Source organism: Anolis sagrei, chromosome 4 (assembly GCF_037176765.1).
Source record: "Anolis sagrei isolate rAnoSag1 chromosome 4, rAnoSag1.mat, whole genome shotgun sequence".
NCBI classification, from domain to species: Eukaryota; Metazoa; Chordata; class Lepidosauria; order Squamata; family Dactyloidae; genus Anolis; species Anolis sagrei.
In genome coordinates, this window is record NC_090024.1 from 21,952,990 (window position 1) to 22,097,168 (window position 144,179).

Consider the following 144,179-nt stretch of genomic DNA (forward strand, 5'->3'; position numbering starts at 1 on the left):
ACCATCAACTTCTCTGGATTGGCGACATTATCCAAATGCCCTATCACCATCTCCCAAAACAGTCACTCTACTCTCAAGTCAAAAACAGAAAACAGAATGTCGGTGAACAGCAAAAGGTATTTAAAGATGAGCTTAAAGCTAACCTTAAAAACTGGTATAGACACAGAGAACTGGGAAGCCTTGGCCCTTGAGCGCCTTAACTGGAGGTCAGCTGTTACCAATAGTGCTGTGGAATTCAAAGAGATGTGAATGGGGGGTGAAAGGGAGAAACGTTTCAAGAGGGGGGCCAACCCTGGCCAGGACTGCCTTCTGATGTGGAAGAACATGCGGATCAAGAATAGGTCTCTATAGTCACCCACAGACCCACCACCAAGACCCTCCACTTGAAAGGCAATCATATTCGGTCATGAGTGATAGCCTGTGATGTTGAATACAGCAGGGAGAAAAGAAGCCACAGTGTGAAACCTGTTTAGTTCACTTCAGGCAACACTCTCTGTGTTTTGTAATGCAATCTGTTGCGATCACAACATTCTTAATGTTTGCATTCCTTTTTGTCTGGTTTATAAACATCTGAACACATAGGAAATATGTATATCAGAGATTGCTTTTTTAAAAACCCATCACCTCTAGCAACATCCACCTATCCCACACAGATTTGTGTAGCATATACCAGGTTGCAATATGTAATTCTTGCCATTCTCACCTCGTTTGGCCTCTCAACAAGCAAGTGAAGCAGATTTGACAGACAGCTCAAGCAAATCTTATGCAGGCACATGTATATGTTTAATGTATGTAAATATCCAATGTGTAGCCCAGGATATTTAAGTATATTCTTCATGCATACGTTGGCTATTTGTAGCATTAACACTGAAATCAGATGCCCCTTTAATCCAGTAATCAATGGCATGCTTATGCTATATACGTATGAGTGGCATAGCATGGTAACTTCAACTAAATGTGAATGGATGCACGTGATATTCCATATTAGTTTTACCTGAGTGCCTGCCTTATTTGCTTTGCCAGAGCAATAATGTATCATGAGTATGTCTCTAAAAGTCAGTGTGGTTGCAATAAGATTTGGAAAATCCAAATTGTATTTAACCAAGCCATTAACACGAAATACATCTACACTATAGAATTAATGCAGCTTGACAGTCACTTGAACTGCCATGGCTCAATTCTATGGAATCCTGGGAGTTGTATTTATTTATTTCTTTCTTTCTTATTTACTTTATTTATATACCGCTTTTCTCAGCCCTCAGGCGACTCAAAACGGTGAACAACATCCTTACAAAACATCACGAGACAAGTATAGGGCAATTAAAAACAATTGTAACATAAATAATTAAACATCCGTATAACAATCATTAGCGCCTCAACAGTAAAATCAGTCTCATCATCCATTATTCCATATTCCTATGTTCAATTACACTGTTTAATCAAATGCTTGTTCAAACAGCCAGGTCTTCACTTTCCTCTGAAACGCCAGCAGGGAGGGGGCCAATCTGATATCTGCAGGCAGGGCGTTCCACAGCCGAGGGGCCACCACTGAGAAGGCCCTGTCTCTCATCCCCGCCAAGCGCGCCTGTGATGCAGGTGGGACAGAGAGCAGGGCCTCCCCAGATGATCTTAGTGTCCTAGCCAGTTCATAGGAGGAGATGCGTTCAGAGAGGTCAGTAGAGCCAGAACCGTTTAGTTGTAGTTTTACAACATCTTTGCCAAAGAGCGCCGGTGCCTCATGCAAACTGCAACTCCTAGGATTCCATAGAATTGAGCCATGGTACTTCAAGTGGTTGTCAGACTTCAATAATTTGACAGTGTAGATACATCCATTGGGCTCTGGTGAAGGGAAAGTAAGGTGACTAGTCTGGTTGAGATCCAAGGGGACTTTCCTGGCACATTCTCTGAGACAACCAGTAGCCATTTAGGCTGAGGTTCGAGCTGTGTCTGGGAATTGTTTGGCAGCCTTGTGTTACACAGCCAAATTGTTGCATAAGAAGATATCGGATACTCCTTATGCAACATCTGATAACACCGCAAACAAATTCCTTCCAAAATATTTTAAAATACACACAGCAGGGAAGTGTCTCCCAAAACAGTACAAAGAGGGTTAGTCCTGCCACATAGACACAGAATATTGAACATGACCCTGAGAAATGGAGATTCTCTAAGGCCTTGATGTGGGGTTCTCAATGGCTTTACACTGCCCATGAGGAATTACCACCGTGCTTTCCATATTACATTTGTGATTGTCAGAATCAGTGCATTTCCTGATCTCTCTCTCTCTCTTTCTATGAATGACAAGGATTTTTTTTCTCCTTTTCACACCTGCCTTCTCTCAGCTTGTTATCACTCATGGTACTCACGTTTGCACCTATCACATTGCTTTATGGAAATACATGTGTGGATATAAGTAAGTGAAATATTGGTCCCAAGGATATAAGAGGCCCGCACACTCGTCCTCACCAACCGTGCTTGTGACAGAGGTGGAAGCAAGAGAAGGTCCTCCCCTGTAAATCTTAAAGCTCACACAGGTTCATAGGGGAAGATGCAATTGTAAAGATAGGCAGGGCCCATGTTGTGTACTCTGAATTGTTTAGGACTTTGTAGGTGATAACCTGCACCTTGAATTGTGACCGGATACTTATTGGCAGCATATAAATGTTCTGTGTGTTTCTTTATAAAATCTTTCTGCACAATTGTAGTAGTAGTAGTAGTAGTAGTATTTATTATTATTATTATTATTATTATTATTATTATTATTATTATTTTATCCCCCTTTTTCTCTCCACAGAATAGACGCAAGATTTGGGAGTTTTGTTTGAGATAATACATTTTCCACACAAAATCCCCAAATGTGAAAAATCATTCAAAGATGTAGAAAAACTCTTACAGTCTCAGCCAGGAAGACAAGAACTTTTCAAGTTCTTCATTCCAGCCTGTGAGAGCAAAGCAAGCAAGAATTTGCATCCCAAATACTGAGTTGTGTAAGATAAAGCTTTTCTGTTGCATACATAGTGCACCTCTGAAATCCTGCCTGGAAGGCTGCCAAGCATCCCTGGCCCCTCGCCATAGCCACCCTCCTGTGACTCAACTGATGGTTGAAACCCATCATTTGCCAATTGCTGCCTTACATTAATGTGGCTTGAACTGTACAGCAGTCGTACGGTACCCCCTGAATCCAAAAGGTTCAATTAGCAGGCAAGTTTACTTCAAGCTGGTATTTGAGAGGGCCCATCTTATGTCACATCCCACAATCAGAATGTATGCTTTGGAGCCACATCTATAATTTGGTTTTTTGGCATGGCTTCCTCCAGTTCACTTTCGGGGACCAGGGAGGAGTTTTCGTTACTAAACTTTGATCATCAGCTATGCAGTGTCCAGTTTTTTCCAAAACACTCCTTGGCCAACAGCCAAAAACCAGAAAACAAGTTTTCTAGTTAGCTCATAATCCTTAAAGAAGGAGATCAACAGCTGAATCCTGCTGAACTCATTGGGATTTATTTCCAAATAAAAACATATGCAGGGCTAGGCTGTAAACTACAGGACAAAAGAGAAAATCCAGCTCATTCACTCCTGGTTTTGGGCTTATTAGCACACATGGCAAAGGCTGTTTGAAAACAGCAAAATCACGCAGGCCTGTAAACAAACTCACCATGTCAGGGAGCAAGGAGAAGAGCTCAGTTTTTCCAATGAAACCACTAAGGAGCTTTTATTACATGGCATTTTCCATATCTGGTCTCAGATCTCAAAGCACTCTGACAAAGTAGAGCAGCTTGATCACCTCACAAAGCCAGGCAAAAAGAAATTAAGGATTGGAGGCTAAAGTTGTGTTTTTCCAGTGAACTGGGAAAAAAAGAATTACATCATGTTTATGCATATGTGTAATGGATAATAACTCTTCTCTTCCATAGCAGAATCCTGCAAATAACTGATTCTACGCAGCATTAAGAAATAGAGTAGAAGCTATACTCTGTACCAATAGCAACCCCACTCAATCATTACTTACAGCAATCTGGATTGGGTTTTTTTTTTTTTGTCAAAATAGGATGTATATGAAAGGTCATTGATGCCATGATTTCAGTTTAAAACATCCATATTCACAACAATAGTTGACCATAGAATCATACTGGAAAACCTAGAGATCCCTAGAAAGGTGTTTTCTTTAGAAATCTCTAAATACTCCAGCATAAGTAAGATCTAGATGACAAATTAATCCAAAACAAAACAAGTAAGCAGCTTTTCCAGACTCTGGGTGCTGTTTGGTACTAGTTCTTCCCCTATTGAACTCTATGGCTTCATACTGATGTGGTATTAGGAGTTCTGCGATAGTGATTAGAATGTGGAAGGGTGAGTGTTTTGTATTGTCATTCTACATATATAATGTGATTGGGAATGGCATTTAATTTTGTTGTATGATGTAAAATAACGGAGCTGGGGGTGAGCTCTGGTGTGGGCTGGTCCATGAGGTCACGAAGAGTTGGAAGTGACTGAATGAATTAACGACAACAACAATTCCATTTCCAGGAAGGTGAAATAGTAAGTTGACCCCTAGGCTTGTGCAGTCCAGCTAAACTGGGATCCATTTTGGTGTTCCTGATTTCGGTGGCGATCCTGATCTGTTTTTCAGAAGCCTCTCGAATTTGGGAGAAGTTTTCAATCCGGGAAGCCAAAAAAGTCATTTTCTATCCAGCCCATTATGGGAGGTGACTTCTCAGATTCTCCTTCCCATCATTTTAGGCATTGTTTGTCCTTATATCCTTCATTAAGACCTGGATTAAAAGTATCAGAGTTAAGATACCACTCTTTTGCAATCCTTTCCTTTCTGTCTGTAGAGTAGATTGGATTTATGGCTTCATTAAAACTGTTTCTACTCTAGAGGAGATTGGTGTGCGGGATGCTCTCTCCCTGCAGCATGCAACTTTCCAATGCATTTTAAGGAGGTTTTTCCACTTTCCAGGGAAGAAAGAGCGACCGAGCTGGAATTATCCTACCCTGGGCTTCCTTTAAAAAGCCCTCTCTTTTCTCTTGATTTGCAGGCCCTGGAGTAATGCCCCTCCCCCCAATGCTTTTCCTTCTAGCAGCTGAAGGCAGCCAGTTTTTGACAGCCACTGTTCTGTTGCAGCCACAAAAACATGGTTGAGCCCTCTCCATTATGCCTATCCAGACAAGCCGAACCAGCTGGATTACCCGAAGGGAACCCGGTCAAATTAAATCTGTGCACAAATCTATTGACCCACCCCCTCTAGTGTTGCAGTTCACAATGTCCCCTCAAAACAGTATATTTTGAAAGCAGTATATATGAAAAGAATCTAGGGGTCTTAGCAGAGCACAAGCTAAATATGAGTAAGGTATTGTGAGTAATTCAATTCTAGGCCACATCAACAGGAGCATGCATAGTGCTCAGATCAAAGGAAGCAGTAATGTTTTCTTGGAACATATTCAGTCAATATCACAACAGATATTGAATAGCTGAATGTGTTCTAAGAATGGTAACCAAGATGATCAAAGGTCTGGTAATCATCACACAACTAGAAATACCCTAGTTATGTATTCCTGTGTGGTGGAAGGGTGACGTGGCTTACCCTTGTGAACTCTTTCAGCTCTAAGATTCTAAGAGTGCATGATTCTATTTATTTTATTTTATTTCCCTGAAGCTATTGCAAACATTGCAACAAGTGGATGGGAAATCTAATATAAAGGTGAGAACTATTTGGGAATTTGCTGATATATCCAGAAGTTTAGACTGGCATTTAGTATGCTAAATATCACTCAGGGTGTTCCAAATCAGGGAGCATCTGTCCAAGGCCAACTAGAAATAGAGTGGAATAATACTGGCTCCAGAACACTGCAGCCAACCTCTTGCTATCTAATCTTTCCCCACTCTCTCCGGCTAATCCATATTATATCCCTTGATTCAGAAGGCAGGGGGAAGTCATAACTACCAGTCAAAACATTATCCTTTATCTCCAATGATAATACCAGTTCTTTTGTTCCGTGTGTCACCTATCTATTATTCCTCCCATGCCCAACCCAGACTTGCCTGCCTCACCCAGCAGTTTGCTATCATAACTGTAGACTTGAGCAAACACTATACCTCATTTTGACACAAATCCCAGGTTTTGGACAGTGTGTACAAGTTTCCTGAAGGAGATAGTGCCCTTCCTGACCGCAGGACAGTAACTAGGGGATCTGGCAAACAAAACAGCCAGCTTGAGCTTTTGCATGGAGAACCATGACAAATCAAACCAAAACAAAAACAAAACTGTAGCAAAGTCACAAACTCCAAGGTTGCTTTTTATCTAGCCTAATATATACAGCCTTGTGGGGGGACATTGCGAACTGTTCTTACATCAACAATTATCTTCTTTTCATGATGGAAAAGGCCTGGGGCCCGTTTGGGGGATGGGGGGATGAAAGAGTTAGAGAACAAAGGATTATTCACATGACTGACTTTTTGCAGAGAAGGTTGATGTCTCGAGATGGTGTGACTGTGTCCTCCCTGAAATGTATTCAGCTTTTAGTTGAGTAGCACTATCAGACTCTGCTCTCCAGCAGACCCAGCCCGAGGCAGCTGCTTCATAGTGGGATCAAACTTGTTGAGACTGTCAGATAATACCTTCATAGCTGGACAGTTGCTGCTAGTTGATAAAACAAATGCTTGTTTAGATGGACTATTAGTCCTTCAAATCCCCTGGGAAGACAGGCGGTCCAGGAAGCCTAAATTCAGTGTTCTGGGAGAAGCAAAGACCACCAGCACTGAAATGATGATTCTGTGCCATCACCTTTGCTGTTTTGGCCACATTGTCCAAATGTCCATTCACCTTCTCTCAAAGCAGTTACTTTATTCTCAACTCAAGAATGGAAAATGGAATGTCAGTGGACAGCAAAAAAATGAACAATGAGCTTAAAACTAACCTTGAAAATGTGGTCTAAACACAGAGAACTGGGAAGCCCTAGCCCTCGAGTGTTGTGACTGGAGGCCAGCTGTTACCAACAGTGCTGTGGTTTTTGAAGAGACAGGAATAGAGGATGAACAGGAGAAACATGGCAAGAGAAAGGCTCATCAAGCAAACTCTAGTCAGAACCATCTTCCATCTGGAAATCTATGTCCTCAATGTGAAAGACCGAGTGGATCCAGGATAGGTCTTCATTGTTATTTACAAGTCAATGACCAAGACTCTACCTCTAAAAGACAATCATATTTGGCCATGAGTGATCACCTATGATAATGATGATGAATCTGACCCATTATAAGGTAGTTTTGTGGCCCCATATTTTGTGGGCTGGAGGTAGATGTTTAAGTACATCATGACCTGCTTATCCATGCATTTGATGTCCACAATTTACTTACCAACATCCCAAAAAGTACCTCTTAGTTCTGGGTCTCTCTAGGTTGCTCACAAAGAAGGTGCAGGTTGGCAGTTTGGGAGTCATCCTGGACTCATCGCTGAGCCTGGAACCCCAGGTCTCGGCAGTGGCCAGGGGAGCTTTTGCACAATTAAAATTTGTGCGGCAGCTGCACCCATAATCTTGGGAGGTCTGACTTGGCCACAGTGGTCCATGCTCTGATTACATCCCAAATACATTACTGCAATGCACTCTACATGGAGTTGCACTCTACATGGAGTTAGTCTAATGAATGGCAGCCAGGTTGCTCACAGCAGCGGGGTACAGGGAGCTTACTACCACCACCTCCACTGGTTGCCTATTTGTTTCCGAGCACAATTCAAAGTGCTGGCTTTAGCCTATAAAGCCCTAAACGGTTCCGTCCCAGTTTACCTGTCCGAACATATCTCCTTCTATGAACCATCAAGGACCTCAAGATCATCCGGAGAGGCCCTGCTCTCAGTCCCATCTCTGTCACAGACACAACTGGTGGGGATGAGTGACAGGGCCTTCCCTGTGGTTACTTCTCGGCTGTGCAACTCCCTCCCATATGAAATTGACCCCCTCTCTCCTGACCTTTCGTATGGAACTTAAAACTTGGCTCTGGGATCAAGCATTTGGACAATAGATGGTTCAACTGGAGAAGAGAATGTTTTAGTGACTGCAATGAATTGTGTCTGGACTTGGATTTTGAATTGACGAACCGTTTTTAAATTGAATGTTATAATTGTTTTTACTGTGATAACGATAACTGTTATTTTTAATGGATTCTGTAGCAGCAAATGGCTGCCTGTTGTGAGCCATCCTGAGTCCCTCTTTGGAGGTGAGAAGGATGGGATATAAATGCTTTAAATAAATAAATTTATAGTCTTCCTGCCTGGGTATAGTCTAAATATAGGTTAGCTATTATCCACAGTATTCTGCTTTCCAGCTATTGTAAATGTTCAGAATTCATTGTATGCAGCTGAGTCTATGCATTTTTCTGATGGACAGAAAGAACAATGAACTAAGTTTAAAAGGTAATAATAACATAGGTAATAACAGCATTTCCCTTTACCATCAGTCACATTCAGTTGTGACTCTAACCTACAAACGTAACATTACGGTAATTTTGATCAAACAATGCAGAGTCCCTGAGCATGGACAGAGAGACAGGCACTTCTAGGGGACTGACATTCAATAGCCTTCCTCTCCTTGTTCCGGTCCTTGCTAATTAGTCATTCCTGGGTATTCTAGGCACTCTAGTTGTGGAGACCTATTTCCAACAGTCTTTCACACAACACAGTTATAGCATTGTGATGATGCTACTTTTAATGCCATGGCTGAAAACTATGGAATCCTGCTGTTTATTGCTGAACTTGTCGATATTCTCTACCAATCATCAATGATTCGTTGATTAAACGATGATTGATAACTCTTCTTGAATGTCTTTCTGTATCTGTAACTCTTCAGCAGAGATTTCAACATGCCTGCCTCTTAAATTGCAAATCCCACAATTCCATAGAATGGCAGTTAAGAGGAATCATATTATTATAATTGTGCTGAGTTAAATGTCTTCTGGATTATCCAGTGGATGGAAGGATGAAGTTGTTCAATTTTCTATTGCTGTGAACCAAGGATTCTCTAGCCTGCTGTGGACTGAATGATATTAGGGTTTCACTGGGTCTCCATGGAAAATAATGGCAAGATGGAAAATTTTCTTTTAGTACTTTTGCCACTCCATTCCTTTCCCATGATAGAAACATCCATAGTCAGTTCTGTAGATGCAAGTTGAAAGCAGATAGTCAATTTTAAATCTATGTTTTGAAATAATGCACCATTTTAATAATTCTCTGGGGTTACAACTTTGGAGTCAGAGGTACTGTGCTCTACATCAGGAGTATCGCTATGGGATTTGTTGATTGGCTGTTTCAAAGATAAAAATGAGAAGTTGTTACAGATACAGAAAGACATTCAAGAAGAATTATCAATCTTTGTTTAATCAACCAATCATTAATGACTGATAGAGAATAATGACAAGTTCTACAATTAAGACAGGCCCCCTGGTGGCACAGTGGGTTAAACTGCTGAGCCGCTGAACTTGCTGACTGAAAGATTGGCGGTTCAAATCTGGGGAGCAGGGTGAGCTCCCGCAGTTAGCCCCAGCTTCTGCCAACCTAGTAGTTCGAAAACACACAAATGTGAGTAAATCAATAGGTCTACTTTTGCAGGAAGGTAACGGCGCTCCATGCAGTCATGCTGGCCACATGATCTTGGAGATGTCTATGGACAATGGTGGCTCTTTGGCTTAGAAATGGAGATGACCACCACCACCCAGAGCTGGACACAACTAGACTTAAAATCAGGGGAAACCGTTCCAGTTAAGTCATCATATGATACCAGGAAACAGGTCAGTAAAAATTGAATTGCAGTCAGCCCTCCATATCTACAGTTTCGGCATCCATGGATTCCATATTCCTCCAAAAGAAATATTTCACAAAGCAAACCTTAATTCTGCTTTTATGTATAAGGGACACCACTTTACTATGTCACTGTATATCATATGACTTCAGTATTCATGGATTTTGGTATCCACAACAAGCTCTAGTGAATACTAAGGGCCCACTGTAAAAAAGGGGAGGGAGGAGGAAAGAAAATGAAGGAACAGAAAACAAACAGAAAGATGAAATAACTCTTGTACACAGGAGACAGAAACCGTGTGGTCTGAGCTTGAGACTATAAGTCTGGAGAACAGGGTTCTAATTCCTATTCAGCCATGGAAACCCACTGGATAACCTTGTGCAAGTCACACTCTCTCAGCCTCAACCAAAGGTAAGCCCCCTCTGAACAAATGTCACCAAGGAAAATGCATGATAGGTTCGCCTTATGATTGCCATAAATAGGAAACAACTTCAAGATACACAATCAGCACCACCCAGGGTAGCTGAATTTCAGTGGCAGTATAACAGAGTTCTGGGAAAAATTCAAATAGCATTTCAATATATAAAATGTATGTGTGCTTAGAAGCAGAAAAACCTATGCAAAAGGAGATCATCAAAAACTACAATTTTTTCTGCACCAAACAAGGCAAGAGGCAAGAGTAGACATGAATTTCATGCCATGCAATTAAGCCAGTAACTTTTCAGTAAAACAAAACAAAACCAAATCTAAAGAGTACTTTGCGTTTCAATTCTAAGAGCCATGAAAGTCATAAAAAGATTCATATTTTGCCTCCGGGTGCAACAAGAAATGGGAATTGATAGAAGCTTTGGGACTCTGGGCCTCTAATTAGAGATCAAACAGTATTGGATTGGGAATCAGAGAGATGGCAAGCCTTGTGGGAGACTGGGATCTTACTCTGGAAAGGGTAGGTGGCACCAGTTGCTGTTTTGATGGAGGCGAGAATGCAAGCTCTAGAAAAGAAATCTGCTAATTGTTTCAGATGACGTGGAATATTTCCGTTTAAGTGCAGACAAAAGTCTGGGGATCCTAAACATAGCAGGGACAGGTATTCAGAAGGGGAAAATTCCCTGAAGGGAACAAAGAAACCCCACATAGGAGGTGGGGAAATCTATCTAATTTGTGTTCTCCCAAAGCTTTCTTTCTTCAAAATAGGATGATTTCAGCAGCTGAAATAGGAAGGTCCAGCATGTGTATGAGCCAAATGTGGCATAGCTACAATACAACACCCATATCATCCAGGCTGGGTTACTGCAATGCACTCTACTTAGGGCTGCCTTTGAAGACGGCCTGGAAACTGCAGCTGGTACAAAGGTCAGCAGACAGATTGCTAACTGGAGCTAATTATAGGGAGCGGACAACACCCCTATTAAAACAGCTCCGTTGGTTGCCGATATGTTTCTGGTCCAAATTTAAAGTGAAGGTCATCACCTATAAAGCCCTAAACGGTTCGGGCCCTGCCTATCTTCGTGACTGTGCAAGTGTTAAGATCTACCGGGGAGGTCCTCCTTGTGGTTCCGCCACCATCACAAGCAAAGTTGGTGGGACGAGGAAGGGGGCCTTCTTGGTGGTGGCCCCCTGGCTTTGGAACACCCTCCCTAGAGATATTAGGCAGGCCCCTACACTGTCCTTTTTCCAGAAGGAATTAAAGACTTGGATGTTTGGACAAGCCTTTGAGAATGTCTAACCCCAATGGTCTGCAATGAATGACAGAGCCCTGCACTTTTGTCTCATACCCTAGTTCATGAACTACAACTTGCACTATCCTATCCTCTTCATGGTTACAGCTGCCCATGTTTTACAACTGTTCTCACCATAGGTTATTGGGTACTGTTTTTAGTTTAAATCATTGATTTATGTGCTAGTGGTTATTATCTTTTATTGTATTGTGTGTTTATTTTATGTGTTGTTCCAAGCACATTGTGCTGTATGTAAGCCACCCCGAGTCCCTTCAGGGCGATGGAGGCAGGGTACAAAAATAAAATTATTATTATCTTTGGGAGATATATTTCAAGATCCCATGTAATAAGCATCCCCACATCTAAATGAAAATGCCAGCTAAGGATTCAGATATCAGGATAATGTGTTCTGGAATGAGGAAATGTTGTAATAAAGTCAGAAAATAAACAATTCTTTTGAAAGTATGTTACTGGCCAGAACAAGTTCAGAAAAAGATACAAGTGGAAGCAGACTCCTACTCACAGGGATTCTCACAAGGCAACACATGTGTCCGAGTGATTAACTTTTAAGAGTATGGCTTTGAACCTCTGTGCATTTAAATATGTTTATATATCTAGGGCAGATAGAAGACATTTCTTAATAGGAATACACCATGACAACGGAGAAAGCGAGGGACGAATGGAACTATGGTGAGTTAGATGTTGGATTCTTGAGTTCAGTTGAAAACAGTCTCTGATGAAATAGTTCAAAATACCAGTCACTGAACACTTTGAACCTGGTTAGGAAAAGCTCTCAACAGTGGCATCACATGGGACCAAGTTCTGGAAAATCAGCCCTTCTTGCCACCCCATGGATCTCAGCTGGAAGTCTACTGCCTTCTTTTTGCTAAAACAGACCCAACACGACTCAGATGTCATTCAAGTGGGAGGAAAGGGTTTGGAAAAATAAAACAAAGTGGACTTTGACAAATTGGAATAATTAGATAGTAAAAGTGTTAAAAGTGGAAATAACAAATTGTAAATTGAACAATATAGACAAAATAGAAAATTTTATAATAATTAAGAATATGTGGGATCCAGCTAGGAATTATTTACAGAATGTATTAAGAGGTGGAGAGGAAAAATTGAGATTAAGACTGATATTTCAAATACAATTTCTGTAGTTTATTGTATGTCCAGGGGGATAGGTGAGAGTGGGGTAAAATATCTTTAAAATATTTTTTTTTAAAAAAGAGAATGTGACTTGTGTAAGGTCACCCAGTCAGTTTCCGAATAACCAAGAAGTGTAATCTCAAACTATTTAGGGAATGAGAAATGGAGGAGAAGAGCTAGCAGCAGCTAAGCAGCAATAACAGTTAATCAGAAACAACATATAAATAGTATAAGCCAGAACTCCTGCAATCATAGAAGCTTTAATATGCTGCTAAGTGCGTTTAATGCTCTTATATAAGCACGTGATAGCAAAACATAATGAAACAGAGCCAATCCCCCAACCAATAAGAACTGAAATTAATTATATAGAGTAAAATTATAGTAATCAATGTGCTTAAAAGGGAATCTGAAGACAGAACAGGAAAGAGTGAAAAATGGCATTCCTGTACATTATCTTCATGTACCTACATGTAAATTGTAGCTGCTCCCTCAACTAGCATATATCTGTAGTAGTAAGTAATATGGTTACAAACGAAAACATGAGAACAAATTAAGATAATATTTGATCAAACAATGTATGTAAAGGTAAAGGTTTTCCACTGACATTAAGTCTAGTCATGTCCGATTCTGGGGGTCGGTGCTCATCTCCATTTCTAAGCTGAAGAGCCAGTGTTGTCCGTAGACACCTCCAAGGTCACACCCCCAAGGTCATGACTGCATGGAGTGCTGTTACCTTCCTGCCGGAGCGGTACCTATTGATCTACCCACATTCGCATGTTTTTGAAGCTGGGGCTAACAGTGGGAGCTCACACCGCTCCCTGGATTCGAACCTGCGACCTTTCAGCTAGCAAGTTCAGCAGCTCAGTGGTTTAACTCACTGTGCCACCAATGTTGTGTCATTTAAAAAAGATCCTCAACCTAGAAAGTTTAATACTATCCAGAATATGTACACGTATATGGGAAAATATGGCATTTGAAGAGTCTAACTTCCAGGTAATCATGCACAGGATGTCCCGAGTGAGGCTGGACATGTTGGTTCAGGAGTGAATTGTGCTTAGTTCAGTGTTTCTGGTTTCCTAGTAAGCATGCTTTGGATTACAGCCTTAAGCCGTACCTGGTAGTAAATACCATTGAACAGAGTGGAACCGTTTTCTAAGTAATATAGGCAGAAAGCAACACTTCTAATCACATCAGGGTGCCTCGATGCATACTTTTTTGTTCTTTACTTGGAAGTCTTGCTGTCACTCAGTCTTAGCTCTTTTTCAGTCTGAGCTCTTGATAAATTCGAGGAATTTCTTGGGTTTTTTTTCTTAAAAAAAGGTGATTAGAGCAATTCTTCCAAAGGTCACAAAAAACTGGTGGAATCCAACCAGCCTCTTGATAGGAAAGCCTCCCTTGAAGATGCTTGTTGTGGATGTTGTGGGGAAACTAATTAAGCTTGCATACCAAGTAGATGCCTTTAAAAACAGGTCTTGGGCGGGAGAAGGGATGGCATTTGTAGCGGTGTCATTTGAGGGAAAGGTTCTCTTGTGACGTGCGGCTAGGGAAGACGAAGAGGAATACAAGCATCCATCCTGGAAAGAGCTCCTTTGTTTGAAAGGCATCTGCCAATTGAACCATTGTCTTCCAAGGACAGCTGGCACCCTGACTTCATCTGGATTGGACTGCTCTCAAAAGGCAACAATACAGCAGACCAGTGACACAAGTCACAGGAGGACAGGGCTATAGCATCTCACCCAGCTTGCAAGGACTGGGTAGAAAAGGTTTTTGCAAAACCAGTGATAAACGGGCTGGAGTTTCCATCAACTCATGGATAAGAAAATGAAACTGGTAAGAGATGTATTTCTTTATTTGATGAGAGAATGAATTAGAAAATGTATCCTCTTTTCTTTTATTATGCTCTTTAAAATTGTATATTCAGCCATGGAAAAATAAATTGTTTAGTATTACTTCGAGACAACTAGCTTGGGAATAGGTCTGCCTGGGGTTTGCTTTCCTCCAAAAACATAGCTGAAAGCTTATTTTGGATGTTATGTACAGAAATGGTTTAAGGTAAAGGTTTTCTCCTGACATTATATCCACTCATGTCCAACTCTGGGGGTTGGTGCTCATCTCCATTTCTAAGCCAAAGAGCCGGCGTTGTTTGTAGATACCTCCAAGGTCATATGGCCGGCATGACTGCATGGAGTGCCATTACCTTCCTGCGAGAGCGGTACCTATTGATCTACTCACATTTGCATGTTTTTGAACTACTAGATTGGCAGAAGCGGGGCTACCAGCAGGAGCTCATGCCACTCCCCGGATTCGAACCTGCGACCTTTCAGTCAGCAAGTTCAGCAGCTCAGCGCTTTAACCCATTGCGCCACTGGGGCCCTCTGCAGAAATGGTTTAGAGATTTGATTTTTTTAATGTCAGGAGCAACTTGAGAAAATGCAAGTCACTTCTGATATGAGAGAATTGATAATCTGTAAGGACATTTCCAGGGGACGCCCGGATGTTTTAGCATCCTGTGGGAGGTTTTTCTCATGTCCCTACACGAGAAGCTGGAGCTGACAGACAGGAGCTCACCTCACTCCCTGGATTTCAACCACTGACCTTTTGGTCAGCAGTTCTGCCGGCACAAGGGTTTAACCCATTGCACGACCTGGGACATTTGATGTTAAGGTGCAAGGCAATCCATAGATATAATAGATTACTGTAAATTGGATCTTTAGTACTCTGAGAATGTCAGGCAATTTCATTTGGATGTAATGGAAGCAGAGTAATAAAACTGTCTGGCATTCCAATGGAGTGCTATTGCAAAGACAATCCAAACTATGCTTGCAAGGAGTAAGTCTCCGCTCCATGAAATCTGTTGGGCTCCAGAGTGACAACTCCTTTTTGAAAAACAAACTGCTGTAAAAAAATACCTTGATATTCTCTTGTTCATGCTTCCGTAATGTTACAGAGAAATTCCTTCTGAGTTTATTATGACTTTTGGTTTGTGGTGAAGCCGTTGGCCTTGCACAACTTTTTTGGGAAAAGTCCCACCGAGATCAAAAGAATTCCTCTGGAGTCAGTTGTTTAGGACACTTGGCCTATATTTGCTGAGCCAGTGATCCCTGGTAGCTAAGCTTATTTTCAGACAGAAACACTGGGATTTCCTTTTCAGTGTCCTAATACCTTCAAACAGCAGCTAATCTTCTTTTTTCCACTACTTATACATGGGAAGTGTTGATTAGAGCAGTATTAGGATAAGGCATCTTGCACTTCAGATTATGGGCTCAATCCAGTGCTAGTCCCAATCAGAATAAGACTTTTAGAAGTCATTGTTAATTGCAATATAATGTAAGTCCCATTGATTTCAATGGATTTACTCTCCTTGATGCTAGCATAGCTTTTAGTCCCATGGGGCATCATAATGAGAATCTGTAAAGCTGGTAATTTGGTAGTAGTAATTTCTTCTGCAAACAAAAACAATAAAGTTAAAACTTGTGTGCCAACTGTGACCACACTTTGTGAAGTCTGATTTGGCCAGGGTTGTGCATGCCTTGGTTACATCCAGTTTGAACTACTGCAATGCGCTCTACATGGGGCTGCCCTTGAAGATGGCCCGGAAATTCCAGCTAGTACAATGGGCGGCAGCCAGGCTCCTAACAGGAGCTAACTATAGGGAGCGTACAACACTCATACTGAAACAGCTCCACTGGCTGCCGATAAGTTGCCGAGCCAAATTCAAGGTGCAGGTGATGACCTATAAAGCCCTAAATGGTTTGGGCCCTGCCTATTTCCACAATTGCATCTCCCTCTATGAATCGGTGTGGACACTAAGATCCACCGGAAAGGCCCTCCTCTTGTTCCCACCATCATGTCATGCGCGGTTGGTGGGGATGAGGGAGAGGGCCTTCTTGGTGGTGGCCCCCTGCCTCTGGAATGTCCTCCCCAAGGAGATAAAGCTGGCCCCATTCCTCACCTCCTTCTGTAAGAACTTGAAGACTTGGTGGTTTCATCAGGCCTTCGATAATGACTAGTCTCAAGTCTCAAGCCCTTGGTCCAACAGTTAGGACTTGGCCTTGTACCCCATCCATTCCCCAGTTCCCTGTCATCTGAGGGCACCTTTTCTTCCAGCCCAGACCCCCCTTTTCTTTATTATATTTTTATTATGTAGACATCAAAAAGAAAAAAAGCACACTTTATATATACATAGAAAGCGAGAAAGCATTGAATTTCCAGTAAAGTAGGAAGAAAGAATAAAAGAATAAAAGAGTAAATCTTTTAAAACACACACACACACCTTAATTTATATCCATTGACTTCCACCCTGTGCTTTCGCTTATATTCTTTGTAAAATTATTTACGTTTATGCCAATGACCTTTTTTATAGTCCTTTAATTGACCCTGGAATTGAGTGGCACCGGTCCCCTAGGAGGGCCATTGCTGAGACGAGCCTTCTACTGCAGCATTCAGCCAGCCCCATTTTTCCCTTTTCCTTGCACTAGCCTTGGCCCAGCCTGTTCCAAATAGTCCAGGCCCTTATTGAAATCTTTGCCCCTGGCGTCTTACCTTGCAAGAAGAAGAGAGCGAAATTGGTTTAAACTAATTTTAATGTATATGTTGTATTAACAGTTTATGCATATGTTTTTTTTTATATTGTATATTTTTGTATTATTTTGCATATGTGGAAACCGCTCTGAATCCCCTAGGGGAGATAGGGTGATATATAAATAAAGTTTTATTATTATATTATTATCAAGTTTTTCCCTCTGTATTTGTTCCTGTTAGAGAGGAAAGTCATCAACAAACATTTCTCTTAATGTCCTTTCAAAAGTTATTGTACAGATAGATGTCTATAGAAATGATGATGACTAAAGAGGGCTTGCTTGTTTAATGCTGTCTATAGATAACAAGCTTTAATTATTTGATATCTCCCCAGGAATTTATTGATGATACATTTCAAAAGCTATTTGAGTACGTACTATGTCTACTTAAAGAGGGGTGGAATCTATCCCTTCCCATGATGCTCAGCAGAAGCAAACCGCTGTATCTTCTGTTAGTTTGCCTGTTCTTCCCCATTCATCATTTTGACCATAATGATCATATTCTGATATTGCTTGGCCAAAGGTGTCCAGGTTTTCATCTGTGCAATGATGGAAGACATGTTGTTGTTAAACCTCAGTTTCCATCATGCTTCACTATTGGTCATACAAGTGAGGTCTGCCAGGAACTGCAGTTCACTACCTACAAGATTTCCCACTCATGTTTCTGTTCAAGGAACGTATGATGGAAAAAGTAAAATCATAAAAAAATGTGATTGTAAGGCTAGAACTGTTTTCAACATCTTGAAAGCCAGTGGGTAGAGGAACCAGATGACCATTCTGGATAACACTCAAAATCTCCATAGCTATTCTCCATAAGTGCCCATGGACTTCTTTGTATTGTCATGTTCCTAGCATTGTACCACTCCATCTTGAATAGGGATAGCTATTGGCCCCCTGGTTGTGCAGCAGGTAAAACGCTGAACTTGCTGACCAAAAGGTTGACAGTTTGAATCCAGGGAGCAGGGTGAGCTTCCGCTGTTAGGCCCAGCTTTTGCCAACCTAGCAGTTCAAAAACATGCAAATGTAAATAGATTAATAGATACCGCTCCAGCAGAAAGGTAACAGTGCTCCATGCAGTCATGCTGGCTGCATGACCTTGGAGGTGTCTACAGGCAATGCTGGCTCCTCAGCTTAGAAACGGAGATGAGCATCACCCCCCAGAGAAAGACAGGACAAGACATAAGGTCAGGGAAACCTTTATCTTTATATGGCCTGCAGAAGAAACAGAGAATCTACGAAGTGATGCTGAAGAAGCAATGGCAAAGTAAATGACAGTGGACTAAAGAAAGCTAACATTCTGAAAAAAATATCAAAGTACCATGTGTACATCCACTTAGTTAGTGTCCATAATTTTGCCAGATTTCATAAATCCGTCCCTGTTACTAGATGGCACCTCACTGGAAAGCAACACTCCCATAGTTTCCATGTTCTCCAATATTGCCCAGTTCCAGAAACTCCAAATTACTGCTCATTATGAGGTTGGCTTATTATGTTAGCCTAGTCTTAAAGAATGGTTTCTTCGTTATTCCTGTGGAGCTCTTGCTCTTCCCCTGAAAGAAGCTGTACTGCATTTCGGTGAAATGCCATGATTCATCCTTGGGGAAACTCAGAGTTCCCTTCTAAAGTGGATCATGTTTCACAATAAGCACAAAGCTAATCCACTGGGGTAATTTTAAAAATTCCTTTGTAAACCAGTTGTGGGTTTAAGTGCTGGCTCTTTTCAAGGGATGGGTTTTTTTGGGAGTATTTATTCAGCATTTGTGCTTTCTGCGGCAACCAGATGATAAGTGTTATTGAAAATTAAGGGCAGGTGTACTAACTCTCTCTTTCTACTCAGAAATGAAAATAGGCAGAGGAGCACTTTGCCACCAAATAGCAATTGCAATGAAAGAAATTCAGATGAAATCATTTTGGGCATGTTGCATTCTTGTTTGGATTCAATTCAACATATTCTAGATTAGTATATGAGGAATCGTCATGTTTTAGCACAAGCTCACAGTCCAACAAAAGTGACAGTTGGTATATCAGAGAGCCTGGACCTTGTGTTTGTTTGAAACATGGATGTGGTTCGTGCAGTTGTTATGGGATTGCAATTTCTAGCATTCCTTACAATGACTGTCCTGGCTTGAGATGCTGAAAGCCACACACACAAAAAGACATTCCATCAAAACATTCCATCAAAACATGTTTTACGATAAGAGCTGTTCAGCAGTGGAATCCAGTGTCTTCAAAGGCACTGGATTCTTCATCTTTGGAGGCCATTAAATAGAGATTGGAGGCCTATCTCTCAGGAGGAGTTATGTATCCAGGATACCTGCAAAAGTGGTAAAACTGCAAATATCCTAACACTACTTTTTGGATACCACTTTCCCACCAACAGCACTGCCCCTTCACTCCTCTTTCCCCCAGAAAGCCTCAGGATGGATCTACGCTGCTCTATATTCCAGGATCTGATCCCAGATTATCTTCTTATCCCAGATTATCTGGCAGTGTAGATTTGTATAATCCAGTTCAAATCAGATAATCTGGGATCAGATCCTGGGATTTAGAGCAACGTAGATCCAGCCTCAGCCAGATTTTAAATCTCTTTCCTGATGAACCACTTCCTCAACTCTCCTTCTGCTGCCAGATTTGAAATTCCTTTCTCACTGAAAGGAAAAGTGGTAGGAAGGAAGGTGGTCAATGGAGAGAGGAGCGGATGCTGCTGGCAGGATGTGGAAGAAAAGGAGTGATGTGGACAGATGGATCATTGGAAATGTGGTTTCAATTGAGGGTAAGTCTTTGTGATGGAAAGATGGTAAACAGAGTAAGAGGTTGGTGTTGTTGGCAGGATGTGGAAGAACCAGCAGAAGGAGAGAGGTGAGGAGGTCTAGCTAGTAGAGCACCAGCTACAAACCACCGACTCATCACACTATTAGAGCCTAACAGTAGGCAAAGAGTATGCATTCCCTCTGAAATCCTGTGACTGCCTCCTGCAAAATTCTGGACCTTGTAGTTTAGGGAAGGAGCCTTTAAAATGCTCAGCCAGGGTGGGCCTGGCTGAGCACAGAATTTTGCCAAACGCAGCTACAGGATTTCAGATTGGATGAATACTCTTTGCCTACTCTTTCAGTTTTAGTCAAATCCATAAAGGAGAAAGCCATAAACATGGTGGTTGACTTTGGGCTCTTCCACACAATGATATAACCCAGAATATTAAAGCAGATAATCCACAATATCTGCTTTGAACTGGATTATCCAAGCCCACACTTCCATATAATCCAGGTCAATGTGGATGCTTTTTACAGCTGTGTGGAAGAGGCCTTTGTTTTCTTATATAAAATTCAGTATCAATAGTAGTGAAAGGTTAGTGCAGCCCAATGACTCCCATTGTGGGAGTCACTGGCAAATGTGTGATGACTTGCTACACATGTTGTGTTGCAACCTATTTGAACCCTCTTATCTGATCAGAATCATAGAAGAAAATACTGACTTGGCATATAGCTGACTGGTGAAGAACAAGGTATGCAGTTTAAGAAAATGCAATCCAAACTATTATGTAAGCAAGTGTTGGAAATTACCTTATATGAGACCTAACTATAGGTCTATCCAATCTAGAGTTATAAAGACCAGCAGACAGATTTTTTACTTTTCTCTTAGAAGAACTACAGGGTGTTTGTACTTGGAATGTCCTATACTGGAGACACAAAACATTTTATGCTCCGATTTTCATTGATTCGCAGATATTCTTCTGGATTATCTTGGTGTGGTCAGGCATCCCAGGATTTTTACTGAAATGTATCTAAAAATGTTCAAGAAGTCCAGTTTTTAGTAGATCCTGAAGGCTATCAGATTGGTAGAGTTCATGGAGACTTACACTTGTTTTAAATATGCCAGCAACTGTAGCACAAAACAGAACAGTTTCTTGCAACAACAAATTACACAATGTCAGAATTGACTGGGACATAAAAAACAAAGATAAGGAGAGAATCTGAAGGTCAGGTCACAAGAACAACTGAAAAGCTTTAAAAAAATATCAAGTGACTTTTCAATGACCTGAAGGGGAAGCTGATTTTCAAATAAGGGCTGATCCAGAAACAAAGCAGAATGCAGGTTGAGTATCCCTTATCCAAAAACCTTAGGACCAAGAAAGTTGCATATATTTCAGATTTCTTTCTTTCTTTTTTGAATTTTGAAATGCTTGTATATACAGAATGCAGTATCTTGGAGATGGGACTCAAGTCTAAACATGAAAGTCATGTATGTTTTCTATCCACATAGCTTGAAGATAATTTTATACACAGTATTTTAAGTACAGTACAATCTCTCGTATCCAACCTTCACTCATCCAACATTCTGGATTATCCAACGCAGCCTGCCTCCTGCCTAGATCCACAGCTGTTTCAATGCATTACTAGATCTTCTCACGGTCCAAGGCACTCTCAGAACTTTCCTCCAACACCACAGTTCAAAGGCATCTATCTTCCTTCGCTCAGCCTTCCCTATCATCCAGCTCTCACATCCTTAGGTGACTATGGGGAATACCATTGCTTTAACTACGCGGATCTTCATTGTCAGTGTGATGTCTCTACTCTTCACTATTTTATCGAGATTGGTCATTGCTCTCCTCCCAAGAAGATTTCCTGGCTGCAGTCTGCATCTGCAGTAATCTTTGCGCCTAGAAATACAAAGTCTATAATTGTCTCAACGTTTTCTCCCTCTATTTCCGTTATCAATTATTCTTGTTGCCATAATCTTGGGTTTTTTTGTTTAGCTGCGACCCAGCTTTTGCACTTTCTTCTTTCACCTTGATTAGAAGGCTCCTCAGCTCCTCCTCACTTTTGGCCATCGAAGTGGTATCATCTGCATATCTGAGGTTGTTAATGTTTCTTCCAGCAATTTTTACCCCAGCCTTGCATTCATCAAGCCCCGCACATCGCATGATGTGTTCTGCATACAAGTTGAATAGGTTGGGTGAAAGTATACAACCCTGCTGTATGCCTTTCCCAATCTTGAACTAGTCTTTTGTTCTGTGGTCAGTTCTGACTGTTGCTACTTGGTCCTTATACAGATTCCTCAGGAGAGAGACAAGGTGATTTGATATTCCCATACCACCAAGAACTTGCCACAATTTATTATGATCCACACAGTCAAAGGCTTTAGAGTAGTCAATAAAACAGAAATAGATGTTTTTCTGAAATTCCCTGCCTTTCTCCATTATCCAGCAGATACTGGCAATTTGGTCTCTTGTTCCTCTGCCTTTTCTAAACTCAGCTTGTACATCTGGGAACTCTTGCTCCATGTATTGCTGGAGTCTTCCTCGCAGGAAGACTGGCATGAGAAATAAGGGCCACTGTATGAAAGTTTGAGCAGTCTTTAGCATTTCCCTTTTTTGGTATGGGGATAAGTTGATTTTTTCCAGTCTAATGGCCATTTTTGTGTTTTCCATATTTGCTGGCATATGGCATGCAGCACCTTGACAACATCATATTTCAAGATTTTAAACAGTTCAGCTGAGATCCCGTCTCCTGCTGCCTAGTTCTTAGCAATGCTTCTTAAGGACATTCAACCTCATTCAACAGGATGTGGAGTGCATAAATAGGAGTCTAGTTTCTAGATCCAGGGAAGTCATGCTACCCCTCTATTCTGCCTTGGTCAGACCACACTTGGAATACTTTGTCCAAATCTGGGCACCACAACTGAAGGGCTGACAAGCTGGAATGTGTCCAGAGGAGGGTGACTAAAATGATCAAGGGTCTAGAGAACAAGACCTTTTGAGGAGCAACTTAAAGAGCTGGGCATGTTTAGCCTAAAGAAGAGAAAGCCTAGAGAAGACATGATGGCCATGTATAAATATGTGAGGGAAAGTCATAGGGAGGAGGAAGCATGCTTGTTTTCTGCTGCCCTGGAGACTAGGATGCAGAGCAATGTCTTCAAACTATAGGAAAGGAGATTCCACCTGAACATGAGGAAGAACTTCCTGACTGTGAGAGCTGTTCAGCAGTGGAACTCTCTGCCCAGAGAGTGGTGGAGGCTCCTTCTTTGGAGGCTTTTAAACAGAGGCTGGATGACCATCTGTCAGAGGTGCTTTGAATGCGATATCTTGGCAGGGGTTGGACTGGGTGGCCCACAAGGTCTCTTCCAACTAGGATTCTATAACCTGTATTACCGAATCTATTCTCAATAATCAAGGTAAGACCTTAAACAGCCCCCCCCCCCCTTTGGAATGCCTTTCCTAGGGAGATTAGACAGGCCCTCACACTGTCCTCCTTCTGGAAGGAATTGAAGACATTGATGTTTTGACAAGTCTTTGAGAATGTCTAGTTCCAGTGGTCTGCAATTAATGGCACAGCACAGCACTTTTGCCCCATGCCCTAGTTCATTAGCTAAAATTTGCACTATCCTATTCCCTGCTCCTGTTTGCAATTGGCTATGTTTTACAACAGTTCTCATCCTAGGTTACTGGCACTGTTTTGAGCCTAAACTTTGTTTTATATGTTATTGGCTTTATCTTGCATTGTATTGTATGATTATTATGCATTGTTTTAGGCACATTGTACCATATGTAAGCCACCCCGAGTTCCTTCAAGGAGATTGGGGGGGGGGGGTGTACAAAAATAAAGTTGTTGTTGTTGTTGTTGTTGTAACTTTATAGGAGCAAACTAATTATCTATACTTCTGACCTAATTCTTCATTTTATAAAATAATCAAAACCCACACATTCTGATCTCTACAGCTCCAAATTATACTCATGAAATGCAGGTGGGTTGCCTTGTTTTTTAAGCCAACTGCACAGCTGTGTATGAGCTCATTGGCTCATTCAGTCCTGAAAGGTGAAAAGGGCTAGCAATTAACTGGATGACATCACAAGTGTGTGCACAGATATACCCACAAGCATGCAGGGGGAGAGGAGTTGAGCACTGCTTAATCTGCTTCACTGTTGTGTCATAACCAGATACACAAACTTGAGTAATATAGATCTAAAACTTGTGGATATAGTTCTAAAATGGGGCATCTGACTCACAGCTATCCTACAATAACCTCTACATAGCTATCCAATCTGCCTGAATTCATAGAATCATAGAATCAAAGAGTTGGAAGAGACCTCATGGGCCATCCAGTCCAACCCCCTGCCAAGAAGCAGGAATATTGCATTCAGATCACCCCTGACAGATGGCCATCCAGCCTCTGTTTAGAAGCTTCCAAAGAAGGAGCCTCCACCACGCTCCGGGGCAGAGAGTTCCACTGCTGAACGGCTCTCACAGTCAGGAAGTTCTTCCTCGTGTTCAGATGGAATCTCCTCTATTGTAGTTTGAAGCCATTGTTCCGCGTCCTAGTCTCCAAGGAAGCAAAAAACAAGCTTGCTCCCTCCTCCCTGTGGCTTCCTCTCACATATTTATACATGGCTATCATATCTCCTCTCAGCCTTCTCTTCTTCAGGCTAAACATGCCCAGCTCCTTAAGTCGCTCCTCATAGGGCTTGTTCTCCAGACCCTTGATCATTTTAGTTGCCTCCTCTGGACACATTCCAGCTTGTCAATATCTCTCTTGAATTGGTGCCCAGAATTGGACACAATATTCCAGGTGTGGTCTCAGAATTGGAGCCCCACATCTGAGTGACACAAAGCGAAGCCTGCCTTCTGTGAATCCTGATGTTGACTACAGAGTACAACACACTATAGTACGTGTACAATTCCTATTTTAAATTTTCTAGAAACAATTCAAATTGCTTGCTTAGGAGATGATTGCATGAGGGCTGAGGTCCACATTTACAACTTAATATCTCAATCCCATTTCAAACCCATTTTGAAATCATTGCCTGGCTGCTAGAGAGGGAAGAGGGAAAATAGCAAGACTTTAGTTCATTGTAGAGAGCAGCTGCAAATCCATGTGACCAGCTGCTTATTGAATTGTGTTACCGAGAGGGAGTGATGTCAGCTCGGTTTTTGGCCATTCTGCGTGCTCCAGCCCAACTCTCCTAATACGATGCTGCTAATACAATGAAGGAGTTCTGTTACAACCTACGTCCTGATTAGCTTCTTTTCTGCCATGTCTGCCTGTTATTAATTCTCCCTGGGAGTGCCAGTAGGAGGATCCAATTATCTGGACCCTTCTGTAGCATTGCTTTGTCATTGCATGGTGCTATTCCGACCATGCATTGTACAGGCTTCATTGCTGTACATTCTTTTCTAGGAGATGTCCTCTTGTTTAGAGCTAACACTTTTTCCAGTGTTTAAAAACATGTCTCACTCTTTCCCTTCCTCTGAAATTCAGAAGAAGGCAGCCTTCTTGCAAATTTTTGGTAGAAACGAAGTGCCATATACAGACTCTTCTATCACCAGAATTGACCAAGATTATAGCTTATCAATTTAATATCGTCATATTAAATACCTAAATATTTATCTTCCTTTTCCCTTTCTCAGAAACTTTCATCCATGTCCCTTTCCTTGGCTCTTCTTTTTTGTCTTTTTGACATCTTTTTCAGTTGACACACCACCTTAAATAATGGTCGTGGGAACCTACAGTGGATGAGCAGGAATGAGGGATGCATATTTTCTGGCCTTCTTCTTGTCCTAGGACCTCTTCACACTACCCCTCCCCCACTTTGTTCCATTTTGCCAGCAATTGCCCGCAGAATGGCAGACACCTGGGACACCTTGTGGTGCCCCACACACCCTTCCTCCTTCCCCCATCACTTGTGCAGAATGGGACAGATGGGGAAAAGGACAGATGGAGAAAATGTAACTACCCAAAACTTGCCTTACCAAGCGTTGTTGGTGAGGAAGCATTTCGCAGCGCTTCCTCACCACTTTGGGGATTAATGGGGAAGGGCCAAGCCAGTGTCGTCTGATGGCACTCGACAGGCCCGGAGAGGTGAAAGGGGCCAAAAGCCCCAAGTGCTACAGGTCACCACTGTCAAATTTTCTACTTTTCTATAGAGTTATTAGAGTACTTGGACTAGATCACCATTAGCCGTACTAAATACATGAATTGTGTTAAATTGCTGTTCCAGAGCCCATCTACATTATTGTAGTTTGATGAGGCACCATCACCCTTTGGCAAAGAAGGCTAAAACTTCAGCTGTCATTATTCCATAGCATTGAGCCAGGACAGTCAAAGTGGTGTCAACATGCATTAATTCTGCTGTGTAAATGAATTCCCCAGATGTGGGCTTGTGACTTGTCTGAGCAGTGACTGAAACACTCTACTTCAATATGGTTGATGAGAGGAACAGGTCTCCACAGGCACTAAATGTTTTCCTGAGAAAAACTGAACTAAAACCTCATGTGCTTTTGTTGTTAATTTGTAAAATTGTGCAATAGAGACATACTACAAATCTATAATGTAAACCATCTCCATATGAGTACCTAAAATTTGGCTGTTCTTGCATTCTGTGCACATAATCTTTTGGGCTTCCCTTTAAGTTTACATTCTACAACCCCGACTATGCTGGAAATTCAGAAATGGTGCATAGACTTATTCTACTTTTAGTTATATCTGGGGTTGTTAAAAAGCAATATGTTATCTTCACTGACTACACCCATATGTTGATTGGCCTTGCATGTCGTAGTTTTCATCTGTCTATGCAAAAATTGAGAGTGTGCAAGCGCATGGTTTGTGCCATATTTATTGTTTTTGGTTAGAGTTGAATAAATAGTCTCCCTAGACAGCCATCTCTTTAAAGGTGGCTGGAAGCGTCTCTCTTTAATTTGTCAGATTTGCCACACTTCAGGTTGCTTCTGTGGGTTTATATCTGTTTTGTGATCCCTGTAAAGGTTAAAAAATGTAAATGCAAGAGGACACAGGAGGGGGAACATAGTCATACATTTTGAACCTCAGAATTTCATGAGATGCTGCCATGGGCATGAAAATAGAATCACAGTGACACAATTATGTAGTGTGAATTGTGTAATCCATCAGTTCGATATACTAAGTTAGCATAATGGTCTGAATGAATAGGCTGCTCATAGTGGGCTTCTGTCTTCTCCTGTTAGAATATGACACCAAGGCCCCATCTAAACTGCCATATAATGAAGTTTGAAACTGCAGTATATGGTCAGTGTAAACTCATATAATGCAGTTCAACTGCACTGAACTATATTATGAGTATACATTGATCATATAAAACAGTTTCAATGGTGATGTAGGTGAGGCCACAGAACTCAAAAGGAAAAGGCTTAGATCGGTTACTTACAAAGCCTGGATGAGCAGAAAGGTCCTTGTCTGCAGCTGACAAGAGCGGGACTTGGAAAAGTTGCTTTTTTGGGACCAAAACTGCAAGACTTACCAGCTAACATGACCCCATCCAACTATGGCTGATAGGAATTGAATTCCTTAAAACCAGCATTAACACTTCATTAAAACTTCATTTAAACTTATTTAAAATTTAGTCTATTGTATCTGAAAATATTTGAAATGTTTTACAATTCTTTTGAAGTTTCTTCCAGGGTCTTCAGAAACTAATGCATGAGCTCTGCAGGCCTCCTTTATGTAACAATTAACGAAAATCCAGAGATCCTAGATTTCAGCTTTCTTGCTTTTTCTGCTTGGTTTCTTATTGCGGCAAAAACTGGGTCAAAATTATAGATTTCGTTCCTTCATTATGTGAGGTTCGTAGTGGTTGTGGCATTCTTTGGAAATGGAATCCCTCCTAGTGTTCCACTGGTAAGTGTATCCTCTGAAGTCAGCATGTGTAACCTTTCATCACACGTTGCAGAATTACAGGGGAAATGGGAGTTTTATGTCCACAATTATGCAACAACAGCAGTGGGGCTGTGAGGGGAATCCACGGTCAGCAAGTTCAGCTAGAAAAAACAGGTTGGGCTGATATCCAGAAATGTTACAGCAAGTGGGCCCCAAGAGTACACTGTGCATGTCTCTCAGGACTCAAGTCAATGTGAAACAGCAAACATCTGAATTTGAGCCTGGTCCAATTGCTTTGTTTCTTCAAATCATGGAGAGGCCTTTATTTATTTATTTATTTATTTATTTATTTATTTATTATTTGCATTTGTTTACCGCCACTCTCAGCCCGGAGGCGACTCGTGGCGGTGTACAGAACATAGAACATAAAGACAACAGTTACAGCAATCCGGAGCATAACACACATCTTACTAACACACAATTAATTAAACTAAAAATCCGCTTCGTCTAGTTTGGGTCGTAATCCATCTCATCATCATAGTCCATTCATACCAAAACACAGCACTTAATTAAAGGCCTTTTCGAAGAGCCAGGTTTTCAGGCCCTTACGGAAGGCCATGAGGGAGGGCGCCTGTCTAACTTCAGCAGGGAGGGAGTTCCACAGCCGGGGGGCCACCACCGAGAAGGCCCGTTCTCTAGTCCCCGCCAAGCGTGCCTGTGAGGCAGGCGGGACCGAGAGAAGGGCCTCCCCGGATGATCTCAAGGTCCTCGTGGGCTCGTAGGCCGAGATGCGGTACTCAAGGTATTTTGGGCCGGAACCGTTTAGGGCTTTGTAGGTTAGCACCAGCACCTTGAATTGGGCCCGGTAGCTGATCGGCAGCCAGTGGAGCTGGGACAGCAAGGGCGTTGTGCGCTCCCTGCGTCCCGCTCCGGTTAACAACATGGCTGCCGCGCGCTGGACTAGCTGGAGCTTCCGGGCCGTCTTCAAGGGCAGCCCCACGTAGAGAGCGTTGCAGTAGTCGAGGCGGGATGTGACCAAAGCGTGTACCACCGTGGCCAAGTCAGGCTTCCCAAGATACGGGCGCAGCTGGCGCACGAGCCGAAGCTGTGCAAATGCTCCCCTGGTCACCGCTGAAACCTGGGGATCCAGGCTCAGCGATGAGTCCAGGGTCACACCCAAGCTGCGAACCTGCGCCTTCAAGGGGAGTGCGACCCCGTCCAGCACAGGCTGTAACCCTATACCCTGCTCGGCCTTGCGACTGACCAGGAGTACCTCTGTCTTGTCTGGATTTAATTTCAGTTTGTTCGCCCTCATCCAGACCGTCACAGCGGCCAGGCACCGGTTCAGGACTTCGACAGCCTCCTTAGTAGCAGGTGGGAAGGAGTGACAGAGTTTAGGGCAGGCATTGGGAAACTGTTGGACCCAAGACCATGTAAAGCAACACAAGCACACAGACCCTTTAACACGTTGGCTCCATACCCTCCAGCACTTTGCAAATATAAACTGGCACACATGTAACCATTCCAAGTGATATCAGAGTGCAGGCAAGATGGCAAAAGTAATTAATGAGGAAGAGCAGGCAAGTTATGAGAGGCTGCCATAGTTTGCTTTTGCCTTAGCCTATTGGGAAAGGCACAACTTTCCCCTCTTTATGTAGACTTTTGTGCATACATGCATTTTTCTAGTAAGGTTGGCTTGGCTTCAATAGGGCATTTCATAATTTAGTCTGATGTAATACTGTTTTAATAGCCTGTTGCCTTCTAATTATTTCCAGGTTTCTTGGGGAGGAAGCTAAAATAACAAAACTACTCCCCTCCCCAAATTATGTATGGGGTATAGTTGTGGTAGTGAAAGTGCATCCCATACAGTCCCTGGACCTCATATTTACATCCTCTGAAGCCCTTTGCAAGTACCCCAACTGCCCTTTTTGGCATTATTTTTTGGCAAGCTATGACAAGAAACCACACAGAAAGTTCTTCCACCTCTCAATACCTTTGCTTTTGTTTGGGTTTGTCTCAAACAAGAGAAAGGAATTGGGAAAACCACCTCTGAATATTTCTTGTCAAAGAAAATCCTATGAAATTCATGAGGTCACTAGTCGACAGGCGGTTTGAAGGAAATATTCCTTTTCAAGATAAAGTAAGGTAAAATACTATAATCTTGTTTTGAGTCTAAAAAACTGACCTATGTCAGATTTTTAAAAACACTCTACTTGAGCCTAATGGGGCAAAAAAAAAAGAAAAAAAAAGATAGCTTTAGTTTTCTCTGTTTCATATAATAGTTTGATCTAACCGAATAAACATTGCATTTGAAACATCAATAACACTGATGTTTTGAACAAATATTTCTGCAGGACAGCTGGCTATCTTGCAGTGATTTTTGCCAGGGAAGTAGAACAGGGTTCCATCTGAAAGTGTCACCTAGTGGCCAATCCAATGATTTGTGTTTTGAGTTGATGTTGGTAGACATCAAAGTTTCTTGTTCAGTGCACAGAAGCATTGGACTTGAGAGAGTTCCCAAACTCCATTTCTTCGAGTGTTTTGGAGGTCAACCCCGAGAAAGGTCATCCACCTTGGCTGAGAATCAGGGATTCTGTGAATTGAAGTCCAAAACATCTCGAGATCAGAATTTGGGAGACACCTGTTGTAGCCCCGCTGCCTGATCAGTGCAGGAAATGTAGAGCTGTAATACCATGGTGTGTCCTTGAAGACCATTCCTGCCCCATGAAAGCAATACTCACCCCTCAGTCATTGCTCCTATTTCATTTTTGTTTTGTTTTTAATTTTTTAAAATAATTTTATTATGTAAAGGAGATTTACAGAATGTAAAAGAAATGAAAGGAAATACATCAAATACACATTGTTCTGCCCCTGCATTAGCTATTTATTTGGAAGGTGTCTGTGGTGCAGGGAACAGATAAGATGCTACACATTTGAAGTAAAAACAATAATTTATTAAATAACAGATCTCAAATTACCTCTCCTCTTGAGGAGAGGTAATTTGAGATCTGTTATTTAATAAATTATTGTTTTTACTTCAATAATTTATGAGAGGAGTTAAAGTCCTTGAAGCATAACTTCAGTTCTGACTGGATATTACTTTAGTAACATTTCAACGGGTCTCAGTCTGTTATATCTTTGACGTGGTTTTGCTTTGTGTTTTTACTTTTATATAGCTTTGATGTAACTTGTATGGCTTAGACATGATGTTGTATGGCTTTGACGTGATTAGATGTAACTTGTATAGCTTCAGTGTGACGACGTATAGCTTTGACATGACGTTCTATTTTTTGGATCTTCCTACTTTCCTTACTCTTTTCTTTCCAATTACCACATTGGCTGACTCCTCAAAGAACTAGGAGGGTCTTGGCTAAGTCTCCACCCCTGAGAGGAGTCTTAAAGGGACAGGGTGAGGGAGGTTTCAAAGACAAGGAGGGAGAGGTTATCTAGACTAAGCCCAATAACCATACATAAAATACGAATCCCCTCTACCTAAATAGGGTCTTAACAGGATTAAACAGTGAGAAATCTTGCGGAGGCATGACACACATAATACAAATACACCTGTCTACCACACTCACCCCCTCCCCCACATGTGAACCACCACCCATGGCTTCTGACACCACTCAGTGTGAAACTAATATCCCATTAAAATCTACCCTTATCTTTATATTAATAACCCCCCTTGCTGCTATTTTAAACTTTACCTTTGTCTTCCTTTGTAAATATTCAAATGCAAGCCTCTATTTTCTAAAAAAAAGTCTTCATTATTTCCTCCTGTAATGCAATTGGACAGCATGGCCATTTGGATATACATCTAATAATTTTTCTCTCCAATCTTTTATAAATAGCTTTTTTCCCCCCTTCCATGATTTTTCTATTATTAATCTTGCAGTTACAAAACTGTATTGACAAATCTCTATATCTTCTTTACTGATTTTTTTTTTTGCCAAATAAACTTAAGTGTCATATTTCTGGGTTTTTCTTAACCTTTTTAGTAATTATTTTGTTTCTTTCCTTGATTGCCTTACCTTTTCTCAAAATGTTTTTACCAGCCCGCAAGTCCACCAAGTGTGGAAGAAGGTCCTTTATGTATTTTGCATATCCAGCATCCCCCAGATGGGATTTTTCAATTTTGTTTATCACATTGGGAGTTATACAGCTTTTATAGAACATTTTATACATGTGTTCTTGGCATTCATCATTGCTCCCATTTCCAAATGGTCTTACTATCAAGACATTTCGGCTAAATGCTCAACTTTCCTGTTCCTCAACCCCCTTCAATCTTTTCTCCTCTCCTGGGTAAAATAGAAGTCACCTTTGCTTTCTTAGGGGTTATTGTGTTTCTGAGACTTTCCTTTGCAGGGACTGCAACTATGTCAGATCTGAGGATCAGTTTCTGCCTGTGGGATATATCAGAAGGCCACACAGGTTTCAAAAAATATCAATAAAACCAAACTGGATTGTCCAGAAGCCCATTTCTGGTTGTTTTAAAAATAAGGCTTATAATGTGAACCCTGCAACCTATTGGCTGAAATGCGAATCTTTCCATGGCTTCCATAAGAGATGTTATATTTTGGGCAGAAAATGGGCAGTCTAGGGGAGAGTAGAAACAGTAAGGTTGACAAAAGCAGCTTGGAGGCTACATGGAGCCCAAGGCAAAACTTTGCCCAGTCCTAGAGCTAAGTGAAAAATAGTGTCTTTGAGGTGAGACATTAAAAAATAGTGTGCTTGTGTGAGTCAGATGTACATTTTGAAAAGTGGCCATTCAGTGACACAAGAACTGCTGCTTTAAAGATAATGGGCTCATTTCTCCATTATGCAATATGGCAGCAAACGAGAACAAAACAGAATGGATTTTTGGATTTGAATGAATGCTTTTTGGGGTGAAATCTGTTTTCCTTTTCCCAGCAAAGGACTGCTTCATTAGGAACAGTTCTCTGCAGTAAAATTCTGCTTACATAAGGATTAGCACTCGCTGGACTCATATTTAATGAATTCCTTCTGTATTGCTGCAGCGTCTTTTGCCAGATATTCCTTGGGGAATACCAAAGTACAAATAATGCTATTCAGCATCTTTAAGGAGGGCAGTTCTATTCAATGCATGCCTCCTCCCATGGACTCTCAAGGGGGCACAAGGACTATAGCCTGCTTCGTTTTGGGAAGAAATACCTCTGCTTTGAATATGGTCTTGATTTGGGACTGCACATCCCAGCACCCCTCAATTCAAAAGGCTGGTGGATTCTGGGAGGTGGACTGCAGCTTCTTAGGAGGGTTGCTGAATTTCTGGAAAGCTTAGGCTTGCTATGAAAAGACTTGATTTCAATAGTGTAACTGTTTTTAATATATTACGGGTGCTTAATTTTATAAAAATACAATGAACATGTCATACCACACACAGGCTTTAGTCAATTTCATTAATAATGTCAATACTAATTTCATCCAATCACATACTGTAACATAAAAATATCAGGGCCAGTTGTGAGGAAATTACACATCCGAGAATTTTGAATTTAGATCACCAAATTCCTATAAAACTAGAATACATTTTGAAAAAGGTTTCCATGACCTTCAGTTTTGTAGTCATGAGTTCATAATTGCTTTTAATTCTTGATTTTGAGGACAAAATATTAAGGAAGTGATCAGACACAAATGCAGTACTTAGTGTACCATTAATTTGAAGTGGCAGAAAGTGGCAGTTTAAACAAGACATAGATAAACTGGAAACAGATTTGGAAGAGGACAGGAGAGGATAGAAAAATAGAATTGAAGGAGCTGAAAAGATAATTTAATCCAGCTGCCTGACAATGCAGGAAACCATAGCTAAATCATCACCAATAAATGTCTATCTTATATCTGCCTTAAAAAAAAAAACCTCAGGAAAAAAGGACATTTGAGAAGGCAGAGTATTCTGTTAAACTACTCTAACCATGAGTAAGTTCTTCCTAATAGAAAGGATATTGTATTGTCGAAGGCTTTCATGTCTGGAATCACTCAGTTCTTGTGGGTTTTTTCGGGCTATAGGGCCATGTTCTAGAGGCATTTCTCCTGACGTTTCGCCTGCATCTATGGCAAGCATCCTCAGAGATGAGGTCTGCTGGAACTGGGGAAAAGGGGTTTATATTTCTGTGGAATGACCAGGGTGAGACAAAGGGCTTTTGTAAGTTGGGCTAGGTGTGGATCTTTCAACTGACCACCTTGATTAGCATACAATGGGCTGACTGTGCCTGGAGCAAACTCTTCTTGAAAGGTCATTAGCTGTCCCTGCCTGTTTTTCTCCCTGCTGTTTTTGCTGTTGCAATTTTAGAATTTTTTAATACTGGTAGCCAGATTTTGTTCATTTTCATGGTTTCTTCCTTTCTATTGAAATTGTCCACATGTTTGTGGATTTCAGTGGCTTCTCTGTGTAGTCTGACATGGTGGTTGTGAGAGTGGTCCAGCATTTTGTGTTCTCAAATAAAATGCTGTGTCCAGGTTGGTTCATCAGGTGCTCTGCTATGGCTGATTTCTATGGTTGAAGTAGTCTGCAGTGCCTTTCATGTTCCTGGATTCTTGTTTGGGCGCTGCGTTTGGTGGTCCCTATGTAGACTTGTCCACAGCTGCATGGTATACGGTAGACTCCTGCAGAGGTGAGAGGATCCCTCTTGTCTACATAGGGACCACCAAACGCAGGCAGGGACATCTAATCACCTTTCAAGAAGAGTTTGCTCCAGGTACAATCAGCCCATTGTATGCTAATCAAGGTGGTCAGTGGAAAGATTCACACCTAGCTCAACTTACAAAAGCCCTTTGTCTCACCCTGGTCATTCCACAGATATATAAACCCCCTTTTCCCCAGTTCCAGCAGACCTCATCTCTGAGGATGCTTGCCATAGATGCAAGCGAAACGTCAGGTGAAATGCCTCTAGAACATGGCCATATAGCCCGAAAAAAACCCACAAAAACTGAGAAAGGATATTAAAAATAAGTTTAATGAGAAAAATAAGAAAGAACTAGGTAGAATTTGACATGTGGGGCTTGATAAATCCAAGGCTGGAGTTAAAATTGCTGGAAGAAAATCTAATAACATTAGATATGCAGATGATACCCCCTTGATGGCTGAAAGCGAGGAGGAGCCAAGTAGCCAAATAACCAAGGTGAAAGGAGAAAATGCAAAAGCTGGGTTACAGTTAAATTTCAAAAAAACCAAGATTATGTCAACCAGACTGATTGATAACTGGTAAATAGAGGAAGAAAACGTAGAGGCAGTGACAGACTTTGTGTTTCTAGGCACGAAGAAAACCAGAGTTTGGGAAACATTTCCAGATCTCAGTCATCAAACATGGATTTGGAGAGGGATGCTTTTTCAAGTGATGATACCCCAAAGCTTTCAAGCTTTTAGTGTCATCAGTAGCAACTTGAATCCAGATCAGAGGATGTTATCAATGTGCAATTCCTTTAAATCTGGTGTTGCTATAAGATGTTTCTGCCAGTGCTCTAGCTGCTGTGTTTTGCACTACTTGACGTTTCTGAGCAATCTTCAAGGAAAGCACATTGCAGTAGTCTAATTGGGAGGCTACCATTATATGAACTACTGCAGCCAGGTTAAAGATGTAGAATATTGGACCTTTTCCTGTGTAGACAAGGGATACTTTTAGAGTACTTTCCAAGGGATACTTTTCATACCTCATCATATCCCTTGGATACTCTGAAAGCTTTGTAAGTAATGTTTAAAAATACTTCAGTCCAAGGACAAGGCAGCACTATGCTATGGGGTGTTGATTTGCAGAACTCTTTTAGGCTGCAAAATTAGGAAGAATATAAAAAGATGTTTTGATAGAAAGTTTTGCACCCTTGTGTATGTGCCAGCGAGTCGTCTGTCAATTTATGACAACACCATTGATTTCATAGGGCTTTTCTTAGGCACTGAATACTCAGAAGTGGTTTTACTATTTCTTTCCTATATTTGGTATTCATTGGAGGTCTCTCATCCAAGTACTAACCAGGGGGGACCCTCTTTAGCTTTGAAGGTCAAGTAGGGTTTGGTGATTACCCTTTTATATCTTTTTTAAATACTGAGAATGTTTTTAGAGATAAAATGCCAGTCAAAAGACATTAGCCATTTATTCTTTACTTCAACTTGAACAGATTGATATTTTTCTGCATGCAAAAAGATATGGATGGTGGTGAAAGGAACAATGGGAAAAGAGTTTACAACTCACAAATGAAGCCATTTAATAATAATAATAATAATAATAATAATAATAATAATAATTTTATTTTTGTATCCTGCCTCCATCTCCCTGAAGGGACTCGGGGCGGCTGACATGGGACCAAGCCCAAAAAACACAGTTAAAATACAACATGCTAAAATACACAGGGTAAAGGTAAAAGTAGTCCCCTGACATTAAGTCCAGTCATGTCTGACTCTGGGGTGTGGTGCTCATCTCCATTTCTAAGCCGAAGAGCCAGCATTGTCCATAGACACCTCCAAGGTCATGTGGTCGGCATTACTGCATGGAGCGCCGTTACCTTCCCGCTGGAGCGGTACCTATTGATCTACTCACATTTGCGTGTTTTCGAACTGCTAGGTTGGCAGAAGCTAGGGCTGACAGCGGAAGCTCACGCCGCTCCCTGGAATTGAACCTGCGACTTTTTGATCAACAAGCTCAGCAGCTCAGTGCTTTAACCCACTGCGCCACAACAGTATAAAACATAATAAAAAACCAACAACATTATAATCATATATAAGAACAAGTATCAAAATCAACAACAGTAAACAATAAAATGAATTTCTCTCATGGGCGAGTGAACTGGTGCAAAAACAATTTAGAGGATAGAGCTAGTGAATAAAGGGCATGGGCCATATGGCAGCAGTAAGATAGAGAACAATGTAAGGTAGATCATTATAGGTTTAGGTACAAGCAATAGTAAAATGCGAAGATGAGATTTTGGATCCTAGCTGGGGCCAGCTTCATCTCCCTGGGGAGGGAGTTCCAGAGCTGGGGGGGGGGGGGGGGCATGACTGAGAAGGCTCTTTCTCTCATCCCCACAAGCTGTGCCTGTGACGGAGGTGGAAGTGAGAGAAGACCCTCCCCAGATAAGCTTAGAGATTGTGTGGGTTCGAAGGGGAAGATGTGGTCCCAAAGATAGGCAGGTCCCAAACCATTTAGGGCTTTATAGGTGATAACCTGCACCTTGAATAGGGACCAGGAACTTATCGGCAGCCAGTGGAGCTGTTTGAACAGGGGTATTTGGACAGCATTATATATTTTATGGATGAGTTAGAGCAGTTACATGATAAAGTTTTCCAGAAATCCAGAATCCTCTAAAATCCCAAAATAAGTGGCTACTTTAGTAACCTTTTTGCTTTCTACTGGTTTAATGTACACAAACTTTGTTCCATGCACATAATGATTGCAAATATTGTATGAAATTACCTTCAGGCTGTGTGTTGAAAATGTATGTGAACCACAAATGAATTTTGTGTTTAGACTTGGGTCTCATCACCAATATATCAAATTATGTATGTATGTGCAAATACAGGAATTCCAAAATCTCTCTCCCCCCCCCCCCCCAAAAAAAACCCCCAACATGAAGTCCAAAACACTTCTGGTCCCAAGCATTTTGGATAACGGTTACTCAACTTTTATCTGCAGGCTGGTCTTGTTGACTTCTGAAAAGCAGATGGCCAGCTGCTTAGCAAAAACAAAATAAAACAGAGGGGTGAGGAGCAGAGAATTTGAGAAAAGCAGGTGTTTAATGCTAGGAGATGAAGGCTGCAGATGTTGAATAACTTAAATGTGGCATTTTTTTATGTAAGAGAGAAGGGGAAAGAAAAGGGCATCAGGGTTTCCCTATTTGCCTTCTAGGCTTCTCAGAATGCCTGCAGCTTTTTAAAGACTACAGCTGTCAGAATCCCCAGCCAGTATGGCCTAAAAGGAGCTTTCCCAGGGTTAAATACATATTAAATGTGCAAAATTGGGGAAAGGACCTCAGCAACACAGATAATTTTTCTATGGGAAGGCATGCTTTCTAATAACAAACAATGAACTGGTTTATCAAAAGGCTCTTAACCATGATAATGGAACAAGTCTCCATGTTCAGGAACATTGTGTATTCTAGAATCATTTCTGGTCCCAAGCTTTTCAGATAACCGACACTCAACCTTATTCCACTGACAGAAGGCTATTGCTTCAGGCATGTAGCCGGGGGGGGGGGGGGGGCTTGGGAAGCTTCAGCCCCCCCCCCCCCCGAAATTCTCATGGTGGTCTGAGAAAAGGCCTTACTGGTACATTATGTAAACTGTTATGTTTATTCATATCATGATCTCATCACCATGCTCAATATATCCCATATGCATGGGGTATTGGGGTAACGATACCAAAAGGTTTGCTAGAGTAGACCCTCTTTCACTCAGACTCAGCCCCCCCGAACCAAACTCAGCCCCCCCCCCAAACAAAATCCTGGCTATGGGCCTGTATTGCTTGGATGCTCTGTTGTGGAAGGATAGAAATTCAGTGACAGAATGTATGAGACATATATGCAGAAGGCCCCATACCAGATCCTTGGCATCTGTAGATGAGACTGATAGAGATACCAGTCCTGAAACCCCGAGTCCACTGAGCTGGATGGCGAGCTCATACAAGACCATTCATAGGATCATCCTCATCAACAACTGGTTTTTTTTTAACTTTTCCTGTGTCAACAACAATCTCAAGTGAAGGAAAAATATTCATAGTGAGTGCAACCTTGTATGAAGCAAATCATGGTCCTCCTTGTCAAAGTTGACATGATTTTCTATGCCTGAGGCCCTCAAGGTAATTGCATCTCCTCTATCCCATCTATAAAACGGTCTGGATATCTTAAATGTTTTATAGACACCAACTGATTGTAACCTTTTAGATTGTATTTCTAAGCATAATCTTCAGTCTTATCCCTGGATCTGTTGAGACATTTGCACTGGCCTGGCCCAGGAAGTATCAAGAAACACCACGTCTTTTTCCTGAAACAAGCCCTTTGTTTAACAGGAGAGCTCCAATAAACAGGCCATTTGAAAGTAAACAGCATTTTCTGCCAGGGTGCAGCTTTGAGTCAGTGTGCCAAACAGAATTAATTTCTCTCATTTTGGTTGTGTTCACATTAGGAGAGTTTGGAGAATAGCTTAAAGCTGGTATACCCAACCTCAGGTTTCTTTGTTGCTACAAATCCCTCCTAAGGCATGAAGGAAAATTCCTTTTCTCTCTCTCTCTGTCCTCCACCTTTACTTCTATAAGGTAGGGCTGTTGTGACAGAAAGACTCAGGAAAACCACTCTCTGTATGTAAAATGTCCCCAAAATGGAAGCAGATAGACCTAATCAAGGTGAAAGAAGAAAGTGCAAAAGCTGGGCTGCAGCTAAACATCAAAAAAACCAAGATTATGGCAACAAGAATGATTGACAGTTCTTGGTGGGATGGGCATCCCAAGCCACCTTGTCTCTCTCCTGAGGAATCTGTACAAGGACCAAGTAGCAACAGTCAGAACTGACCACGGAACAACAGACTGGTTCAAGATTGGGAAAGGCGTACGGCAAGGCTGCATACTCTCACCCAACCTTTTAAACTTGTATGTGATGTGCGAGGCTTGATGAATGCAAAGCTGGGGTAAAAATTGCTGGAAGAAACATTAACAACCTCAGATATGCAGATGACACCACTCTGATGGCCAAAAGCGAGGAGGAGCTGAGGAGCCTTCTAATCAAGGTGAAAGAGGAAAGCGCAAAAGCTGGGTTGCAGCTAAACATAAAAAAAACCAAGATTATGGCAACAAGAATGATTGACAACTGGGAAATAGAGGGAGAAAACGTGGAGACCGTGACAGACTTTGTATTTCTAGGTGCAAAGATTACTGCAGATGCAGACTGTGGCCAGGAAATCAGAAGACGCTTACTTCTTGGGAGGAGAGCAATGTCCAGTCTCGATAAAATAATAAAGAGTAGAGACATCATACTGGCAACAAAGATCCGCCTAGTCAAAGCCATGGTATTCCCTGTAGTAACCTACGGATGTGAGAGCTGGACCTTAGGGAAGGCTGAGCGAAGGAAGATTGATGCTTTTGAGCTGTGGTGTTGGAGGAAAGTTCTGAGAGTGCCTTGGACTGCGAGAAGATCCAACCAGTCCATCCTCCAGGAAATAAAGCTCGGCTGCTCATTGGAGGGAAGGATACTAGAGACAAAGTTGAAGTACTTTGGCCACATCATGAGGAGACAGCAAAGCTTAGAGAAGACAATTATGTTGGGGAAAGTGGAAAGTAAAAGGAAGAGGGGCCGACCAAGGGCAAGATGGATGGATGACATCCTTGAAGTGACTGGACTGACCTTGAAGGAGCTGGGGGTGGTGACGGCTGACAGGGAGCTCTGGCGTGGGCTGGTCCATGAGGTCACGAAGAGTCAGAGACAACTGAACGAATGAACAACAACAACAGACCTATCTAAAGCCAGCCCCAGTATTATAGAGACTGAGATGATCAAATTCAAGGAGTAGGTGTTTGAGAGACCATTGAATGGCAGCATGAATTGTAAATTGGTTTAGCTTCAATGCCATTGTGGCATCTTGGAAGGTCTACATCTGGTAAAGGTGTGATGGTCAACATGAAGCTCAGGGGCTCATCAGCTCTGCTACTAAAACCAAAAATTAAGTAAAAGTCCCAGGCTGTTGACATGTACGTTGACCCTTGTCAATCAATTTTCAAAAAATATTTTTGATCCTGGAGAGTGGACAAGGAGCTCCCAAACATAGTGGAAATAGCCTTAACACATTTGGGACATACTTTTTTGGTGTTTGGAGGAACACAAAAATATCTCCGGGGGAGGTACATGTGGCCCATTGATTGTACTTTGCCCACCAAAGCACTATACTACTGGTGTAGATACTGAAATGTTTGAGTTATTACTGATGCATTCCCTTCTTCCTAATTTCCAACATTTTGGAATTATTTGGAATCAACCACAAAGATATCAACACATGGTGCATCAAATGAGTGTTTTTTGCAGGGGAGGGGCTATATGTTTTTTATGTTTTTGAAGAAATTGAAGAACTGTAAAACTTAAATGAGCTCAAATGTATACTTGGCTTCTACTTGGCTTGCTTCATGCTTTTCTGTCCTGTAGTAAATGTAAACACATGACACCCATAGTAAGAAAGCAGTACAAAGGCTTGCCTGTGGTGTGTTAAAGCAATTTGGGCCTTGCTGGTTGCTACAATTCTGCAAACCCTTAACAAGCTGTGTTTGAAGCCATACAGTCCAATGTCAGCAAATATGACTTGCATTTGGAATAAACTGGGCATCTCTTTGTAGACTGCAACATGTAATTTCAATGAGAAACCTCAGCTTCTGCTGAATTGTAATTGCTTTGCCACGTAAACCGCAGAGGAAAGACACAGCTGCACAGTGAGGAGCATGTGTGCAAGATAGAGATCAGCTGGTGAAATATATAAATATATACATATGACTGTTAAACAAAAGCAATTTTCATTAATGCTGTTTGGAAGAACTTGGTGCATGATGGTTGATGCTGGTGTAAAAAAAATTACATATTGGTTGTAGTCAGTTCTGTTGATGATTTGCATTCAAGTTGAGTTTAGGATGGCCAAGATGCTATCTATAGCTCAATGGTGGGGACCCTCCTTCAGTTCTTGACCCAAATTCAGTTTCAGAAATCTTTGGAGTCTCACATTCCAGTGGTGACAGGACAAAACAAAACTTGGTATTTTTCGCCCTATATTGAAAGTTCTGGGGGTTGAATATAATGAAGTCAATACAAAACAGTTTAATTCAATAATTTAAATAAACTAAATGCTGCTCTTGCTGCTGCTGTTGTGTGCTTTCTGCTCAGTTCCAACTTATGGTGATCCTATGGTGAGCCTATCACATGATTTTCTTACTAGATTTGTTCAGAGAGGTATTGCATTTGCTTTCAGTCTGAGGCTGAGAGTGTGTAGTTTGGATAAAGTCATTCAGTGGATTTCCATGGCTGGGAAGATGTCCAAACCATGGTCCCCTGAGTCCATCCAATGATCAAATCACTTGGCTGGAAAATGCAGCTGGATCCGGCCCATTGGTGGCAATGGGGAGGTCTTTCTTGGCTCTCCTTCCAATCATTGTTAGGGCTGGTTGTTGTAGGTTTTTTCGGCTATATGACCATTGTTGGAGCTATCGGATTCAAGGCTCTCAGAGCCACCCAAATATTTTTAAAGAACAGGACACCAAGAGTAAAGAGATGCTCTTTCTTTCTCCCAAATCCCCAAACACACATGCGCACACCCCACCCACCCATCACACACTTTCCCAACTCCCAGTCCCACTAAATCAGTGGTTCTAAACCTGTGTGGGCTGTGGGCCACGAGAATGAAAATCTGGTCTGCGAACCTCCTTCCTCTTTATTTTATTTTATTTCTGCTCCTTTCTGCAGAGCTGACCAGCCCCACCCCTTTTGGTACTAATGTTGGAGAGTGGTCCCTGGTCAAGTGGTCCCTGGTCAAAGTTGTCCCTAGTCAAGTGGGCCCTGGTCAAAAAAAGGTTGGGAACTACTGTACTAAGTAAAACAAATCAAGAAATGAAGCACCTCTCTAGGACGCAACTGAGAGCAATGGAGGCGCTCACCCCATTAAAAAGACATAGCTTGTGTAAGACGCGTCACACCATTCTTCTATTCTGATTGGCCCAACAGGCTGGGCTCACAGGGAAAACTCTTAGGGCACGATGTGATGCTGAATAGGAGAGAAGGAGCTGTAACTAGCTGCTACGTGGCCTGTTTTGGCTGAAAAAATCATGATGCCCTGAAAAGAAATGAATTCCCTAAGACCAACAAGACACACAGGTCCACTATTACCAAAGTAGAACAATATCAAGCATATATTTCACAGCTTGTACAAGATACAATAAGCAAAAAACTACAATAAACATAAGTATGGGGTGTTCACAGCACTGATTTTAGTCTTTTGAAGAAGAAATGCTATCAATTATGAAGATCTTCTGTTTTCTTATAGAGATATTCTGCAGGATACAACCAATAATGAGACATAGGTTCCTTGCATTACAGTTATGGACAGCCAAACAAGCTGGATTGGCCAAAGGAAAGTGACCAAACCGAATCCATGCACAAGCCTATAAATCACCATGTTGCTCTCAAATGAAACCTCTTAAACATAATGCACAAATGAGAACCCAAGGCTTTTGTGAACTGCTAAATGAAATCATGTTTTAAGGCTTTGTACAGTTTTTATATATTTTTTTATATCATATGCTATTGTTTTTAGCAGAATTTCTTGATTGTTTTTACTTGTTATAATTGTTGAGGCATCGAATTGTTGCCAATTTGTAAACTGCTCCAAGTTGCCTCTGGGCTGAGAGGGGTGGTATATAATATGGTAAATAAATAAAATAATAATAATAAATAAACCAGTCTTGAAACTATAAAAGACTTGTGGGGGGGGGGCATTTCCACAATTGGTGTGTCCTTGCTGAGAAGATCCTCACACAGTGTATTAACTTTATTGGTGGGACAAAGAAGAAAATTCCTTGGCAGATCTCATTATTCAGACTGGCACATACACGGAAAAATAATAGTTTGCCTTCAAAGTCTTTCCTCCCAGTAAACAAGCCTTAGGAGGTGAAAGTTGTTATTTCAGAATGAGGAGAAATGAACTGAACAAAAACCAAAAGAGTAAGATAGCAGAGCAAGGAGGGTGGCTATCTGGAGAACATAAGAAGGTTCCTCAGCCATGATTTAATTTAATCCTGCATTGTGGAAAGAGTTTAAAATGACCTCCAAGGACTCTATGACTCAGTCATGTATGACATAGGCTATCAGACAAGAGCAGCTGTTTAAGGAAACTCTGCAGTGCCATCTTGATTCCTGGACCTACTTCAGTTTTGTTATCAATGCCCTCTTTGATTTCAGAGGTCCAGATCTGCTGCTGACATGTGGAGCAGATAGTCCTGGAGCCTATTGCCTGAGCAACAGAAGTGATAATTTTGAATCAATCTAAAAAAGTTAACTTTAGAAAAAAGGAAAAGAAGTTTGGCAACCGCTACTCTGTCCCTTTAAATGTGGTTGTTGGTAAACAGTCCAGTGAAAGCTGTTTTCATTAGATGGGGGTGTGTTGCTGAAGTTGTTGCTTGGTAAATAATTTGCTTGAGCAAAGGACATTTAGCTGGCTGTTTGAATCAGAACTCTATCATACTATGATAATCTACTTTGGTAAATAGGACTACTTATCAAAGACACTAATAATGATTGATTGATGACTGATTTTTACAAAGAAGGTTATTACTTTGCTCTCAGCTATGACAATTTTCCTAAATCCATTGGCCATCCTGGTAAGGAATAATGGGAAAACATCTGGAAGTGCAATATAATGAGGAAGTCTGAATTGACCCCTTTTAAAAAATTCATAATTGCCTGTGGCGTAGCAAATTTGATCCATGTTTTGTAGTCATGCAAGATCAGTGCCAAATACTATATTAGTGAGAACTGGTTCATTGTGTTATAAATTAGGAGTTTGCCTCCAGAGTCTCCAAATACTGCATCTCTGAAGGGATAGATGCTATAGACAAAATACACATTGGATATGAATGCTGAAGGCAAATGATAGATCTGGGTAGATCCAGAAGTAAGTCGTACTTATAGTAGACCCAATGAAATGCAATGAGCCTTTGGTATCCACTGGGTTTTGATTCCAGGACCAGCTGTGGATATCAAAATCTGTGGGTGATCAAGTCCCATAACATATAATGGCACAATAAAGTGGTGCCCCTTATATAACATGGCAAAAATCAAGGTTTTCTTTTGGGATTTTTTTTTAAATGGGAAGTATTTTCAAACCATGGCTAGCTGAGCTTGTGGGTTCAGAATCCAAGGATACAGAGGGCCAACTGCAAATCAAGTTTGATTCAGTAATTTCTTCTAAACTAACTTAAGACACTGCATGCAGGATTGACCCTACAGATAATTTTGATTTGCAGTTCCCAGAATTTTTCAACACTGGCTGGAAGAGATGAGAGTTGCAATCAAGCAAGATTGTGACAACTATACTTTTGCCTTGCCTTACTTTCATATGTGAGGCACAGTGAATGCATTTCCCATTACTCAGTAGGGAGTGAATGCTTATTTCCTATGCAATGTGCAGGTGTTTGGCTCTATATCTGGACTACAGAAAGAGTCAAAGAGATAAAACTTCCTATTGCCAGCTAGCATCCTGGGCTGGACTGGGTTTCCTGCATTTACTTTTGTGAAGGAAAGAAAAGGTGTAGATACTATATACATGCTGCATGTTAGAGGTAACACCACACATTGGCTTTTCATGTCCTTCAGCTACAATGCTCACCAATGTTTCCTCTACATCCTGGAAAGAAGTGACAAGTGGAGTGCCGCACGGTTCTGTCCTGGGCCCGGTTCTGATCCTTATTAATGACATAGATGAAAGGTTAGAAGGCATGATCATCAAGTTTGCAGACAACACCAAATTGGGAGGGATAGCTAATACTTCAGAAGACAGTAGCAGAATTCAAAATGATCCCAACAGATTAGAAAGGTGGGCCAAAACTAACAAAATGAAGTTCAACAGTGACAAATGTAAGATACTCCATTTAGGCAGAAAAAATGAAATGCAAAGATACAGAATGGGGGACCACTGGCTCAACAATAGTACGTGTGAAAAAGATCTTAGAGTCCTCGTGGACAACATGTTAAACAATGTCATGTGGTGGCAAAAAAGCCAGTGGGATTTTGGCTTTCATAAATAGGAGTATAGTATCTGGATCTAGGAAGTCATTCTACCCCTTCATTCTGCCTTGGCCAGACCACACCTGGAATACTGTGTCCATCCAATTCTGGGCACCACCATTGAAGAGAAATGTTGAAAAGCTGGAATGTGTCCAGAGAAGGGAGATGATCAAGGTTCTGGAGAACAAGCCCTATGAGGAGTGGATTAAAGAGGTGGGCATGTTTAGCCTGCAGAAGAGAAGGCTGAGAAGAGTATAACTATGTGAGGGAAAGTCACAGGGAAGAGGAAGCAAGCTTGTTTTCTGCTACCCTGGAGACTAGGATGCAGAACAATGGCTTCAAACTACAGAAAAATATTCCACCTGAACATTAGGAAGAACTTCCTAATGGTGAGAGCTGTTCAGTAGTGTGGTGGACGTTCCTTCTTTGAAGGCTTTTAAACAGAGGCTGGATGGCCAACTGCTGGGGGTGCTTTGGATGTGATTTTCCTGCTTCTTGGCAGGGGGTTGGACTGGATGACCCATGGGGTCTCCTCCAACTCTATGATTCTATGATTCTACAAAGGTATATTTGCAACTGTCATCAATACATAGTTGAAGATGTTGTATGTTTGTTCTAAGATATCTAACTGAAAAATATGAACACCCTCTTGTTTTACAAAATCTGTGGCTATTGCAGTGCAGAGCGGTCAGTGTGGTAGTAAAGATGGAATCATAGAGCTATTATTACACAGTGTGCTGTCGCTCATAGAGCAATAATCTCAGATAATCTGGACAATGTTTGCAACACATTTTCTTTTAAGCATCAGGGATAAGAATGTCGAATAAAACAATCCTCAGGCTACACTTACTTCTGCATGACTGAATACACTGGGACTGATATCCAAGTAAATATATGTAGAATTGTGCCCTTGAGGCAGTGGTTCTCAATCTGTGGGACCCCAGAGGTTTTGTCCTTCAACTCCCAGAAATCTCAGCCAGTTTACCAGCTGTTAGGATTTCTGTGAGTTGAAAGACAAAACCTCTGGGGACTCACAGGTTGAGAACCGCTACCTTAGGAGGTGAAGGAAATGATACCCTTCTACAGTGTCCCAGGATGGTAAATAGAATGAGTTAGTTGTGACCAGGCATGTAGCCGGGGGGGGGGGGGGGGGGCTTGAAGGGCTTGAGCGCCCCCTGAAATTGGTGGTCCACGAGAAGGCCTTACTGGTGCATTATTTAAACTGTTATGTTTATTCATATCATAATCTGATCACCATACTCAATATATCCCATATGCATACCCATATGGGTATTAGGGTAACAATACAAAAGGTTTGCTAGGGTAGACCCCCTTTCACTCAGACTCAACCCCCCCCCCCCCCGAATCAAAATCCTGGCAACGAGCCTGGTTGTGACAAATGGTTTGTTTTTAAATTTTCTTTTGGATAGTCTAATTCTATGTATGCATAGTATTGTTGGTTGAATGTTAGACTAGGACTCTTAGAAGACCAGAGCGGGACTATTCACTTGGCCATGGAAACCCGCTGGGTAACCTTGAGCAAGTGACATTCTCTCAGCCTCAGATGAAGGGAATGACAAATCTGCTTTGAACAAGTCTTGTCAAGAAAACTCTGTTATTGGAAACTACTTGAATGCACACAATACCTTGCAAGTTGGAAATGATCTGAAAATTAATGACAACAAAATCATAAGCTGGAAATGAAATGAGGGCAGACCACAACTGCAAATGACTACATGCAAACCCTTGTGAGCATCCTTTTAAAAACAACTCAATAATAACAACAACAATACAAAGCCAGAATGGAAATGCTGCACACACATTGAGTTTTCCTCTCTCACTGAAGTCTCAAACCATCATCACATCAGTGAAAATAATAAAACGAATATAGACTTATTGGCCACAGTAACATCAGAAATGTATGTGCTGCCAGAAGAAAACCACATTTAAAAAAAAGCTTGTGTGTGTGTGTGTTGGGGGAGGGCAGAGGGGAGGCATGATGCTTGCCGTTTCTGGCACTCAGGAGCCGCTACGATTTGTGAGTGGAACATGATGAAACCTCCCCCTGGACAAATCACATTGCGGCTGTCAACCTCACCAGGTGGGATTAGTTGTAGCTAATAGACTGAGCAAACAGAGCCCTGCGCTCAGTGTAAAGCAAAAGCAAAGCCACAGTGGAGGCTTTTCAAGAATTCTCTTTAGCATGGCTAAGAAAAACTGTTTCCATTTACATCAGGTAGGAGCAGATCTTTCTTTCTCTCTCTCTCTTTAAGGAGGAGCCAACACATTTTTTAAGGGTGGAGGGGACTTGCATGAAAAGAAATGTCCTCTTTCTTATTTACAAGGAGCTTGCAAATTGAGCCACTTTATTCACATATTGGCTTCTGAAGTTGCAGCTCTGGCACGGACCTTCCCTGGGCTGAAGGGAGAGGCAGAACAACTGATTTGATTCTATTTTAACCATCCCTGTTTGCTATCCTTTCAAAATCCACATAAAAAGAAGACCAAGAGCTTGATGAATTGGGTTAAGTTCAGCACTTTGATGTCTTTTCTTGCTCTCAGGTCACATCTTGGTTCACCTTTGCTGTCGCTGTGAACGTCTGCCTTGGATTTGTAGCCGAGCGCTTTAAGCAGTCCAGCGAATTGGTAGAAGATGTTCCAGTTTCAGGTACAGAAATAACTTATAAATTGTCTATTATGGTTTTTTGTTTTTCCCGTGTCAGAAGTGACTTGAGAAACTGCAAGTTGCTTCTGGTGTGAGAGAATTGCCATCTGCAAGGACTTTGCTCAGGAGATGTTTTACCATCCTTGTGGGAGGCTATCCTCATGTCCCCACATGGGGAGCTGGAGCTGACAGAGGGAGCTCATCTGTGCTCTCCGCAGATTTGAACCTCCTGACCTGTCAATCTTCAGTCCTGCCAGCTCAAGGATTTAATCCATGGCACCACTGGGGGCTCCGGGGGTCTATTATGGTGGAGGGAGGGAAGAGGGAGGCAGGATGGATCAGAATGACTTTGAAAGTGCCTTTTTATGGTTCTTTTCTGTTCCGGAATATGTCAAAGGTTATGTGAAAAAGCTGGGGTTTGTTGACCTTCAGGGTTCACTTATAGGTAACCTATTTACTTCTGTGTGTGAAAGAGAGACAGACATATTCAATGTATGTTCAGGGACTCAGGTGATTTGGGGTTCTTCTGTGTATATATAGACATGTTTACACTAAATGATTGTATCAATTTCAGAGGGTTTTAAAAACATGATAAATCAACTTGTGATGAGATATATGGAAAGTTACTTGCACTTGATTTGTATACACTTGCAGCCATCTCTCAAGCTGCATGTGGAAAATGCTGGTTTGATTAGTGTGCAGTTTCGGAAAGAAAGAGATTTCTGGTTATAGTTTGAGCATCCCTTGCCCAGAAACCTCATATTCAAAATTCTCCAAAATTGTCTGCATGGCTGGTTGAGATAGTGATGCCTTTGCTTTTTGATGCACACAATATATACAACTGTTGTATAAAATTACCTTCAGGCTTTGTGTATGAGATGCATGTGAAAAACAAATACATTTCCTAATTGGACTTGGTCCCAAATTGATGGTCTCTTATTATGTATATTTAAGGGATCTCAAAATCCAAAACAAAGCTGAGATCCAAAGCACTTTTGACCTCAAGCATTTTGGATAAGGGACATTCAGCATGTATCTACTGGCTAGTAATGTTGACTTCTGATGGCCAACTGCTTAGCAAAAAAAAGGGGGGGGGGGAACCTCAGAGAAGTGGGGAGCAGAGAATTTGAGAAAAGCAGGTGTTTAATGCTGGAAATGCTGCAGATGTTGAATAACTTAAATGTGCCATCTTTTTTCTATTTAAGAGGGGAGGGAGAAAGAAAAAGGCATCAGGGCTCTTCTCTATTTGCCTTCTAGATTTTTTTGCAGAATTTTTAAAGACATTAGCTGTCAGAATCCTAGCCAGTATGGCCCCAAAAAGAGCTTTTCCATGGTTAAATGCATATTAAATAATCTAAAATGGGGGAAAGGGCCTTTGCAACATAGTTAATTTGCCTATGGAACACATACTTTCCAATAATTAACAACTAACTGGTTAATCAATAGCTCTTTACCATGATAACTGGATGAGCCTCCATGTTCAGGAATAGTGTGCTTCGAAAAACTATCTGTTTTGAGGGATAATACAAGAAGGGCACATTTCTTAAAAACCTTTGCCAGGTTAGCATGACTTCCTGTTGCCAATAATGCCTGGCCAGAAGCCACCAGTGAGCCCATAGTCCTCCCGCCTTGTCTGACCTCCAACAATGTGCACTCATTGCTACATCTGGACATAAGATACTCTGCTTGTGAATTTTTCATAGACATCTGAGACATATTCCCAACTGGGAACGTTTTTCCTTGGCCTGATTAGAAACCAGCTCTTAAATTGCTATTCTTACTGATCAGCAATTCTAATGCTTCTGAAGTCATGTTCTTCAATGCCCTTGACTCATACTGCAGTTTCTTGCTCTGACACACAAAAGCAAATCTATGAGTTAGCTTTCCTCAGTCTGGCACCTCCAGATGTGTTAGATTGCAGAGCCTCATTTACTCCCAACCAGCATAGAAATTGTGGATGATAGGTATTGTAATCTAACTAAATTGAGTGGTCTGAGGCTAGAGAAGGCTGGCAGTAGTGCATCAAAGATTCAGCTCTAGTATTAAGCTGCTCTGTGTTGGGGTATTTTCTGCTATTTAGTGTGTGTGTGTGGATGCTAGTTGGAACATTAAACCTACCTTCCTTCCTTCCTTCCCTCACTCACTCCTCCCTCCCTCCCATCCATCCATCCATCCGTCCATCCATCCTTTTGGGGCTATGAGTTACTTAACATAGCTTGGATGTGGATGATAGACTTTGTAGTCCCACCCAACCAGATTTCACGTGGAAGGCTGACAAATAAAGTGAAATAAAAGTGGATCAGATCTTGATCCAGCTATTTCTGACTAATGGCTAATTTGTTGAAAATGGATTGATCTCGCTTACTATGCCATTGGTTCTCAACCTTCCTAATGCTGCAACCCCTTAATAGAATTCCTCATATTCATTGCTACTTCATAACTGTAATTTTGGTACTGTTGTGAATCCTCATGTAAATATCTGATGTGCAGGATGTATTTTCATTCACTGGACCAAATTTGGCACAAATATCCGATATGCCCAAATTTGAATACTGGTGAGGTTGGGGTAGGGCATTTTGATTTTGTCATTTGGGAGTTGTAGTTGCTGGGATTTATAGTTCGCCTACAATCAAAGATCATTTTGAACTCCACCAATGATGGAATTGAACCAAACTTGGCACACAGAACTCCCACGAAGAACATAAAATACTGGAAGGGTTTGGTGGACATTGACCTTGAGTTTTGGAGTTGTAGTTCATCCAGAGAGCACTGTGGACTCAAACAGTGATGGATCCGGACCAAACTTGACACAAATGCTCAATATGACCAAATGTGGTGGAGTTTGGAGAAAATAGACCTTGACATTTGGGAGTTGCAGTTGCTGGGATTTTTAGTTCACCTAAAATCAAAGAGCATTCTGAACCCCTCCAATGATAGAATTGGGCCAAACTGCTGTGTTTTCTGATAGTCTTTTGTGAACCTTCTGACACCCCCTCACGACTCCCCCAGGGGTCCCAACCCCCAGGTTGAGAAAGACTGTACTATGCTGATCATGTGGACAGTACAGAATACACAAACATACCATTGTATTCTGAAGCCTATCTTTTTCTCCCTCTTCCTCCTCATCCTCTTCTTCTTCAAGTATACATTTGGGAAATGAAACTGAAGCCACGTTGCTGGCTATATTGTAGTGACCACATGCAGTGTGTGTGTTATGTGTGTATGCACACACATGCTAGTTTTTGCTTTCCTTGCCAAAGTTGTTTCTAATGTATCACAGTAATGGAAACAGGATGTACAAAATGTGAGATCAGAAGGTCTGCTGTTCCTGTGTCATAAATAGGGGAGCTGAGCTATGGTCTGTGAAGGGAAGGGTGTACAGTTATCCAGCATAACTTATAGTTAACTGGTAACAAATGCTCTGATCAAAGGAGCCTGCTTCAGGCTTTGATAAGCACACATGATTCCCATTATTCGTAATGGAAGCTGCAGATGGAGCTGGACCTCTTAGGAACAGCAAGGTGGGAATGCTTCTGGCAGATGCTTCATTGCACCTCTACTGAGTTTGCTTGCACATTTAAGTAGTTAACATCCCTTCTGAGCACATTCTACTTTCTGATCTTGCTGCTTTCCAAGCTAATATGGAAAATGTTTTCTCCATCTGTTGCTGGAAGATAGCTTGCTTTGTCCTTGCAGGTGCTGGATATCATACTTAGTAAATCCAAAACATATGACTGGAGTTATTAAAACAGCCCAGCTGCTGTTGGGAGCTGAGAACTTTGAAAAAGGTCCACGTCAGTTTCTGAATGCAAACAATCCATTAACAGAGTGCTTTAAAAAAATAGCACTTTGAACCACAATGCCAAGGAATGACTTTTTCCCCACTACAAGTCCCAGCAGTTAGTCAGTTAGGCAATCCCTCATAACCTGATGATGATGGTCCTCCAAGTGTACTGGTGGTGGGTCCGTAGGTGGCTGTGGGACCCAATTTTTGATCTGCACGTTCTCCCACAGTGAGGACATCAGTTTCTAAGTAGAAGGCGGTCCCAGTCAGAGTTGGCTTGATGCACCTTCTCCCTTTCACCCTACATTCGTGCCTCTTCAAATTCTGCAGCACTGCTGGTTACAGTTGACCTCCAGTTAGAGCGCTCAAGGGTCAGGGCTTCCCAGTTCTCAGTGTCAATGCTACAATTTTAAGGTTGGCTTTAAATCCATCTTTAAAGGTGGGCAAGTTCCAGCATTGTAGAACTGTATAACTAGAAACAGTCATGGTTTGGGGGGAAAGTAGCACCCAAGCTGTACCTTGTGCATAGCTAGTACAATGTACCTAGATGTTTTGAGTGGTATTAGCTGCTATGCATCAGCTTTGTGAGTTTCTGGGTGAAAAATCTTTGTAAGTCAGAAAGTATAGCAGATCTTTTGGCTTTCCCTTTAATTTGCCTATTCAGATGCAGGCATTTAATATGGGCTCTCTAAACCCTGCACTTCACGGCCAGCAGATGACTGCTTTTTATTGCTGCTGTTTTGAAAACATTTTGAAAACGTATCCTTAAATGTTGGGAAGGTTTTAATTAGTGAACTTAGAGCTTGGTTTCTTGGAGTAAAAACAGTCATCTTTCATCTTTGAAAGTATGCGGCTTACTGTGGCATTGCATTATTATCACTATTCAGATTAGGGTGGTGTTGCTTTGTAATGCAATGCATTGTGACCTTGTCTGTCTTTTTGCACTTTTTGCAGAATATTGTAATAGGAACCTGCTACCCATATGTTTGAGAGGGGGAGGGGGGAGCTCTCAACAACCTACAAACCTAGCTTTGCCCTTGGATTTTCTTCTGTAGCATTAGAGGACATCATGCACTACAGTCAGCAATATGGGATGTTTGTCTAGCAGTTAGATTTCTTGTGTCCTGGTTGTGCAAGGAAAACTGATATTGCAGAGCCAACAGTCATCCTTGTTAGGTGAACAAGACCATGTTTGCTGTGGGGATGTTTTCCCCATCTTCCTTGTAAACTGGAGATGTTAAGGAGTGAACCTCAGGTGTGCAAAGTATGTGTTCTGCCAGTCAGCGGTGTACTTTTGACCAGCAGCTCCAGGAGGCAAGTACTTTTTGCATTGGCCTTTGTGTCTGAAAATCCAATGTGGCTGAGTTCCAAGGGTAAAAACAAATGTTGTGCAAAGTATGATAATGTGACAGGGGAAATGGAATGAGTAAGTGAAAATATTGAACACATCCTTGAGAGATGATAAAACAGCTCATTTGGGGAGCCTCTTATGAAATGTCACACTGAAGTTTGGCAGCGGACAATCAAAACGTCTAGTGATGCAATCATATGGCCCTGATACAGCATCCCAAGGGATGTTGGAAAATACAATTTGACAGCAGATCCCAGCTCTCTGTCCTTGTAGAAAATTACTTGGCCTTCACCTCTCTGGTGTTGGGAGAGGCAGAAAGAAAGATGGGCAGGGAAACTAACTCAGTGGCTGAGCACATGCTTTGCCCTCAGAAGGTCCTTGGCACTTTCAGACAGGGCTACAAAAACATTGGAGAGCAAGTGCCAGATGGTCAATAATATTGTGCTAGATTAATTAATGGACTGATTCATACAATCATAGAGTTGGAAGATACCACAAGGGTCATCCGGCCCAACCTCCAGTTTTGTAAATATAGGATCCAACTTTATCAGTGATGTTTGCAACAGATGCATTCCTTGATCCAATGTTAGGATGTCCTTGACTAGGTTAGACTATGACTTTGGACAGAAAGGAACTACATGTTAATAAAACTTGCATCTTTTTCAACATCTGAGGACCCAGTCTTCTTATTTATTACAACTCCTGGCTATTGAACACAACACAATTCTTGTATCTGACTATCCTTACAAGATTGGGGATTGGGGGGGGGGGGGATATTTAAACCAAGTCCAGAATCAGCCTAAATGATTTTCCTCCTATGAACAATGGGAAAGAAATACATAGTAATGCCAGGAAAAAATGGGGACATTTACCTAGGTTGTCTTTATGCCTGTTTCCACAGTAAGATGACCTGGAAGCAATTAGAACAATGCCTCTCAGTCGTTACCTGTTCCACCTCTTGGACATTAGGACAATTTGCTCCTTATGACTTCAAAGGGACCCGTTCTCTGTTCTCATGGTTGGGGCCTGAAGTGTCAAGAAATTGGATGTGACTGACTTGGCAATAAAAAACCAAAAAACCTTTTCAGAATAATATCTCAACTTACATTTGGGTGTGAACCATAAGGATGAGTAACCCAAAAGTTGAGAATAAATTTTGTCAGCTTCGGTCAGGATAAAGCAATAAATGTAACAAAGTAAAACCTTTCAAAAAAGAGAGAAGGAAACACAGAATCTCTGGTTTGTCCATGCTTGCCTTGTTGTCTGCTGCAGTCAAATAAACTTCAATTTATGGTGACCTTATGAACAAGAGACCCCAAGCCACCCTGTCATAAGACACCTTGATTAGGTCTTTCAGACTAAGAGCCATGATTTCATTGATTGAGTTGATCCACCTGAAATGTAATATTTCACTTTTCCTACTTTTGTCTTATAAGCATTATAATCTTTTTTTTAGTGAATCATTCTTTTTCATGATATGCACAAAGTACAGAAGTCCCAGTTTAGCCATCTTGGCTTCTAGGAAGAGCTCCTGTCAACTTTGTGTGATGCTTGTTTGTTTGTTTATCAATTTTAGAAGAATGATTTCACTTGGTTTTACACAATAAAGTTCTGATACTTGATTTTCAACATTGCATGCTAAAAAAAGGCCATATTTGCGGGTGACAAGGTTGATAGAGGAATATATTGCATAGGCACTCCTTGAAAGAGTTGCATAGATGAATGAAACAGAGTTGGATCACTAGGGGCTGGAAGCTTCACAATCCTTTACAGAGAACTACCACTCTTTGAAATAGAAGGTGGTAGAATGCAATCACATCATAGATCCTGGAATGGAAGGCAGGGGAGACTGAATCTCCCTCAGGATTAGTCTGGGAATGGCTGCAAATTATTTCCTTACTTCCATGTACACAAAGTTGAATGTCTGCTAAAAAATGTAACAATTGCTTCCTTGTAAGAATCTCAGTTTTCAATTCCTTTCCTATGCCTATCTCAGAAACTTGCCTTAGAAGCCAGGGTCAGTTTTTATTTTTTATTATATCCTATCTTCTTCACAGGAGGTCGTATCTTTAAGGCAAGATTTCAGAAGGCCATTGGTTGAGACCATGATGTTCTCCATAGACTCTTGTCCTTCTAATGCCTCCATATAAGATCCTTTTATCTATTGACCACCTCTTTGTCCATAATCTTCTCTTCTTCTTTTCCTTTTGCCCCTTTTCCCAGTGAATTTCTAATTCTTGAGAACACATACTTATTTTGCATCCTATATCAGTAATTTCTAATGTGCATAATTTTGGTAAAATATGTGGGATGTTAATGCAAATTCTCAGATGGGGATGTATAGAACAGGCATCAGGTTTCCCCTTGACATTAAGGTTTCCCCTTGACATTAAGTCTAGTCATGTCTGACTCTGGGGGGTGGTGCTCATCTCCATTTCTAAGCTAAAGAGCCAGCATTGTCCATAGACACCTCCAAGATCATGTGGTCTGCATGACTGCATGGAGTGCTGTTACCTTCCCACCAAAGCAGTACCTATTGATCTACTCATGTTTGCATGTTTTCAAACTGCTAGGTTGGCAGAATCTGGGGCTAACAGTGGCAGCTCACCCCGCTCCCCAGATTCAAACCACCGACCTTTTGGTCAGCAAGTTCAGCAGCTCAGCAGTTTAACCCGCTGTGTTACTGGGGCTCCAGAACAGGCATAGCTTTGATTGTTCTTATCCTCAATTCAGCTACAATAAATCAAAGAAGAGGCATAGCTTTGATTTATTGTAGCTGGATTCGAGATAAGAACAATCACTGGAGAACATACAAAGTCTTTGTTTAATTGACCCTACCTCTGTATCTTTGCCTTGCTTCCATTTTTCACTTGTATTGCATGACACAGCTGGGTTGTCAACTACCTACCTATTGTAAACAACAGTAGTTTGAGCAATCTGTAATCAACTGCTGGTTGCTTGACTCACAGTATCCTATTTTTCTTCCTCTTTCCCTCCCAGTCTTATCAGATTATCCTTCAATCAGTCCTTCTGGGTCCTGCAAAAACAGATGCTTTGAACTTCAAGAGGCAGAGCCTCCAGGTTGCCGCTGTGACAACTTGTGCAAGAGCTACTTGAGCTGTTGTGATGACTTTGATGATCTATGTTTAAGGACAGGTAGGATAGCTCTAACTTGGTTTCATATACATGGCTATTGTCAATGAAAGTAACCATGACATCTTCTAACTACTTCTTGTGATAGTACATGTTTTTGTCTTCTTTTCGATGCTTGCTCCTGAATCCTTTTTAGTGACCAATCATGAGTGCATCACAGCAATAATGGACAGAACCCTCGTTATTGACATTTAGCCCTAAAGTCTCCATTTATCTGGGCAAAAAAGTCTGAACACTAGACAATATATATTTAATAAGGACTCTGAGCAGAACTACAACAAAGTTGGTCATCGAAAGTACCAGACATCCCATCTTTGACAAAGCTCTGGTCTTGTCAAAGAATTGGAAGAGGTGATCCAAAGCTCAAGTCTCATTGAAGGATTGGGTAAAGTGATCCAAAGCTTCATCCTTGTCCAAGGATTGAAAGAGGTGATCCAGGCTAGTCTAAGTGAATTTAATCCCATTGCTGTCTGCACTTTTGTCTTACCTATCAGAGTACCAGGATTCATGTAAATGGATCAGAGCCATTCAGTATCCTGAACAAATTCTTTTTGTATGTGTATACCAATCTGCCTGTGAACCTTTTTTGGTGTGTGTTGTGTATGCGTGTGAGGGGAAGAGTATTAGCCCCCTTTACCCCATGACCTGGTCCTTGCTCCCGGTTCCTTATTTTGATATGCCTCCAATGTAAGTTTAATAGCTATTTTCTACCCTTTTCTCAGTAGTTCATCATTTCCATCCCACATTGTTAAGGGAATATCAACAATAAAATGAAGCTTTTGGAGAGACATATTGGATATCTGTAGTTGCCTTGTGGAGAGATGGGTAACAATTATCATCACCAGGATGGGAAATCTCTATGAACTTTCTTCTGTTCATTCATCTTAGAATCTAAGTCCATGCCATTTTTCAATGCTTACAACTTCACTCACAGAACTAAATCCTTGCCTGAATCCACAATATAGTGGGCTGGTTTGGACATAACAAATCAGATGATGTGGACCTTAGTGTCTCATACTTCTTCCAGAGACTCCATATTTTGTTTTTCTTCAAAATCCATATACAGAAATAGCTTTTTGAAGCCAACTCCAAAAACATAAAGAACATTATGAAAGTTGTTGAAGCTTCATTTTTCATTAGACAAAGATGCTAAAAACATTACAGTACAAAAATTGTGATGATGTTAGAGTCACAGGTCTACATTATGTCTGAGATGTTGCCAGTTAAGATGGTATTGAGGGATTTCAGTTCAGGCCATGTGAAAACTTGGAAAGTAGGGCAAAAACAGACAGTCCTATGCCTCACTCTTCTTAGGCAGACTTTTAATTTCTCATGTCCTCTTTGTATATTACATCTAGAAAAACATTTAGGTATTGGGTTGTTGTAGGTTTTTCAAGCAATATGGCCATGATCTAGAAGCATTCTCTCCTGATGTTTCACCAGCATCTATGGCAGGCATCCTCAGTGGTCGTAAGACCTCACAACCTCCGAGGATGCCTGCCATAGATGCAGGTGAAACATCAGGAGAGAATGCTTATAGAACATGGCCACATAGCCTGAAAAACCTACAACAGCCCAATGATTCTGGCCATGAAAGCCTTCGACAATACATTTAGGTGTTGTTTAGGTGAAATTTCTCAAGTTACAATCTCAAATTGTAACTCAATGAAATAGTTTTATTTTCATTGGAGGAATAAAATCTATACAGTACCTGTAAAGCAAGGCTAGCATGGCTACCCCTGGATATTCAGCACATTCGCTAGGAGAAATTTGAAATATTGTGCTACCACTGTTTTAGATTAGCCACAGCTCACTCTATCTTCAGAACCTGGGCCAGTTCCAGCTAGTGGAATGTGAGCTAACATCAAACTGTAGGTTTTTAAAGTTTGCTTTTTTATTAGATATAGTAATGACTAACCATATTTTAAGGTTGTAGATATGTTAATCTATGGCTAATACCGAGTTTGAACTTTCTAGAGGCATCCTTTGGGCAGAGTAAAATTGGGAGACCAAAAATTCATCCTCAAATGCTTGGCTGTTGCAAAACTGAATGATCCTTAAACAGCTGATATAAGTGACTTTTAAAGCATGATTCAACTGTCAGTACATGTTTACACTTACAGCTTGCAGACAGATATGCTCAAATATTTCTTTATGGGTATGCATGTATGTCTACTTCTTTGTAGCCTTCATTCTATCTATTTTTAATTAGCTTTTCAAATTATACACGGTGAAATGGAATTTCTCCAAATCTACCAAATAATGAATGGCTCAATTGGTGTTCTAACAGAAAATTTTAGCATGTTGGAATATCAGTGTGTTTAAATCAGTTCACTATAAAGTGAATAAACATAGTATAGAAGATATGAGTGGCATGCAACTACCAAACAAATCACAATTTCCAAGATTCTTTGGGGATGCCGTTATAGATAGCTGGTGTGGTTTTCTTTGACCTTTTATTCTTGGCTCTGCTGCTTTTTAGAGGTATTCAAAGCAGGACTGGGCAAGTGGAGCTTATTGGTAGTTTGGAAAGGCAGTTTTCATAATTTTTCACCATTGGTTTCACTGATGCACACAAGAGGGAGTTTTTGCAAAATCTTCAGTGGGAACATCCAAAATGGCTGCTTGCTAATTCTTGTGCTCCAGATATGCATTTTCTGATATGTTTGTGTCCATCTAACAACAGTAACAGCTCCTTGTCCTATGTTTCCACTTTTGTGATAATCTTAGTTGGAGGCTGGGAATGTACAAAGGAGCGCTGTGGAGAGACACGCAGAGAAGATAATGCTTGCCACTGTTCAGATGACTGCCTGTCCAGAGGGGACTGCTGTACAAATTACCAAGTTGTTTGCAAAGGTAGGTGTTTCTATTGACTTATTCCACTATTTTACATCACTAGTTTCCAACCTTTGGTTTCCCAGATGTTTAGGACTTCAACTCTCAGGAGACATAGTCAACATGGTCAGTTCTCAGAGCTTCTGGAAATCCAAATGTTTTGAGCTCAAAACATCTGGAAAGCTAAAGATTGAGAGCTGCTATGTTCCTGCAACTAATCACATTATTGTAGGAGAGACATGTCTAGTACAGCTTTGTCTAAATAAAAAAAAAACTATGTGAAGGTACCAAGTGTAGCTTGGTAGTTAAAACTGATGACCTCATCATATGAGGGTAGAATCAGTCGTATTTTCCACTTCACCTTCCCTTTAAGCATGGAGCCTTTGGGATTTTTTTTCCATGTCAGGAGCAAGTTGAGAAACTGCAAGTCTCTTCTGGTGTGAGAGAATTAGCTGTCTGCAAGGACGTTGCCCAGGGGACACCCGGATATGTTGGTGTTTTACCATCTTTGTGGGAGGCTCCTCTCATGTCCCCACATGAAGAGCTAGAGCTGACAGAGGGAGCTGTCCTTGGATTTGAACCTCCAACCTGTTGGTCTTCAGTCCTATTAACCTATTTTGCCACCAGGGGCTCCTTTGGGATGAGGTCAAAGTTTGGGAACCAACCTGTTCTAAAGGATCCCTTGATATCTGGAGAAGATGAAAATAATTTGAATGAGTTTCAGTGAATTCCGCCTATTGATGGTACCCGTTTTTTCTGCCAGAAGAATATGGTTGGATAAAATCCTGAGCTACAAATGGAAGTCCTTGTTTAAGTTGACAATGTATTATGAGTAGTCCTAAACTTCAGTGTTCATTCCCATCTACAATATGGGCTTTAAGAATAGTGAATATGAATACCTGTGTAGTCAGAATTATCCTTATTATTCCAAAAAAGGAGAGGAGAAACTAATTGTATACAAAGCTAGCAAAGCAAAAGACCAATCTTAATTTAGATGGTTTTTATTCAAAACCTTACATGGTCTTTACTGTGATATGTTGATAAAACATATATGGATATTATTTCACATGCATTCCTCAAGAGCCAGAATGAACAAACTTACATGTCTGACTCTTAGCCAGCATACATTTCTCCTAAATGCATACTTCTCCCCTCTCTCTTATTTCTTCCCTTTCAATATACAATAATATCGTGTACATTCTCTATGATCATTCATGCTTTCATGAAAACAAGCATGATACAACTACAATTTGAAAACAAGTGGTTGTGATCACAATAGGAATCACCATATATTCTGGCATATAAGACGACTAGGCATATAAGATGACCACCAACTTTTCCAGTTAAAATCTATCTCTTTTTTCCATACTCCGGCTGCCACGGACGCCTGCAGCTTGCTCCTTCACTTACACCTTCCCGGTGAGGCCTCCCTTCACCTCACATCAGGACCGCATTAAGTTCATGAATCCTGATGAATAGATTTTTTTTCTACTGTACTTGTACAGTATTGCCCTTAATGCTTTCATACAGTCGCTGCATATGGCAGGGATGCGGCCACTGCCATTTTTGAGCTCCCCCCACAATATGCAGCAACCATAGATTCTCCAATCCAGATTGGAAGTTTCAGCACCCGCTCTATAAGATGACTCCCAGCATATAAGACTACTCCCATGGATAAGGCTACTCATAGAATCATAGAATCATAGAATCAAAGAGTTGGAAGAGACCTCAAGGGCCATCCAGTCCAACCCCCTGCCAAGAAGCAGGAATATTGCATTCAAATCACCCCTGACAGATGGCCATCCAGCCTCTGCTTAAAAGCTTCCAAAGAAGGAGCCTCCACCACACTCCGGGGCAGAGAGTTCCACTGCTGAACGGCTCTCACAGTCAGGAAGTTCTTCCTAATGTTCAGATGGAATCTCCTCTCTTGTAGCTTGAAGCCATTGTTCCGCGTCCTAGTCTCCAAGGAAGCAGAAAACAAGCTTGCTCCCTCCTCCCTGTGGCTTCCTCTCACATATTTATACATGGCTATCATATCTCCTCTCAGCCTTCTCTTCTTCAGGCTAAACATGCCCAGTTCCCTAAGCCGCTCCTCATAGGGCTTGTTCTCCAGACCCTTGATCATTTTAGTCGCCCTCCTCTGGACACATTCCAGCTTGTCAATATCTCTCTTCAATTGTGGTGCCCAGAATTGGACACAATATTCCAGATGTGGTCTAACCAAAGCAGAATAGAGGGGTAGCATTACTTCCTTAGATCTAGACACTATGCTCCTATTGATGCAGGCCAAAATCCCATTGGCTTTTTTTGCCGCCACATCACATTGTTGGCTCATGTTTAACTTGTTGTCTACGAGGACTCCAAGATCTTTTTCACACGTACTGCTCTCGAGCCAGGCGTCCCCCATTCTGTATCTTTGCATTTCATTTTTTCTGCCAAAGTGGAGTATCTTGCATTTGTCACTGTTGAACTTCATTTTGTTAGTTTTGGCCCATCTCTCTAATCTGTCAAGATCGTTTTGAATTCTGCTCCTGTCCTCTGGACTATTGGCTATCCCTCCCAATTTGGTGTCGTCTGCAAACTTGATGATCATGCCTTCTAGCCCTTCATCTAAGTCATTAATAAAGATGTTGAACAGGACCGGGCCCAGGACGGAACCCTGCGGCACTCCGCTCGTCACTTCTTTCCAAGATGAAGAGGAAGCATTAGTGAGCACTCTCTTATACTCCAGTGTATAAGATGGCTCCAATGTATAAGACTACTCCTGCATATAAGAGGACCCCTGACTTTTGAGAAGATTTTCTTGGGTTAAAAGGTAGTCTTATATGCCAGAATATACAGTAATTGGAATAAACACAGACGAGGTCTGGCTGGATGTCATTGTCTTAATGCTAACTGTAATAGGTAATTATAATGGCTGTTGGAAAGCTACATAACTGTACAGCCCAGAAGAAAAGTTGGGTAAAGTGTGGTCCTCCAGGTGATCCCAGTAGCCCTAGCCAGCATTAGCAATGATGATGCAGTTCTGCAACATCAGGAGTGGGCATGCATCCAAATCAATACATTATTAAGCTGTTCTAAAAAGAGATTCACAGAAGTCAGCCCTTGTAAAAGGAAGAGTTAATTCATAGGTCTGACTACAAACATTCAGGTGATATTGCTGAGCAACTACGATGGGGTCTTGGAAGTTCTTCTCACTTCTTTCTTCCATATAAAGGAAGAGAAGTTCTGTTTAGCTGAATTGTTGTCTCTGTGTGTGTGTGTCATAATTAAACCAAGTGTTCAGTTTGGTTCCAGTTGTTCAAAGATAAAATACGCAATATGTAAAATGTTATATCTGTTTATTTAGGAGGAGAACACTGGGTTGATGATGTTTGTGAGGACATACGTGCTCCAGAATGCCCAGCAGGGTAAGTTTTATATTTTATCTGAGGCACTGTTTGGGTTTATGTTGCATGGTGACCCCATGGATTCAGAGTTAGTCTTCCACTGCCTTCTTCTGAAATGTAGTTGACGGCACCTAATATTTCCACATCCAGGCTGACTGTACATAGATCCCAAAATAAGGTGGATCTGGTACCTTCAGAATACCTAGGTCTGGTATCTTTAATAAATGAAACATTTTTTTTTAATTTTGTGTATATGTAACTTCATGAATGTTCACTGTCGGTCACATATTGGACAAATGGCAAGCTCTTTTACCTCAGCAAGTGAACAGTGAGGTCACAACAACTTCAGCTATAGAACTCCAGTATGCTGATAATAATGCAGTCTCTGCTTATCCAGAGGAAGATCCATAAGACACTTTAAACACCTTTGCAGAAGCATATGAATAGCTGGGCCTCTCACTGAACATTGAGATAATCAAAGTACTCTACCAGCAGGCACCAACCAATCCCTCTGTAATGCCAAAAAATAAAGCTTAATGGTGAAACGCTAGAAAATGTTGACCATTTTTGCTACCTAGGCAGCCACCTCTTCACAAAAGTCAACATTGTTTCATAGTGTCTGAAAAATAATGGAGGCTGAGTCTTCTTTGGTTAGAACATAGAAAGTGGGCATATTATAATATTAAAGCTTTCATAGCATTTCCCTGTGAGTGGCTTTGTAACATGATATGAGAGAGAAAGAATTTGCAGATGACACCAAATTGGGAGGGATAGCCAATACTCCAGAGGACAGGAGCAGAATTCAAAACGATCTTGACAGATTAGAGAGATGATTGGCCAAAACTAACAAAATGAAGTTCAACAGTGACAAAAGCAAGATACTCCACTTTGGCAGGAAAAACGAAATGCAAAGATACAGAATGGGGGACAATGCCTGGCTCGAGAGCAGTACGTGTGAAAAAGATCTTGGAGTCCTCGTGGACAACAAGTTAAACATGAGCCAACAATGTGATGTGGTGGCAAAAAAAGCCAATGGGATTTTGGCCTGCATCAATAGGAGCATAGTGTCTAGGTCCAGGGAAGGCATGCTACTCCTCTATTCCACTTTGGTTAGACCACACCTGGAATATTGTGTCCAATTCTGGGCACCACAGTTCAAGAGAGATATTGACAAGCTGGAATGTGTCCAGAGGAGGGCGACTAAAATGATCAAGGGTCTGGAGAACAAGCCCTATGAGGAGCGGCTTAAGGAGCTGGGCATGTTTAGCCTGAAGAAGAGAAGGCTGAGAGGAGATATGATAGCCATGTATAAATATGAGAGAGGAAGCCACAGGGAGGAGGGAGCAAGCTTGTTTTCTGCTTCCCTGGAGACTAGGACATGAATCAATGGCTTCAAACTACAAGAAAGGAGAATCCATCTGTACATGAGAAAGAACTTCCTGACTGTGAGAGCCATTCAGCAGTGGAACTCTCTGCCCTGGAGTGTGGTGGAGGCTCCTTCTTTGGAAGCTTTTAAACAGAGGCTGGATGGCCATCTGTCAGGGGTGATTTGAATGCAATATTCCTGCTTCTTGGCAGAGGGTTGGACTGGATGGCCCATGAGGTCTCTTCCAATTCCATGATTCTATGATTCTATGAATGATGCATTACAACATGAAGAACATAAAAGCTCAAATGAATTGATGTGGGAAGAGAGAGGATGTGACTAAGTCCAGCAAATTGGAAATGGCATGAAGGCATGGTTTGGCCAAACTCTTACGAGAGACAAGGAAATGAGCAACTCTTGAATCTTAGGCATAAGGGTGGTACCTCTAAACCAGCAGGTGGGTGTGGTATTAAACATCTGGTCCTGGTGAACAGATCCTATTGCTGTGTATTAAACAAGGTTAAGTAGCTATTCCATTTGGCCTCACTTTTGGATTTGTTGTGATGGGAAAAGAAGAGGGAAGAGATAGTTGGAAGACAGAAAAGTTTCAGATGAGAGAATCCTGGTAAAATTGCACAAGCAAACTCTCATATGGAAGCACGATAAGAAAACAGGTGTATGTGAGTTTGTGTATATAGGGATTGAGATTGAGATAATATTTATTTAGACCATATTGTGAAACATATTTTGAGAGGTGAAGTATTAACTCAATTTGTATTGGCATTTATTAGGTTTGCCATAGCCCACTGTTAAATCCCTCTGCAATTGCTTTTATAATTTCTTCCATGTAGTTAAAAAGAATACTGTGAATCAAGGACAAAATGCTTTGGGATTTTTTATTATTTTTTTTTTGGCAGAGATCAAGAATTTTTTGTCCTTGAGGTAAAAAGGAGGAAGGGAGGAGAGGCTAGAATCGAAAGGAAAGTAATGCTGTGGTCTAGCAACTCATTATAATTGATACCACACTCTTGGAGGCTTCCTTTGAAAGAGAAAAATGAAGAATTGTAGCTTGTTTTGCATTCCAACTCAGCATGACACATTCACAATGGTAACAAAAGTTGTTACAGACATCACAATATGACCCAAGATTAAATATCTTAATGCCAGAAGACATTCAGGACTGACTAAAAACTTAAAAACCAGCACACTGTAAAATGTGTGAAAAGGCACTTGTATCTTGTAAATACAGATCCATATTGCTTGTATGAGTTGTTCTTCTTTTTCTTACAAGAAAGTCCTATTGACTGAAATGGGAATGGTTTTTGAGCAAAATGTCTATGCTTCCCAATTAGCTATTTTAATGTTCTCTCATAGCAGCTATGGGATAATCTTAACCTAAGTTATCCGGGGATATTTCCCCACCAGCATTATGGAACGAAGTCAATCACCTGATCTGGTCCTGCAGAATTCTGAGATATGTAGTTTAGGGAAGCTGAGGACCCCTCTAGCTGAGAATGCCAACCCTGAACTACATTTCCCAGAATTCTGCAGGAACAACTCCAACGATTGCCTCCATTCTATAACGTTGGTGGGGAAAGATTCCAGGAATCTATGAGATATTTTCACTAGTTTTATTCTTCTGAGGTTTTTTCCTACCACATTTGCCTTATTTTCATTTCACTTTGCTCATTATAAGTGTCTTATTTTAACTTACTACACAGACTGCAATCAAGTCTTATCAAGCCTTGTTGTTTGGTCCGATATTGTGATATGGCCTAAGGGCTTAATAATAATAATAATAATAATAATAATAATAATAATAATAATGCTTATTAATACAGTGTTTCTCAACCTGGGAGTCGGGACCCCTGAGGGGGTCATGAGGGGGTGTCAGAGGGGTCTCCAAAGACCATCAGAAAATACAGTGTTTTCTGTTGGTCATGAGGGTTCTGTGTGGGAAGACTGGTTCAGTTCTATCGTTGGTGGGGTTCAGAATGCTCTTTGATTGTTGGTGAACTATACATCCCAGCAGCTACAACTCCCAAATGTCAAGGTCTATTTTCCCCAAACTCCACCAGTGTTCACATTTGGGCATATTAAGTATTCCTGCCAAGTTTGGTCCAGATCCATCATTGTTTGAGTCCACAGTGCTCTCTGGATGTAGGTGAACTACAACTCCCAAACTCAAGGTCAATGCCCTTCCAGTATTTTCTGGTCATGGGAGTTCTGTGTGCCAACTTTGGTTCAGTTCAATTGTTGGTGGAGTTCAGAATGCTCTTTGATTGTAGGTGAACTATAAATCCCAGCAACTATAACCCCAAATGACAAAATCACCCCCACCCCCAACTCCACCAGTATTCCAATTTGGGCGTATTGGGTATTTCTTCCAAATTTGGTCCAGTGAATGAAAATACATCCTACATATCAGATATTTACATGACGGTTCATAACAGTAGCAAAAATACAGTTATGAAGCAGCAATGAAAATAATGTTATGGTTGGGGGTCAGCACAACAGGAGGAACTGTATTAAGGGGTCATGGCATTAAGAAGGTTGAGAACCACTGCATTAATATATCATCATACATTCCAGGTTCCAACGCCCTCCATTGATAATCTTCTCAGTCGATGGCTTTCGTGCATCATATATGAAGAGTGGTAGAAAAGTCATGCCCAATATTGAAAAACTAAGTAAGTATGTACATTTGACAAAGTGTGAAAGCTCTCTCTCTCTCTCTCTCCTGTTTTGTAGCATATGTTGTTTTATATGTATTTTAATTGATTTTCATGTATTTAACTGTATTGTGTCTATTTGGTGCTGTTGTTTAACCTATTCCTTTCCCACCTTAATAATAATAATAATAATAATAATAATATCCCAACCATGCTTGCTATAGGTGGTGGGTAAAGAATTATTTATTTACAGCATTTATATTCCGCCCTTCTCACTCTGCAGTGGACTCAGGGTGGATTACAATGTACACATATATGGCAAACATTCAATGCCAATTAGACATACAATGTATATAGACATACACAGAGGCTATTTAACTTTTTCTGGCCCCCAGGGGAGCTGTCGCTTTCATTGTCCATCTGCGACACTGATGAAATACTTCCGCATTCCCCGCATGTTTTTGCTGGAGTGCTTTTTGCTGGAGTCTTTTTATGGCCTCATAAATTAGTTAATTAGCCTCCCCACACATAGGTAGTATCTAATTTTCCTACTTGACAGATGCAACTGTCTTTCGGGTTGCAAAGGTTGACAATAAGCTACACAAATTTGGCCGGAAGCTCACTCCGACCCGGGCTAGTTTCGAACTCATGACTTCCTGGTCGGAGTGATCTTAATGCAGCTGACACTCAGCCAGCTGTGCCACAATCCCGGTGCTATGGAATTGAATACCATCCAAAAGAGTATATGCGATTTTAGTGCAACAGCTCCTTTTACTGAAAAGACAGAATCACAAGCCAGGATCCAATGATGAATGCTTATTGTTTCTGCTAGTAAAATCTTACCTCCCCCTGAAGACCTTCATGACATGAAAGGCATGCTCCAGAGATTTTCCCAGCCCTCTTGAGCAGGTTTACAGGACATGTGCTCAACTGCAGGAGGGAGTGAAGATCACCCCTTCCTGATTTCCTTGGCAAAAGCAAAAAATAAATGTGGTGGAAGTACAAAGTTGGATATTGGCCATACCCTGCAACTCAAAAGATGGCATTTACTTTTTTCGTATGGCTAAAAAATTAGCTGTATGTAACTCAACAATGTCCATTAAAACATAATCTTAACTTACAAATTGTTGTTGCCTGCCTTTTTCGAAAATGATTTTTGTCATCGGTGCTCTCATGCTTACACAATGCCATGGAGAATTGGGTGCGTGACAGGAGTAATAATACTGAATATTGCATTTTCAGGAACCTGTGGAACACATGCTCCATATATGAGGCCTGTCTATCCTACAAAGACTTTCCCTAATTTGTATACTTTGGCAACAGTAAGTGTTGTTGCAGTTTTTTATGGGGCAGTGGGATAATTTTAATAATCTTCCTGTAAATGAAAACTGGGGGACTGGAATAGGAAGTTTCAGAATATGATGTTGCTTTGATTTGTGATGGACCACAGCCCAAAGAAGACTAGTCACATTGGCTGCTGGAGCTGAAAAATCACACATTAAAATATTATTTGGAATTAAAACAGAAAAGAATATTCAAAAGCATTTGGGAAATGGTAAAAAAACAAACCCAATCTCACTTTTTAAAATCCAGTGAGAAGAATCCTGAATAGACCTTTAGAGTTCATGACTTATTTTATGCCAAATTCACATTTGGTTGATTTGCATAGAATTTTCTTCACAGGAAACAACTTTGTGCAGAAAATGCTGTTTTATGTGCAATTTTGCATAGAACTAGTCCCAAATTGTGAATGTTCTTTGAAAACAACATGGTTTCAAAGCATTTCTTGCATTAGGATGAAAATTTGGCAAGTTAGTAATCGCTTCCTTCAGGAAGACCACTGAAGAATTAGATTCCTACTTTGAAGTTGATTTGGACTTTGTCAAATCAAGTAACCATTAACTCTCCTGCCCTTTGCTAACACCCAGGCTGCTTTGTGCAGCATATGTCACCTGCACTGGTGAATTCAATGAGTGAAATGAAAAAAAACACCCATAAATAATATATGAGTTTCAACAACTATAAGAAAGTGTTAGTGGTGCCTGGTGTCTTCCATATCATTAAGGTGATAAATCCACATTTTAATATGGACTTCAAAGGAGCTATCCATGGTGCTTAACCCTAAACTCCAAATTAGATTCAACACTATAGATAACTCCTTTAAAGTTGAGTTGAAATCCCTGAACAGATTTACTGCTCCACTGACAAGGGAGTCCCTATTGTTCCCAGGCGGAATGGTTGTTGTTGTTTGTTTGTTTGTTTGTTTAATGTAATCAAGTTGATACCAATTCGCAGTAACCTCTAGATCACTTTATCCTCAACAGCTCTGCTCAGATCTTGCAGATTCAAAGCTGAGATGATCTTCCTCTTTATAGTTTTTTTCTAGTGAGTCATGTCTTCTCTTGAAGACTACAATAAAATACATATGTGTGTAATCTTGTTTTCTTGAATCTACACAAAAATTATGTAAGGTAAAATGCCCCCAGATGAAAAATGAGATGAAAAGCAATGTATCCTATTCTTTCTTAGTACCTCCTTATATATTATGTGCCTAACAGGTTATCTTGACCTGAGTGGCATGCCAGAAAGATTGATGATCACTGTATACATGTTTAAAGTGAAGCCATTATTGTTTCCTCCTGCTGGTCTGTACTCAATACAGAGAGGAAGCACATAGGGATGGGATCGGAGGAGGACATTTCTTTAGCTACTTTTTTTATGGCTACAAGAAGATATATGTGGCAAGAAAAATCAAAGTATGGAATGTTTTGCCTTTTATTAAGGTTCCCTTTCATTTTTGATTATATATTCTGAGAACTTGTGTGAGATTGTCTATAATCCAAGGCATGTTAGTGGTTGTATGAATTGGCTTTTACTGCCAACCCCCTCGCCAATTAGGACTTCGGCACAACTGGTGTTATATTCTTTTTACCAAAAAGGTAATGCTGCATAGTGAATAATCTGCTTAGTTTTCTATAACTTCTAAGCAGAGTGTTAAAGACTTCTTTGATTATAAGTGCCTAGTCAGTTTTTTAAAAGTACATAAAATGTTTCACTCATTCTAGCTTGTTTTTGTACAAAGGGGCTCTATCCTGAATCTCACGGAATCATTGGAAATTCGATGTATGACCCTGTATTTGATGCTAGCTTCAACCTTCGAGGCCGAGAAAAATTCAGCCACAGATGGTGGGGTGGCCAGCCAGTAAGTTTCAGTTTCTTTTGCTTTGGGGAGATATGTATACAACAGTTTTTAAAAGTGTGTGTTTGCGTGAGAAGAATTTGTAAGGCACTTTGCAGATAAAGTCACTCAGAGCTGTTCCAACTTAGAGGCTGTTACTTACAGAGTTTCAGTGGATGTAATTTTGGCTCCTGCTTGTCTGGTGTTCATGGATACTTTTCAGTTGGTGCAGCCTCAGGATGTGGACAGGATCCTTGGAGAGGTGAGAAATACCACGTATTCTAGATTTTTGCTCTTCCTGGCTGGTCAAACAGACCAGAAGGAGACTGGCAGAGTGAGTGAAGGGGGTGGTCAATGCCTTCTTGGAACAAGGCAAAGTTCCAACTTGCCTTAAGGAGGCAGTTGTGAGACCTATATTTAAAAAGTCATCTCCGAACCCCTCTATAATGGACAACTATATCCAACCTCCCCTTTCTGAGCAATGTCTTGGAGCATGTAGTAGCCTCCCAACTCCAGGGATTTCTGGATGAAACAGATTATTTAGATCCATTTCAATCTGGTTTCAGACCTGCCTTGGTGGATGACCTACAAAGAGGGCTAGACAGGGGAGAGTGTCCCTGTTGGTTCTCTGTATCTCTCAGCAACTTTTGATACCATTGACCATGGTATCCTGGGTCATCTTGCTGAGATGGGACTGGGAGCCACTGGTTTACAGTGGCTCAGGTCCTTCCTGGAAGGCCATACCTATAAGGTGGTGCTGGAGGACTCCTGTTTGAATCCCTGGCCATTGTCCTGTGTGGTTTTCACATTTCCATTTTGTCCCCCATGTAGCTTAACATCTACATGAAACTGCTGGGAGAGGTCATCCAGAGTACGGTACCACCTATAGGCAGATGACACCCACCTCTACTACTCCTTTCCACCTAATGCCAAGGAAACTGCCCTGACCTAACCCAGCGCCTATAATCAGTAATGGACTGGATGAGGGCAAACAAATTGAAACTTGTTCCAGACAAGACAGAGGCACTCCTGGTCAGTTGGAAGGCAGACCATGGAATAGGGATTCAACCTGTGCTGGATGGGGTAACCCTTCCACTGAAGACACAAGTTTGTAGCTGATATCTGCAGCTGAATCCAAATCACATTAACTCTTGGTTTCTAGCAGTTGCGGGATATTTCTGGGAGTGTCATGCACCAGGAGCTTTCTGATGAATGTAAAATGCCATGGGAGTATTCTGTTAATATAGGTGTGGCCTGATGGAGCACTTCAAAAAGGTGGACCAGAGATATTTTGCTTTGTTGTGTATTCAGAATAGGAAAGCAGATGTAAAAGGCCCATTGATCACAAAAGATTGATCTATGACATTTGCTAATGCACTATACCAAAAGGAACATGATGTTCCTACAGATGTATACTTTTAAGCCAAGTGGAGTATTTTTCTTGGATTGTGTTCTCTTGAACTCTTGTTACAAGCAATGTTTTTTTTAATTGATCTTGTGGCTGAAGAACGATCTTTTTCTTTTTGTCAGAATACATTGTGTCCCCTCTGGAAATTGAGATGCAAGTGGTTGATTTCTAAATGTCTGATGCTGTTGCTGGCAAGACTGGCCCAAGGCATTTTTCAGTAGGAGGATGCATCCACTTTGTTAGAATTAATGAAGTTTGATTTGACACAGCTCTATGCTATGGAATCATGAGAGCTGTAGTTTTACAATATCTTTATACTTCTTTGTTAAAGGGTATTGGTGTGTCTCCAAGCTACAAATCCAGGACTTCCTAACACTGAGCTATGGCAGTCAAAGTAGTGTCAAACTGCACCCATTCTGCAGTGTAGATGCACCCAGAGACATATAGAGAACACGGAACAATGTTTACAGGAAAGGAGATTCCATCTGAACATTAGGAAGAACTTCCTAACTGTGAGAGCAGTTCATCAGTGGAACTCTCTGCCTTGGAGTGTAGTGGAGGCTCCTTTTTTGAGGCTTTTAAACAGAGGCTGGATAGCCTGTTTAAAATTGCATTCAAAGCATCATTTGTCGGGGGTGCTTTAAATGCAATTTTCCTGCTTTTTGGCAGGGAGTTGGACTGGATGGTCCACAAAGTCTCTTTCAACACTATGATTCTATGATATGACATGTGAATCTGACTCCAGAGCTAGTTCTAGAGAGACATCCACCATAACATCTGAGAGCACGCTTAGAAATTGTTAGAATTTGACCTAGGTTCATTTTTATTAGTTTTTTTTAAATTGAAAAGCAATTCAAAATGTTAAAATGTCCTTTCAAGTACCGCTGTTGTAAAATTGCTGTTCTTAAGTTTGGGTTGGCTATGAGTTTTGATTCTTTTGTTGATTTTATGTTTTCAAATCTAAAATATCTTTGTGTTTTTTAAACCACCATAAGATTTTTATGTTAAAGACTGTGATGCAAAAGTCACAAATATAAGCAGTCTTTGGGTTATAAACCTCCAACTTACAAATGACTTGTAGTTAAGAATGGGGGTGAGACAACAGGAAGTGAGAGAAATCTACCGTTAAGAATGGAAATTCACTCCTGGAAGAATTATTATCATGGGGTAAACGTGTCTCAATTGAAGTTTTATCACCAATCTTTGTTTCCACAACAAGCCAAATTTTTCAAAATCCAACAGGAACAGAAAGTGAGGTTAAATCTTCTAAACAGGGGCACTGACTGAGAAACAAACACAAACACCAGTATTAACCCTTCTCTATCCTATCTAAAGCATACATTCATGCATTCGTTTGTGTGTGTATATGTATGTGTATATGGCTGAGGTTAAACTTTAAAATGTACACGTTCTGAGTTACATACAAATTAAACTTAAGAACAAACTTAAAGAGCCTATCTGGTTTATAACATGAGGACTGCTTGTATTGATGCTATTCACTCGGTGGGATACAAAATCATGAACTCGAATGTGAAAAAGGAGAAGCCAGCACTCTAAAAATCTATTGTCATTTTGTTTTAGTATTTTTTTTCTTTATAATCCAAAATCTTGAGCCCTTTGTAATCTGCTTATGTTTTCTTAATTAGATATGGATTACTGCTGTCAAGCAAGGACTGAAAGCAGGCTCATTCTTTTGGTCTAAGTAAGTCATTTTCATTTATTTTTTTAAAAAAGAAAGTTCAGAGTACATGCTCAAAAATCAATAGCATAGTTGCATTGCTGGACCTGGGTTCTTGAAAGAAAATTCTATATAAAGATCTTATTTTTGAGTAAGAATTGTTTCTCTCTGTCCATTTTTTAAACTGGGCAATGTCTTTGTTCTCCTCTATCATTTCTCTCTCTCACTGCTTCAGAACTTTTAACATCCTGCTTACATGTGCCCCATGTTGTCCTATTGAATCTCCCCTTACAAACCAGCTCAGGCACTGCGGTCAGTTGAAGAGGCCCTGCTCTCGGTCCCACCCCCATTCCAAGTATGGCTGGTGGGACCGAGAGAGAGGGCCTTCTCTGTGGTTGCTTCCCACCCGTGGAACTCCGTCCCTAAAGAAATAAATCTGGCACCCTCCCTCCTCTCCTTCAAAAACCAAATGAAGACTTACTTCTGCTCATTAGCATATGTAGAGGAGGAGGATTAGTCAAGTACCATTTAGTATCTGGACTCAATCTAGTTTATGCTACCCCAGTTACCATCACTGGCTACACAACGAACCCATACAACTTGGTGAACAATAGTTAGCTTCTATAAGTTAAAGTGAATGTTTTTATGTTCAGATTTTATTCCATAATACAATTTTTGTTTGATCAAATTGGGGGTAATTTATTGATGTTAGACTCTTCTGCTGTTTTGATATGTGGGGTTCCTCTTGGATTATTTGTCTGTTGAATGTTTGCCATTGTATGTTGGAATCCGCCCTGATTCCCCCTTGGGGAGATAGAGAATAATAATAATAATAATAATAATAATAATAATAATAATAATAATGTTCATTAATAAATAATACTTAACAATTTATGCAATGTTCTCTAAAACATGCCAGTACAGCAAGATCACTACAACAATGAAACCCAAATATGGGATTTGATTTATCCATGCTCAAGGGAAAATGGTTTCTGTAGGAATTCTATGATATGCTTCCCCTGGAATGACCTAGCAAATTCCTGAGAAGATTCCTCTGGAGGAATTGTCAAGTCCTTTAATGGTATGCTGGAACTGGAAGTAAACGAATAATTCTCTTGACAAGTACACCCAATATTTCTTAGAAGGAAACCAGAACAAATGGAGCTAAGCAACATCACTTTGTCATTGAGATGTCAATAATTATTAATAGGTTAGATTTCAAAAGGTAGTTCCAGCATTTTGTATTTGCCTGACCCTACAGAAAAATAAGCAAGATTCTGCCCCTTTCTTCTCTCTGTACAAACTACATTTGCACTTTGAACACAGCAACTACAGTAAACAGAGACAAATGGGAAAAGTGGGAGTAGAAGAGAAGGACCAGGGCATTTTAAAAACAGTGGCCCCACGGTGGTGGCCCCACGACTCTGGAACTCTCTCCCTCTGGAGGCCAGAACCGCCCCACCCATCCTAACATTTAGGAAACGGGTGAAGACGTGGCTGTGGAGTCAGGCCTTTGAGGAATGAGACAACACCATAGGACTCTGGATGGAAGTGGATATAGATCCATCTTATTAGGACGACTGACCACTGTAGTTTTATATTTAGTGTTTTTAAAGTTGTTTTGTAATTTGTGATATATGATATTTTAATGAATGTATATGTTTTTATGGCTGTAAACTGGGCTGAGTCCCTCAACGAGGTTGAGAAGCTCGGTATACAAAACTGTGAAATAAATAAATAATAAATTTTAAAAACAGTTGGGAAAATGGATCAGCAGAAGAGCTGTTCCTACCAAATTCAAACATTTGGGGAATAAGTGATGTGTTTCTCTTTTCATCTTTTTATTTTGCTCATAACACTGGTCTGACATATATTAAAACATTTTCTCGAAGTCAGTGATTGTATGGAACTTGATGGAGCTAGTGTCTGAGATTATTTTCTGTGTTCTGTTCTAGTGTAATCCCTTACGAGCGCAGAATACTAGCTATTCTGCAGTGGCTAACTTTGCCAGACAATGAAAGGTAAGTAGTTTCTGTTTTGTCATCTTTCTGAATCGCAACTGTGTAGCAGGGACTACCATGCCAGCATTGCCAGTATTCTTTGGTGGTGTCTGACTTTGATCAGCTACCTGTGTCCTTCTGAATAAGTAAATAATGTGAATCCGCTATTATTTCTGGGGAACATTTAATTACTTGTGGTCATGTTGCTTTTTGTCCCCTCCCCCTTTAAAAACCTGTTTAGTCTAATAAGTCTTAACAAGCGTGGCTCACTGCAATTTGGGCAGATGTCAAGATCTTTATTTAATACACTAGTTGAGGGCACATGGCACAGAGAGCACCATCTGTCTAAAGTTGTACCTTTTCCCCTCCCTGTTACGAAACTCATAGAACATTTCTCCACGGGGTTATCCACCCCTCCATGAACCTCTTGGCAGGCCTTCTCTTATTTTCAATGGAGTTGTGGCACAATTAATTGCTTAATCTGACTGTGGAAAACTTATGACTGAGGACAGTATGCTCTACCTCTCCTCCCCCTTTTTTCCACAGAAGGCAAGGTGAACTTGAAGGGCTTGACTTGAGCTACGCAGCTAAGACAAACTGTTCTGACAACTTTCCCCCCTCTTTTCTTCCAGGCCTTATGCTTATGCTTTCTACTCTGATCAACCAGACATTGCTGGCCACAGATATGGTCCCTCTGAGGTTAGTATAGTTCTTCTCCCATCTGTGGAACCCATAATATCTGTGTTCATCGTATTACAGCAAAACTTGCCAAAATTCTAGCCTTCAACAGAATTGTTCCCTTCAACATACACACATACACACACCTGTAAATCTCCAAAGAAGGGAGAGAGCTCTGTTGAAAACATGGAGTCTATGGCATGAAATGTACAGGAAGATGTTTCTTCTTGTAGAAGCTTCCATCTGTATTCCTCAATCTTGTCTCTTTGTGATATAGGAGCAAGGAGGGAGCAAGATCATGAGTGAAGCTTTACAGGTCATCTCTCAAATACATTCAGAAATTTAAAAGGAAAGCATTGTGTGTGAAAAAAATATTTACATTTACCATGTTTACTATTTATGCTTCATAATGAAATTGTTCAGCTTTTTTATCTTTGGCCTTGGGCATTATTATACTATGCTGTGAGGTACTCAGGCTATCTTGGGAGTAGAGCATCTTTCATCTCTTCTATAACTCCACCATGTCTGGAGCTGGAGAGAACCAGGGTCCTGCCATTGTGGGGAAAACCTAAGCCCTCTTCAAGCTCCTGATTTCCATCTGGGGGATTATTGGGGAAGGGGCCATCTCCTGAGCTCATGTTGTCAGGCATGATATGCTATCAAGCATCACATCCTTTCCCCTAGCTTTAGAGTTTGAAATAAAGAATCTGGTTTCCTCATAGTTTTGGCTTGTTGATGGACCAAATACCAGCCCTAATTTGTGGAAATTCTACATAGATTAGTTTGTAAGCATGGCTCTGGTATCAAAGTGACAGTCAAATGGCATGTACAGTATGACCCCCATATCTGAAGAAGATCTATTCCCCAACATCATGTGGATTCCTAAAACCACAGATAGTCGTGATCCCTATTGAAATGAAGAACCTGTGGCCCAAGAATGCCATAGAGTCACACTGGAAGACCTGGGAAATGCCTAGAAAGGACATATTTGTAGGACATGAATAAATGAAACCAAGGGTGCTGGTCCTAGAGATATGGGAAACATAACGGTAATGTGTAAACACTCTTGGAATATATGACTTATTTACCTATAAGCTGCCAAGGAGCTCTTTTGCCTGGGGAGAAAATGGGAAAATTAACTTTCCTCCCTTTAAAAAGTTCTCTTGCTTTTCAAATCACTTCCTTTTGTAAGCTACTTTTTCCAAGTGTGATGGACAGGTATGCGAAAATCTTGTGTCAAGCAAGTTTGCCCTCAAGTTTCTAAATGTATTACCATGCCAACATCTTAAAATGCTCAAGCTCCACAGATGTTTAGGTTTACTACAGACAGGGCTTCTCTTCATGTTTTTCCCCCTCCTTTTTATAGAGAGAATAGGACATATTTAATGGTCCTCTTAACTTTTCCAGTTTTTAAGAGCCTATATGTGTTTCATAAGTCATGTAGAAAGAAGACTTCAATGGAGAATTGTCCCTCAGGGTTATTTGCCTAGTAATCATGGTAGTTTGGGCTTAGCATGCAATCTTCCCTCATCTTCCATTCCTTTGTACTGAGCTGGCTGCACTTTTCAGCATTTGGAACAGATATAAAGTTTCCTCCCTGCCCCCTTCTCCATATGGTTCTTCAACAACACACTGGAACTTGGAAACGAACTTTAGGGAGCAGAAATCATGATTTTTTCTTTTTAAGCTTCTTACACATGCTGAATCATCATGACTAGCCCCATAATATTTTGTAAAATATTCCCTCAGCCATATATCCTTCAGTAATAAAGGCTTCTGTTTTTCTATGGCATTCCAGTCTATGCTTCATAGGGCCCTTTTCACATGACACAAGGTGGGGAAGGAGGTTAATAAGCCAAAAGCAAGCCATTAGTGCCAACACAAGACTTGCTTTATTTTGATGCCATTGTTAAGAGAAAAAGATAGTAGCTTTTCAGGATTGATAAGTTTATTTACTTATTTACTCCTAGTGAACATTAGGGTTTTCATGTAGAGTTAGGCAGTTTTTGAAGACTTTTCACTCTGTAAAACTTACTCTGTATAAAATGCAAACATAGCATTATCTGAGCAGAATATTTATGCACAGAAATGTTACTTATGGTGGTTTTGGCCCTGGACAGTTCCCAAAATAGGATGTCCTTTCTGCAGAAGTATGATATATTCTGAGAGGAGGACAGAACAATAACAGCAGAGGAAACATCTTTTTTGGTGAAGTAATAGTTAACCCTAAAACCTCAGTAAGATTAGTAGCTTGATTCCTGTGTTTTTTACTCAAGTTATACATAAAAATGTAGAAGATATTGGGAGAGTCACCAAGTGTCTGGAGAAAGACCATCAAATTATGCATGTTCCCCCCAGCAGTGGTCCTGTGCTCTTTGAGGTGCCTGAAGTAATTGCTCCAAATGAACCTTTGATAATTTGGCCCTGGTTCTGGGTGGGGTGCCAGCTTATTGAATTCTAAATCATACTGATCCTGCTAGACTCTACTACAGGAGCACACAGATGTGGACAACTCCTTGGAGGCCAGTAGTGCTTGGCTCTCTCAGTGATGAGAACCAGACTGAAATGGCCCTATGGCTGCTCTGCAGTTTGTGATAAAGTGTTTGTAGAGTTTTGATCACAGATGTCTGGTGGTGCATTTGATTTAGCCTGTGATCCATCAGAGAAGTATCTATAAATCATACACTTGTGTGTTTCATGGTAAGATGGATGATTTTTGTGGTTGGGGAAAATAACTTGGCTTGATTGAGTCTTCCTTTTGTCAGTGATCCCATAACTGTTTCTTCTACAAAGTGAGAGATTTCATGTAGCTTCCTTCTTCACTCGTACTGATGCCTATTCTTATTCTCTGAAAGTGAGGCTAAAGTTTGGCTGGTTAATAAAGACTTGGCTTTTTTCCTAGTTCTAACTTCCTTTAGAAAGATGCCCTATCACTTTGTGAATGCAAACGTTTACTGTGACTATGAGCTCTGAATTGGACAACAAACTCCTGTGCTTAAGGACTGTTTTGCTGCTCCCCTAACATGCTCCCTTGAGATGGCGATCCTGATTATAAGAACTGCTCAGTGGCACAGTTAAAGCTCTGGCTGCGCTTCTTTTTTTGGAAAGAGTGAGTAAACTGTGAGAATCCTTCCTTTCCCCTCCTGCTGCTCCTCTCATCAGGACTGCACGAAGCTTGAACTCTTCCTCTCTTTTTTTCCAAAAAAGAAAAACTCTGAAGCTGCTTTCTGGAGAGAGACAAATGGAATTGGATTAGCATCTCCCTTCCAGCTGCTTGCCTAGGAAGCAATGAAACAGCATGGCAGATGGTAACATTGTTTTTTCTTCCAAGAACGGGGCTCTGCAATTGGAACAAGAAAGACTGAGAATGGCTAAGCCGATAGGAACAAATGGTGTAGTAAATCAGTGCGGAGTCTCAACCCCCTTCGGCTGTGCTTCCTTTCTTCTCCGTTATTTTTTTTTTTTTGAATTAGCTGCACTCTTCTGAGAATCTGATCCTAAAAGATGCCAAGAACTCTCATTGGAATAGACAATTGGAGTTGCATGCAACGTGGCCTCTTTTTAAGATCAAAGTAACATCCAGCGACTCTGCATTGCTTGGTTCTGCGGCTCTTCTTTTGAAATGGTTTCCCCTTCTCTTAATACATGGACAACTTACTCCCTTTCCCCTTTTCCCAGAATCTATTTTCAGGTCCTGTAGTCATTTTGGACAATAAAAAAAATTCACCAAAAACTACTGCTTACATTAAAAAAGAAAACACATCCAGCATTCAACTGATAGAAATACTGAGATTTCTTTTTGTTTGAAAATGACTGAAAGATTTTTAAAAAGAGGGCGAGGACAGAATTATATTTTTCCTAACCTGAGAATATTGTGCCTTCTGGGCTGCTTTAAAAACAGCAGCACAGACTGACTGAAAAACTGTCTAAATAGACATTAATACAAATAAGCTTTCACAGCCTTGTAGGACCATTTGAAAGGATAAATATATCAAACTGCTAATGAACCAAAAGCCAAAGCAAAAGGCAGGCATGAAACAGGACCTTTTTGTGTAAATATATGTAGGCCATTCTTCCAAAATGATGTTCCTTATGGCCCTAGTACACTTTTTGTGAGTAACATAAGCTCAGTCTTCATCATGACATGTCCTTTGAACTACTGTTGGTGACTTGAACCGTGCCTATGGGTGTAGAAATTCCTACATGTGCTAACTCAGGTAGATCGTTTCAACTATCTGATGTTAGCTGAGCTTTTTCTGAGTCCAGGCATCTCTCTCCGCCAGTACAGGAGAGTAGTTTTGGCTCACCACTTACTCCACCTAAAAGACCTAAGAGAAAGATCACTCCTAAGAGGAGACAGAAAAGACGTGTTGATCCTTCGAAGAGGCGAAGAAAAGTGCCTAGAGCGGAACAATACACTCCAGAATCCCGCCGGAACAAAGTAAGTTTCCAGAACTGACAGGTATCAAATTCTGAAGCACTTGTGCAACTTGGTATTTTTCTCTCCAACTCTGGAATTTTCTTCTGCAAAGCAAAAGTACCTGCTCATCCATCTTGAATATATATCAACAGACTGCTACTTCTTAAAACTGGACGGCATAACATCTCCTCTCTTCTCTTCTGTTTCTCTTACTCAGAATTGTATTCTTCCTATATTTATCTGTGCAATAAAATTTAACCAATATTAAAAAAGCTAAAGTGGAGGCAACAGCAATGCATTTTAGTGCACAATTTCATTCATGTTCTTCATCCACAGGTGGAAAAGTCTGGACTAGCCTTTAAAATCAAACTGATTGTTATGACTGATGTCATCCTTCTCAGCTCAAATATATTTCTCAGCCCAAATATATCAGCTGATCTGGAATGTTCAACTAGTAGTAAATAAAGATATTGAATACTTGATGGATTTCTACCATCCTCAATGGGGCTTGAGGATAGTAGTAAGATTTCCTTAGAAAAAGACATCGGTGACTCAGCTGCTTTTATAAGAATCTGTCTATAAATCTAATTTTCATGTTTGGGAAGAACAACCTTTTTGAACTTTGTAAATTAAGTTCAATGTTCAATGTTCAAACTTGATGGTTGGTCTTATATTTACATGAGAACTTACTAACCACTGTTAGCTACTTGCACTTTTCAAAAGTCTGATAATAGGTTACTAATGGATCCATAGGGTGCCTTCACTGTAGGTTCATGCCCCATATAGTCCCTGGAAATCACTTGAATATATGTGCCAAAAGTTGAAGCTTGGCCAGGTTCTCTAGTTATGGATTTGTGGAAAGAAATAGATGGGTTGTGAAGTTTGTGTGTGTTATACTTAGTTCACTGTCTCAAATGCCCTTTCAGATTAACTTGGTGAAATTGGACATAGGCTGTCAATGTATGTGACTAGTCATCTTTTTCATCTTGGCAATACTGTTGTGCTTTTCCTCAGAAGCAAATATTCTCCACAAAAATAAACAAGCTGAAACCACCCCAGGCCATTCATCTGAAATTCATGAGTACTTCTTATTTATCCCCCTGTTTAAGGCTTATAGGCTGAATGGAAGGGTGGTGATGATGGAGAAAGGTTTCTGTTTTTGTGTCATGGTTTGTTACTGTGTAGAGAAAACATAATATTGTTTTCATTGGAAACCTTTGTCCTATGTTTCTCCTTCTAATATACTTTAGAATATACTTTAGTTTATTATAAAACATTTTTTCAGATAAGCAGTTTGCAACTTGCTGACTGTCTTTTCTTCTCTTGTTAGCCCTCTAGCCTCTTGTCTGAAATCTGAGAAAACCACAATTTATTTAATATAAGCAGAGCTTTTAGAAAGAACTGGCGGAAATAACACAGCAAGAAGTTCCTTATTAGGTCTCACCAATGCCTTGTTCTGTGTCTAAACTGTTTGCTTTACTGTGTTGTGTCAAAACCCTAATGTTTGCTTTAAAGTATGGGTTTTAGCAATTTTTAATTCATCTAATTTTAAGAGTTAAGAAATAGGGATACATAGGTTTGGGGACAGGTTTACCTCAGCTGGATTTAAGTCTGTACTTCATATGGATTCATTTTTCCCAATCCCTAATATTCAAAAGTTTTAGTAGTAACCATACATCACATTAAGACTTTGTGATAGCAACAATTTAACACTTTAGTGGTGAATTGTTGGAGGTGGCAAAAAAGGTAATATGTTTCCTCCATTTCTGCTCTGTTTCTTTCCTATTCATTTTGTCAGTTCCTGTTCCAGATGGATTGCTGGACACAGGGGCAAACCACATTTAAAATTTAAGAACAAAACATGGTTTAAATAAGTCAGCGTTCATAAGCCATCAGCAACCATTGACTTTGAATTGTGTTTTGTGACACATGAGCAGACCATTGCTTCTTTGAAGGAAAACAGTAAGAGCAAGAAGAATTTAGAATGTAATGAGCCACTGATTGGGTTACTGCTAACATGTGAACCCAAGCATTGTGTGCACATGTCCATAAACTAGTTGAACTTTCTGTATGATCACTTTAACCTCATTAGATGAGTGGTTTCCCTAAGTGCTGGATGTCATGGAAAATCTAATATTTGTGTTTCAAATACGGTAAGTGTGACTAATTACCTTCACATGGCATATGACAAAGCTGAAGGCTGACAATCAAAAGTTCATGAGGAAAAATTTACCCATGGCTATATTCCCTACAAGAGCAGAGACAATGCACCTTTGGATATGAGTTTGCTAGGTAATAATAACATGAGAAGCTACTGCTAAATAAGTTTCTGACCTGATTCATTTTCTTGTATAATATAATTTTCTAGACACATTATATTTGGACACATTATATAGTGAAAGCATCCAAGGTCTAAAACAAAGGGATTGGTCATGTAAATTTATATTGCAAGATAGGAAAAGAAGCTAATTCTTACTCTTTGTTTAAATATATGTATATATAGATGTTGCATTACACACTAAGAGAGATTGACAAGATACTGGGGCAACTAATGGATGGACTGAAGCAGTTGAACCTTCACCGTTGTGTCAACATCATCTTCGTTGGTGATCATGGTAATTAATAATGGAAATATTTTATGGGATACTGAGCTAACGACGTTGTAAAATTTCTAGCTGGCAAATGATGTCAATATGTGTCAGAACAATGGAGACTACTTTATGTCAGGCTATGTAAGTTTTCACATAACTTTGGTACATTGTTTATGAATATAAGGAAATAGTATATTTTTAATAAAAACACTGAAGTAAATGAAAACTCAAAGATTTAAAGATGAAATGGCAAATAAGTTGCCTTCAAACAGCAAGTTATCTTGGTGAACGCGTTTGTGTTTTCAGAAGGAGTTTTGCTTGATAATATCTATTTTGCTAAAGTAAGGACGAATGACAAAATCCCGTTGCTCATTCTAACTAAAGCAAATCTATTGATTTACTATTCAACAGTTGATTCATTGGTTTGCTATAGTTGGGACAAGCAACTGGATTTTGTACTTAGTTCTCAACAACTACTACAAATATGTCAAGTGATTTGCAGGAAGAAGATAGTAAGGTCTTTTTGTTAAAAGAGGATAGGTGTAAATATGTCAATACCAAAACTTCTGCAAGGGTCATGTTAATTTCAGCTTTTTTCAAACTTGATATTTATGCTGATAAAATAAGTATGGGTGGACAATATGGCTGTAGGCTAGGCCACCAAGATAAATGGTGAAGTTTTTCAATGACCCCACAAGTAATCCCTTGGCTGAGCATACTTTGTTGATGGTTAACATCATGGCATATCTTTAAGATTGCTACAAACATCAGAAATGGATCTATCTTTTCTAGACAGACAAGAGTGATCTCATAAACAACATATTAAAGCTTTGTTTTGAGAAAAAAATGACCAGAGCAGTGGCCAATAAATGGCTTCTGAATTCAGCCAAGATGTGACACGAAACAATCGTAACTCTAATAACTAGAGCTGGACTTGGTTGGGTTGATAGCATTCTGTGATGACATCCTGTTGGGTTACTACACGGATGTAACCATAATTGTGTAAGTTGTTGTGCTTTCTCAGACATTGTCTAACTATATAACCAACCATTCTGCAGAATTATAGACAACTTTTTTCTGCTAGTTAATGGGGAAATAATAGCAAATAGTCCTGCATGCCACACACACAGAGTTCATTTCCTCACTTTTGACTTTGTGGATAGAGCAGGCAGGGGTAAACTTGGACCCTCCAGGTGTTTTGGACTTCAAAAACACCTGGAGGTGTTTTTGGCTGTTAGGAATTGTGGGAGTTGAAGTCCAAAACACCTGGAGGGTCCAAGCTTGCCCAAGTCTGAGATAAATGGTAAACTGCTGAGCAAGAAATGAACCCACATTGTGCCTGTTCTGTTGACCACACAGTTGAATTATTTATGTTGTGTTGAAAGTATATAGAATCCTGGACTTCCGCTTTGAACTTTACTGATAAGAATTCTTGTTTCATTGTTAATTCATAGGAACAGGATGTTTATAGGGATATTAAAATTAAAACAATCTGAGAAAATTTATAGTGGCTCTTAAAAATTAACATGTCTGTAGTTTTTAAAGCACACTTTTCTAGAGATCCTTATTTCAATAATCTCAATGTAATATGCACACATAGCATGTCTCCTCCCTTTCTCACTGTTTGTACTTTTAAACTTTTCTTGACAAAGACACATTTGGTCTCTAAAGCTTGCAAACAGATGTTTGGCTATTTTTGATTAGCCTAAAGATATTATTATAATATGCATTTTGGAATGTTATTAGGGGAAAGTACTATGTCACTGAACCATACTTACCTCTGAGTAAACAAACTTAGAGTTGTGTCCAAATTTGCTGCTTCTTATTCTTATTAGGAAATCATTTCGAAAGATGACCTGGGGGTTGTCACAATTCTTCAAAATTATTCCTGTCAATACATTTTAAAATTATATGTATTTTCCCCCTTTAATTGCCAGTTTTTCAAATTTAAAGATTAGGTACTCTTGATTTATATTGGGAGAGAACAGGCTTGTTGGATAGCCAGTACACTCAGAGATGAAGAGGGAAATTATTGAAGAGCCCCCATATCTCCCCCTTTTTGCTGCTATCAGTTGCTTTTTAATAACAAGAAAAAAACACATCTGTTTTCTCCTGAAAATCTTAACTTTTACTTATTTTTTCAGGAATGGAAGAAGCTACTTGTAACAGGACTGAATATCTGAACACCTATTTGACTAATGTGGATGACATAATTCTGATACCTGGAACACTGGGGCGTATCCGTGCCAAAGCTAACACTAATGTTAAATGTAAGTTGATCTTGTAATATCTATTGGCTGCATGAAGCCCGTCCTGATTTCCTTTCTTCTTCCAAGTGGCTAGGAACAACAGAAGCAGGGATGTGGGTTCTCACACAATTAAAGACAAAATACTCGATGTATTATTATTGTTGCAGTAGTGCAAAACATTTTCACTATTGGTTGCACATTTTTAGAGTTAGTTCAAGAGAATGTTGTATAGCGCAAATAGGACTCTGCAAAACCAGTCTTTGGATTCTCATTTGGCCATGCAAACCTACTGCTGATCATGAACACATTAAACTCTCTCATTCTCAGAGGAAGGCAATAGTGAATCTCCTCCTTACAAATGTTGTCATAAAAACCCTACAATAGGTTCAGAAACAACTTTAGTTTTAGTTTTCTATGGCGCAATGTCCATACAAAACACAATACACTTGCTAAAATTAATATCTGTTAACCAACATTTGAACAGTATGAGATCAAAAAATTATAAGGAAGGCAGAAAAGGAAATAAGAGGACCAAATGTTTAATACTAATCATATAATACTATAGGCCAACATTGACAATGGCAAGCAAGAGAACTGGTCTCTTTGCAGTCTATTACAGATGGCTTTAGAAATTTGCAGTAGAATGCATAGGCTGGTTGCACAGGTTGCATTAATTTTTGTGGAACCTGTTGCACAATGACTTGTGAAATGGTGTCATCAATGCAGCTGTGCTAGTGGGAAATGTCACTTCAATTACATTGGATTTGACCAAAGATTGACTACTTTCTGTTTGAGGGATATGTTTGATGATGAGAAGTTATAATTGTTATTGAGTGATGTGTAAAGCCTAATGTATGCCCATTTGTGTGATGTGGTGGGTGTAGTGATTAGAAAGGTAGTCAGTGTAGTGTTTTGAGCACTGAATCTCAATAATGGAGAATAGGGTTTGAGTAAACTCAGCCATGAGAACCCATTGGGTGACTTAGGGCAACTCACACACTCTGAAATACAGAAAACCCATGCTATCTTCACCTTAGGGTCATTATAAGTCAGAAATGTCTTGATGGCAAACAACAACAAAGTGGTTAGATGTTAAACTGGAACTTTAGTGATATAAGGTGTAATTCTACTAGACTCACAAGCTTACCTTGGGTGATCCTCTCTTCTCCTGTCCTACTTCAGAAGGTCATTGGGGTAAAGACGAGTTAGGAGTGGCTCTGTATGCCTCATGGAGATAATTACAGGCAAGGCAAGATAAAAGATAGGATACAAATAATAAAACAAATTTTAGACCTTAGCTTCAAATTTTTTTGGGACAGTGCTCAAGGACATGACACACAACATTCCTGTCAAATAGAAGATGCCCATCACATCCAGGACTGTAACTTTTTGGTTACAGGCTAATAGCTAAATCAATGCCAATCTATATGAATAACTAATTTATGCACTAAAAATTTTAGTTACATTCTCTGTTGACCCCTTCTCTTCTCTTCTCTTCTCCCTATTTTCTCTATCTGTTTAATAGATGAACCAAAAGCCATTGTAGCCAATCTCACAGTAAGTATTTGCTTAATACACAATTCTATTTGGAAGATATATTATCTTATAGTAACTAATTATGGATACATTAGTCAGTGCTATTATTTTGGGCCTTTCGGTTAAGATGATGCTCTTCAGATTCTGTAAAGCATTTTAAATAGGGTCTTTCATGAAACCGGAATAATGCTTGTCATGATTTCCACTGTTTGTTGCTGGTAACAGGTTTTTATAACTTTACTGGGTTACTTACAAATAGGTGCCTTAATTCTCTGAATGGAGTCCATTTATTCCATTTTCTGGAAATGGAAAGTACTCATGTATTAGTAAATATTTTGGTCAGTGCTCTTTTGAAAAATAATAATAAAGATATTCCCTTTGAATTTGTTGGTCTTGTTGTTTCAGTAGCGATGACTATTTAAAATGTGTGTGGACTTCTGATATTGCCCTTTGGAAAATGGAGTTTGAATGACTTCTCACATCGTTGTTTTTTCCTCTCCACCTTTTCTAAAAAAATACTAAACAAATGGAGTATAATTTGTTTACTCCAACTGTGAAGCATACTTAAAACTATTTGGAGCCCAAAATATTGTTTTCAGGATCATTAACAGTCCATGGGACTAGCACTCATGTATTCCTATATTCATGGGACTAGTACTAATGGCTTCATTTATCTACATCCAACAAAATACTTCTTTTCTAGACCCTCCAGTGCAATTTTATGGTATTTTTTGGGCCAGTACTTCAATAAGGTTCACCATTATCCATGGCTTTGCCTAGCTACTTGAAGTCCAGGAATATACATAACCATTTTGCTGACTTTTGTGAAGGTGGATCATCAGGCCTGGGGAGAGGATGCATGCACCTTCACAGCCTAAGATTTGCCAGTCTCTTCGTTATATACTACATGTTCCTGCAAAAGTCACAGGCTTAATGTCAAGTATCTCCAGTTTTAAACATGGGATCTAGGTGTAGCTCTGATCTGAGAATCATGTAGACTTCTGGTTGTTGGATTTAAGTTCCCAAAATTTGACCAATGAAGAGAAACATTGGGAGTTGCAACTCCACAACTCCATAGATCCCACGCCTGGTGTAGGCAATGACAGAAAAACCCAACCTCCTGGAGCATTTCATGTATATGTCAATGTGTCTGCATGACATGCTGACATGTACATGAACCAAAACATAAATCATGCATACAACATTATCTTGAATCAAGAATAGCTTTAGGTTTGAGCTTGGAAAGTTACTATTTGCAGGACTACTCCCAGAATCCTAGTGACCCTGCTCAGAGGGATAAGATGATGAAGAACAAGGCTTCATTTGAAAATTTCCTTTGTTTCAGTGCAAGAAGATTGAGCAACACTTTAAGCCCTATTTGAAGCAACATCTTCCCAAGCGTTTGCATTATGCAAATAATAGAAGGATTGAGGATATCCATTTGCTGGTGGAAAGGCAATGGCACGTGGCCAAGTAAGTTGGCATTTCTCTGTCCTTGTGACTTTCTCTTTTTCTTTGAAACTTCCCACTGAACAAATCTGACAATTATACATTTGACAATTCGCACTCAAAAATATTATTAGAACTATACAAATTCCTCTTCCAGTAGTGTGCCCTTGATTTCTTTAGCACGACAAAACTTCAAGAATATCTATCATTCTTCTAAAGACTGCATTTTTTCCAAAGTTTAAGCAAAGTTTCTCATTAGACTTTCCTTCCTGTTATGAACATAAGAGAGAGCTTCTAGAACTTCCTTCCATGGGAGACTAGACTGACTCCCTCCTTGCTTTCAATAGCAAAGTATGTACCATCAACTAGGGATATCCCACCAGGTGCCACCAATTATAGCAAACCACCCCCTAATTGCAACAAACAATGGAGGGGCTGCAGGCAGAATTTGTCTCAGGCACACTCACAGACAAGATGGAGGACAAAAAGCAAACAGCAAGGCCATGAGGGAATCAGAGCACACACGCCTCCTCAATCACACAAAGCCAGACAATGGGAAGCCACCACTGAATAATATATTTTGCCTTTGCTCCTTCCAATTATTTATTAAAGATTGCTTTCGCTACCACCAATTTATTATTTTTATAGGCCACCTCCTTTAATGGGATGTTTAAATGCCACACTGAGACTTCATTTGGAATAAAACAGGAAATGTTGTTTATTTTGAACAGTCAATAAGCATAATGGTTGGAGATAACTTATCAGGCTTTTCTGGTTACAGAGGGTGGTACTTTTGTCTTGAGTTTCTTTAAAATAAAGTTCCGCACATAGGAATTCAAACAGGAATTTTTTAAAGTCTTTTGAAATTTCCCTTCCTTCTACACAGCACTCTAAACACTATAGAGGCCTATTAACTTTTATTCCTCAGAGTTATCTTTCCTATAACAAAACAGTTCCCAATTCTCTTCCTTCCCCTCTTCAAAACTCCAAATCTTTCTTCTTCCCCACAAATCTCCTAACTGATCCAAAAAGGTCTGCTGTTGTCTTTCTTTTGCTCTGGCTCTGACCGTCTCCAGCTACTGAGTTTTTCCCTCCAATTCTATCAGCCAATCAGACTACACTTCTGACTTAGAGACTGCCTGATTGCTCCACTCCTCAGCTCAGCTTAGCTTCAGTAAGCTGGGCCTGGCTTCTGCCTAACACACCAACCTTTACACACCAACCCGTCAGCATAGGCCAATATGTTACACTTTCCTTTCACAGACAGGCAAAGACCTTTTTTTGTTAAAGCAGGCTTAGCATCTAAGCAAGAAGGCTTCTTACTGGGATGTCTGTTTCTATTTTCTTATTCAACCTTTGTATGTCTTTTAAATGATTTTATATTTTTAATGTAGGCAGAAAAACTTAAATGTATTGTTAAGGGTTGTTTAATTTACTTTCTGTGAGGTCCAACTCAAGTCCCACTCCGAGAGTGAAGCGGCACACAAATCAAATCAAATCAATAAATAGTAAATGCTGGACCAACAAAGACACATTGGCTAGTTGTAAAGCTGGCAAAGGAATGCTGGGATTTGGCATCCAAATGTAATTTTCACAAGTTTTGCTCAGAGTAGAGAAACTAGCCATCTTGATCTCAGTATATTTGAGTTAGTAGACTTTTTCCTCAATTCGACTGGAATCTAATATGAAGCTAAATTTTTGCTGGCATCTTCTTAAAATTTTAGGAAGCCTGGGGATGTGTATAAGAAATCTACAGGAAAATGTCTTTTCCAAGGAGATCATGGATATGACAACAAGATCAACAGCATGCAGGTAGGGGCAGCAGAAGACTTAGAGGTGGGGTGGCCTTTTTGAATCAAAAGTTGAACTAGACAACATAGCTGTGTTAGTCTTGATCTCTGTGTTAATGGATCCTGTATCACCTTTGAAACTGAGACCTAATCTACTCTGCCATATAATGAATTTTCAGAATGCAGTATAACTGCATTGAGACACATTATAAGGCAGTGTAGCCTCACATAATTACAGGTTAACTGCATTCTGAATCTGCATTATTTGGAAGTATAGATCCAGCCTGAGAGAAAGAAGTTGGTAGTATAAGCTTTGGCAGACTTAGACCTACTTCATCACATGCGTGCCTAGTTCTATTCATACCACACACACACACAGCCTTCTCAGTCACTTCATGCATGTGATGAAGTAGACTTAAGTCTATGAAAGGTTATTTGCCAGCATCTTTCTCTCAGTTTCAAAAATGCTACAAGATCTCCTTGCGTAAGTCGTATCAGGCATTGTTGCAGTCATGTAATAGTTTGATAATTACCTACAATGCCAACATCAAGTGTAGGATCTGAATGGAAAAGGTAGAGCAATAAAGAATGATACAATTCATTTAAAGCTTCACAAGACTGTATTTTCTTCTTCCCTATATTTTAACTTAGAAACTGGTGTGATGTAGTGTTTTGAGCTTAGATTCTTAAGTGAAGGGGTTTTTGATCTTGGCAAGTCACACCCTCCCAGAGGAAAGCAGGAGCAAACTCCCTCTGTGCCAAGAAATCTCCATGATAGGTTTGCCTTAAGGTCATTGTACATTGAACATGACTTGAAGATGCTTAATACTATTAGTCTTTAAAGTGGTTTATGTAGAAACCACTTTTAAGGCAATATAAGAATTAAATGTTCTAAAACTTTGAGCAAGCTATGATTAAAATATTGAAAAAGCACACAAAGTTTGGAAATCAAGAATAGATAAAATCTTCCCCCTAAAAAGAAAGCAGAGCAGACCCACCAGGTGAGTGTATTTGGTGGAAAGGGCCAAGGCACCACCAAAGAAAAAGCCATGTGATGTGCTGTCCTTGTACAACAGTGGTTCCCAACTTTTTTTGACCAGGGACCACCTGACCAGGAACTGATTCAGAAAATTGCATTGGATAGACCACATCAGCTCTACTTTCTGATACAGAACATATGCCAACCAAAAGTCGCCATTTGCTTGCCCACAGAAAACCATATTTAATTATCTAGAGCTGATGTAGTCTATCCAATGCAATTTTCTGATTCAGCACCCCAAATAACCCCAGGAACAAGCCTAAAAATGAAGACACCAAGGCTCCCGCGCTTCTAGGTGCCACATAGAACAGCTTCATTCAGGGGGAGGGAGGAGAAGGAGAAGCAGCAGTCAGGAGGCTTATTGTCACACCTTTACTCAGCCTCTCCCTTCCCAACATCTCTATTGCCTTGGCACTGTAAGAGGGTTTCACTAGACCAGTCACTCTTGTTGCCATGTGGTTGCGAGGCAACAGTGTAGTAATGGTGAAGCCGCGGATCGTATTTCCATTCTTGTGGACCACTGGTGGTCCACGGACCACAGGTTGGGAACCACTGTTGTAGAATTTCTGAATTCCCGAAGCCTTAATATGTTACAATTTCTTTTCTTTGTTCAGACAGTCTTTGTGGGCTATGGACCTTCATTTAAACATAAGACAAAAGTACCTCCATTTGAGAATATAGAACTCTACAATGTTATGTGTGGTAAGTTGCTGCAATTTAAATAATAATAGTATTTGAAAATTAGTATGCGATTACTCAAGGTCTCATTTTTAACTCCTTTGACTGCATGCTGTTTTTTTTATTCTTTGAATTTGGTCATGTTTTTAGTCTTTTGATAGAAAGACAAAATCCCAAGTCTCTTTGGTGAAATATGACACACCATATTTTATCCTGCAATTATAACTACAATTGGTTGAGTTATTATATCACCACCATCAGGGTTTTATCTTACTCTTTTCAGTACTGAGCTCACTATTTGTTTTAAAGTCTTAGAATCTATTAATGTCCAAAGATAAGATATAAAAGCATAGTGGCCAGAGGGACATGGATCAAATTGGCATTAAAAGCATATATTCACTTAGTTTCAGTAGGGCATTTGAGTTGATACAATGTGAAACTTCCTTGGCATACAAACCACCACTCCTTCTGCTTGGCAGATAGTCTCAGTTAATTCACCTTTTTCACAGCTGCTTTTAAAAGCCCCAGTTTCTCACTCTTCATAGTCAGAGATAGGCCTCAAGAGGCATTTGTGATTCACAGGAGGAGATGGTATTTGAGGAGGTAGTATGTCTAATAAGTCCTTATATCAGTGAAGCAAACAACGTAGGATATTAAAGACCTTATTGCAGCTGCAGAATTGTCCTACAAACTGTTTAAATTTACAGATGCCCAGTTGTTAGAATGTATCCATTCTTTAATAAATAACCATATTTAATAATCTAGAACTAGTGTGGTAGCAGTAATCTTTCATTGGTAGTCAGCCTCTCCCATCCCAACAAAAAAAAATATGACAAAATCCAAGCAAGTTATAGAGATTTTTCCTGCCTTTTTATTTTTAGTTTGCTTTTTCTTTTTAGCTGCCATACTACACAGTTTTTTATGGGCCCTTTGCTCCTGCTGGTGAATTGTAAAATAGTATGGTGGACCGCAGGATATCCATAAAGTATATACTGTATATATTCAGTTTATCAAATGCAGTGTGTAGCAGTCATATAAAACTTGATCCTTGTACATCTGTTCGGAAATTGGGTTTCACATGCAAGAGTACCCCCTTCTTTCCATGCAATTCTACTCTCTAAAACAGTGATTCCCAACCTTTTTTTGATCAGGGACCACTTGACCAGGGACCACTTTGACCAGGGACCACTCTCCAACATTGCTACCAAAAGTGTTACAAATCAGTTTTTGGTCAACTTTAGATTCAGTTTGGTTATTTGGGATGCTAATTCAGAAAATTGCATTGGATAGACCACATCAGCTCCAGTTTCTGATATACGACATATGCTATCCAGTAGTCACCATCTGCTCACCCACAGAAAAGCACATTTAATAATCTAGAGCGGATGTCATAGCAGTAATTTTTGTGGGTAGTCAGCCTCTCCCATCCCGACATCCCCATTGCCTCGGCACCATAAGAGGGTTTCGTTAGACCAGTTGCCCTCATTGTCGCATTTTGAGGTAACAGTGTAGTAATGGTGAGGCTGCAGACCATATTTTCATTCTTGCAGACCACTGGTGGTCCACAAACAACAGGTTGGGAACCCGTGCTCTAAATTGAAGCTATGCTGGGCCTCTACATGAAATGCATTTTTTGACAAAGGATGTGTCATGCCCCTTCATCATTGTCACACATAGAATTTGAATGACTTTAGAGCTGTCTGTTGACTTCTCACATTTAGTGGCTTTCTAGGTGACTGAGATGATCAGGAACCTAGAGTTGCTCAAGAAGTCCTGGGTTGTCTTGGTAACAAACCAAACAAACTCCTCTATAGAACTCAGTGCTTCTAACTTGCACCATATACTGTATCCTACATAAGAGGGGTTGGGGAACAAAACATGTAGCAACACACACCGATGGACAAAAATACAACATGCAGCAATAGTAGCAAACTGCCTTGGCTGCACAATATGATCCATTTGTATATCATGATGATGTCTGTCTGTCTTATACATTGAGAAGGGGAATTGATATGTGTTTCTGCCTCACTAGAGTGGAGTAAATACCATCCAGACAATTTAGGAAATACAGCAGCAAGTTATTGCATAAACCTTGTAATAATAAATAATAATTAATTGTTATTTGTACCCCACTAACATCTCCTCAAAGGGACTTGGGCTGGCAAACAGAAGCACCCGAAGTGCCACATGCAGATGACAATACATAAGTATAAGTACAATGACATAAGTACAATCAACAGCACATAAAAATCTCACTGATAAAATTATAAAAATATAAAAGCTATAACATTTCTAAAATGCAGTGAGACCTGCGGGTAAGCCAGCTATCTGTCATAACAATCAATCAAAGTTCAGACCAGTACTATCAATGATTCATCACATTGGCCATGGATTAGCCAAAACTTCAGGCAACATGTGCTGTGTTTACAACTGTTTTCCTTTTGTCTTTCAAACTCCACTCCAGATCTACTTGGACTAAAAGCTGCACCTAATAATGGGACACATGGAAGCTTAAATCACCTACTGCGAAGCAGTACATATAAACCAGTCATGCCAGATGAAGTTGCGAGGCCAGTCTATCCTGCAGCAACAACACCTTCATCTGACTATGATCTGGGATGCACATGTGATGACAAGGTAACCCCATAACATCTGTCGGTATTTGAAAAATCTCACAATGATTATACTTTAATGGAATTACTTGACTGTAGCATTTGTACACTGGAGCTACTCCCTTGTAGAGAAATCAACACTGTTTGGACATTTAAGGCTGTTGTGCCAATAGCGCCATTCCTGGAGAGATCAGATCTGGCCACAGTAACACATACCTTGGTTACATTGCATTTGGATTACTGAGATGCACTGTATATATGTCCGCCTTTAAGGACCTCAGACAGTTGCAGCCAGATTAATAACTAGGTTTACCTAGAAGGAACACACCATTCCCTGGATGCAGCAGCTCCATTCACTGCCAATTTGTTTCCAAACCTGCTTCAGGATACTGCCAATGACATATAGAGCCCTATGCAACCCAGAACCAGGTTACTCGAAGGATCATGTCTCCCTTTATGAGCACAATAAAGCTCTAAGATCTTCTACAGAGGGGCATCTCTGAAGAGGCCAAGATTTCATCCTTGGGTTGTTGTAAGTTTTTTGGGCTGTATGGCCATGTTCCAGAAATATTCTCTCCTGACGTTTTGCCTGCATCTATGGCAGGCATCCTCAGATATTGTAATAGACATAAGTGAAAATCAGGAGAGAATGCATCTGAAACATGACCAAACTTACAACAACCCAGTGATTCCGGCCATGAAAGCCTTCAACAATACATTTCATCCTTGATTTCTTTCCATTAGTAAGTTAAAACATGTTTGTTCCACCAGGCTATTGGCAATTGACTAGAATGTGATTTTTATGGTGTTCTATGCCATTTTATGGTTTGCATATTGTCTTTTAGTGAATTGCAAGGTTTTTTTAACTTCATAAATTAGTTATCTCTTAAATATCGGTGAAATATACGTTTAATGAAGTTTTGTATATTTATATCCAGGCTCTGAATGAATCACAGCTTCAGCTCTAATGATCTGTTGCCAAGTATCTTTTCTGGTATATATTTTTATTTGTGCCCTTAAATTGTTTCCAAGTTACGGTGAAACTAAGGCATCATAAGTTTGTTGCATTTCATGGTGTATAAATAAGTACTGCTGAATATTATACAATCTATTTAACCCATATGATCAGGTTTTTTAGTTTGGATCTTTGAATTCATCTAAAGAGGCCTGGACATTCTTCTGAATAGGAAACTGTTCATGCACAGCTAGAGAAATACCGAGGCAAAGATAATTCTGGGAATCCTTTTTGATACGGCTGGTTTGTAAAATTCTAGCAATGTCCTTTTCAACAAACTGGCACAAAGTGGCTTTCACTAATTAGGAAATTATTCCAATAACCCCTTTGACAGGGTCAGTGTTCCTTTGCTAGGTAAATATATAGGAAGCAATAAGAAAATGTTTCCAGAATTCAGTTCTTGATTTTGTATGTGTTGATTATTTGACTTTAGAATAGATTGGATGAACTCAATCGGCGCCTTCATGTCAAAGGGACAGAAGGTAAGAACATGTGGCAAACTTAGGAATTACATTCTGTAACCAACAGATCTTATTTTTCTGCTCAAATTTGTAGTGGGATGGGGGGGGGGGGAGGATGAAGCGTGTTGTGATGGCACGCCCGAGCCTTTGGGAAAACTATATTGTCTGGCTTTACTTGGGGGCTATCTGTATACCTTCTGTTAAGATTACGACCCTTAGCAGACAGAGGCACTTTAGGCAAGGTAAAAAGATAACCAAAATGAGTTTACTGAAAACAGGTTGAATAAAAGGGTTAACTCCGCCTGGGACTATCATAAGGTAGCTCAAAATGATACATTACAAAAGGAGCCTTTGCTGGCTGCAGTCATCTTTCTGGAATCTTCTGTCTCTGATGCAAAGCGATGGATTACAAGTTATTGCTTTTAAACTGTCTTAATCTTCTTTCCTGTGAAACTTAGGCTGGCCAAAAGCTTCCGTTGTCCTTTGGACTGGTGGTATAATAATGCCTGTTTGGATTGCTTCAGCCTAGGATTTCCAGACAATGTCCCAAGCTTCTAGTGACTGTAGAAAAAGTCGCTAGAGGCTTGAGACAGAGAAAGTGAGCTCTATACAGGGAAATGGACTAGACCAACTGAGACTGGCCTCTGGGGGGATTTCAAGCTCCACTCAAAAACTAATACAAAGGAAGTTATCTACCTATTGGGAAGATCTATAAATAGGGGAAACTAAATCAGAGGAGAGGAGAAGGCAGAGCCAAGACTTCACACACACACACACACACACACACACACACACACAATCTCAGTACTTTCTCCTTTCCATAAATATGTTCTACAGTCTTTAGTTCCTTGCCTTGTGACATGATGTGATATTGATGTAGTCCTGAGATCAGATTAACTGGCCTTGATCTATGTTATTGTCTATATGTAAGTTATATTAATTGTATTGTTTTATTTGCTTATTGCTTTGCTGTTTTTACTGATATGTTGTTGGGCTTGGCCTCATGTAAGCTGCTCCGAGTTCCCTTGGGGAGATGATGGCGGGGTATAAATAAAGTATTATTATTATTATTATTATTATTATTATTATTATGTGGATTGCAATTAAGAGAAGTATTAAGGATTATTGACAAAGTTCGGTGGCAAAAGAACATATACAGGCACATATACAACATGTAACAAATATATGTTCCTGATTATGATGTTATGTTTATCAAGCTATGTATTTTACTTCCTCATTCCAAGGTCATTCTTCTTTCAACTTGCAGATAAGCATCTTCTTTATGGACGTCCTGCTGTCCTTTATCGTACAAAGTATAGTGTCTTGCATCACCATGACTTTGAAAGTGGCTACAGTGAAACATTCCTGATGCCTCTCTGGACGTCTTATACTATTTCAAAACAGGTCATTATGTTTGCCCAAAGGGGGATGAAGGATGCAAGATTGAAGTCATGTATGAAACATAATTTGCAATAGGGATATATTTCTCCACTAGCTTAACTCACAAAGAAACAATGAATAACCTTAGCAATTTTCTTACAATTAAAAGAAAGTCTATGAAAACTGCACAGCTTCCAAAGACTATTTGCAGTTTGGGATTTCTTCTTTGCAAAATTCATGCATAGTATTTTAATGCAGAAAACAGTGTTTTCTGCACAGACAGTAAGATTCAAAATACAATATTACTGATATATACAGGGTAGGAATTATAGAATATTTGTGTTTGTGTATATTTTAAATTGTATTGTAAAGCTTTTAATTATGAGCCACTTTGAGCCTCCATATGAAGAGAAAAAGCAGGGTATAAATACTAATTTTTAAAACTATTTATTTAATTACTATATTTACCCTGCCCTTCTCACCCCAAAGGGGACTCAGAGTGGCTTCAAGTAGACAAAACCCAGATCAATGTTCTCGATTAATATTCTTTTGAATATAAAGATCTTTCACACACTTAGGTGATCTGTTTGACCTGATCTAAATCTGAAGAGCAATGGAAAGATTATGTTTTCTTTTCTCAATTTAGTCAGAGGTGTCCGGAATCCCAGAGCACTTGGTCAATTGTGTAAGGCCAGACCTGCGTATTTCTCCAACCAACAGTCAGACTTGTACAGCATACAGAGTAGACAGACAGCTGTCTTATGGATTCCTCTTCCCACCACGTAAGCTTATGTAGTAGGATGTAAGGTGCAGTGTCTACAGATTTTGTTGTTCATTCTCCAGATGTGGGATTCAAAGAAGGGATGACTATGTAGAGCAGTTGTTCTCAACCTGTGGGTCCTCAGATGTTTTGGCCTTCAACTCCCAGAAAACCTAACAGTTGATAAACTGATTGGGATTTCTGGGAGTTGTAGGTCAAAACACCTGGGGACTCACAGGTTGAGAACCACTGTAGAGAGTTTGTTTGTCTTTTGCTGGTTTAAATCCTGTGGCTGATAGGTCAGGCAATTATCTAACCTGAAAAGCAGTGTATCTCCTTGGCCTTGAAAATGTCTTGAAAATGCATGTATAATGCAGTAGAAGGAGGAAGTATAAGTTATAAGGTATCACGCTCTACCTCAAACCCCTATAATGTCAGGTTGAAGCTGTCCTGCTTGCTAAAGATTGGCTGCAGACACTTTTGCTGGACTTGTACTTCTGGTAAAGAATTCACATTCTGACAATTTTATTTTATTTTTAATTTATTTCATTTTTTCTGGGAGAAAAAAAAATCAAATTGCTTTGCTAAGATGAATGAAAAATGGCTACTGTTCATAAAGCAATTGGAGGGAAAACTTAGCTGAGAACCAGCCATCCTTATTTTCAAAAATCCATTGCTTACTGAATTATACAGAAGAGGTAGAGCTGCCTATTCTCCCAGCAAAAGGATTAGCAAATATTTTTTTCCAACTGCTTGAGACCCCCAGAGCCCTGTAAATCTTCTGTTATCCATACCCAGATGCTTAAGCTAGCAACTAATTTGATAAGTTATGTTTGCTTCTATTTTTAAAAAAGAAAGATCCAGAAATTTATTTTATTTTATTTTCAGAACTCAGTTCTTCAGCAGAAGCAAAATATGATGCATTCCTAATAACAAATGTCATTCCAATGTACCCTGCCTTCAAAAGTAGGTGCCATCTTTTAATTTTTGCATTGATAAAATGTAGTTTCTGTCCCTATTATAAAGGTTATGAATAAGGAAATTTGCTTGTGAAAGGGTCTGGTTGTCTTCATTTTCAAAGAATGCACTCTTTTGTATGTTTTTATGAAGCAAATCTGTTGGGGCGTACCTTCAAGTTGTTTCCAGTTTATTGCAACTCGAGGGTGAATTTACCATGGGGTTTCCTTGGCAAGCTTTGTTCTGTAGAGGGTTTGCCTTTTCTCTCTAGAAATACCTTAGATGGCCATGATGAATGTTTTTAGATCCTTTTAAAACAAATAGTGTGTGGCACATTGCATGATTGACATAAATTAGATGATTTAAAAGTACAATCTCAAAGAAACACAGTGGGTGCAAATGTGTGATTGTGTGCATAGTACTATGCCTAGTCATGTGAAAAGCAGCAAAAAAGGCACCCATCTCCCTTTGTAGAGAGTGAACAATGAAACATTTGTATATTTTCCATGCCAGCTTCAGAATGGCACGATGTATTTGTTTATAGCTGAGACCAAGAGAGGAAAATGGGAGGGCAAAACATGACAGCATTTTCCCTAGGGAAACAAATCTGTAGTAAACTTTCAAATGCTCGTATCTTTCATATTCCTCTCCTGAGTCTCCTTCAAAAGTGAAAATATTTTTTCACTTGATTTTAGAAGAATTGTTTTAAATAAAATTGAAACTTATATTTGAACTTGCATGTTCACAGCATCATGGCTATGCTCCATGAATAATACTTGATCTCATTTTTAAAATATTGTAGTAATTTTCATCTTAAGAAAAAAATTAATATAAATATGATAATAACCCATTTTTATTTATTCTGGCAATTGATGGGCATTGGACATGTGACTAGCCCCCTTTCCCTTTAGCCCTCGTGCAAATATGAACGTTTTAAAATCTGGTCCCAAGCATTTCAGATAAAGGAGCCTGAATCTTTAGTGGTCAAGGTATTGGACTTGGGGTTGGGGGACTGTACCTTGTATTTAGTTTACTTGTGCAAAATTTGGAACTTCCCTCTTCATGCCTGCTGATACCCACTCTTTTGTGTACAGTTAGTGCTATTTTGGCCACGTAAACAGGAGCACTAATAGAATTGCATTTGTCATTTATGGTATACCTGTTAACTTCTATGACTCATTTTAGGATAATCTTGTATCTTTTTTAATACAGAGGTGTGGAATTACTTTCAACGGGTTTTGGTGAAGAGATATGCCATTGAGAGGAATGGAGTCAATGTTATAAGTGGACCAATCTTTGATTATGATTTTGATGGGTTGCATGACACACCTGAAAAAATAAAACTGTAAGAATTTTTTTTGTTTTGAAATGAAATAATAATAATAATAATAATAATAATAATACTCTTGGTAAGATTTTTACTTATTTGTATAGCCAAAATGTTGTTCCCAAAATCACATCAGAGTGGCTTTCTCAATAAATAAATAACATACTCCAATTTTTCTTATAGACCAAATTAAAAATAATTTTTGAAACATTCATATCATATATAACATCTGTCAAAACAGGCAAAATAACTCTGACTTATAAATGGTGGTCTATTGATATCCAAACTCCTAATCATTTAGTAATACCCCAGATGAATATCCTGGATGCTTTGCAATTCTCTCTTCCTGGGTCAGATTTAAACATATTTTGTTGTCCACTCAAACAAACAAATCATTTATTTCGGTCATTGACCAGCACAGGAAATTGAGTCACATTTTCATGTTGTCCACTCTAATTATTTGGTAACTTTCACTGAATCCAAAATTTAAAACAGTTTTATATGCCAAGGAAGAGGAGACACTTGCTGTGGTGGACTTCTACTTATTCTTTGAGTGATTTTACATCTATGCTAATAAGAGTTTGTGTGTGTGTGTGTGTGTAGAAAGAAGGAAAAATAAGATTTTTCCTTCTTTCTATATAATGAGAAAATGTTTCTAGTGTGTAACAAAACTTGTGATAGTTCTTTCTTTCCAGAAATCCTCCTTCAGATATGAATATTAAATATATATGTAAATACTGGATCAATTCTTTCTTCTAGGTATGTGGAAGGAAGTTCAATCCCAGTCCCAACCCATTACTACAGCATCATAACAAGTTGTTTAGATTTCACTCAGCCGGCTGACAAGTGTGATGGGCCACTGTCTGTTCTGGCGTATATATTCCCACACCGACCTGACAATGATGAGAGCTGCACTGTAAGTTCAAATGGATTCCAGGTGCTTTTTTTTCTTGCCAAACCAATATACAGCAACAAAAGTTTTAGTAATATATTTCATGATAATATTTCTCTCAGACACAAAGCACTGTCCTCCAGACTCTAGAACTGGACTTTAAAGTCCCCAAAATACAACTTTATTTGTATTTGATAACAGTTAATCTTCATGCTGCCAGTTCAGAAACAGGAGTCTCATCATGAATCCAGAAGTTTTTAAAATTAACTTCTTAATAGGATTAGATGTGGGAGGCAAATGCAATAAGGAGAAGAGAAATGATAGGTGTGCAGGGTGTTTTTGTATCTCCAGAAGCAGAGAAACTACAAGTTTAGTTATTTCTCTACTAGTTTGAATTATCTTTAAAAGCTCTGTAGACATTGTCAGCTACAATGTCTGTGTCTGTGAATCTGGTCTTCCTAAATTGACTTTCCAGTCTTTAGGAAATGTATCAGCAATTTCAACTTTGGCAGAATACTTAACAAAGTGCAAAATAATGTTTTCACCAATATTCACTCAAGATATTTAAGAATGTGCAGTTTTAAGCACAGAACATTCCAAGACAGTACAATGCCCACCTCCCCACCCAAAGGTGGAATTTGTCTAACAAATCAAGTATGTTACAAAACTCCTATGACTTAGCAAATACTTCAGAGACAGCAATAAGATAACCAATTAAAACTTACACTAGGGGCCCTCAAACCTTTTAAACAGAGGGTCAGGTCACAGTCCCTCAAACTGTTGGAGAGCTGGATTTTAATTTGAAAAATAAAACCATGAATGAATTCCTATGCACACTGCACATATCTTATTTGTAGTGCAAAAAACACTTTAAAACAATATAATCATTAAAATGAACAATTTTAACAAAGATAAACTTATTAGTATTTCAATGGGAAGTGTGGGCCTGCTTTTGGCTGATGAGATAGGATTATTGTTGTTGTCGTTTGCTTTCAAGTTGTTTCAGACTTAGGTTGACCCTGAGTGAGGACCGGGTAAATGACCTTGGAGGGCCTTATCTGGCCCTCAGGCCATAGTTTGAGGACTCCTGCCTTACACTGTCACTGCAATGCCAAATTAATGTAATTTTATTAACACAGCAAGACAAATCAAATATTGCACAGAAAAGGAAGTTAAATCAGGGAAGGATAAAAGTAAATTGATAAGAGCACAATAAAAAAAACAACACAAAGTTTTAAGAGAAACAGATTGTCAAAAATATAGGAGGCATATAGAAGGATACACAAGATTTCAGTATCTAATATAAATGGTCGCATCTGCACTGTCATATGAAGTCCAGATTATCTGATTTGAACTGGATTATATGAGTCTACACTGCCATATAATCCACTTCAAAGCAGATAATCTGGATTTTACGTGGCAGTGTAGCTAGGGCCTGAGTCTCTGCCAAACAGGATACTAAAGAGAAGAAAAGGGAAGGCCAGCCTGAGTCAGCATCAAGCAAAGTTTTTGTTCTTCACACCTAAGTTTCAAAGTGTAGTTAAAATGTTAATTTTGGTCACAACCAAGAAAGATATAGACTCGTCAGACAGCAAATGTGGTCTCTGAATTGGAAGTTAGAACAGCTACTCATCTCAAAAAGGCAGCAATAGCTATAAAAAAAAAACCTGTGCCAGGAGTATTTCATAGTTGATACTGGCAGAACACAATACCTCATTGTCTATTAAAAGGTTGTTAAACTTAAAAAAAACTTTGCACATTAAATTTTTAAAAGAAATTATAGAACGGTTAGTTGTTCCCTTGGTGAATGAGCCAGTGGGTGTCCTAATTCAAAAGGCATTTATCCCAGAAGAGAGTGATAGAATTAACAACTCTTGAGGCGGCAGATGTGTTAGCATGGGAACACTTCAGCATGTACCCACCCTTTAAAATCTAAATGCTTTTGTGTCTCTCATGTGTTTTCTTTACAGGTTGTGCTCATTAAGTGTATTTACATGCAAGGGTTTTCCATCGTGACAAACAAGCCACTGCTTGTTGCCATCTGTTTCTGTTGACTTTAGTTGCAAGGAGAGATTTGTGCTCTGCTCTAAGAGTTTAGACGAGCCACTTAAAATCACATCCATCAGAACTTCATTGCAAGGATGCTACTTGATAATAATTAATCACTATAAATAGGGCAAGTAGCAATCTCTAGAGTGCTTTTTTCCAGTCCTCTTTCATAGTGAAAAAAGAGGGAGGATAGAAGACATGAATACAAGTACAGTTATACTCTAGCAGCAAAATGCCTTAGTATTTACTAGGTAATGAAACCCAAATAAATGAAGGTCACACATAATAAGCATGAGAGGCTAGGAAGGCAACTGGGTGTATTTATGGACTACTTCTCTGTGGAATTATTTGCAAGGTTTCTCTAATTAAGCCACATGTACTTTATAATGATACAAATGTTATGCGTTCTTTGTGGATAGAAAACCAGCTGGGGAAAAGGAGGAGATGCAATTTTGTCCTTCCAGTTAACTCTAGAGTTGTGCATTTGGGGTAAACCTTGACCCATTTTGTGTCTCGGCTTTTGGTGGTGGTGGTGGGGGCAATCTGTTTTTTGGGAACCTCCTGAAATCAGAAGTGCAGACATCTGTTTTCGGTTTGGGGCCCATTGGACCATTAGTGGGGGGGGGGTCTTCCCACCCAGGCTCTTCTCCTGGTGTGCGCTTGAAGGAGGCTTCTTACCTATTGTTTCTACTGTAACAACAGGTAAGAAACAACACACCATGCCACATACACACTCTTCTTGAAAAGAGAGTGTGCGTGTGTGGCATGGCGTGCAGGCCCAGAAAGCATGCACACCTGCAGCCAAGCACCTTTTACTCTAGGGCCTGCATGCCACGCATGCACTCTTATCCCAAAGCAAGGAAGGCAATTCTGAGAGATGCTTGGTTGCAGGTGGAAGTAGGCTTGGAGCTGGGATTGGCTCCAGCTTGCTTTCATGTCAAGCTGATTTTTGTGCAGGGAGGGGGCTTCCCATTCCATGCTCCCAAAGAAATGAAAGAAATAGGAGAAACGAATTCCGTGCACAACTCTAGTACAGTCTGGCAAAAGCAAACCACATGACAGCTTCTTCTAGCTGTTCTTCCTCATTAACAGCTTTCTTCATCCTGGCCATGCTTTGATGTTGCTTGGCCACATTGTCCAGTTTTCATTTATGAAATGTCAGAGGGTAAATGCCAAACATACAATATGGTGAACTGCCTCTGTAATTACCATAATTCAAATAAGTATTATGGAAGAAACACATTCTGTAGATGGTAGAGTCCAGCCTAAATCATATTGCCTTTCAATTCTAGAATTTTTCTGAGGACGAATCCCGTTGGATTGAAGATCTGTTGAAAATGCATACTGCCCGAGTGCGTGACATTGAGCAGCTCACCAACTTGGACTTCTTCCGGAAGACCAGCCGAAGCTACACAGAAATCCTTTCTCTAAAGACATATCTGCATACGTTTGAAAGTGAAATTTAACCTGCTCTTAAACTCAGCCAGTCCATCCATCCTCATGAAGTGGTGTATATTTTTATATTATATTTATTAATTTGAAAACAGGACATTAAAATTATTAGTGTGTTTTAATAACCTTGCATCAAATCTTAAATATATTAAAAGTTGTGTCAGTTGTTCTTGATTCTTTAATGTAGGGCATATGGTTTTGGTCTTCTTGGAAGAGAAGTCTTGAAGCCTCTTGGTCAAAGCTTTTTAAAATGGTGCTGCAAAATCAGTTACTTACTTTGAGGAAACTTAATTTTTCCAGCACTCCCTTGCCTCATTTTTTAGTCCTGTACTGTGTATCAAACATGTAAAATGCCAATTACTATTAACTATGTGATAGCCATATTTAAGCTCCATAGAGAATAGAAACTTAAATATAATAAAACCACACATTCAGTTTTTTACTTTGTGTTCCTTTCTCAGACAGTTTTTTTAAAATACCCAGGCATCTAACTTTTAATCGGGCTTCAGTTTCCAGCTGGTGCACAGAACATGGCACAATTGACTGCACAAACTTAAAAATTGTGTCCTGATTGTTAAAAATAGTAGATTGAATGTACATAGATACAAAAAGGCACAGGTTTCCAAATTCTGGTTCTAAAAAAAGAGATAAACAAACAGGTAAGTGGGTGAAGCAATGAACCAGGGTAGGAGGCTGTTGTACCTTAGGCCATCTTTGCCTAATCTGGAGCCCTCTGAATGTCTTGGAATATAATCCCCATCAACATCACTAGTGATGTGGTTTATAGAGTAAGATATGGAAGACATCAGGTTGACAAAGACTGCTATAGCCCTATGCAGTTTCTTCTTTACCAATATCCCTGTGGATGTGATATTTAAATACCAGCTTGCAAAGACTGCAGTTCTAGGCTGCATCAAAATAGATGTATTGTTTATAGATGGGGGAAGGTCAATTTTGCTTTGGCCAGACCTCACCTACTGTACTCTGTCCAGTTTTGGGCACCAGAATTTAAGAATAACAAGTTGAATGTGTGTGTGGTAAATGTTCTGAAAATCATACCCTGCGTGAAATTACTTAAGGGGTTGGACATGTTTAGCATAGAGAAGAGAGGGTTGTGAGGGGACATGATAGCCATGTTGAAATATTTGAAAGGGTTTCAAGTTGAAGATGATTCCAGCTTGTTTTCTGTTGCTTTAGAGACTATGACACAGAACAGTGGATTCAAACTACTGCTGTTATGGAATGTTCACACCAATTTCAAGGTGAAGCAACCCCATCTAGTATTATTGAGGAGATACAGCTTGAAAAGTTTGTTTTTGGACACAACTTCCTGAATATCCACCCAACATTTAAGATTTTGGGGAATTACCATGCAAGAAGTAATTTTCCCAGTTCAGAGTGTGGGAAACTCAAGGGTTGAATGAAAGGGATGGAAAATTGTTGTTGTGTTTGAGGAGTTTCATATGAAAGTTCATGTATTTATCCTTTTGGGCACTGCTTTATTAAAAGAAAGAAAGACAGAAACTTGTGTGTCTGAAAGTGGAAGGAAAATCCTCTCTGGGGACTGATGTAGGCGGAAGACTCTTGATAGAAACCAGAAGAAAGAAACCAAACAGAGCCTGCTTTGGTTTCAGACTTGAAGATCTTGTTTTCAATGTGCTCAATTATGGCATAGAAATATACATTCGGACTAACCTTCCAAATGAAGTGAGGGTGCTTCTAAGCAGTGGCATCATTAGAGTAGGATGTTATGGTCTAAATCCAGGTCAACATGTCTAGAGAATGAGCAGGAAGGCTCCCAAAGGCAGTCAGGGAGAGTATATAAATTACAAATCACACCACTGTTTCCAGAGGCCCTCCTTTTTTTTACAAATGTTAAAACCTGCCTTTTGTTAATTACCCTTTTCTGGGTAACTCAGTCCCCGGGCTCTTCAGAAGGATAAAGGTGGGATATATTAAAATCAAACCTTTGCATCTATTCTGTTAATTCACAATATGCCCTACATACAGGAGGGAGGGAGGAAGCTTGTTTTCTGCTGCACAGATATAGAGCAATAGATTAAAATTGCAGGAAAAGAGATTGCACCTAAACATTGGGGAAAATATCCTGATGGTAATAGCAGTGAAATATGTCAGCTTGGAATGTTGTGGAGCCTCCTTCTCTGGAGTTTTTAAGCAGAGGCTGGATGGCCATCTGTCAGGACTACTTTGAATGCCATCCCATGATGCATAGCTGCCTGTGAAAAATGGAGAGAAGAGTCCATTTTCAGGAAACAGGTTTTCTCCTGATCGAAGAAAGCAGTGGAAAGTGGAGGACAGCCGGAAGAAGACGGGGAAACATCATGGGTTGATCAGCCATCCCTGAAGATGGATCTTGCTGAGTTGCTCTATGGTTGTCTCTGATTTGCAGCATAAAAGTGCAGTCAGTGAACATCTCAACTGTTTGTATCTGCAGGAGAGCTTTATTCATTGAAAGGCCAAGTAATTCAAAAGGCTCCTCTCTTTCCTTCCTCATTTCCCCCATCTGCTACATGAATGAATACACACATGTGCATTTCAAGTTTATTTGTTTTTCAGATGTAAATAGCCAGCATCGCTCTCAAGGTGCAGTTCAAGATCTGAACTCTGGCACTTAATACCCTGCTTTTCTTGATGGAAATTGTCTCATTCTTTTAAAGCTGTTAGTCTAGCATGTCCATGAGAAAAGGTTCAGTAAAAGTTTCCTTTGAATGCCGATCCCTCTTTTCTGCATTTCTTTGTCATTAACTTGCCTATCTTCCTCATCAAAAACCTGGGACCCTTCAGAAGCAAAAAGGTGTGTTGTTGTTCATTCATTCAGTCATTTCCGACTCTTCATGACCTCATGGACCAGCCCACGCCAGAGCTCCCTGTCGGCTGTCACCTCCCCCAACTCCTTCAGAGTCAAGCCAGTCACTTCAAGGATACCATACATCCATCTTGTCCTTGGACGACCCCTCTTCCTTTTTCTTTCCATTTTCCCCAGCATAATTGTCTTCTCTAAGCAAAAGGTATGATATAAATCAAATCAAGTCAAACAATTAATCCATAAGTGAGAGTGAGGGAAACAGTTGCTCTGTTCTCAGTCTTTAATCTTCAGATATTTTAAGCATGAGATTGGACATCAAGAATCCCTAAGAATTAGTAATATTGTCTGGGCTTTCTGAGAACTAAAGTCAGAAACATTGGAACTCCTTGTAAACAATTATGTCAATTCAGAGCAAAAATGAATAGAAATAAAGAAACTGTTTTTGTATAAATAAGTACAAGACACATCTTCCAGTGTCTTGATTTGACAGAACTAGTTTCCAGTATAGATCAAACACAAACAGCTCTGAAGGACATCAGAGAGAAGACTGAAGTAGGATGAGGAGTTGAGCTCTGCCCAATTTCTTTTTTAGGACATTGAAAAACTTCAAATTATACTATTAAGTTTCTCCTTATATTTGGTGTTCCCTCCATTTTATGTAGATCTTGGAAACCACTTGTTTCAGGCACCATTGGTAGTCGAAGGAGTCTGGATATACAAAAACATTATACAATACTTATTTGTGGGCAATCTGATTTCTGAAAAGATCAACATGTGTTCTCCCAAATTCACTTGATCAGCTTGCAGAATGGACCTTTATGAACAAGGATATAGTTGTCAGGTTACTGAAAAGTAAGAATATCTTGGTCATGATCCATCAAGCTCCAGCCTTAATAGTACTTTCGACCTCATCACATGGCTGCCGGAGTCTGCATGCATTGTGGTGAATATGGCAACCATCGTCAGGGCATGTGGGGAACCCACCACTTCACACCCTGCATCACTTTGCTCATGGGGAAGCTGATCCCATGGGTGGAAGTGTCAACCTCACGGTTACACCCATTGCTTTCTATGTTGCTGTGGTGGTGGCATGTACTGACTCCACCATAGAATATCCACAGAGCCCTGCTGGAAGTTCATCTGCATTGTTTGATGGGAGCCGGTGGGCTCTGTGGATGACCTAGGGCTTAACCAGCGTATGCCACTGGTTTAAGCCCTGTATAATGAAGTAGCTAAGCATCTTAATCTTTTAATATCTTTATTCCCCTTTGGCTCATTTACTTATTGTTGTAACAGTGTTGATGTGATTTTATAGTTTTGTTGCTACTGTGATTTTATTGACTGTTATTGTTATCTATTGATCTTTCTTTCTTTCTTTCTTTCAACTCTCTGAGGACATTGTTCATTGGGCAGTAACTTTCATAGCTGCATCCTCCGGGTTTGAGAAAGGCAGGATAGAACTAGCGTAAATAATAATAATAATAATAATAATAATAATAATAATAATAATAATCCTATTGAATCCTTGGACTGAAAGTTCAAAAAGGTATCAAGAGTTATTTTTCCATTGAGCTTTAGCAGAATTTCTCTATAGTTCAAGTGAATGACTACAGCTTTTTAATGCACAAAAGGAAGCACCTCATCAGACTACAGATCCCAGGATTCCACAAGCTACAGCCATGACAGTTACAATGCTGTGAGACTGATACCACTCATTAAATAGGCATATGAATATTTATACAGGTAATAGCTACATGAACATTTGGACATAGTTACTATAGATTCAATGGAGGTGCATTTATGACTGCCACAGTACATTTCAGCTACCATAAATAAACAATGAGGATGTCTTCAGAAAGAGGATGAGTCTCTGGAAGTTCATAAAAGACAGGACTGTCCTTTTTTAAAGAGCCCATGCGACCACCTCTAATGACCAGCAGCTCCTGAGTGTTCTTTAGTGGAGCAGTAAGGGATTTGTCCATCTGATAGGTCTACTGTATTATTAGGCAGCGCCTTTCACTCTTTTATGGGGTGAACTGCAAATATCCTCCAGTTTCTGAGGACATTCAGTGGTCTGAGTAATCCTTATTAAAGGAGATGTCCCAGTGGGCCCGTGATTATAGACCTCTGGTTCAAGTGACCATTGATGCTCACAAACCTGGATTAAAAAGCACAGACCTCTCCACAGAGAGGTGCCAGGAGCGGCTGCGATACACTTCGCCTTTGGAAGGGAACCACAGTTTCCAGTTTTCAAAGTCTGTCTGTCTCACCATGTTCTTGGCAGAGGGCTCCGTTGCTTGCTCACACAGTACAGTTTCTAAACCGGCACTAAAAATACCGCCAATTGATTTTCCAGAAGCTGCTGTATAAATGCTGAAAACAACCTTTGATCTTCAGAAATTAGTCTGAAGCTTGCCATTCATGGAATATCCATCAATTTCCCTTGCCTTTTGTGCATTGGTGCTCTGGAAAAGTAATTGTATCTTTCTGCGTTTGGGGTTGGGACAATAAATTGACTTCTTTTTGTCAGTCTAGCCCACTCACAGGTGGCATATTGATTTCAAAAGAGGCAAAGAGAGTGAAGGGAAAGGGGGAATTAGAGTAGGATTTGGGGTTAACCAGGCTTTGGAAGATCTTTACCAGACTAGATTGTTTTTTCTATTTGGATTCTTCAGACAGAGGTGGACAAAACAGAGATCTCTGTGTGTTTTACAGTAGATTGTGAAAGTTTCTAAAGGGACTTTTTATTATTCACAATAGGAACAACCCGTCCCCTGCCCCCTAGCAATTATTGCTCACATACTATACTGTTGAAATAGTTTCCAGGATGGGATAGAGTCAGTGTTAGACTGCAGCAGCAAAAGGACAAAGACATAAGTGGCAGAAGTTATGACAAATTACTTAATTACTGGTATTCTTTTGGGTTGGCTCTTGGGATCTTGGGGGCACTGCTTTGCAGTGGCTCTGCTCCTTCTTGGAGGACCATTCCCAGATGATGATGCAGGGGGAGACCTGGTTGGACCATTGACCCGTGGGAGTCCCACAAGGTTCCATTATATCTCCCATGCTTTTCAATATCTACATGAAACCACTTGGTGAGGTCATCTAGAGTTTTGGAGTTGGGTGCCATCTCTATGCAGATGACACACAACTCTACTACTCTTTTCCACCAAAATCCAAGGAAGTTCCCTGGATCCTGGACTAGTGTCTGACAGCTTAATCTTGACAAGTTGAGGTATAGGGTGGCAACCTGTGCTCGATGGGGTTACACTCTCCCTGAGGACACAGATCCACAGTCTGGGGGTCCTCCTGGACTCAGAGCTGACATTTGATGCTCAGGTGTCGGCAGTAGCCGGGAGAGCCTTCTCACAGTTTAAAACTTATGCGCCAGCTGTGACTATACCTCGGAAAGCTTGACTTGGCTTTGGTGGTCCATGCCTTAGTTATATCTTTAATAGATTACTGCAATGCACTCTACATGGGGCTGCCTTTGAAGATGGCTCAGAAATTGAAATTGATGCAAAGATCAGCAGCCAGGTTACTAACTGGGGCTATCTCCAGGGAGCATAACAAGCCCCTATTGCTGCAGCTATACTGGCTGCCGATAAGTTTCTGGGCCCAATTCAAAATGCAGGTCATTACCTGTAAAGTCCTACACAGTTCAGGTTCAGCCTTCATGATTACATCTTCCCCTATGAACTGGAGTGAGCTCTTAGATCTGCTGGGGGGCTCTCCTCTCGTTTCCACCTCCGTCTCAAGTGCAGTTGGTGGGGATGAGGGAGAGGGCCTTCTCACCGGTGGCCCCTCCAGCTCTGGAATGCCCTCCCCAGGCAACTTAGAGAAGCCCCTATACTACAGCACTTTCAGAAAGAGCTAAAAACTTGGCTCTTTCAATAGGCCTTTGATAACATTTAAGATAACAGCCAAACAACTATCTTTAGCCAGGGAAGGCTAAATTGATTGTATGTACCTTTGATAAATGGCCAATGCTATATTTTATGAATTCTTGTTAATTTTATTTGTCCAGTTTTAAATGTGATATTGGTTTTAATGTCGATAAATTGTATTTTACATTCTGTATGGCACTATTGTGTGCTATTTGGAAGCTGCCCTGAGTCCCTATGGGAGATGGTGGTGGGGTATAAATAAAGTTTATTATTATTATTATTATTATTATTATTATTTAATTTTTAGTTTTTAAAATGTCATTAGGTTTTTGGATGTGTTTATAACAGTGAAAAAAGGTCTGGAGTTTTAAAAAACCCTAATCCCATATGGAGATTTTGTGAGCTTTGTTTAGCTCTCACTTGAAATCATAGAATCATAGAATCAAAGAGTTGGAAGAGACCTCATGGGCCATCCAGTCCAACCCCCTGCCAAGAAGCAGGAATATTGCATTCAAATCACCCCTGACAGATGGCCATCCAGCCTCTGTTTAAAAGCTTCCAAAGAAGGAGCCTCCACCACACTCCGGGGCAGAGAGTTCCACTGCTGAACGGCTCTCACAGTCAGGAAGTTCTTCCTCATGTTCAGATGGAATCTCCTCTCTTGTAGTTTGAAGCCATTGTTCTGCGTCCTATAAATTTCCAGGATCAGAATTCTTCTGTAATTCTTTATCTCCAGAGTTAATATTGTTACACCAGAATCTTAAAAAAAATAGTTCAAAAAAGGAAGCATGAAATCAGTCCTGCAATTGTTAAAAATTCAGAGGGAGAAAAAAATTCAAAACAGTGCATAAATCTTCCAGGCTAGAAATTTGGATGGATAGCTCTCTTTATTACTCCAGCTCAAAAGTCCATGGGATAGTAGCTTCAACATTTATTTTGAAGGCCAAGCCACAGATTATTTGAGATATCTGTGATTCATCTCCTGAAATTTTTGTATTTTCCTTTCATACAGCCATGGGTGGGGTTTTAAATTTGATCAAACATATGGCAGTGATGGTGGAATATTTTTTTCCTCACTGGAATTCTCCAACTCCTGAGCATTATTTTTTCTCAGCATCTTTGTCTACCTGGAATTACTAACTGTGAGTCTGCAGACTTCATTTTTGTCATGACTCTGTGTTATTCTTGGGCTAGAGGTCCTTCATTTCAATAGGATTTCCTATTATCTGCAGTTTTGCATAGCCACGTGGAATTCAGGAATGTTTCCACTGTGGATTCAAGGACTGTGCTCTAATAAAATAGCCTCCAGCAGCACCAACTTCAATGCCCATGCTAAGTTGAGGGGTGCACCCTGGTTCTGTAAAGCACAAATTATGTGGATCTTGGAACTGGTTCAATACTAAACACTATAGTGTGTGAATGCACTTTCTGGGTCAAAAAGCAATTCCAGGATTTACAGTGTAATTTTTTGCTTCCTTCTATGCTGGTTTAACTCCAGATTAAATGGTCAATGCTTATGTTATTGTTTTACTGTTTTTGTTTGATTTTAATTGCTTGTATTGTTGCTGTTATTGCTTGTATTGTTGTATTATGGGCTTGGCCTCATGTAAGCTGCACCGAGTCCCTTGGGGAGATGGTAGTGGGGTATAAATAAAGTTTATTATAATATCAATGTAGCTGTGCATAGGGCAACTCCTAATTTATTTGTTTATTTATTTACTTACAGTATTTATATTCAGCCCTTCTCACCCCAAAGGGGACTCAGGGCAGATCACAGAACATACATATGCGGCAAACATTCAAGACCATTTTATACATAACTAGACAAACAATTATACATACATAAGAAGTATATATATCAGCTTTCCCCATCTTTCTGGCATCTTGGAATGTGTTGTGTTCGGTTCTGGCTCGGGGTGGGCTGGGAGTGCTATTGCTTCATCTCCCTGCCGAAGGTCTAGTTCATAACTTCCTCCTTTGGACCGAATCACCAGCATTCCTTCTGGGTGCCTCAAAATACCTCCCCTGCTTTTTATGAGTGGTACCTATTTCTCTAATCACATTTTTGCTTTCGAACTGCAAGGGGGGCAGAAGCTGGGCTAAGGCCAGGAGCTTCAAACTGGCAGCCTTTTGACAGACAAGATTGACTACAGCTGGTGTTTAACCTGCTATGCTAAAGCTGGCCCTCATTATCATAGGCTATCATTCATGGGTGAGTATGATTGTCTTCCAAGTGTAGAGTCTTGGCAATGGGTCCGTAAGTGACTGTAGAGACCTGTTCTGGATCCACAGGCTCTTTTGTAGGGAGGACATCACTACAAAAGGAAGTCCTGACAGGTGTTGGTCTTTGTCTTGACATATTTTCCCATTCACTCTCCATTAATATCTCTTGAAAATCCACAGCACTGTTGGTAACAGCTGACTTCTAGTTAGGACACTCGAGGGCCAGAGCTTCCCAGTTCTCGGTATCTATGCCACCATTTTCAAGGTTAGCTTTAAGCCCATCTTTAACTCACTTTTCCTTTCCATCAACATTTCATTTTCTGTTCTTGAGTTGGGAGCATAGTAACTGCTTTGGGAGATGGTGATCAGGCATTTGGACAACGAGGTGGAGTTGATGACAGAGGAGCATCACTTTAATGCTGGTGGTCGTTACTTTTTCCAGCATGCTAACATTTGTCTGCTTGCCTACAGAAGAGATTTGCAGGAGTTTTGAGAAACAATGCTGATGGAATCGTTCCAGAAGTTGCATGTGACACCTGTAGACAGTCCACATTTCACAGGCATACAACAGAGTTGGGAGAACAATAGCTTTATAAACGAGCATCTTGGTATCCCTACAAATGTCTGGATTTTCAATCACACACTGCTTAGTTTGAAAAAATGCTGCACTCTCATAGCTCAGTGTTGTATTTCAGTGTCAGTCTTGACTTTTGTGGAGAGGTGGCTGCCAAGGAAGTGGAAATAGTCAAATTTTTCTATTGTTACACCATTAAGCTGTATTTTTGGCATTGCAGAGGGATGAGTTGGTGTCTGGTGGGATTTTCTTAATGTTCAGGGAGAGGAGGCAAAGCAAAGCTCTTTTGGAGGAGTGTGATCATAGAGAAGGTACCTTCTTTTTGGTAGCACCAAAAGTGAAATATCTAATGAACAAGGTCAAATGGGTCCCTAAGTGCCAACATGCAGGCACCCTGCAATGACTGTCTGATCTGCTTCTTATTATTAGCAGATTGTCGAGAATTTTCCAGTCCCTCTTGTTGGTCTCCTTTTCATCTTTTATTTATAGTACTATGATTCATATTGCAATTAATTAATTGTAGAATGCTTTGATTGTTTTGAAGTGTGTGATATAAATATTTTAATAGTACACTGATTTACATCTTGCAAGGATTTCCTTGTTTTGTACTTGTACTGTTCAATGAAATCATCCCAGTGTTAAACTGAGTGAAGGGAAAACTATACTGTCCCAATGTTAATCAGAAATAGCAACCGCCTTCAGCTAATTCTGCATAAATAAAATATTCATCTTTATCAGAATGCCTAATTAATCAATTATTGTGGCTGCTCTGTTCCATTGCAACATTCTTCCTCTGAAAATAAAGCCACTCAAGCAAAAATAACATGAAATTTGTTAAAACAAGCAAATAAAAAATAATGCACAAAACCTCTGGAGGCTAAAACTTTAACCATTGCCAGTCAGTTTCAATGATAGGTGTATGTTGGAATTTCTGTAAGAAAGAACAACTCTTCTGGCTGCAGACTTTGACCTCATAAAAAAAAACATTGGTAGAAAGAGACTGAATGCTCTCATTACTCCATCTAGTGCCAGCAAGAATTAATTGCAGTATGTTAAAACATAATCATGCAGGTTTTCTTAAATATTCAAATTTAGAATGGTGGTGGGGAAGGGTGCCCAGACAGGTGAAAAGGTGGATAGACTAGGAGGGTAAGGAAACAAAGTTTAAGCCTTGTGGAACTTTATCATCTGCCAGTGTGATGCAGAATCTCAGCTATTATAATGACTGCTGGCATCCTGGTGGTGCAATGGGTTAAATCCTTGTACCAGCAGGACTGATGACCAATAGGTCAGTGGTTCAAATCTGGGGAGAATGGGTTGAGCTCCCTCTGTCAGCTCCACCTCCCCATGCAGGGACAAGAGAGAAGTCTTCCACAAGGATGGTAAAACATCCAGGCGCCCCCGGGCAATGTCAATTCTCTCACACCAGAAGTGACTTGAAGTTTCTCAAATTGCTTTTGACATGGAAAAAAATCATGTCAGGGACATGCACACACTTGCTTATATCTTGTTTGGATTATAGTGGATGTTGATAGTCTCTTCCACCCTCTACAATGGCCACAGACCCTTATTCCAAGCCACTGTGTAGCTGTGAGAGCCATTCCTTAAAGACCATTTTGTGGAGGGGATCAGATAAACATACTGTTATATCCAAATTCAAACCAGTGTCATTAGAATTTTTTCCTGACCTCCATAAGAGAAGCTTGTTGGCAAAAGGAAATGAATCACCAGAAATGCAGTAAGCCTAAATCTATACTATTTGTGTTGGCAAAGAAGAACATTGTGACTATGTTGGGGTTGTATGTTGTTGGACTATGTGTTTGAATCATATGAGCTACAGAGACATCTGAAGAACACCAGAAAATCTCTGAGGAAAATGTCATCTGTATATTGGGACATAACTGGAGGCTTCTTTGAACACCCACCATCTACCAGCAACAGAATGGCTGCACGAGAGAGGGCTATCACAGCAAACTTTTTATAAAACCCACTTATTTCATTAGTATGTATCCTACTTTTCTTTTGGGACTAGGCTCAAGATAGCTAACAGCAAATTAAAACATAAGACAACCAGAGCTTCTTTGATGGTAAAGCTCTAGAACTTCTAACACTGTTTTGTTTTACTATTGGCCTACTTTGATATTATAGCAGTTTGGCTTTAGATGTGCTGTCTAATTCAAGTTGTTAACTGCCTTGGTTCCTTTCCAGTGAGAAAGGATGGATATAAAATCAATCTGGCTGACAGACAACTGCTTGTTGCAATCTTAAAAAAGTTGTTGTAAACCGCGTTGAGTCGCCGGTTAGGCTGAGAAACGGCGGTATACAAGTATAGCAAATAAAATAAATAAATAAAAATCCAAGACTTCACAGACTTGCTTCAAGGCAGATTTGGGGTGAATGTGCCATGCTGTAGTCAGGCATGTTTTAATAGACCAGTGATGGACAAACTCTGGTCCTCCTGATGCTGTTTAACTGCACTTCCCATCAGCCTAAACAGCATAAGGAAGATGAATTCTTAATTACAGACTAATATCATCTGCAGGACCACATTCCTGCTTTTGACTTATGAAGAGCAAAGATGTTTCTGGATGACTCCAAACACTATATTACACTTTAAGGTATATTTTATTCAGTAACATTTGAACATTTTACAGAAAAACAGGGCTGCCCTATGTATATTTCTTATTTACATTGCCATTTCTATAAAACATAAGTCTAACTTTAGAGATTTACAGTGTTTGCTTTCTCACCACAAAAAGAAAGTCCAACTCTAAGCTTTTGCACAGAATACTTTCAGAATACTAACTCTGATTGAAGAAAAATTGGCAACTTAACCCCAGTTGAAATATGTTGTCCTGGGATTTGCAATACTCATAGTTCAGGTACTATGAACATCTTGAGAACTAAATTCACATGAATATGACATCACTGTCTTCAGCTGCATGCAAGTCTAGTTCAGTGGGTCAACTATTGCAGCACATAGTTACCATTGCAACTCCTATTCTCTGTAACTGACTTTTGTCAAAGCAAATTGGAACAACCTCAAAACTTGTTTACTCCTTTTATCCCCTCCTGGCCATGGAAGAGTCTACCAGATGGTTCAGTACTTAAGAGACTTGAATAAATGTACTTTTCAGCCATCTTTTAAGACTTGCAGTCTTCTCCAGCTTTTTAAGGGCAATGGTGCCCTCTTGGAGACACTTCTGGGATCAACAGAAGAGGGTTGTACAAACTACCAAAAGTGGTAGTCGACCGGTTGTACAAACCTAGTATCAGATTCTTGGGTGGAAGTGGGGAGAACAAAGGGAAATTTGAGCTGGAAATTGAGCCATAAAAATGAAAGCTTTTGTTTCTTACAGTCATAATCATATGCTGGGAAAAATGCACCCATATTGGTGCTTCTTGGAAAATGCCTTTGGCTTCCATCTCAGAAAAACTCTCCTGCCAAATTTGGATTTGTTTCAACCCTCCACTCTACAGACACATAAGGGCACAATGATAAGGCCTTTTCAGAATACAAACATTTGTGCGTGGAGTTTACACTTCACCAAAAATGTGGAAATAGCACACAAAGCTAAGAAACAATGACTTTAGTGCTTGTAGTTTCTAAGAAGCCTTAACTAAAGAAAGTCATGTTGGAATACAATGTTTGGATGGGCTGACAGAAATTGAAGCAATGATTTTGAGGAACTCCAAATGAACCAAGTGAAAATGAAAGTACAATATTTCCTCAACCTGACTCTTTCAGACAAGGAAACAAACACCCATTACCCAGTTGGGTATTTCTATTACAGATGTAATTTTTAATGGTTTCCCTTTTGAAGTAGTTCATTTTATATCCCTGACTGTTATTTTTCAACCAAGCTTTCGGAAGAATGTGTTGCTATCCTGCGGACAGTTGCCGTGACAAATGCAGGTAGAGATGGACATCACAGGGTGTTTGATAAGATTCCCTTCAGGGCAACGGAACTCAACCTGGATGGTTTTAGTAGTGTGTGGGGTGCAGCAACGTCCATCATTGCAGATGCCACAATAGCGGGGTTTGTACATCTGGACACTGGTACAGTTATTATACTCCAAGTGGATGGCCATTAAAGACTTCCTGGTCCTGACACATCTCTTTCCCTTCTAAAAGAGAACATACATTAATAGTTAGAACACTGCAATAACCTGCTAGTAAGGCACACACAGCATTTTGGTAAATTGCAATACCATACATAATATGGAAGTGATCTGGATTTGTTGTAGATGACTTCTGTCAAGTTGACTTCTTGCATCAACACTACGAATGAGAGGCCTCCAAGTCACTCTTGCAGACTCTGAACTGTGACTTCTTTGATTGAGTCAATAATAATAATAATAATAATAATAATAATAATAATAATAATAGACCACCCTATCTCCCCGAAGGGACTCAGGGTGGTTTCCAACAAATAAGGCAAACATTCAATGCCAAAATAAAAGGTATACAAATAGTTTACATCAGGACAAGACACAATTAGACACTATAGAACAACATAACTATAACTTGATAATCAAAATAGCAAAAAATAAAAATAAGAAATAAAATAAAAATAAAACAAAAACTTCATAATATACAAAAAGCCCTGATAAAACACACTAAAAGTAAAATAAAATATAAAACTGAATACATCAGCACTCAATCTGGTGAGGTTCAACAACAGCAATGGCCAGGAGTGCTAAAATGGACAGTAATCAGAACAGTGTACTAGGGACTGGGCCTAGGGATTAATAATCAAATTAATCATTTTTGAAAACTTGCTGGAACATCCAGGTTTTCAGTTCCCTATGAAAGGAGGACATTCTGAAATCAGGGGGCCGCCACTGAGAAGGCCCTCTCCTTCATCCCCACCAGCTGTGCATGTGATGGTAGTGGAAGTGAGAGGGGAGCCTCCCCGGCAGATCTTAGAGCCCATGCTGGTTCATGGGGGAGATGCGATCACAAAGACAGGCAGGGCCTGAACTGTTTAGGGCTTTGTAAATCATAACCTGCATCTCGAATTAGGATTGGAAACTTTTCGGAAGCCAGTAGAGCTGCTTTAATAGGAACATTGTGCTCTCCCTTACAATTAGCTTGTTAAAAGCTTGATTGTTGACCTTTGTACCAATTGCAGTTTCCGGGCTATTTTCAAAGGCAGCCCCATGTGTAGTGCATTGCAATAATTCCATCTGGATGTAACCAAGGCATAGACCACTGTGGCTAAATCAGGCTTCTCGGGGTATGGTTTCAGCTGGTGCGCAACTGTGCAAAGGTCCTCCCAGCCACCGCTGACACTTGGGCATCAAACATCAGCGCTGAGTCCAGGAGAACCCCAAAGCTGTGAACATATGTCCTCAAGGGGAGTGTAACCCCGTCAAACACAGGATGTCACCCCGATCTGTCTCACGACTGACCAGGAGGGCTTCTGTCTTGTCTGTCTTCCATCCATCTGGAACGCAATCTTTCTTTTCTCTACCTTGCCAGGCATTATTACCTTTCCTGGTAAAAATATGTCTCCGTTTATTGATCTTGGCTTCATGGGAGAATTTAGGCATGATTTTGACTTTCTTGCCATGCTTATAACTCCCACTGACCTACTTTACTGGGTATTAGCTGGGAGAAGGAGATGCATTCTGCTGGTGATTGGAGCATGGCTAAATGAGGTTTCCATTAAGTTCATAGAGGCTGGGCCAAGAGAGTAACCTAAGTAGCTGATACGGGATTCTGCCTGCATACAATCAAAGCAACACTTGAACCAGGAGCATTCAGTTAGGCAAGCACACAGACTTCAATAGACAGGGTATGGATAGATCAGAACTTTGAAAAAAAAACCTTCCTCTGCTGAAAAATTATGTTTTGTGGTGAAAAATAAATGGCTTGAGTTTAGAATCTGCCTTTTGCTATCTGTTAAGAATCTCTGCTCCATTTTAGAGACCCTGTATTCCTGCCTCGTGCACCTATTTCATCAAGCTCTCTGGTCATGTATTTAAAGGTAGGGAGAAGTGCTTTGGGTAAGAAAAGAGATCAAAGTCTGCTTCCACCAGCCCAGAGTCATACTCCTAAACATTTGGAACATCTATCTGGGTTGGTGGAAGCAGATTTTGGTCTCTTCCTTCCCAAAGCTACCATCCGCCCAAGCAGATATTTTTTGTGTGTGAAAAGAACTTGGGAATTTGGTTCTCATGCTTTCTTGGACTCTGTGTAGGCTCAGAGGCACTTTGTTCCTCAATTCTTCCACTATGTTTGTCCATCGTTGGCAATGAACTAGAACCAGATCTAAAATTTTAGCTAAAAGTCCTCTTTCCTGCAAGGTTGGAGTCTACTCCCACTCCAGAAGGAAGACTTCAGATCACCTTCATACTCCTAGAAAAGAAAAACTAATTTGTTGCATATGGATGAGGGATCAGTAGAGGGAGCCTTTGAGTTAGGAACTAGCTAGTAGACTGCACCTCTTTTGAAGGATGAAATTAGCAGAACTTTGAAACATTTCTTTTTGCACAAGGGGATAGTTCAAAATAGTGCTGTTTACAAACTCTGGAAATTAGTCATCTGGTCATGCAATGATGTAAGGAGTGAATTCAAGCGGAAATGACACACTTGGATGCTCAGGAATACCCCTGAAGCAGCTTCAAACATTTTGTAAGTACCCAAAGGGTTTGGGGCAAACAACAGACTGCAAGTCCCTTGCTACACCCTTCTATTATTATTTAAAGTGATGCAGGTAGCTTTATTTAGCTTCGAAGGCAGGTGGCTTATCCATTCCTATGATGAAACTGCTGTGCTTCTGAAGAAATAGCTCTATTTGTTTTTTTGTGAAAAATAACTCTCCGTAAAAGTTTCATAAAATATTGCCAGAATTCTATGTTTCAAGCCTTCATCTAGTGCACAGTATTGTGCCGAGTGCTTTGCACATGTCAATATTCAGTGCTGATTTTATTTATTTATTTTGAATATTTATATCCTGTTCTTCTCAACCTCCGAAAAGGGACTCAGGACAGCTTACAACAGACAATCATTAGATGCCAACACAATACAATTAAAAATAATAAATACAATTAAACAGTTAAAACAATTATAAACCATTGATTAAAACAGTTTGCTGGTTCAAAGTCATAATTCAGATCCATACAATTGCAGTTCACTAAAAACATTCTCTTCCCTGTTGATCCATCTATTGTTCAATTGCTTGATCCCACAGCCAGGATTTCAGTTTTTTACGAAAGGTCAGGAAGGAGGTGACAGATCTAATGTTATTGGGGAGGGAGTTCCACAGTGGGGGGGGGGGCTACCACGGAGAAGGTCTTGTCTCTCGTTCCCACCAGTCATGACTGTGAAGGGGATGGACTAAGAGCAGGGCCTCCCTGGATGATATGGCACTCAGGAGCAGTAGAGTTCTCACAGTGAACACTGGAGACAGTTCCTTTACCTTTTACTAATGTGAATAAAATCATCTAAAGACGTATCTCTTCCATCTAGTTTTAAGCATGAATTTTAAACACGCGTCTTATGTTTAGTCTCTGTTCTATGCATTTTAATATGCGTTTTCTAGAACTACGGTTTAATATATACATATATCTGTGGAATTTTTATAATGTTTATGTGTTTTAATTATGCTGTAATACACCTTGATCCATAAGGAAAGGCAAGTAAGAAATAAAACTAGAACTCCCAGTGGCATAGCAGGTTAAACCACTGAGCTGCTGAACTTGCTGACTGAAAGGTTGGTGGTTTGAATCCAGGGAGCAGGGTGCGTTCTTGCTGTTAGCCCCAGCTTCTGCCAACTTAGCAGTTCAAAAACATGCAAATATGAGTAGATCAATAGATAATGCTTCAGTGGATAGGTAACGGTGCTCCATGTAGTCAAGCTAGCCACATGACCTTGGAGGTGTCTACGGATAATCTGGCTCTTCAGCTTAGAAATGGAGATGAGCACCACCCCCCAGAGTCGGACACTACTAGACTTAATGTCAGGGGAAACTTTACCTATCAAGTTTTCCCGAAAATAAGATACTGTTTTATATTTATTTTTCCTCAAGAAGACACTCTATGGCTTATATTCAGAAGATGTATTATTTTGGTCAAAGTCACACATTATCTGCCCTAGAAAACCCCATGATAGGTTTGCTTTAGGGTTGCCTAGGGAGGCATGATTTGCCCTCCTAATGAAATTCCACTCCCACATATAGTTTTAGTCACTTTTGGATAAAACACAAAATAACAAGACTGTTACAAACTTTTTGAGATTAGGGTTATCTATGGATACTAGTTAAAATAGAGTTGTATCCAAGGGACATTGTAATCTGACATGGTGAGGTCTCACATAACAATTTGTCATATGGAAACTCAGCTATGGGTTACTTGTCAACCCTTTAAAGTCACTTCTCCTACATATACATCAAGTCATTTCATGGCTGGTGGATAACAAAGGGATCATTGTTGTTGTTCATTCGTTCAGTCATCTCTGGCTCTTCGTGACCTCATGGACCAGCCCACGTCAGAGCTCTCTGTCAGCCGTCACCACCCCCAGCTCCTTCAAGGTCAGTCCAGTCACTTCAAGGATGCCATCCATCCATCTTGCCCTTGGTCGGCCCCTCTTCCTTTTACCTTCCACTTTCCCCAGCATAATTGTCTTCTCTAGGCTTTGCTGTCTCCTCATTATGTGGCCAAAGTACTTCAACTTTGTCTCTAGTATCCTTCCCTCCAGTGAGCAGTCGGGCTTTATTTCCTGGTTGGATCTTCTCGCAGTCCAAGGCACTCTCAGAACTTTCCTCCAACACCACAGTTCGAAAGCATCTATCTTCCTTTGCTCAGCCTTCCCTAAGGTCCAGCTCTCATAGTACAGACTATTTCTGTTCTCACAGCCAGATGTTGACCAAGGACATCTTATACAAAAATCTGTTGGGGTCCTCACTGCACTCAGCAGATACCATCAGTCTGTATTTGGTTAAAGGATCAAAGACTTTCCAATCCTCTCTGTTCTTCACTAGCAATCAAATAGCAGGTGTGTCCTACCAATGCATAATGGTGAGCCTTGGGAAAGCTTTGGACGAAAAAATACATATGCAAGTATAAGAAAGACTGACATTTGCTTATGTCATGAAAAGGATGCCATCTGGAATGTAGCTGTTTGTAACAACTACTGAGGAATGTGATGCCCTCCCAAAAGCACATTTTATTGTGGTTCTTATATGGCTTCAAATTGACTCTGACTTATGGTAACTTTTCTTATTATGTGGTTTTCTTGAAAAAAATGTATTCAGAGGAGCTTTGCCATTGCTTTCATCTTGTGCTACAAGAGCATAACTGGCCCAAAACCACCCAATGGATTTCTACAGCCTTTTGAACCCTTGTCAGTCAGACCACTACACCATGCTGTCTTGTGTTTATAATGTAGGCAAGCGACTGTGACCTTCTAGATCAGGCATCCTCAAACTGTGGTCCTCCAGGTGTTTGGACTTCCAACTCCCAGAACCCCCAACGAGATTGTTCAAGTGTCAGGAATTCTGGGAGTTGAAGGCCCAAACAGCTGGAGGGCTGCAGTTTGAGGATGCCTGTTCTAGATCAATGGTTCTCAATCTGTGGGTCCCCAGGTGTTTTGGCCTACAACTCCCAGAAATCCCAGTCAGTTTACCAGCTGTTAGGATTTCCGGGAGTTGAAGGCCAAAACATCTGGGGACCCACAAATTGAGAAGCACTGTTTTAGATGTTTCTGAATGTCAAATACTATAGTCCTTCACCTTTGTTGAACATGTTTCTGGATGATAGGAATTACATAAATATAAAATAGAAATCTTGTGCCAATTTTTTGTAAACAGCAGGTCTCGTAATTCATTATAATTAATTATATACCTAGGGCTTTCAAAAGTTGTAAACTATTTTTTGAGTTCCAAAACATCTCGATGGTAATAGCTTCCCAGTCCTGGTTTATGGAGGGTTAGCACATTATGCAACAGACTGGCTTGTTTGTCAACCAGAGAGCAAGACATACCTTTTGGAGTAACTGGCTCTTTTCACAAGGCCGAACTTCACAGAGCCTGGTCTCTTTCACCATTTCACAGGTTGGGTTCTTGTTTGTGACTCGGGTGGAGATCCCCATTCCACAAGTTGTGGAACATGCGCTCCATTCTGTTGTCTGCTCTATGCAATTGGAACTTGAATCTGAACCATCAATTCCAAGAGTAGCTTCTTGTCTATATGCTGAAAGCAAAATTTACAGCAGAGACATTGCCAATTAACACTGTTCCTTGATCAACACAAACAAAATGCAGTAAAATCCAGTAATGAACACAATCACATAACTGGAGAAGATACAGCCAGTCACATATGCCTTGACTGCTTCCATTTATTGGCTACAACAACATATTTTGGCTGCAATCCTCTGTGGCCTAGCATAATGTAGTATAGCAATGTTTCTCAAACAGTCGAGGTGAATTGGACTTCAACTCCCAGAAATCCCAGTCAGTTTATCAGCTGTTAGGAATTGTGGGGGGTGAAGTCCAAAACATCTGGAGGAACACAATCTGAGAAACTCTATAGTACAGTATGCAGATACTAATTCTACAGATATTTGTTAAGGGTTGTATGTTGTTGTTGTTCATTCATTCAGTCGCTTCTGACTCTTCATGACCTCATGGACCAGCCCACGCCAGAGCTCCCTGTCAGCCATCACCACCTCCAGCTCCTTCAAGGTCAAGCCAGTCCCTTCAAGGATACCATCCATCCATCTTGCCCTTGATCAGCCCCCCTTCCTTTTTCCTTCCATTTTCCCCAGCATTTTCTCTAAGCTTTCCTGTCTTCTCATGATGTGGCCAAAATACTTCATCTTTGCCTCTAATATCCTTCCCTCCAATGAGCAGTTGGGCTTTAGTTCCTGTAGTAAGGACTGGTTGGATCTTCTTGTGGTCCAAGGCACTCTCAGAACTTTCCTCCAACACCATAGTTCAAAAGCATCTATCTTCCTTCGCTCAGCCTTCCCTATGGTCCAGTTCTTGATACCAAGGTACTTGTTTACAAAGCTATTGTCCCCCCAACCCTGTTATATGCCTGTGAAATGTGGATTGTCTACAAACATCACACTCAACTCCTGGAATGATTCCATCAGTGTTGCCTCCATTGTTATATCAATCGGATTACTTTTTACTATGGTTTTCTTTTTATTGCTTTGGCTACATATATTCCTAAATAAACTGCTTGCTGATTTTGCCCAACTGGTGTGGCGTTTGAAGTCAGAGGTGATTCTGCTCTGGAGTACGACACGTGCCCCTTCCTTAGAAGTAGCTTTCAGAATGTAAGTTACTTTACCTGCCATTGCAAAGCCTCCCACATCAACATCCTCTTTGGAGTCACAAGACCATTGCTCGCAGCATTCCTTGGGGACTTCAATTTTTCGTGGGAAGGGACACTCTGGACCCGGAAGCAGGAGGTCAAGGTTGCATCGGGGCACGCAGCCGATCTGTCCATCTCTGCACGTACAGTGATATTTACAGTTGGGCTGGAATGTCTCTCCACTCCGGTAAATAATTCCATCGAACACACAGTTGTCTCCTTCGAGATCTGAAGCAAAGAAACAAAGAAATCAAGCTGCAGTTGGGCTGGAATGTCTCTCCACTCCGGTAAATAATTCCATCGAACACACAGTTGTCTCCTTCGAGATCTGAAGCAAAGAAACAAAGAAATCAAGCTGCATATGAACCATTAGTACACTTAACAATGGTTCATGCCACTTGCTGGGGAAAAAGCCCAACATGCATAAAGCTACCTTGCAGACAGCTGGAACCCTCCGACACTTACAATACAATTTCTAGGCAATCTCGAAAGATAGGAATTAATTAAAATAATTAGTTGGTTAAATTTAAAACTTGATAACAATAACATTGAATGTAACTAAATTTATTAGAAAAGTCGTTTACGTTTAGATCTCAACATGAGCATTTCTCCAGAATGAAGTGATTTTATAAAATGAATTAAAATGAGTGATTTTATTTTAAGCACTGCAAGGGAGATCCTGTGACCTATTAAAGAAATCAATTCCCACACTTGGAGGTTTCTAGGAAAGATATTCACTTTGAAAAGAAAGTGCACTAGGATGTCAAGAGCTTAAGAAACACCCTTGAACCTAACATACAGTAATCTTGAACTAAAATCAGGAATCCTTAGTCATTTCCACATATTAAAATACCCAGTGGTGAAAATAATTATCAGGCACTCATTCATGTCTTATTTCTTGAAGCATATATTTCATGCTCAAGTAACACCGGCATTAAGGCACCTTATCTGCTCCATATATTAAAATCTGAAGCTCTTAATTCTGTGACTTTTGCTGGGATCCATGTAAGATCCAGGAAACAAAAGAGTGGAGAGATAAAGAGAAAGGAACATCTGAAAAGGGGAATTGATGAGGTAAGTGGGAAATGGGGCATTCAAAATTTCATGCAGCTGTTTTAATTTCTCCAAAGTTCTACTTCCTTTTTTAAAACCTTCTCACAAGGCTTTTCTCTGTAGTCATATAAAATAGATTTAAACTCCAATTTTAAATTAGTTGTTAAAAATGTCCCATTTCAGTGTAAATGTAGCTGAATTAGATTTTTCCAGTGTACTGAAGTACATATCCCATTATATTAACTGGCCCACTTCTGGTATCACAGGGCAGAAGGGACTGTTTTGAAGAACAGCTCCCTGGACATTTAGTGAAAACCCATTAAAAGGCCACGGCTGCAATACAGTCTCTTCCAGCTGCAATACAGTCTCTCTGCTGGGAATCTGGATTGCTAGGAACTTGAAAGCATTTCCACATGCAAGGTTTGCTTTGGCTTTGTTGTCAATCTGTTCACAGCTGGGGAGGAAACCTCCTACCTTGGCAGGAGTGGACATTTGAAAGAGTCATATCCCATTGTTGTTGTGTGCCTCCAAATCAACTCTGACTTAATAACCGTCACCTTATGTTTTTTTTCTGGGGCTAAGTGCATTTGACTTTTCGAAGGTCACCCAGTGGAGCTTTTACGACTGAGCAGGGAATTAAACTCTGGTCTCTAGTCATAGTCCAGTGCTCATACTATAACACTCTGTGGTAGACTACTGCATCCCTCCAGATATTTTTGAACTGTAGCCCCTACAATCCCAATCTTTTGCCATGGGTAGAAGGGAAGTTGCAGGCTACATACATCTGGGGGATTAATGCAGTTTGAAATTAGACCAAATCAAGGGTTGTAATTTGGCATGGCACCATCACTATTTGGCAGAGAACAGTAAAGACCTTGTAAAACTCCAGCTCCCATGGTTCCATAATACTAAACCATGGCAGTTAAAATTATGTCAAACTGCATTAGTTCTACTGTGTAGATGCACCCCTGGAGAGCCACTTGGCCTTAATTATTCTCAATCACAACAGGTTGTGTGGTCTTAATGATTTGAGCGTTGCTCTACAATTCTGGAGATCAAGGTTCAATTCCCTGTTCAGCCAGTGAAAACCATAGGTGATTCACACACTACGAGCCACAGAAAAGATTGTGATAGAGTTGTCTTAAGTTTGCTATAAGTTGGAAAGAACTTAAAGGCATACAACAACGTCTTTAAATAGAATATTTTCAGATTGTCATAGAATCATAGAGTTGAAAGAGACCTCATTGGCCATCCTGTCCATCTAGCCTTTGTTTCAAAGCCAACAGGTGGCCATCCAGTCTGTTTAAAAGCCTCCACCACAATCTGGGGCAGAGAGTTCCACTGCTGTACAGCTCTCACAGTTAGGAGGTTCTTCCTAACTGTGCTGTCGCACGCTGGGCCTGTGCATAAGACTATAGATAGGACATAAATTCTGTGTGCCCAACAGGACGCCAGGGCTGCCTCAGATTAAAGGCCTTTGGATTTCCTTAAACAGAGTCTTTAGACTGCTTAAAGGTTCAACAAAGTTCTTTATTAATGAAAATAAACAGGTACTTTAAGGCTTTCTTAACAGTCTATTGGCTCTCTCTCAATCTTGTCCACAGGGAACAGGCACTATATTCATAACTGTAACTAATGGGGAAATCCTTAACTTCTAATCTGGGCAGTCTGTCTTTGCCTCTGATGGCATGGAGCCCCTACACCCAATACCAACTGCTTCTGACTTCCGCGAGTGACCCTTACCAAGCAGAGCTTTGTAGACTTCCAGGGAAAAGAAGTTCAGGTTTCGGTGATGGCTGGCTGAAGTCCTTCAGCAAAGGAGCTGTAGGGCTGTATAACCCCAGCCAAGCTGTGGGCTGTATATCTCCCCGGCCAAGTCGTAGAAGATGAAGCTTTCTACAGGAGCTCTTGGTATTATGTCCTGCATGAAAGGCTTCTCTGTGTGGACTGTACCCAAAAAGGCTCCTATTCCCTCCAAAAACCCAAAAAGGGGTGGGACCCGGTAACCTAACTATAATTGACAGGTGGCTTGCCCTATGATTGCAGCCAAAAGAAGCCACCTATCTGCAGAGTCCCTGAAACTTAGGATTACAACAAACATTCAATGCAAAGCAAACAGAATTGGAGCTCCTGGTACAGCTGTACCTGCACACTAATGTTCAGGTGAAATCTCATTTCCTGTAGTTTGAAGCCATTGTTCTGCTTCCTAGTCTCCAGGGCAGCAGAAAACAAGCCTGCTTCCTCCTCGCTATGACTTCTCATATATTTATACATGGCTATGATGTCTCCTCTCAGCCTTCTCTTCTGCAGGCCAAATATGCCCAGCTCTTTCAGCCACTACTCATAGGGCTTGTTCTCCAGATCCTTGATTCTCTGGACACATTCCAGCTTTTGAACATCTCCCTTAAACCGCAGTGCCCAGAATAGGACACAGTATTCCAGGTATGGTCTGAACAAGGCAGACTAGAGGGGTAGCATGACTTCCCTAGACATTATTTATACAGGCCAAATCCCATTGGCTTTTTTTTTTTTTTTGCCGCTGCATCACATTGTTGGCTCATGTTTAACTTGTTGTACATGAGGACTCCAATATCTTTTTTTCACACATACTGCTGTTGAGCCAGGTGTCCCCCATTCTGTATCTTTGAATTTCATGTTTTCTGCCTAAGTGGAGTATCTTACTTTTACTCTGTTGAAGTTCATTTTGTTAGTTTTGGCCCGTCTCTAATCTATTAAAATGGTTTTGAATTCTGCTCCTGTCTTCTGGAGTAGCTGAGCCACCTGATAGTGACTCAGCCAAGAGAGATGCTATGGGTAATGTGACACTACAATATCCTGGGATTTTATGACAACCTCAGAGCAAACACATTTCCTTTTGCAGGAAAGTCTCTTGCATTCAGGACTTTGCTAGGCAGAGTTGGAGACATTTTTTGAAATTATAACTCCCAGGCTACTCCAAGTAGTATGGCCACCATGGCAGGGAGAGACCGGTCTTTTTGGTTCACAAAATTCAACTTTCTCAGATTCTGGCTATTCATGCAAGCCAGATGGATTACGACTGCTATTTCAAGCATCATTTCTAAAAAATTCCACTGTGTTCAGTTTGCAAAACATAAATAGAATTTAATAGCTCTCGTGTTGCTGAAAACAAACTCTAGTTGCTGATTTTGGGACTTCTATACAAGATTCTTGATTGCCGGCTTGGGAACTGGGTCAAGATTCCCAGAACATGCGTGTTACAAGCAGAGAGCACATTCCACAGTTGTGAAGTTATCACATAACTGGAGCCAGGAAGTAAGCTGGGGTATGCACTGGGATGTCCACATCTGGCCGCCTCCAAGTCCAAGTTTGGCGTATAATACAAAGCTTCGGGTGGCTATGGCCACCGTTCTGTACACATTTACACAGAGCCTGGGAAAGGTTTTTTTAAAAAAAGTTAATCCCAGAATCCTTCACCCTGCATGGACTGAGTCAAGGTGGCTAGAAAATTATAGAAATAAGAATCCAAAAAAGTGAGTTAACTAAGCTCTGCACTCGTCTAGGACCAAGCCACAAAAATAATGCAGTTTAACAGCACTAATTTTCCTGGTTCAATGCTATGGGATCTTGAGACTTATAGTCTGGTGAGGCACCAGCATTCTTTGGCAGAGAAGACTACAGACCTTGTAAATCTACAACTCACATGAAAACGTAGGCCACTTCAGAGTGAGGCAGAATGGGGCAGGGACTAAGTAAGTCTAAGTGAAAAACATCTTATAAAATATGTAGTGCAGTTCTAGTGAATATTTAAAAAATAAAAACAAATACCGTGACAACTTTATGAAGTAACACTACTTTAGTGCATGCTTAAGAGTTGAAACCAAGCAATGTTATTGAAACTTATTATTTTTGGAAAGTTTGTGGAAAAAGAGATCTAGTTTAATATTTACAGTCGGTCCTCAGCATTGGTGGTTTTTAACTTTAGCATATCTGATTACTTATGAATTCAATTAATGTGGTCTCTGTAGGAATCTTTGTCCTCCAGCACAACTATGTACAACTTTTGACAGAAGGTGAGCAATGGGGTGCCCTGGAAGAGTAGTTTGAAAGTGGTTTGAAAGAAAAATGTGATTAGATAAATAGATACTGCTTAAAAGCAGGGAGGTATTTAAGGCACCCATAAGGAAATGCCAGAAAAATGCCAGCAATTCGAAGGAAGGTGCGTCGAGCCAACCTCGACTGGGACCGCCTGCCACCTGGAAACCAATGCCCTCACTGTGGGAGAAGATGCAGATCAAGAATAGGGTTCCACAGTCACCTACGGACCCACTGCCAGTACACCAATCTTGGAAGACAATCCTACTCGGACAATGAGGGATCGCATAAGTAAGTAAGGTGCAGAACAATAGGATCCCATTGAAAGCAATGGTTTTCACCTGGATCACTGCCTCTTGTATTCTCTGCAGTTTGGTGCAGAACAACTTTCCCCATGGGAAGATGAGATTTTAAACGGGCGTCAGTCTCCTTTAAAGTAAGGGGCTTTGGGCAGGGCAAGAGATCTCTTGGTGTTTTGATATTGTCGTTTCTCCTGATTAAAAAACAAAAAAGTAATACTAACCTTGTGATGAATATAAGATGAATGTATTGCCAGCTCTCAAGTTTCCACGCGTGTGAGTGTGATGGGGAGGCAGAATTCAAAATGGGGTTGTTGACTATATAAGAGGGGCAATTCTCTACCTTAAAGGGACAGTTACCCATGCTTTCCCCTCTCAATATGATGAGTTTGTAGGATACTGGGAAAACAGGGCTTGTACATGGGAATGCATCTTAGGCAAGTCATATTTTCTCTTAAGATATTCTGCCAGGAAAATCCCATGAATGGTTTGCCTAAAGGTTACCGTTAGTCAGAAATGGCTGGAATGCACAAAACAAGAACAAAATGATACCAGAAGATATAAACAGAGTGAATTCTAGAACATTTTTCAATCCAGTCACTCTGTGTGATGCTAGACATTTGCAGCTACTTGTGGGGAACAGATACTCCCCCCCCCTCCATTTTTAAAAGTATTATTACTTAACATATACATTTTAGACAACACTAAGCAGCAATCAGACCGTTCAACTACTTCTTATTGGGAACAATGCTTTCATTTCACATCCCTATAATAGTTAATCCACAGCAGGTATTCGTGAGGAGCTCCAAGGCATATGAACCATAATAGCATACTAAAGCAGAACTTTCCAAATATTTCATGTTGGTGACACACTTTTTGGACATGCATCATTTCGGTACACAGTAATTCAGTTTTACTATCAAAGCGGAGATTAAACCAACCCCTTTAAAGAGATATGGACATATAAGGTAAAGGGAAAGGTTTCCCCTTGACATTAAGTCTAGTCCGACTCTAGGAGATGGTGCTCATCTCCATTTCTAAGCCAAAGAGTTGGCGTGTCCATAGGCACCTCCAAGGTCATGTGGATGGCATGACTGCGTGGAGTGCCATTACCTTCCCGCAAAAGTGATACCTATTTATCTACTTAAATTTGCATGTTTTCGAACTGCAAAGTTGGTAGAAGCTGGGGCCAACGGTGGGAGCTGACCTCACTTCCTGGATTCAAACCACCAACCTTTTGGTCAGCAAGTTCAACAGCTCAGTGGCTTAACCTGCTGCACCACCGGGGTCTCCATATGGACACATACATAACTTGTAATAGCGAAATGTATGAAAACCTTTCATTTATATTGTTTAAAATCTATGTTTTACTGATTATTTCCCACAGACTCTGAAGTTTCTTATCACATTCATGTTACACACCTACACACTGCAGCCAACACACAAATGTGTTACAACACAATTTGGAAAGCTCTGCACTCTAAGAACAGTGTGTGGTCTAGTGAGTAGTGCTCTAGATTGAGATTTAAGGGATTCAAAGCCCACAGAGTCATGAAACTCACTAGGTAATCTTGGGTCAATCACTCACTCTCAAGACTCACCTTTCTCACCAGAATGTTGTGAGCATAAGAGACGAATTAAACATTTGTATACTACCTTAACACATGAGAGGCAGAATGTTGATGCAGCTACCACACAAACCCATTCACAAAACCCTGGGTTGCAGCTTTTTGAAATTTTCTAACCATGTAGGTAAGACAGAAGTTTGGTGGAGGAAGCAACAGCTGTTTATGGACCATAACACACCAAAGCTTAGAGAGGGAGATCCCCTTTGGATGTCGCAGGATTGCAACTCCAAACATTCCACTTCATCAGCTGTACTAGCCAAGACATGGGATGTCATACAATCCTCATTCCTGGCTACAGCATAACATGAACAGTTCAGGTTGATTATCCAGTATCTGAAATGCTTAGAACCTAACATGTTTGGGATTCTGGAACACAGGTATTTGTATATAGGTACATTCTAGAGATGGGACCCAGGTCTAAATATGCCATTCATTTATGTTTCATACACATCTCACTGAGATAGCCTGAGTACACTCCATTTTTAAAATAATTTTAAAATACTTTTCTGCATGAATGGGTCATTCTTACTGCAGATGAAAAAAGAAGCAGCAGACAGCAGTAACAGAATTGTCTCTGCTTTTTGCTATAACATGCAAACCAGAAAAGAGTTTTACTTTTAACTGACCTTAAAAATGTGACTCCTGGGACATTTACAAGAGAGAGAGAAAATCATACTTATCCATTTTGAGTGCCTTCAAGTCATTTCTGACAACCCTATAGTGACCCTATCAAACTGTTGGTCTGGCAAGATTTATTTAAAGGGGATTTGCCCTTCTCTTTCCTGGAGGCTGAGAGTGTGCCTTGCCCACTGTGTCACCAAATGGGTTGCGGAGATTCATATCCTGGTCTCCAGAATGATAGGGTACACTTAAACTGTAGAAATGATACAGTTTGACACCACTTTAACACCATGGATTAATGGAAAATTTTCTGAATTGTGTCTTGCGACACATTCCTGTGTTGGCTGCAGTGTGTAGGTGTGTCCCATAAACAGAACGTGTCTATGTGAAATAAACAATAAATCATATATTTTTAAAAATATAATCAAAAGCTTACATTTTAACCTCCTTGTGGCACAGTGGGTTAAACCACTGAGCTGCTGAATTTGCTGACCAAAAGTTTGATGGTTCAGATCTGGGGAGCGGGGTGAGCTCCTGCTGCTAGCCCCAGCTTCTGCCAAACTAGCAGTTCAAAAACATGCAAATGTGAGTAGATCAATAGGTACAGCTCCAGCGGGAAGGTAATGGCACTCCATGCAGTCATGCTTGTCACATGACCATGGAGGTGTCTACAGACAACGCTGACTCTTCGATTTAGAAATGGAGATGAGCAACAACCCTCAGAGTCAGACACAACTAGACTTAATGTCAGGGGAAACCTTTATCTAAGTGAAACTTTTTGGAAAATACATTGCATTCCCATATATTCCATTATTGAAGTTTATATATGTTATATAGCTCATATGAGGGGTCAGTTTGCTAGTAAAACTGAATGGCCATGTTGCAGAATGATGCATGAATAGAAACTAAAATGTTTGGAAATCTCTGGCTGAAGGTGATGGAATTGTGGCCGTTGACCTTGAACATGGTCTTTAGCCTGCTTTTCCTCACCAAACTACAAATCCCAAGATTCTAGAACATGGAACCTTGCAATATCAAACAGCATAAGTTGTACAGTGTAGATCAGACATGGGCAAACTTTGGCCCTCCTGGTGTTTTGGACTTCCAACTCCCACAATTCCTAATAACGAATTGTGGGAGTTGAAATCCAAAGCACCTGGAGGGCCAAAGTTTGTCCATGCCTGGTGTAGAATCCCCTTCTGTGCTATGCTCTTACAGCCCCCCTACCCACTTACCCATGCAGATGCCCATGCCAGCCTGGGTGCCAGCCCCTCGGTCACAGTAGAGGCCCGCGCTTTGATCGCAGGGCATCTTCTCTGAGCAGCTTTGGCCCCGTTGCCGGGCACATGTCAAGCAGCAGGAGCAACCATCCAAGACGGAGGGCACCCCTGGGGGACACGGTGGAGGCTCCGGGGGACAATCACAGGGTAGCAGGCAGTTTGGCTCCTCTGCTTGGCTGGGCACCTGGAAGAAAGCGAGGAAGAAGCCAATGCTGGGTTATTTATTTATTTACAGGATTTATATTCCACCCTTCTCATCCCGCAGGGGACTCACGGCGGATTACAATGTACACATACATGACAAACATTCAGTGCCATAGACACACAACATATATAGACAGACACACAGAGGCTATTTAACTTTCCAGCTTTCATGATGGCATTCTGGCCACCATAGAGCTGTCGCTTCACCGTCCACTTGAGACACTGATGGAGTACTTCTTCATTCTTTGCTTGCTAGAGATTTTATAGCATTGTAAATTAGTTAAATTAGCCTCCCCACAGAAGCGGTACCTAAATTTCCTACTTGACAGATGCAACTGTCTTTTGGGCTGCAAAGGTCGACAGCAAGCTTCACACAATGGTCGGAAGCTCTCTCTGACCCGGGCTGGCTTCGAAATCAGTAGTGGTCAGTAGTGATCTTAATGCAGTTAACTCCCAGCCAGCTGTGCCACAGTCCCGGTTACCATCCATGGAGCACATCTACACCCTAAAATGAATGCAGTCTGGCACCACTTGAATACTATTGAATCCTAGGAGTTGCTCTTTGGTGAGGCATCAACTCTCCTGGGTAGAGAAGGCTATAGACCAGGCATGCGCAAACTTGGGCCCTCCCTCCAGGTGTTTTGGACGTCAACTCCCACAATTCCTACTAGGAAAACATTTGGAGGGAAGGCCCAAGTTTGCCCATGCCTGCTAGAGACTTTGTAGAGTTGCCATTCCTAGGATTCCATAGCCTTGAGCCAAGGCAGGTAAAGAGGTGTCAAACCGCATTCCTTCCACAATGGAGACCCACCCTTTTGGCTCGCAAGCCTGCAAAGAAAGAAGCCGTACTCACTGTGCAAAGGAGGAGGAAGAGGAAGGAAAGGCCCGGCGTGGGGCGCAGAGCACAGCTGCAAAGGCGCATCTCCTGCAGGCGCCGCTTCTCCATCCTGCCAGATGCACACACTGCCATTGGGGCGAATTTATAGGCAGCGCCTTCACCATCCTCGGGCTCTGATTGGACGAAGGGGGAGGGCGGAGCAGCCAATCCCCAACGCCGGTGTCGAATTCGGATCTAAGTCTCCTGCGCGCAGAGAGAGGAAAAGGGAGAGCGAGTTGGAAGGCGCACCTCCAAACAATGAATGGGTCTATATCAGGCATGGGAAAACTTGGGCCCTCCCTCCAGGTATTTTGGACTTCCTAATAGGAATTCTGGGAGTTGAAGTCCAAAACACCTGGAGGGAGGACCCAAGTTTGCCCATACCTGATCTATATGCCCATGGCTGTTAGGAATTGTGGGAGTTGAACTCCAAAACACCTGGAGGAAGGGCTGAAGTTTGCCCATGCCTGATCTATATGCCTATGGCTGTTAGGAACTATGGAAGTTGAAGTCCAAAACACTTGGAGGGAGGGCTGAAGTTTGCCCATACCTGATCTATATGATCATGGTTGTTAGGAACTCTGGGAGTTGAAGGCCAAAACACCTGGAGGGAAGGCTGAAGTTTGCCTATGGCTGTTAGGAACTGTGGGAGTTGAAGTCCAAAACACCTGGAGGGAGGGCCCAAGTTTGCCCATACCTGATCTATATGTCTATGGCTGTTAGGAATTGTGGGAGTTGAAGCCCAAAACACCTGGAGAAAGGGCTGAAGTTTGCCCATACCTGATCTATATGCTGTAGAATGCAGTTTGAAACTACAGCTTACTGCTATAGATTCCTGGGAATTGTAGTTTAGTGAGATGCCAGTCCTCTTGGGAAGAGAAGGGCAAAGACCCTGTCAAACTACAGATCCTAGGCTTCCATAATATTGAGCTTACACTGGAGAATGGATAGCAGTTTGAGACCGCTTTGGTTGTCCTGGTATGTATTTTGCTAACGCATCAGCACTCTTTGGCAGAGAAGAGAAGGTAAAAGATCTTATATATGTTCACATTAGAGAATGAATCCACTTTAAATCTGGTTGCTGCCTCTTGCAGAATTTTGGGGTTTGTAGTTTAGGGAGGGGCATTTAACAGCCTCACTAAAGTGCAAACACCAGAATTTTGCAGGAGGCAGAAACCGGACTTAAAGCGGGTTCATTCTTTACTGTGATAAGGTCAAGGATGCTCCTGCTTCAAGTATAGCTTTGATGTATGCTGAAGGCAGAATCAGTTATTTAGTTACTATAAGTGACTTAGGCAACTTTTTATGACCCAACCCTCCTGGTCTTGATGGAAATATTCAATTATGCTCCAGTCACAAGCAGAATGCATCCACTCTAAGCTGAATAGGTAGATGAGAGTAATCATGGCAATAGGGTCAATACCATGCCTGAACTTTCCCTTCAACAGCATTTCTCAACCTGGGGGTCGGGAACTGGGGGGGGGGGGGGTTGCGAGGGGGGTTTCAGAGGGGTTGCCAAACACCATCAGAAAATACATATTTCTGATTGTCTTTGGCAGGTTAATGTCCACCAAACCGTTCCAGTATTTTCTGTTGGTCATGGGAGTTCTGTGTACCAAATTTGGTTCAATTCCATTGTTGCTGGAGTTCAGAATGCTCTTTGATTGCAGACGAACTATAAATCCCAGCAAGTACAACTCCCAAATGACAGGGTCTGTTTCCCCCAAACTCCACCAGTGTTCACATTTTGGCATATTGAATATCCTTTCCAAGTTTGGTCCAGATTCGTCATTGTTTGAGTCCACAGTGCTCCCTAGATGTAGGTGAACTACAACTAGATTATATGAGTCTAGGTAAAGGTTCTCCCCTGACATTAAGTGTAGTCGTGTCCGAATCTGGAGAGTGGTGCTCATCTCCATTTCTAAGCTAAAGAGCTAGCATTGTCTGTAGGCGCCTCTAAGATCACTTGGCTGGCCTGACTGCATGGAGTGCCATTACCTTCCTGCCAATGTAGTACCTATTGATCTACTCACATTTGCATGTTTTAGAACTGCTAGGCTGGCAGAAGCTGGGGAGCTCGCCCTGCTCCCCAGATTCAAACCACCAAACTTTTGGTCAGCAAGTTTAGCAGCTCAGTGGTTTAACTCGCGGCACCATCAAGGGCTCCTATATGAGTCTACACTGCCATCGAATCAAATTCCAAGGAGATAATCTGGATTTTATATGGCAGTGTAGAAGGGGCCACAGTTCTACACTGTACAGTTCAAAGCTGACAATGTGGATTATATGCTTTGATAATCTGGATTGTATGGCAGTGTAGAAGGGGTCTTGGAGGTCTCTTCTTCATAGGATCACTGTAAATGAAAGGCAACTTGAAGGCACTTAACAACAAATTAAAATATCAAGGGTTGTGAGAATTCATCCAAAGCATATGGAGGGCTATTTTACGTTGAGGTTGTATCGACACTACCATATCATGTAGTTTTAGAATGCAGATTAACTGGATTATATGGCAGTGTAGACTCATGTACTCCAGCTCAATGCAGTTAATCTGCATTCTAAAACTATATTATATGGTAGTATAGATTTTGTTTGTTTGTTTGTTTGTTTACTGTATTTGTATACTGCCCCTCTCAGCCCTCAGGTGACTCAAGGCAGTTTGCACCTCAGTTTGCGCCTCAAGCCAGAGATGCAAGCTTCTTGGAACACAAGGTACTAAAGACAAAAAAAATGGTGGTCTGTTGCCTTTGTGGTTGACCAATATAATTGGAAATAGGATGCTGAATAATAGGATCTGATCCTGTAAGGCAGTGGTTCTCAACCTATGGGTCCCCAGGTGTTTTGGCCTACAAGTCCCAGAAATCCCAGTCAGTTTACCAGCTGTTGGGATTTCTGGGAGTTGAAGGCCACAACATTTGGGGACCCACAAGTTGAGAACCACTGCTGTTAGGCTTTTTTTTAAAATAAAAATTAAAAAATTCCTTCTTCATGGCAGAGTCCCTTCCTTACGAAAATAGCCTCCTAGTCAATGCACAAGTAATGAGTATTTTCTATGAAACTGTTCAGTTTATAGCAGGGTTGTATGCTTTCACCAGCATGAACCATACAAGAACTGAAGAAATTATCATCTATGGAAAATGTGAGGCTGAAAACTGAATTTTCCAGTGGGTCTATAGAGGTATAATAGATGAGCCCTACTTTTTCAGAACAAGCACTAGGACCACTTTCATTCTTTGGTTTTGAGTTAGTCCAAGCTGCTCCATGAATGGAAGCTCTTGCTGCTTGATCGGAGTGTAACTCTGTTGTTACAGCATCACAAGCTGAGTGTCATGAAGAAGAACAAACCTGCCAGCCGCTTCTGTTGAAATTAATGGTGCGAGGCACAGCAGGGAGCTTTGTGTTAACATTAGCTGTGTTGTAAAGCAGTGCATTCCAGAAGAAGGGTCCAAAATATATTCTGGTACTAAATGTGTATTTGAAATCCACAGGGCTTCTTTCTGCTGCACAGTATGTGTTTATGGAAGTGTTTGTAACTTCTGCACAGGCATAGTTAGAATATAAGTCATCTTGCTGAATTTTTTAAATAAAAGAGTGTTGTTAGCTACGAGAAGAAATGTATGGCATGGAAATGATAGAAAGTTAGAAATGATCCTAAAGATAAATCAGGTATTTGCATTTTGAAAAGGCACAGTATTTACTGTCTTCACATTCCGTTCCATGACACAGAAAACATTTTTACGGCCAGATGGGAGACATACGCGTCCTGGGATCTCCAAGAATAGACCTTGTTGCCCAGAAACAGTTTGGGTGAACTCCGGTTTTACTGAGGTTGCTGTTGTGTGCCTTCAAGTCATATGATGACTCTAACGTGAAACTATCACAGGGTTTTCTGGGGCTGAGAGTGTGTGACTCATTCAAGGTCATCCAGTCTGTTTCTATAGTGACATAGAGAATCAAATCCTGTTATCCAAAGTCATTGTCCAGTGCTCAAACTCCTCCACCATACTGGCTTAGTCTTGAGGCTAATTGCCTAATTGCCTAAATGCACCAATGGAGAACTTGTCAAGTTCTCAGAGCACATATCATCTTGATAATGACACTAGAACAGATTTCCACAACCAGTTCCAGATGTGGAGGTCTCCAGCTCACATCCTCTGCACCCAATAGGGCCAGTCTGATGCATTTAGAGCAGTGGTTCTCAACCTTCCTAATGCCACAACCCCTTAATATAGTTCCTCAAGTTGTGGTGACCCTCAACTATAAAATTATCTTTGTTGCTGCATCATAGCTGCAGTTTTACTACTGTTATGAATTATAATGTAAATATCTATGCAGGATGTATTTTCATTCATTGGACCAAATTTGGCACAAATACCCAATATGCCCAAATTTGAATACTGGCAGGGAGTTGTCGTTGATTGTAGTTCACCTACAATCAAAGAGCATTCCAAACATCACCAACAATGGCATCGAACCAAATTTGGCACACAGATCTCCCATGGCCAACAGAAAATACTGGTGGGCATTGATCTTGAGTTTTGGAGTTTTAGTGCACTGGCATCTAGAGAGCGCTGTGGACTAAAACAATGATGGATCTGGACCAAATACTCAAAATGCCCAAATGTGAATACTGGCGGAGTTTGGGGCGGGGGGGGGGGGGGGGAATAGACCTTGACATTTAGGAGTTGTAGTTGCTAGGATTTATCGTTCACCTACAATCAAAGAGCATTCTGAACCCCACCAACAATAGAATTCGGTCAAACTACCCACACAGAACTCCCATGACCAACAAAAAATACTGGAGGGATTGGGGATGAATTTACAGTGATTTAGGAGATATGAAGTTCACCTACATCCAGAGAGCACTGTGAACCCAAACAATTATGCCAAAGGGTTTCCTAAGACCATCAGAAATATGTGTTTTCTGATGGTCTTTGGCGACCCCTCTGAAACACCCTCACGACTCTCCCCAGGGATGCTGACCCCCAGGTTGAGAAACACAGATTTAGAGTGATGTTCATATTGGAAAAGGCTCTTGTGAGCAGGGCAAGAGCTTGGTAATCTATTTTAGAACTCACGTGACCACTGATGTGTTTTTTTCTGTTGCAGTGTCAAGTTAACTCTTAGAGAACTATTGACTGTGCTACAATGCATATACACTTCACCTGAAGAATCAATGCTGTTCTAGTTAGCCCTATGTAGCTTGTTTTATCAGTTAGAGAGATTTTTGTTTTATATTTTTGTAGGAAAAATCTTGAAGTCATTGGATATTTGCTTTCTCCATGCAGTGACTCAATCTATCAATGAACTTAGCTGAGGTCTTCTTCATGATATACCCTGCAAGGACGAGCTTGGTAAAGCAACTTTCTCTCAACCTTAGTGGAAAATAATGGTGAAGATTGCCAAGAAAAGCCCTTTAGAGATTCCATAAGATAAAAGTGGGTAGAAGGCACACAGCAATACCACAATATCAGCTAAAAGTTGAGAGACTGTGTGATCCAAAGAAGTAAACTGTTTTGGGAAGTGATGGGCTCTCTCTCACTGGATATATTTCAACACTGGTTGGTCATCTGTCGAGAGATGTTGTGATGTCACAGTGCATTGTAGATCCTCCATTGAGCTACATGATCCCTAAGACAGGATTCTGTACAATAAACTTTAAAAAACAGTTCTCTGTAAGACTATGAGCAATACAACCCCTTGTTTTTCAAGCCATAGGAATCTCTGATTATTCCTATGATACCTAAATTGACTTTTCAAAGCTCTGAATTGTATGCTCAAATAGAGAGGTGAGTTTTAATGCAAGTATAAGAAAATCTAAATAGCAAATATCATTATTATATAAACATTTAAATTCATATTTTACCAGATTTGAAAAGTTGTTAAACCTGCTTTTGGGAGTCAGCACATTATTTAAAGTGATTTTCAGCAGAATAGCAGTTCTTCCTTTAAAAAACCAAAAAAACAGAACTTCTCTTTTAGGACAATTATTTTGTGAAAGAATGCATTGCAATGCCAATGGTTTCCAAAGTATCTTCTCTCAAAACTTTTGCACTGTTCAGTGAGTGATCAAAGCTGCCAAAAAATCTTCAAAAGGGGAAGGGGTGCTCATTTTTACATCTCAGGCATGTTTATTTTTTAGCGGTAGTGGTGGGAGGGAACCATTTTCCAGTGCGGACATCAACTGGATCAGTAAGAATCCTGGCAAGCAAAACTACTTGGGTTCAAACCAAGGAATTTCAATTTGTGGATCCTTGTGGGTCGGTCTAAGAATTAAAGAGCAACAAGAAAGTCATTGTGTTATTATTTTTAAAGTCTGAATGTGTAGGAAAGCAAGATAGCCAAAACAACCCTATTTACCAGGTGGGCAGTGTTGGTGGTGGTGAGGGACTTTTTTTTGTACTCTGCAAACTCACATGTACTTAGCATGATAGGAGGTGATGTCATATCACATCCGTTTTTACTTTTGGTTGACTGATCTTTGCCAAATTTGGGTTTCCCCCCCTCTTGTGTCCCATGTGGGCCAAGAAGAGGTTGGGTCCAAACCTCTGCATTTGATGGTGGTTTTGAGTTGTCTGTTGGGAGCCCATATTGGCCATTTTTTTTAAAGTAATGAGTGTGACAACTTTAGGGTCCATAAACTAGGGCTTTGCATGCTGTATATTGCTTGGGGATTATACTTTACCCATCACTGTTATTTCCTAAGGGCAGTTTACTCAGAATTTTGCTGGAAAACCTTCAGTCCATCCTTATCAAGTCAAGTCTTCATACTGTAAATCTCTTCTGACTAAGTTACTTCCAGTTCTTCCAACTGAGGGCTCTTCCAGACAATCTCTATATCCCAGGATCTGATCCCAGGTTTTCTGCTTTAAACTGAATTATATGAGTCTGCACTGTTAGATAATCTGGGGTAAACAGAAAACCTGGGATCAGATCCTGGAGTATAGGGCCTGTCTGGAAGGGCCGTAAGTTACTTCCAGTTTGTGCTACATGATTCTTTTGTTGAATACCCACATTGCACAACCAAATGTACAATTAAATGAACAGGGTCCAGGGAATACAATTGGCGAAAGTGTTGAGGTGGCCAATAAAAGGGCCGAAGTAAAGTGCAGAACTTAAAGTAGGGACAGGATGGTTTTCTGGTGAGCTGCCTAATCAAAAACACAACAGAACATCCAGGTTTTCAATCCTCTCCAAAATGAGGACAAAATGGGAGCCTGTCTGATCTCCCAAGGGAGGGAGTTCCAAAGATGGGGGGCCACCACCAAGAAGGCCCTCCCCCTTGTCCCTACCAACCGTATTTGAGACGGTGACGGAAGAGAGATCAGAGCCTCCCCAGATGATCTCAGGGTGCACACTGGTTCATAGGGGAAGATGTGATCGTGAAGATAGGCAGGTCCCAAACTGTTTAGGACTTTGTAGGTGCATCTTGAATTGGGACCAGAAACTTATTGGAAGCCAGTCAAGCTGTTTAAACACCTTAGAGTGACCATAAGCTGGAAACTATTTGAAGTTTGAAGTAGACACCAAGAAAATTCTCAGCATCCCTGTCAAGTACATCCTCCTCAGATAGGAAGTTAATCTATGAGTATTAACCTCTTTCATGAACTTTGCTTTGAAGCATGGCCACAGCTGAGGAAGTTGAGCCTGTATAAAATAACATTGAGGTGACTATCTGGATGGATAGCCTGTAGAAAGCCGTACACAGCTTTCCTGGTTTCAAAACCCAGCCAGGGAGAGAAAGGCTAGTATTTTGCATTCCAATAATTTCTAGAGAGAGCATATACTGCCATTGGCCTAAATACCCTAAAACCACCAGAGCCTGTCTGATGTTAGAAGCTAAGCAGGATTGGTCCTGGTTAGTACTTGAATGGGAGACTGCCAGGTTCTATAGACTATATTTCAGAGGAAGGAGCTGGCAAAAACCACCTATGACATGAGTATTTATTGCTTAAGTAAACCTGATTAAATGCATGAGGCCGTCATAGGTTACCTGAAGGCACACACACTACCACAATAATCCTGCAAACATTAGTAGTGCTTAAATAAAATGTGACCCTTGTATTCCTGTTTTAATTTTGACCAGCCACAAAACAAGGGAATGGCCCCAGGAAATGAGTGGTTGCTACATGGAAGAGGTTTTTCACCTCCTGCCTGTCTTTAAAAGACTCCTGTTTGAGAAGAGGTGGAAATCACACAGTCATTTGTGAGATTCCTGGCAATGCCTGAGCAGATTCCAAGCCACAATACTGCTTTACCCAACCTAAACCTAATCTAGATCCAGCACTGAATATTTGCTTCTTGACCTGTCTCCATGCATAACACATCTGAGATCGTGGTGATAGTTCTGAATCAAGCTGTGCCAAAGGATTAGAGAGCAAAACATCTCTACCCTGTCTTAGGAAATAAATGTCTCACATGTTGTAATTTATTGTTAGCTCAAATATGTGGTTCAGTCTCCTTTTTTCAAACCTTCTTCTTGTGTCCTAAGAGAAAGAGGTGAAGAAATGAGATTGTGCTTTATTCAAAAATTGATCTCAAGCTGGTGTACAACCAAACCAATCTGAGCACTTTCAAAAATTAAGACAATTAAAACAAGTTAAAGGCTAAAGGCATCTTAATCCATTAAACACTTTAAACAGAATATTGTAGAAGCAGAACAATTTAAAAGGACTCACATGTGCAAATGTGAATGAAATCAGACATGTCACAAATATTCCATTGCACTGGAATAACTACAGTGTTTTTTTAAATAATATCTTTAAAATAATATCTTTATTAGAGTTTTGCATACAGATAATTTTTAAAAGAAAAAAAGGGAGAAAAAAAAGAGAAAATAAAAAAGGAAGGTGGAAATCTGGGAAAGGGAAGGGGTTTCTGGGTGGGGA

General features: G+C 40.5%; 2 protein-coding genes across 5 annotated transcripts; one reads left to right on the forward strand and one right to left on the reverse strand.

The window, feature by feature from the left end:
- Window positions 1-14,077: 14,077 nt before the first annotated feature.
- On the forward strand, window positions 14,078-104,860 carry ENPP2 (ectonucleotide pyrophosphatase/phosphodiesterase 2). 4 transcript variants are annotated; one of them, XM_060775822.2, is made up of 26 exons: window positions 14,078-14,489; window positions 48,167-48,272; window positions 56,405-56,560; window positions 59,288-59,413; window positions 62,742-62,802; window positions 66,740-66,837; window positions 68,062-68,141; window positions 69,902-70,021; window positions 73,052-73,107; window positions 75,039-75,104; window positions 75,716-75,782; window positions 80,050-80,202; window positions 82,685-82,796; window positions 84,917-85,042; window positions 86,547-86,578; window positions 87,903-88,030; window positions 89,731-89,818; window positions 91,450-91,537; window positions 93,978-94,150; window positions 95,574-95,622; window positions 96,869-97,005; window positions 97,628-97,763; window positions 98,630-98,707; window positions 99,911-100,043; window positions 100,785-100,941; window positions 104,259-104,860. In XM_060775822.2, exons 1-26 carry the CDS (start codon window positions 14,469-14,471, stop codon window positions 104,430-104,432), a joined length of 2,721 nt encoding a protein of 906 aa, XP_060631805.2. In that variant the 5' UTR covers window positions 14,078-14,468; the 3' UTR covers window positions 104,433-104,860. The 4 variants fall into 4 exon arrangements, with proteins under 4 accessions (XP_060631805.2, XP_060631807.2, XP_060631803.2 ...); XM_060775820.2 differs by lacking the exon at window positions 14,078-14,489 and adding an exon at window positions 47,625-47,840; XM_060775824.2 differs by lacking the exons at window positions 14,078-14,489; window positions 56,405-56,560 and adding an exon at window positions 47,624-47,840.
- An 11,675-nt stretch (window positions 104,861-116,535) lies between these two features.
- CCN3 (cellular communication network factor 3) lies at window positions 116,536-135,368 on the reverse strand. Its single transcript, XM_067467314.1, has 5 exons — window positions 135,268-135,368; window positions 134,166-134,394; window positions 125,232-125,483; window positions 123,919-124,127; window positions 116,536-118,057 (listed from the first exon to the last, which is right to left on the reverse strand). The coding sequence occupies exons 1-5, from the start codon at window positions 135,358-135,360 to the stop codon at window positions 117,785-117,787; spliced, it is 1,056 nt and encodes a 351-aa protein (XP_067323415.1). The 5' UTR covers window positions 135,361-135,368; the 3' UTR covers window positions 116,536-117,784.
- Window positions 135,369-144,179: the final 8,811 nt, after the last annotated feature.

Excerpts from the sequence above, each read along its gene's own strand:
- CCN3 (XM_067467314.1), bottom strand. The coding sequence starts at position 135,360 with ATGGAGAAGCGGCGCCTGCAGGAGATGCGCCTTTGCAGCTGTGCTCTG. Across the intron at positions 124,128-125,231 it reads GGGAGGCTTTGCAATGGCAG|CATATAGACAAGAAGCTACT; the intron begins GTAAAGTAACTT and ends TTTTGCTTTCAG. Across the intron at positions 118,058-123,918 it reads AGAGCCAGTTACTCCAAAAG|AAGGGAAAGAGATGTGTCAG; the intron begins GTATGTCTTGCT and ends GTTCTCTTTTAG.
- ENPP2 (XM_060775820.2), top strand. The coding sequence starts at position 47,808 with ATGGCTAAGAAAAACTGTTTCCATTTACATCAG. Across the intron at positions 56,561-59,287 it reads TGATCTATGTTTAAGGACAG|TTGGAGGCTGGGAATGTACA; the intron begins GTAGGATAGCTC and ends TGATAATCTTAG. Across the intron at positions 88,031-89,730 it reads AGGCAATGGCACGTGGCCAA|GAAGCCTGGGGATGTGTATA; the intron begins GTAAGTTGGCAT and ends TTAAAATTTTAG.